Source organism: Xenopus laevis, chromosome 2S, assembly GCF_017654675.1.
Source record: "Xenopus laevis strain J_2021 chromosome 2S, Xenopus_laevis_v10.1, whole genome shotgun sequence".
Taxonomy (NCBI): domain Eukaryota; kingdom Metazoa; phylum Chordata; class Amphibia; order Anura; family Pipidae; genus Xenopus; species Xenopus laevis.
The window spans coordinates 21,583,258-21,716,937 of record NC_054374.1 but is presented as its reverse complement, the minus strand read 5'-3'; the positions used below and the strand labels follow the sequence as shown (position 1 = coordinate 21,716,937).

General features: G+C 41.4%; 2 protein-coding genes across 7 annotated transcripts; one reads left to right on the top strand and one right to left on the bottom strand.

Annotated features, from left to right (window-relative positions):
* Positions 1–21,639: 21,639 nt before the first annotated feature.
* dyrk1a.S (dual specificity tyrosine-(Y)-phosphorylation regulated kinase 1A S homeolog) lies at positions 21,640–80,438 on the bottom strand. 2 transcript variants are annotated; one of them, NM_001163197.1, is given in 12 exon segments: positions 21,640–22,742; positions 23,937–24,058; positions 27,221–27,527; positions 29,530–29,670; positions 31,334–31,480; positions 31,568–31,854; positions 35,090–35,237; positions 38,209–38,397; positions 38,484–38,576; positions 39,871–40,070; positions 57,319–57,390; positions 79,173–79,444. In NM_001163197.1, coding segments are annotated over 11 exon segments (2,253 nt in total). In that variant the 5' UTR covers positions 57,329–57,390; positions 79,173–79,444; the 3' UTR covers positions 21,640–22,133.
* A 16,260-nt stretch (positions 80,439–96,698) lies between these two features.
* Positions 96,699–117,034, top strand: LOC108709242 (vacuolar protein sorting-associated protein 26C). Of its 5 annotated transcripts, none has more exons than XR_005965727.1 (8): positions 96,699–97,614; positions 98,646–98,799; positions 102,434–102,579; positions 103,572–103,652; positions 105,221–105,488; positions 105,802–105,875; positions 114,255–114,407; positions 116,680–117,034. XR_005965727.1 is itself a non-coding variant. In XM_041583430.1 (8 exons), exons 2-8 carry the CDS (start codon positions 98,682–98,684, stop codon positions 114,262–114,264), a joined length of 789 nt encoding a protein of 262 aa, XP_041439364.1. In that variant the 5' UTR covers positions 96,699–97,614; positions 98,646–98,681; the 3' UTR covers positions 114,265–114,396. The 5 variants fall into 5 exon arrangements, 4 of the variants coding, with proteins under 4 accessions (XP_041439364.1, XP_041439365.1, XP_018104394.1 ...); XM_041583430.1 differs by lacking the exon at positions 116,680–117,034 and adding an exon at positions 108,249–108,340 and having other exon boundaries at positions 114,255–114,396; XM_041583431.1 differs by lacking the exon at positions 116,680–117,034 and adding an exon at positions 108,249–108,379 and having other exon boundaries at positions 114,255–114,391.
* The last annotated feature ends 16,646 nt before the right edge of the window (positions 117,035–133,680 follow it).

Sequence of the window (133,680 nt, the reverse complement as noted above, 5' to 3'; positions counted from 1 at the left end):
AAAATTAATTTTGTTAGTATAAACGAGTCATCAGGCTTTTCCCTAGTTAGTTCTGTGTTCCGATGCATTTGTGTTCTGTATTGCTGGAACTATAATCAGGATTACTGTTACATATTTAATGGTATCTCAGCTATTGGGAGGTTTCTTTTGATTTTTGGCCAGCAAAGGGGAAATATTCCAACAAGATCAAACTGTATGACTGATGTGCAATACTGAACATCTCCTATCATCTTATATTATCTATTTATATTTATTTATACCAGGAAAATGTTACTATGATTAACATGGAAACAACGATGTACTGTATAGCCGGGATTGAGATACCCCATCAGAAAACAATTGAATTCTCTTCTGACTTTTTCTATCAACCAGTGTGATCTGGGGGGAAATTCTAATTTGTGTCAAACCAGTGACCAGGTGGTTGAGGAGCAGCTTGAGCAATGCTGTGGAATTACCTGCTGGTGCAGCACACAGAATGAATGCCACTGGGAAAAAGGGGGAGAAGAGAGAATAAAAAAAAATGATAGAGAAATAGAGATGGAGAGAGCAGGGGGTGAGGGAGCAGGGAGAGAGCAGAGAAGAGAGGAAAATGGAAAGAAAAGAATAAGGAATATAGAGTGAAGGGGAGAGAGCCTGTATAAGGGCTAGTGAGCCATGGAATACAATAGCCATACAGACCCGGAAATCAGAATAGGGGCAGAAGCTCAAGCAGTGGGAAATGGTGGGAGAAGAGAGTAGCGGTTAATTGAACTTAGGAGCAAAAGGGAAAAAATATGGAAACAGAAAAGAAATGGAGGAGAAAAGTGGAGAACATTGGAAAGGTGAAAGTAACAGAACATTGAAGAGGAAATAAGAATATTATGGAGGAGACTTTTTGAAAAGGGAATTGGAAGTAAAGAGGGAGAATTAAGAGGGGCGGAAATTGTAGGGACATATATATATATAGCAGGACATTTGATTTTTATCTAGGGAGTGGTGACCCTTTTGACAATTAACTCCCCTCCCTTCAAGAACTGGTGATTTGATAATGTGTTTCTCCCTTCTCCTGCCTTTTCCCCTTTTTATATTGTAAAACCTGTGTATTTGCAAATCACCAAATAAGACCAGTTTCTTGTTTCATTTCCAACTAATCATGAAAACAACTGGATTTCCCCATTCTTTTCCAATTTCCTACCATTTAATCCTAATGTTCCCTTTTCCTGCCTATTGATAATTTTAATAGGCACTGGTGAGATTCCGTGACATTTCCTTCCCTATATCCGACTGTTCTGACTCTGACAGAAACTTTATGACGCTTTATAAATAGATCCTTTTGATTTCAAATGAAAACCTTCAAACTGAATTGGAACCGGCGAGGTGTGTGGGTTTATAAATAGTCCCCGAGCCTTGAAACTGAATTCCTTTTGTCTGTCAATCATTATCTAGAATCCGAAGACATTTAAGAACCGGTAACACAAGAGAAACAGTTTTTACCTTGTACAGGTGTGGGACTTCTTATCTAGAATGTTTGGGACTTCTTATCTAGAATTTTCTCGATAAGGGATGTTTTCATAATTTGGATCCCCAAACCTCTTAAGTCTACTAAAAAATCCTTGAAATATTACTTTATTTATAAAATATCTAATTAAACATTGATTACACAATAAGGATTAATTATATCTTAGCTGGGATCAAGTACAAGCTACTGTTTTATTATTACAGATAAAAATCATTTTTAAAAATCTGAATTATTTGCTTAAAATGGAGACTATAGGAGACGGCCTCTTGTAATTAGGAGCTTTCTGGATAACATGGTTTCTGGATAAAAGATCCTATACCTGTATATATAACTGGCCAAGCCTTCAAGGTATCCAACTGATCAGCTTGTGGGATTTACCTTACACAGGGATAGCCAAATGGCGTGAAACGCAGTAGGGCTCATTTCTGAAGTGCAACGCACACACACACCAATAATCAATGGTTGCTCAACTGTGTTTGTTTTATATCGACAACACATTCGTACGTAATGATTCTGAGACAGTAGGGGGGGAAATGCTACTTAAGGGCAGAGACACGCTGCGATTCGGGGAGATTAGTCGCCCGGCAAAAAATCTCCTCTTCTTCTGGGCGACTAATCTCCCCAAACTGCCTCCCCTGTCTTCCCGTCGGCTAGAATGTAAATCGCCGGCGGGATGGCACTCAGAGCACTTCGTTTTCCAAAGTTGCCAGAAGTTTCCTCGTGAGGCAACTTCTGGCGACTTCGGAAAACGAAGCGCTCCGAGTACCATCCCGCCGGTGATTTACATTCTAGCCAGCGGGATGGCAGTTTGGTGAGATTAGTCGACCCGAAGAAGAGGAGATTTGTCGTCTAATCTCCCTGGGTCGCAGCGTGTGTCTGTGCCCTTAAAGGTGAAAAAACATGGAGATTTACCTTAAATTGCACTTGCAGTTGTAAATGAGTCCTGGTATGTTTCGCTAATAGAGCACCGGCGGCGAATGGGATCGAAAATACCTTTCAGCTAACATTAGTGGCATAACTAGAGTGCGCCAGCCCCCCTGCAAACAAATCTTTAGAGGTGCCCGGCGCACTACGATCCCCATCGTCTCGCCCAAGCTCCAGTAGGGGCCACATTTTCATAACAGATTCACAGGTTTAGTACAGGGGTTGGAGCTCTCTAAAACCCTGGGATTGTTCCCTGCAAAATACCTGGAATCATTTTGTTGATGTTTTTGGCAGAAGAGTATAATAGGAATATTAAAGTTTCATATATTGAGTCTTGTTGCAATGTTCCATAGGAGGGAGTGACTCTGGTACTGTGTATCTGTTATCTCTGTCGGAATAAGCTTTATAAGCAAAGTCATTTTCATCGTTCCCTTCAATGACACACAAGAAAGCCCTTGGACTTTTTAATAACCCCCTCCCCTTCCAAAATATCTCTATTTTTCTACAAATAAGCTACACCCTGTCTTGTTTTTGTGATTCGAAACAAACTGCTCGAGAAATATCAAGTGAATTTGGGTAGATTTGGCCAAAGGCCGCGAATCTCATTGCAGTGCGATGTCCCGCCGACCTCGATGACCTTCACATTTCCGAAATATATGAGGTTAAAGCCTGGTGTTTCACGTGTTCTTTTGTTACAGTCATAAGGGAACTCGTCAATCTCAAGAACCAACATGGAACATTGAATAAAAAAAGAGAGACTGATGAAAGATGTAAAATGTTTATGCAAGTTGTTTAATTTATAAAAAATAACATCAAACTGAATCACTTGTATGTTTATTATTAATGTTTGAGGTGGAATACGGGATATGAAAATGAAAACATGGGTATGGACTGAACAACAATTTGGTTCCATGATTGAGCCCAAACGTGAACAACATAAGAATCAGAACCTATTTATCCCCTAAATCACCAACCTGTATAGACAGGGCCACCATCAGAATTCGTGGGAACCCCGTACGACAACATTTTCGCCCCCCTAAGTAAAAAAAAAAATCATTAGTGTCCAGGGCCCCCTAACCAACAAGTAAAAAAAAATTGTTGGCCAGGGTCCCCCATAAAAGTTTTTCTTTAAAACAAACATTGGTAACCAGGAGCTCCCTAAAATAGTTTTTTTTAAATTGGTGGCCATGGTCCCCCCATAAAAGTTTTTAAAAATATAACATTGGTGGCAAGGTTCCCCCATAAAAAGTTGAAAAAAATGGTGTGTGGCAGAACTTGCCTTTCAATTTTATTTACATTCTTCAGTTCCCTTTGTCGGCTTCAGCTCTTTTAGTTGGTTTTGTTTCACTTGCCTTCAGCTCCAACTTTGGCGGGTTTGGATCCAACTTCAGCGGCTTTGGCTCCTTCCTGCCCCACTGATGGTGGCCCTGTATATAGGCAATGGGCTTAAAGGGTAACACTGTGTAAGTAGCTTCATCTTCCATATATGTTTCGCCAAACCGTAAATGACATGGGTGTGGATGGGTGGTTCCAAAGATTGGAGTTGGCTCCCATGGCAAGGCCAAACCATTGGAAGGGGTCCCATCCTGAAGGCCCATTAAGGTTGGGTTTGGAATGAATGCTAATTAAAAATAAAGGCTGAAGACCTTTAAGTTAGGTGAGATCCAACACTACCATAGTAGGACTATTCGGGGTGTAGTGTGTTATATTTGACTTTCTTTCTCCTTTAAGGACAGCATTTTTTCCTTTTCCTCTATAATAATAAAACTGTACTTTGTACTCAACTTAGATATAGCTAACCTACTGGATTTAGCATTTAAAATTTTAGCAGATCCAAATGATGTAAAGACCCTTTATCTGGAAAACCCCAGGTCTCAAGCATTTTGGATACCAGGTTTCATACCGGTATCTATAACATTTTTCAATATTTCTATTCTATGTGTACTGTATATTGTGAGTGGGTCCCTAAGCTCAGTAAGTGACAGCAACACAGAGCATGTGCAGTGAACAGAGCCGGGTTCAGATTTTGCCTACTTTCAAGCAGATGTTCTTACGCTCTGCCTTTATCCAGTCCAAGCAACAGAGCCTCAATCCTTATCCAGGAACTGCTCACCCTTAGGTAGAATCTCCAATCCGATAATTAAGGAGAGCACTTCAAAGCAATACTGCTGTGATTAGATTTTTATTGTGTAGACTACCATTCACACAACATGTTTCGGGCCTTGCATGTCCTTTCTCAAGTGTCTCACTTGAGAAAGGGCATGCAAGGCCCGAAACATGTTGTGTGAATGGTAGTCTACACAATAAAAATCTCGCTTGGCTAAATCGCAGATCTCTACATGTATGGCCACCTTAACTCACCTCATCATAAAAAGCAATTCAATTTGTCTGACATGACCTATCCTTCATAAAGCCATGCTGATTGCTGCTCATAATGCCATTCGCCAAGACAAAATTGTGAATGTGATCCCTTAACAAGCATTCAAATAATTTGCCCACTATGGATGTCAAACTTACTGGCCTATAATTGCCAGGCTGAACTTGTAAATTTGAATCCCTTTTTAAATTCAGGAATGACATCAGCTTTCCTCCAATCCATAAGTACCATACCAGATGAAATAGAATCGGAGAAAATTCTAAATAGAGGCTGGTCTCAAACTGAACTAAACTGCCTTAGTACCAAAGCGTGTATTCCATCTGGCCCTGGCGTCTTGTACACATTAATTTTTATGAACCATATACTGAGACAGACACTGACTTTAAATAGACTGACCTTTTAACAATTGCTGGAGTTCACCAGTTTCAGTGCTGCCCAACAGGTGGATAAGATTCCAGCAAAATTAGTGCCTCTCTAAATCCAAATTTAGATTCTCGCATTATAAATAGTTGCCTTTATAAATAGCACTTTCCTTTTACTTTCTGCTTCCATATCAACCGTCTCTTTCTGCACAGAAAGTGCAGGCAGTTAACATCAAACTGAATGCCGCCTGTTGCTTAGCAACCACAAAGTGACAGCACTTCTCCTCCGTGCCGCCGCAAAGCAGAGCCGCTCAAAGCCTGAAACCTCTCAGCTCTTATGCAACAATTACACAAGATTAATCTTCCGAAGGGGGGGGGGGAATCAAAGTTAATTTGTCATCGGCAGGTAATGAGAAAAGAAAAAAAATCAATTGTAGGACAGAATAGGTGTTTATGTACTTAACACGAGGAGAAGAGGGAAACATGAAAGAGCCAGTGTTTGTTTACTACAGCAAATGAGCAGGAGTTGATGAGCAGCGTCTGCAGGGAAATTTAGGAATATTATTATGTGACTTCACATACAGATTGGAAAAAGCCATATAAAATGTATTTGTGCCTAGTAGATTAATTTGCCGGGTGCACGTAACACCAAGGGCACAACATTGGCACCTATAGGTGCAGCAGACAAGCAGCCATGGCTGGACTATGACGTATCACAATGCTTCCAACACTCTTCTCAGGGCCGGATTTACATAGCAGGTGCCCCTACGCCCGCTGTTGTTCATCTCCCCGTCCCCTCCCTTTTATACAATCAAATTTTCATCATCAAGACCAGAGCAATGGGGAAAATTTTCAAAATTATCGTATCTCCTGCGCCTCCCATTTTCCCTTATAATACATGAGCTCACTCAGCCTGCAGCCTTGTGCCTTTATATGGTCACAGAACCCCTCAGTGACTTCCAATATCCTTATCATTTACAGTAGGGGGGGGGGTACATTATCCCTTATAATGCATGAGTGATACTCAGAGTTCCCTGTATAACTCAGCCTGCAGCCTTGTGCCTTTATATGGTCACAGAACCCCTCAGTGACTTCTAATATCCTTATCATTTACAGTAGGGGGTACATTATCCCTTATAATACATGAGTGATACTCAAAGTTCCCTGTATAACTCAGCCTGCAGCCTTGTGCCTTTATATGGTCACAGAACCCCTCAGTGACTTCTAATATCCTTATCATTTACAGTAGGGGGTACATTATCCCTTATAATACATGAGTGATACTCAAAGTTCCCTGTATAACTCAGCCTGCAGCCTGCAGCCTTTATATGGTCACAGAACCCCTCAGTGACTTCCAATATCCTTATCATTTACAGTAGGGGGTATATTAACCCTTATAATACTTGAGTGATACTCAGAGTTCCCTGTATAACTCAGCCTGCAGCCTTGTGCCTTTATAAGGTCACAGAACCCCTCAGTGACTTCCAATATCCTTATCATTTACAGTAGGGGGTATATTAACCCTTATAATACTTGAGTGATACTCAGAGTTCCCTGTATAACTCAGCCTGCAGCCTTGTGCCTTTATATGGTCACAGAACTCCTCTGTGACTTCTAATATCCTTATAATTTAAAGTAAGGGGTACATCATCCCATATAATACACGCGTGATACTCAGAGTTCCCTGTATATGGTCACAGAACCCCTCAGTGACTTCTAATTAGTGATGGGTGAATTTCTCCCGTTTTCTCCCAGAGAAAAATTCACGGAAAAATCGGGAAATCTTAAAGGTGCACGAAAAAATCATGAAATTCGGACATCTTCACGAAAAATCGTAAAAATTGGAAATTGACACCTGTGTCCAAGATGACGCGAAATTCGGAAGTTTGCCGCAAATTTGTGCCAGGAGAATTTATTCGCCCATCACTACTTCTAACATCCTTATAATTTATGACAGGAGGCAAACAATATATACAGATAGAGGCTTCTATTGCATTCATATGATAAGGAGAGTGAATGGAGCCTATGATTAGCAGGGAAAGGTCACAGCAGAGATGTGTAGGCCTCAGTGGGGAAGGCTTTATATTTAGATGCACCACTGAGCTGCCTATTCACCCAGTTTAGCTAAGACGCATGTTGCTTAGAAGGTACAACAATATAAATCAGGTAAGTGTCCTATTAATAAAATGCAAATGGAGCTGAGTAGGAATGGGAGTTCAAGGTAGAGAAAGTGCAGATCACTGGAGATTCAGATCGCATAACACTGAGGCTGTTAATGTGCAGTGAGTGGATTAGGGAATATACGGTAATTGATTGTGTGGATTAAGGATTTGATTAAAGGGGATGATTAAAACAATGTTGGATGAAGCCTCAATGACTTGTGTAGGTGTCGGAACAACACGAATAACCCGGAGCATTGTTCCTGTGCCACGTGAGTGCCAGGCTTAGAGATGCCCCATGGTGATCGCTGCCCCTGCTAGCCAAGCCTCTCAATTATTTAGTCACAAAAGGATTTATGGAATTACACAATAACGTCCTTCAATTCACATTTCCATGATGAGCTGTGACAGGCGAAAGTGGAGTTTGCATGGAGTTGACAATGTAGGCGGTTTAAAGAGAAAATGTGCCAATGTAACAAATATTTATTTGCAGCATTCATTGGCTTTAACTCTATTTACTCAGCAGCTCTCTAGTTCGATATTTTAGTAGCTGGTTACTAGGGTCTTATTTATCCTAGCATCCAGCCAGTGGTTTGAACAAGAGACCGGAATATGAATAGGAGAGGGTCTGCATAGAAAGACGAGTAATAAATGTAAAAATAACAATAAAATTATAACATCACAAAGCAATTATTTTTGGCCGTTTTTGGTCTGTGACCCCCATTTAGAAGCAGGAAAGTGGGATGAGAGGAAGGCAAATAATTCAGAAACTATAAACAATAATTAATGAAAACCCATTGCAAAGTTGCTAGAAATATGCCATTCTATAACATACAGGTATGGGGTCTGATATCTGGAAACCAGTTATCCAGAAAGCTCCATCTCCTATAGACTCCATTATAATAAAATTATACAATTTTTTTTTAAAAATGATTTCCCTTTTCTGTGTAATAATAAAACAGTAGCTTGTACTTGATCCCAACTAAGATATAATTAATCCTTATTGGAAGCAGAACCAACCATTAAGGTATGAAGATCCAAATTACAGCAATATGTTATCATAAAAAAGCCCAGGTCTTGAGTATTCTGTATAACAGGTCCCATATCTGTACTAGACATTAAATTGAACGTGAACCAGAGGTCCCTTTATGACTCCCCATGAGGTCACTCAGTAGCTGCACCGAACAGCCCCAGGCCAATCACTCAGTCAGCCAACGACCTTCTCGTAAAATTGCCAAACAAATGAATTCTTGTTTCAGTCCTCGCAACCCGTTTTCCAAGTTTCACCTTCCTTTTCCCTTTCCAGATGTCCAGATAAAGAACAACTATCGCTCAGTACAACTGGTTTTTGGGCTAACAACCAACTGATGAAAGAAATATTCCAAAGTGTCCTGCAAGGAAAATATATATGTGAATGACCTTTAGAATTGGCTTTAGAGCTCCAATCCCCAATCCAAACATGCTCAGCCTTTCTCTTCCCAGAGCTGCCGGTTACAGACAATACAATAATGTGTCGGAATTTATTTCATTTCATGCTGATTCTGTGCATAATGATCACAAACAGACAGACTCACGGATCATGTGTCGTGCAATGTGCTGCAGTCTCATTATGGATTTGCAGAAAAAGACTCTTGCATTTATATGCGTTGGCCCAGAGTAGGGAACCACAATTCAGCTTTCCTTTACTCTATTTAGTCACTTTATCGCAAGTTAAGAAATTTTAGAGAGGTGCCATATTTATACGGTATACTGTACATATTGGGGATGCACCGAATCCAGGATTCGGTTCGGGATTCGGCCAGGATTCGGCCTTTTTCAGCAGGATTCGGATTCGGCCGAATCCTTCTGCCCGGCCGAACCGAATCCGAATCCTAATTTGCATATGCAAATTAGGGGCAGGGAGGGAAATTGCGTGACTTTTTGTCAGAAAACAAGGAAGTAAAAATGTTTTCCCCTTCCCACCCCTAATTTGCATATGCAAATTAGGGTTCGGATTCGGTTCGGTATTCGGCCGAATCCTTCGTGAAGGATTCGGGGGTTCGGCCGAATCCAAAAAAGTGGATTCGGTGCATCCCTAGTACATATAGTATATAGGCTCGGCATGTAGGTTTATTCTTTCCTAGCATGACATAAGGGCTCATTTACATCCACAAGTGCAGTGAGCAAGATGCATTTTTAAGCTCAACTGGCATGTTTTTTCCCCCAGAATGCCAGCGTTGTTGATGTCTTAAAAAGATACTGACACCAGAAATTATGCCTTTTTTACATGTATCATAAAATTGACTTTGCATGCTACTTATTATTTTACCCAAAGTATTTGCCCAATGCTTTTACGTTACCTATCTGACTCCCTTTCTTTCTGTATGAGGGGGCTGCCATATTTGTGCAGCAGCAGTCTGTTAGCGTTAGAAACTGACAGGCTGAGATGGGACAGTCAGGTTGGCAAAACAGTCAGGTTAAGGAACTTCAAGTAACAATTACTTACAAAAACATGTAACATGACCTATAGGTAACTTTTAATGTACATTCATATTTAAGTAGTTTTTTAGTGTCAGTATCACTTTAAGAGGATGCAATTGTGTCCAAAGTGTCAAACTTGATGCAATTGCCCTAACTCTTTGCCATAAATAGGAGTCAATTATGCTGATGGTTTTCCATGTCTGGCTGGGGTCATTTTTGGAGTTTGGCATGAGAGTGACACATGCACCAGATCCAGGGTCGGACTAGGCTGGAGGGACACCAGGAAAAAAGCCCCAAAGACTTAGTTCCTCTCGACAAAACACTGTGAACACTTCTTTGATGAGCCTTCTCAGAGCACAACTACATGTCGGTACAAACTTGTTGCACCGAAGGCAATGCTACGTGGCCCCACACCCTGACTACCTCCTGTCCCCACTCCTGCTCAACCCCCAAACCCCCCCCTTCTCCAGTCAATTTGCAGGCAAATCTCTGCCAATCAATCCACACAGCCTACATCCTGCTCTCCATTCTCTCCTTCTGCCATCATTGGCTCCGTGAGAAAAGTACCTGGTGGTCCGGTGGGCGTGCAATGTGGACAGCCGTTGTTCCGACGGTGGGGACGCCCTTCTTCCCATGTGTAAAACTGCACATGATGCACGTGCTCGTGCCGCTTGCGGGTTTGACCTGATCGATTAGTCTGCCGTCATTCCATTTACCACGAAATTTAAATATTTAAAGGCGCCATGTACCTTTTTCAAGTTGCTCAACGTAGGTCTATTTTCATTGTTCCTAGGTGCTTTTATAAGTCTTCTGATCTGTTCTTGACCCTGACCTTGTCTAGTCTGCTGCCTGTCCTGACCCTTGCCCATGTACTGACTATTCCCTCGGATCCTGCCTTGTACTGTGATATTGGTGTGCATTACTCGGCCGGTTACCTCGACTACTCTATTGTCTCTTGAATGTGTACTTCTCCTGATTAGTATCGACATGGCCTGTCCCTTGACCATGGTCCTTGTTCTCCTTTCCAGTAATAATGTTCGGTTCCCTTGCCTGCCCAGAACTCTCTCCCTGGTCCTCTCATGCTAAGACCTTACAGCACCTGAGTAGCAGGGGGTTCCTCCCAAAGCCAAAGGTGGTTGTTATAGGCGGAAGAGTGAGCCACGACCGGGACCCTGGCGCTAGTTCTGGGTTTGGGACAGTTCGTAACAGTCCCACGCCAGATGTCCACCCAATAGCACAAAGGCATGCACCTCTCTTGCTTACCTTTAGTTCCTTTGTCTGCAAGACACTCAGTTGGATACTGAAGAGTATCATCCAGGGTTTGGTCAACTTAGTCAAACACCCTTTTGCAGAAACCCATAATTAGAGAAGGCAGACTCTCAAGCTTGAACTGCTCCAGGATGACCAAGATGGCAAGAAGCCTTTGGACAAAATACAAGTGGATAACAGGTACAAATACTGAGACAGGCAGGACTTAGCAAAGGGGGAAGACTAACAGGTTGGCAGTAACAAAGACTTGAGTCAATTTCAAAAACAGAGACATTCAGTCAGGTCTGGTGGAAGAAGAGCAGAGTCGAGGCATGGGCAAAGGTCACTTCAGGCAAGTCAGGGAAAATAAAAGGTAGGACCAAGGCCAATATGAACAGTGGGGAGCTGGGGTGTAATTGCACTGCATTGTGAAGCCTGTGGTGTCCCATGAGCATGTATAATCACTGTGTCAGTGTTGTAAGCAGTTTCTGAAGCTTGGCGTGTATGTTTATTACTCTGCATGGAAATTACAGACAAAAAATATCAGCCAGGATTTTATATATCTCATGGGGGGAGTTTGTAAATGCTCCTTGGGGAGGTGAGTGCTCATCCTTGTGCTCAGGATTCATATCCTTACTGTAATTTAAGCTACATTAAGTCATTGAACCTTAAATCTGAAAGAGAATCCAGTGCTACGTCCCGCCAACAGAACAGACACGTTCCTGTGTTCAAATGAAGGGAAATAAGCCTCCGCAGCTGTAGATAAAGTCTCATTAATCTTCTTTCAAACAAACCCTCATGACAGATATTACAGCAATAAATCCCAGCCAAGGGCTTTTATTAGCCTGCACTTGGCACATACACGGCTCAGACACCTCACTGGAACTTAAGGCTGGATTTTATAGCCATCTGCCCCTTGGATAATAAGTACCCTATCATATTATATGGACCTACATATACCAGCTACTTACCTGTGGCCCTGCTCTGTGCTCAGGATTCATATCCTTACTGTAAGTTTACAGTGTAAACAGAGCTGTGGGGTTTGAGTGACAAGATGTTAACACTGCATGCAGGGATCTCATTTGCTGGTAAAGTTATGGGATCAATTATCCAGAAACCCATTATCTAGAAAGTTCCAAATTATGTGACACCCATCTCCCATAGACTCCATTTTAATTATATCATTTACAAACTTTAAAGGAACAGTTCAGTGTAAAAATAAAAACTGGGTAAATAGAGGGTAAAAAACGTTTCTAATATACAATATACAAATGTAATGTATAAAGACTGGAGTGACTGGATATCTAACAGAACAGAACACTACTTCCTGCCTTGCAGCTCTCTAACTCTGAGTTAGTCAGCGACAATAATGGACATGGGACATAACTGTTCAGTGAGTTTACAATTGATCCTCAGCATGCAGCTCAGATTCAAAACCAAACAGTTATGCGCCCCCTCAAGTCTCTGATTGGTTACTGCCTGGTAAAAGCAGGAAGTGGTGTTCTAGCTATTATGTTACACATCCAGTCACTCCAGCCTTTATACATTACATTTTTGGCTAAATAACTATATTAGAAACATTTTTGCACAGCCTATTTATTTACCCAGTTTTTATTTTTATACTGAACAATTCCTTTAAAATGATTTCCTTTTTCTGTGTAATAATAAAACAGTACCTTGTACACGAAGATATAATTAATCCTTTTTAGAGGCAGAACAATCCCACTGGGCATAACTCATGTTCAAATGATTTTTTAGTAGACAAACTGCAAATGCTTCAATGCAACCAAGGCATCAAGGAAGCTCTGACGCTGCCAAAGCAGTCATCACGGATGCTCTGATGCATCCGAAACAGTCAGTGGCAGAAGCTATCACGTAGTTGTGAGATATGAATGACTATTCTATTGTTAATAAGACTAACTTCATGATATATACTGTATATTATGAGGCTTATCACGTTTGCCTTCTCTTGATAGAAATGTATAGCTCATCCACTTATATAGAAGTCTCAGGAAACTGCAGATTAATTAATAAGCTACCCTGGGCTATAGCCTAGGGGCCCATCTAGCTTTTTCAATAATTATTTTTCATTTCTGTATTTTTGTCTACGCTTCTGGGCCTAGGTTGATTCAGGATAAGTTTAAGGAACCTGCTGGGAGAAGCCAGAGAAGGCAAGGCATGTGCCGGGTTCGGCATGAGCCAATAATGTCACTGGCTCGTGCCAAAGCCAACATGTCTAATATACCTCAGGAGCATGCCACACACAAATGTACCTTGCCTGGCTGCCTAATCTTCTCCCAGCAGGTACCGACCATTCGTTTCCTATTTTACTCCACTGCCTACACTTTCCATAGACCCCCTGGGGGAGGTGTGTTTAGCCTGGGAGTAGGGTGTGGCTGGTTTGTTATCTGCCTGGTAGATAGAGCTGCCTATTTTACCCCACTGCACTCCAAAGTGTAGCCTAGGTAGGGTTGCCACCTTTTCCTCCTTTGGAATCCAGGCAGGGGCGGTACCAGTGGTCAGAGGCGGGGCTTATGATGTGAAAGGGTGGGCCAGTGAAGAGGCAGGTCAGTGGCAGCACGTGATTGGCCAAAACTCTCAGGAAGCAGGTAAACAGTCTTGCCCGGTTTTCAGACTTCGGACACCAGGGGCCCACCCAAAAACCTTTAGACCAGGGGCCAACTCTGAGTATTATTTTCTTCCTCTCCTGACTCGACCTCTATTCTCCTATTCTTTTTTCTTTACATACTATAGCCTGTTATTCCATCTATTTAGCCTCTTTATTCTCATAGAAATAGGCAATGACCATGAAATAGGCCAAATGTTTATAAGCAGGAGGGCCCACTGACACCTAGCCCACCGGGAGTTTTCCTGGTATCCCGGTGGGCCAGTCCGACACCGGTGGGTACATTAGAAAGGAAAGTGATACTGCTGTTTGAATCAACAGCTCCCCCTGCTGTTGTGTTTAGACACTCAGTCAGTCATCTGTTAATGCACTTACTGAGCAGGGGGGAAGCACTTCTCTGTCCCAGAATGCCTTTTTCTACCGGCAAGCCAAACAGAACAACAATGGGCACTGCTCAAATTCAGTATGCTAGCAGTGTAAGAAGTGCTAAAATCTTGTAATAATGGATGTATATGGCAGAATATCCTGAGCAACTTTTCTTCATTTCTGGGTGTTTAGTTCCCCTAAGTGGAAGACTAAAATGGTTTGTGTTTTTCCTCAACCAAACTTTTACTTCTGCTACAAACATCAGTCCTGATGTCAGTCAGATCAGCCAATCACCGGCCGAAATTACTTCCTGGTACAGTCAATGGCTGCCTCTTACCAGTTTACCTCTAACGGATTATCTCAGAAACTAGAAGAACAAGATAACAAGAAAAAATTTCAATGAACATTTTTAAACATTGACTACAGTTAGGAGACTTTTTCCACCCAACATATGGGTTTTCCTTTAACGCTTTAAGTGCTGTAGATTTTAGACTAAGGCCCTGAACCAGAAATACAAGAAAGAGAGCCGTAGATTATATGTTTCAGGGTTCCCTTGGTGAGTGGTTAATCCGATATCTGAATGTCAGTGGAATCAGAATAGCAGCTCCCATTTATGAATGCATATATTTAAAGAACAGATTAGCAGTATTTAGGGGATACTTCCCCTTAAAGAGCATGAAGGATTAGGTGTGGAAGAGTAGTGCAACACTGATGTGTTTTGGTCACTGCCATCTCTTCCTCAGGCTGTATTAACCATGGAAGGCAGCTGGATGTCATTTGCCCCAAACTGAACTCAAATGCCACCCCCATGCCCTTTCCACACCAAATGACATCGATCTACATTCCACGCAATGTGCTCATCAGAGAGGTCAGGGAGTAGTGAAGAAAACACAGGTCGGGAAAAAGAACTGTACACTTATTTATTAAGCTGCATTTATATACAGATTAAAAGGGAATATGACAAAATACATTTTGTGGTGAACGGAATCCTTAAAATCTACAGATAAAAATACAAAAATATGCCATTTTCAAATGGCAAAATAACTGCCATTTGGCTCCATTCAAGGGATTACAAATGTTAATTATGCCGTGATACTTTCATAGACACCAAAACAGTCGACTTCTTTAGATGGACATCGGCGATAACACGTAGGTCGGAGGCACCAGACCGGCGAGTCCAAAAAACCTGGCATTTCAAGTTAGAGAGATGAGAGAGAGAGGGTTGTTGGAGGTCAGAACCAGTACTGTGATGGGTTTAAACAAGTGGGTCGACCAATCGAAAGAGGATTTATAAAAGTCAGAACTAGTGATTTGCCCGGGTCTTGCCCCAAGAAGCTTCAGTACCCAGACACAGCAGCCAGGCTGAGCTCCCTGTGTTCACCCGTTATATAAACAACTGGGCAGAAAGGACATCTAAACGAAGAGGGTACATACTATTGCAGGGTAACAGCACACAGCATAAAAGCAAATCTGGCTAGAAATGCGGTATCTTATATTCTGAACGTACTATAGCAGCCTTATAACCGTAATGATCCAGCCCTTCAACGTGGCCCCCAGCAGCTCCCTATCTTGGATCTGGTTAGGCCATCTTGTGTGTGTCAGTGGCACTGCACATGCTCAGTGAGCTCTGAGCAGCTGAGCTTAGGGGTCGTCTGAAATCATCGTCTGAGGATCATCCGTCATAGAAGCTCATGCTACAGGGCTGATTATTCAGTTAGTCTGTATATTTTGAGTCGGCCCATAAGCTCAGTAAGTGACAGCAGCTCAGAACATGTGCAGTGAATCAGCAGAAAAGAAGATGGGGAGCTACTGGGGCATCTTTGGAGACACAGATCTTTACTGCTAAAGGGCTGTGGTTGCCTTGGGCTGGTACAGAAACCCAAAACATAATGTACAACATTTCTAGCTACTTCTTTAGTTAAGCTAAACACGTTCCTATAAAAATCATAGAAACATGTCAGTATCAAGTTGTTGCTGCACCCGGAATATTAACGGATCTTCTGCTATGCTTCGGTGATGCTGGGCTGGGGGCGAAAGTCCATAGGCTGAAGTCCCGTTTTCATTTGTAATTAGCCTATGGAAGGATTGCACCTCCCCAAGCCCAGCGTCATTGAAACTACTCAGAAGATCTTTCAGCAGTGTCGGAGGGTCGGATCAAAGCAGGTTTGCGGGGCTGGGGGCAGCTTTGAGGGAAAATATTCCGGTTGCAGCAACTACTTGATACTGACACTTTCCTATGATTTTTATAGGAACATGTCGGTATCGCTTTAAGGTCTCCTTTAAGTCTATGGCATTTTCTTCTGTCCTACTCAAAAACATGGCGCTTCAGTTGCCCAAAGTGGCCTGCGTGCCTTTACCCTAAAAAAAGTCAAAGTTGTACAGAAATAAACAAGTGCCCATGGGGGGCTGTGCAAGGGTACCCGGTGCCGTGGGCAAATCACTAGGATGAGTTTATTTATCAGGACAGGGAAGTAACACCAGTCGATAACTGTATAAGTCAAGCTGGCTTTGGTGTTTAACATCTATGAAGAACTAAGAAATATAGTCTTTTTTTTTTTTTCCTTTTAGAGGAGCAAAATAGATATACATCTACGATCATTTTCATATAAATATATTTTAGATTTGCGTGACAAACATAAGGGCACATTCTGTTCTGCAATCCACCAGAACAAATGCTCCCTTTTGGAGGGATACTATCCCCCTTTTATTACCCGCCTTGCTAACCTCGTTAGTCGTTATTTTTCAGCCATTGGCTGCTTATTAAAATCTTTACATTAATTCAAAGGCCTGCCTTAGCCATACAGAGTGAGTCTAAGTCACCTATGCATCTTCATATTATATGCATGGATGTAGATTTTACCTATTGCCCCTTTGTAACTACTGGAGCAGCATGAGAGCCAAACCCAAACTGATGCCCCTTGTGATGTCACAAAGAGAGAGAGGGCGCCTGAAGAGCTTGTTAGATAGGCTTTATGGCACTGATATGGCTAAGGACTCATATTCATAGAGTTCTTTAAGAACTGTGCATTTGAAACTGTAGCTTACTAATAGACTGGGTCATAAAGTAGGGCAATAAAGGATAATAGTCTCCCTTTCACTTTCAGTAAGGCAAATTTCCTATGATGAAGCCAGCATCATAACAAGTGACTATAGGATCTCAGCATTCTACAGCAGGGATGCCCAGCCTGTAACCAACCGGATATTATTGTACAGGTATTGGATCTGTTATCCGGAAACCCATTAGCTAGGCCGTCTCCCAATAGACTCCATTTTATCCAAATAATCCAAATTTTTTAAAAATGATTTCCTTTTTCTCTGTAATAATAAAACAGCTTGTAATTGATCTCAACCAAATTATAATTAATTAGGGATGCACCGAATCAAGGATTCAGTTCGGGATTCAGGCTTTTTCAGCAGGATTCAGATTCGGCCAAATCCTTCTGCCAGACTGAACCGAATCCGAATTTGCATATGCAAATTAGGGGCCGGGAGGGAAATCCGGTGACTTTTTGCCACAAAACAAGAAAGTAAAAAATGTTTTCCCCTTCCCATCCCTAAATTTTTTGGATTCGGGGATTCGGCCAAATCCAAAACAGTGGATTCGCTGCATCCCTATAATTAATCCTTATTGGAAGCAAATGCAGTCTGTTGGGTTTATTTAATGTTTAAATTATTTTCTGGTAGACTTAAGATATGGAGATCCAGATTACAGAAAGTTCCGTTATTCGGAATTAGGGATGCACCGAATCCAGGATTTAGTTCGGGATTCGGGCAGGATTCAACCTTTTTCAGCAGGAACAAGGAAGTAAAAAGTTTTTTCCCCTTCCCACCCTTCGGATTCAGTTCGGTATTCAGCCGAAACTTTCGCGAAGGATTCGTCCAATTCCAAAATAGTGGATTTGGTGCATCCCTATCCGGAATACCCCAGGTCCCGAGCATTCTGGATAACAGGTCCCATACCTGTACTACAACGTCCCTAATCCCCGCCCCATCCACAAGGACTGCATATCTGGTGGGTTACAGGCTGCCCACCCCTGTTCTAGCTGGAACACATTAATCATCAATTTTTTTAAAAAATTAAAGAAAAAACAAAACAGATGTAGTGAAATCACATCAGTTCCGACTATGACTAACTTTACAAAGCAAAGAAAACTCGGTAGAAAGCCGACTTCATTCCAGATTCATGCTTCCCCCGAAGTCACCAAAGAGAATTTCACTACCACATACAAATCTCCCCCCCTCCAAAAAAATAAATAGAAACATCTTAATTTTCTTTGCAGAACAATTTAGAATTTCAAGCTTTCTATTTTGATAAAAAAAAAAAAAAGCAAAGTAGAGTCTGAGCAGAAATTATCCAACTGTTTATCATACATACGACTGCATGACTATAATACAAAGGGCTTCGGGTTGTTTTTGTTTTTTCTTGTTTTTTTTTTGTTTTTTTCATGTAACGTTACAATATACACAGCAAGTCCGGACGAGATCTTACAATCTGAACACAGGTATGTAACTTTTTTTTTTTTCTTTTTTTAAAAAAAGTTTTCCATGCTGTTTGTTTACAATGCACAGACGTCCTGTAACCAAACTGTGTAGTAAAGCGCACAAAGCTGGACTGTAACAGAAACACGCTACGTGGGGAATGCTAGACAAGAATAAAAAAAAGTTTCCTTCCTAAAATTTAAAAAGAAAAAAAAGTGCAATCATTTCCCTGTTTTCCAGTTAAAAAAAAAAAAAAAAGGTGATAATATGATGGAATCAAATTATTCGTGAAGATATTGCCGATTTAAAGGAGGGCTAAAGCCTAAAACAGAAACTGGCTGGATATGCTGTATTTTATATACAGGGCTTAATGCACCAGCCCAAAGGTCGGCAACCCTATAACAGTAATTATCCAGGCCTTCAAAGTTGTCTCCAGCAGCTCTCCATCTTGGATCTTGTAAGGCCATCTCTTGCAAGGCAGAGGAATTGCACATGCTCAGTGTGCTTTTTGAAAAGCTAAGGGTCGTGGGAGGTTAACAACAAATTTTGTTTGGCATAGAACCTGATGCTATGGGTGATCCCGAATCTTTTAGAATGGAGCCATGTAACGTGGACCCAAATTAATTAATAATCAGCCTTGTAGTGTGGCATTTATATATATTGTGAGTCGGCCCCTAAGCTCAAGTAAGTGACGGTAACCCCGAAGATGGGGAGCTACTGGGGCATCTTCAGAGACAATTGCTAGTGGGCACATTTATCAAGGGTCGAATAGTAAATTTGAATTTTCGAGTATCAAAATTCACACATTCAAATGTGAGATTAATCACACCACGACCGTTGAAAACAGTTCTAATTCAAATATTCGCCACCCAAAACCTGCCGAGTTCATGTACAAGTCAATGGCAGAGGTCCGATGAGCCATTCGAAGATGTTAATAGCCTTCCTGACATTCAAGTTTTTTTTTTTCGGGAGAAAAAATTAGATTCGTAGGTATCTAATTCGTAGGATTTGAATTTTCGGCTCGGAACAATTCGATCGAATGTTAGACATTCTTAAATAACCTTCCAGTCGAATGGTGAGTATATTCGAATTTAAAAAATTCACATGAATTTGAAATTGGACCTTTGATAAATGGGCCTTCAAATGTCCATGTGTGGCATTTCTAGCCTATTTCTTTCTTGTGCCTTAGTTCTCCTTTAATCATACCCATGAACAAAAAAAAAAAAAAAAAAGCTCGACTTGTGTGAACGCCAAGCTGGGAACAAAAGTCATCGACAACAAATTCACAACATAAAATGTGTTAAAGGATAAAAGAGCCAATTAGCGTTAAAATATTTAATTCCATGGACAATGCAATATTACAAAATGTATAGGATAATAGCTAGACTTCGGCAATCGTTTCCTCCCATATTTCTTTTTCTTTCTCGGAGTAAAGAAGCATTTACTTATTAAAAAATAAATATTTTATTATAATTTTTTTTTTTTTTTTTTGTAGGGCATTGCGGGTTTTGTTATTTAGCCGGTGCTAAACGTGTTCTTGGACTAAGGCAGCGGGAACTGAAAGTTAGGCATCAGTAACAATAGCCTTTGTTATCTTCAGATTTACCTTGGGGTACAACTTCCCTTCGGAATAAGGTTTGGGGGAGCGGATGACTGAAAGCTTTAGATCACTCGGTTTCAATAGCGGAAACCCGTAACGCATATCTAACGAGCCGCTCTGTAAGGGGACATCGTAATAGGTCCGGCACTGACATGTCTGTATATGTTGAACTAGAGCACAGCGACAGTTCCAGTTATGTTGAAGCAATGGTATAGCCATCATTTTTTCCCTACTGACAAAAAAAAAACTGTCTAATTACACCTTGTGCCAAAAAGTGCAGAACTGCTACATTATTGGTTACAGACATCTATGTGCTATAAAAACAGCTTTGGTACAATAAATTATCCAAAAAAAAAAAAAAGGAAAAAAAAATTTTTTTTTTGTAAAATTCACAGCATAATTGTGAGGCAAAAAAATAAGCAGTCACATAAAATTCTGCATTTTCTTTAAAAATGTTCAAGATGAACAGAAGACATGTTTGTGCAGAAGATAACAGTGGAGATACCACGTGCGTTGGTTGAAAATAAAAATGGGCGGGGGGAATAAAGCAAATGAAAATAAATGGGGGGGGGGCCGAGAAAAGAAAAGGGAAGGGACACAGGTGTAGCTATTTCCATCCACAGCCAACCACTACTTCTGTGACCTTCAACCATTAAGGAAGTCAGCTTTTATGACACACGCAAAGTGACCTTGCAAAAAAAACAAAAACTCTACAATTAGTAGGTCACACGAGTCTATGTTAAAAGAAAGGCCTCTTGAATGAACCCCAATTCTGGATTTTCAGTATGAAGGACTGTCTGCAAAAGCATGTCCGAAAGTGATTGCATCTGAAATGGCAGGCTCTTCTAACTCAGAGTCCAAATCCATAAGGCCAAAGGTTATCCCAAAGACCACCAAACTCAGACCTCCCCGAGGACTGGCCGTGTCTGACCTGTTGATTGCTTCTCAGTGCACCTTAATATTCAGCCGTCTCCCACAAAAAAAAAAGAATATCCAATTTTAACTGCTGCTTTGTTTCCCAGATTCGGAACAGGAGATTCTGATGACCGCCATCTTAGCATGTAGATCATGTAGGACAGTGATCCCCAACCAGTAGCTCGTGAGTAACATGTTGCTCTCCAACCCCTTGGATGTTGCTGCCAGTGGCCTCAAAGCAGGAGCTTATTTTAGAATTCCAGGCTTGGAAGGAAGTTTTGGTTGCATAAAAACCAGGAGCACTGCCAAACAGAGTCTCAATGTACGTTGACAATCTACATATTGGCTACCAAATGGCCAATCACAGCACTTATTTGGCACCCCAAGAACATTTTTCATGCTTGCGTTGCTCCTCAACCGCTTTTACTTCTGAATGTTGCTCACGGGTTCAAAAGGTTGGAGATCCCTGGTGTAGGACAACCGTCCCTTTAACTAGGTTTGTATTTTTAGGAGGTCGAAGGTTCCTCTTTCTTACAGTACTGCATATCTGTGCCCAAGTTTCACTGGACCTTTAAGCCCCCTGAAAGGACTTAAAGAGGTGCGTTTTTTTACTTATTTTTCTTTCTTTTTGATAATGTTGCTTTTTTTATCATGTTGGCAACTGACTATATTCAGTATAACTTACTATGGTTAAAATATATAAATATATATGTATATACAAATACATATATATATCATTTTATAAAATTATTATGATACGAGTGTACAGAGTTAAATGGTGGGAGGGGAGGGGGGAAGCAAAAAAGGAGAGGAAATTACCTCGGAGCTATCCAATAAGGTGTGTTTGGAAAGAGCTCGTTAAAAAAATAAAAATCGTTTCACTTCATTGTCCCTTTGCGATCGTTTCAAGTTTAAAAAAATAGTCAGCTTTTCCCTGTTGTAGCGGTTTAAAGTGTGTTTATCTCCTTCTGATTAAAGCAGCTTTTGCACTTTTTTTTTTTTGTTTGTTTTTGCTTTTGTTTTTTTCTTTTTTTGAAAAAAAACAAAAAACCTTCTAAAAACAAAGAAAACAAAAGAAAAACAAACCCACACACAAAAACAAACCTAGATTGAATTTAGTCACGAGCTTGCCACAGGACTCTGCTGAACACAAACTCCTGTCATGGGAGAGTCTTCTCGGTCAATCCCTTGCCTCATCGTTAATTGTCCTTCCGTTACGTAATGGCCAGGGCCTGTATTTGCAGAATATTGGTAATCTGGATGTCCAGTGATGCCAGTCTCTTGGCGAGGATTTGAATAGACAGTTAAATTAACATCCAAAGTTCCATTCTGTCCAAAGTCCAAGGTGTTAGCAGCCACAGGACGATTTTGGTAGGCCTGATTGCCTTGGTTGCCAGTAGAAGAGGAAGATGTTGAGGAAGAAGTAGTTGAGGAAGACAAGGATGTCATGGAGTGGTGGCTATTACCAATATCCATAGAATCCTGGGTGGAGGAGCTAGTTGATGGAGAATTGTAGATCCTGGTCCTCGTCCTGTTACTCAAGATATGCTGTCCATGGTGGTGATGGTGGTGGTGATGATGATGGTGGGAGCCATTCCCATGGTGATGCGGTACATTTTTCTGGGAAGGGGGTACGTGAAATGTAGTTTCTTGCACGGGGTGTGTTTCAATGGTGACCTGCGTAGGAGCTTCAGGGACTGTCCAACCAGGAGGAAACTGCTGTCGAACCTAAGGAAGGTGGGAGGAGAAACGTTTAATACACACACAAATATATGTGTATAAATACACAACTTTCCATTCTTATTGGGTCAATTTACAGAAATACAGTCTGTGATTAAGTGTTTATGACACGAAACACATAAGGCGGTGGACACAATAAACTCTTTTCACTTTGAATAGACTGCCTGGTGGAAGTTTGCCTTCTTTGAGTGCCTGCTCCAAAGATTTTTCGGATTGTCCGCTCCCCGTGCTGAGGGGAGATTTATTATCAATATACAGAAATAGACACATTTAAAGGAGAACTATAGTGAAAATTAAAGTTTAGTATAAGCTTCACCATACTGAAATAAGAAAATTGTTAAATACAGGTACAGGTATAGGATCCCTTATCCGGAAACCCGATATCCAGAAAGCTCCGAATTACGGAATGTTTGTCTCCCATAGACTCCATTTTATCCAAATAATCCACATTTTTAAAAATGATTTCCTTTTTCACTGTAATAATAAAACAGTAGCTTGTACTTGATCCCAACTAAGATATAATTAATCCTTGGAAGCAAAACCAACCTATTGGGTTTATTTAATGTTTAAATGAATTTCTAGTACACTTAAGGCATAAAAACCCAAATTACGGAAAGATCCGTTATCCCGAAAACCCCAGGTCCCGAGCATTCTGGATAACAGGTCCCATACCTGTACAATCAATTAAATATTCTGTACTGTTCATGAATAAAGTTAATCTTCACGAAGGGCTCTCATATGTGGCCAAAAATTAGGGATGCACCGAATCCAGGGTTCAGTTCAGGATTCGGCATTCTTCAGCAGTATTCAGATTCGGCGAACCGAATCCAAATCCTAATTTGCATATGCAAATTAGGGGCGGTGGGAAATTGTGTGACTTTTTGTTACAAAACAAGGAAGTAAAGAATGTTTCCCCCTTCCCACCCCTAATTTGCATATGCAAATTAGGATTTGGTTTGGTATTCTGCCGAATCTTTCGCGAAGGATTCGCGGGTTCGGCTGAATCCAAAATAGTTCAACAAAAGGCATTAAATCTACTTGTAAAGGTTGTTAGGAAACTGCAAGACTGCTATCTAGTGAGACCATGTGACAAACAGCATGAGACAACCAATTACTGGCAGTTTGATATAAGCACAATAAAGAATAATTTCCAAAACATGGGGTAGAAAGCAAATCTATTACCTGAGGACTGTGTGTCTCACAATCCATAGCCACAGCCGTTGTAAAATGGCCACCACTGTGTCGATGTTGATGTGTAGGGTCAGACCTTGCTCTTCCACTGTTGCTTGTACCAGATGAGCCACCTATTATAAATATACATGAAGTCTTCAAAATGTAGAAAGCTAATGTTCATACCAATGAGTTATTATGAAGTCAATTAACTATTTGGGAATAATAAGGAAATCTTCATGATCTCTATGGGGCAGATTCACTAAAGGGCAAAGTGGCCGAAGGTAGAGAAAATTCGCCAGAAATCTTATCCGCAGGGACATCGCCAATTCACTAACAGGCGTAGAGGACAATTCGCTAGTGGACGAAACCGCCTCTAGCGCTCGTTCATGCGACTTTTCGAGAATGATCGTTACTCTGCAAATTCACTAAGATGCGAATTTTCCTTTATGTTACCCTTTCGCCAGAGTTTCCTTCGCCACCTCAGACCTGGCGAATTGATGAAGTGAAGCTACATCCTGCTCAATCTAATGGCAGTGACATCAAAGCCTGTATGCCGGAAATGCATTCAATTGGAAAAAACTCATTTTTTAAAGCAGGATTGCCTTCAAAAGTCCATACTATGAAAGGGGTGGTTCACCTTTAAAGTAACTTTTAGTATGTTATAGAACAACCAATTCTAAGCAACGTTGCCATTGGTTTTCATTACCATTATTATTACTTTTTATTGCTGATCCTTCTATTCAGAATCTCTCCTATTCATATTCCAGTCTCTTAATTAAATCAATGCATGGTTGCTAGGGTAATTTGGACCCTAGCAACCAGATTGCTGAAACTACAAACCAGAGAGCTACTGAATAAAAAAGCTAAATAACTCAAAAAAAACAAATAATAAAAAATCAAAAAAAATTGCAAATTATCTCAGAATATCATTCTCTACATCATACTAAAAGCTATCTCAATGGTGAACAACCCCTTTAAAGATTTATGTGTGAGGATTTTTTTAAACTAATTTGAGGGGCATGCCACATTTGTTTTAGGGTGGGCTCATGTCTACGGCATTAGAGGATCTCTTTTGTCTTTATTTTGCTTCCTTGGACATTATAATAAGTGACCACTTCAAGCACCAACATCTCTAATAAAAACGTCCATACGACTTTTAGGTACCTGCCCTATTCAAATTAACCTAAGCGTAAAAGAACTATCGATGTTTCACTAGGCAGAAATGAACGCTAGCAAAAAAATCACTATGAAATGCTCGGCCAGTCGAAGTAACGCTAGCAAAAATTCACCAGTGTTCAGCTGCTGAGACGCAACTTCGCATTTTAGTGAATTAGCGTAGTGGTAACGAATTTGCACTTGTGTGGACAAGGGGTCGCTGGCAAAAAATTCGCCCTTCAGGGAATTTGCCCCTATGAGTAACAACAATAGTCACCATCTGTCTAAAATGTTCACATCTCTCTATAAAAGGGGAAGAAAAACTCCTGAAGCAGTTTATTGCCAATAGATTAGTCACAATAGTGCAAGCTAGAACACTATATTTATTCTGCAGAATGTTTTACCATACCTGAGTAAACAGCTCTAGAAGCTCTCTGTTTGTTTAGGATAGCAGCTGCAGTATTAGCTTGTGACATCAGTCTCTCCCTGCTCACTCATAGCTCTGGGCTCAGAATATAGCAGGGAGGGGAGGAGGGAGGGGTGAAAAGTTAGCAAACTGGGCATGCTCAAGCCCTAGCCCTTGAGGTTTAAGCTGAAAACAGGAAGTCTGATGCAGAAGCCCATGAGTACACAATAGGAGGAAAGAAATTCTGTGTTTCTTTTGAGAGAGGACTCAGAGCAGCATTACTTTGAGGGTTTACTGGTGTATTTATATAGACCTTTCTGATAAAGCTTACTTAGTTTTAGCCTTTCCTTCTCCTTTAAGCCCCATGTCCTAAGTGGCAAGAAAACGAAAATTTAATATGAGGGGGGTGATATCACTCCAACTTGCAGTACAGCAGTAAAGAGTGTTTGAAGTTTATCAGAGCACAAGTCACATGACTGGGGGCAGCTAGGGAATTGGCAATATGTCTAGCCCCATGTCAGATTTCAAAATTGAATATGACAAAATCTGCTTGCTGTTTTGAAAAATGGATGTCAGTGCAGAATTCTGCTGGAGCAGCACTATTAACTGATGCATTTTGAAAAAAAACATGTTTTCCCATGACAGTATCCCTTTAAGTAGGAGAGATAACAGCCTGCCAAAAAGTAGTTTGCTAAAGTGCTTGCACAAGTCACATGACCAGGGCAGCTGGGAAACTGACAATATGTCTAGCTCCATGTCAGGTTTCAAAATTGAATATAAAAAAATCTGTTTGCTCTTTTGAGAAATGGATTTCATTGCTTGAGCAGCACTATTAACTGATGCATTTTGAAAAAACATGTTTTTCCATGACAGTATCCCTTTAAGCTCTTTTTTACATCTATCATAATATTGTCTTTGAATCCTCTTTATAATTTTGCCATAAAGTATTTGCACAATGCTTTTACATTACCTGTCTGATGCCCCATGTTCCTGTATGAGGGGGCTGCAATATTTGTGCAGCAGGAGTCCGTTAGCATTAGAAACTTTAACTGACAGGCTGAGATGGGACAGTGAGGTTGGCAAAACAGTCAGGTTTAGGAACTCACTAACAATAACTTACAAAAACAAACCTCAGCAAAAAAAACGATCAACGTGACCTATAGGCAACTTTCAATGTACATTCATATTTTAAAAAGTAGTTTTTTAGTGTCAATATCACTTTACGCAATTGAAAGCAGCGTCTGTCCCTTTCTATTCTCTGCCCTGATTGCTCAGACTGTTGATAGAATGTAAGAAAAGGCAGCTGATTAACAGTCCATCTTTGTTGGGGAACTAAGACTTTTGCAACATTGTTTAAAAAGTAACAACCAGGAGTTAAGCAAATGCTGCTTTCAATAGCATTTACGTCAGTAACGTAACTAGAGGGGGCGGGCCCTGGCGCGGGATGTGCAGCCGGGCCCCGCCCCCCTCTGTACGCCCGGAAATGGCAGAAGAACTCGGTGGCGCACGAGCTGCCGGGGGGCCCTGGCCCAATCGCGCCCCCTGCTCCGCCGGTACTTTTGCCACTGATTTACGTTTACAAATAACTTTTAACGCACTGACAATTGTTAATAGATTCATATTGGAAAGTTGCTTATAATTGTATTTTCTTGTATTAGGGAAAAAATATTTTTTGGGTTGACATGTCCTTTAATTTTTTTGCTTTTCTGTGCTAGAGGACACGTCATCATACCTGAACTAGATGATGTGCTAGAGGTGGTTCCTGACGACTGCGACTGCTCCATTGCTGGACTCGTTGATACACTGTTACTTGTGTTTGTACCTTCGTCAGCAGTTTTCTTAAAGAAACTATGTTGCAGAGCATAATATGGTTGGATACGGGTCTTGGCATCATAATCCAACATCCTTAAAATGACGTCTTTAAACTTCAAGTAGTCCGCTACAGTATGACCTGATTCCCCAGCACGGCGGCCACCCGGTCCTCCATTTTCTACTCCAAGTATGTTGTGAAGTTTTCGGGTTCCCGGTGGTTTGTACTCCTAGAGTTATAACAAAGACTCCAATTAAAGGAGAACTATCACAAAATGAAAATGTAATATAAGCTTCAGTGTACCACACTGAAATAAGAAATTTTCTAAATATAATCAATTAAGAATTCTGAAATAATCAAGTTTATCTTCACTATCCCTCTCTCAGCATCTGTTTCTCCTTATTCTGTCTTCATTCAGGAGTTGGGTGTCAGATATTCATTGACAGTTAGATCCAATATATCTTATAGGGGGCTCTTTTTGCCTAGAAATAGATCTCACTCTACTAAAATCACCAGACATCATGGGGGGAATTCACAAAAGTGGAGATTTCTGGAGTAAAAGTGGTGGTAAACTGGTGTAAAATACTTTCTCCATATTCACAAACATAAATCCGACTAAATTCCGACTCAACCGCCACTTTTCTTATTTTAGTGGAAGAAAGACAGTTTACAGACACTTTTATGAATTTGTCTTTCAAATGACCTAAAAATAGAGCAAAAACTTCATTTTAAACAACATTTTCTCCCGACAAATAATTAGCATATTAACAGGTATTAGCCTGTTAATAGGGATTAGCATTTTATAGTCATGGCACAAATTTCTGTCTAACCTTATAGGTGTAAAAGCCTCATTAAAAAAAAACAGATTAAGCAAAAATAAGTGTATTTTATACAATATATGTAAAAAGTTTTTAACTCACGCTTGCATTATTTTACTAGTTTTATCTTAATGAATTATGCAATATTAGCAATTTAAGCGAAAATATCTAAAGGAAAAGTAAAGCCTCCCAGTCATTTTATGTTTTAGCGGCACTTAGACACCTAAGTTAGTAAAACATATTTCTGATACAAATCCTTATATTATGCAAAATAGCATTTCTTGTATTTAGACCCTTATATCTTATTACAGAAGTGGAATTACACAAATATGTAGGTAGACTTAGAAAGCCCAGGTTATGCTGAAAAAAAGAACGTATAATTTTCTTAGCTAAAATAAACCTCCTCCCCAAAAATTTCCAATTTGAAGGCTGACTGACAGGTGTCATAAGCGCTAAATACAAATTCAGATAAGAATTTGGTGGGAAATCCGACATTTTTATATCCACTTTTATTTTGTCTCAATATGACCATTTTTGTGTATTTGCCCCTTTGTCTCTCTACAGGCAGAATTTGTGCAAAAGGCAGTTATTTTGTTAGATTTTGTTTGTACTGTAATCGGTTATTTGAGTGAGCTCTAATTCATCTGCAAGGAAAATAAGCCCCCCCCCATGAGATAAATTGGATCTAACTGTCAATGAATATCTGACACCCAACTGCTGCATGAAGACAGAATGAAGAGAAACAGATGCTGAGAGAGGGATAGTGAAGATAAACTTGATTATTTCAGAAACAATGCAGACATTTTAAATGTTTGTATTTAGAAAGTTTCTTACTTCAGTATGAGGAAGCTTATATTTTCATTTTCCCAATAGTTCCCCTTTAAGAACTTACCCATAGTGGGTATACAGGTAAAACAGTACTTGTCTTTTCTAGAAACTAAATTTACAGGCAAATAACTATGGATTGGTTCAAACATGGAGGTGTGAAGGTGGAATTGCTGGAGTTCTATGGCGTCTGTAAGGGTTTCCTCTGGGTAATCCTCATATGCTTCAAAAATTTACAGTCAGGTCAACTGACTCCTGATAAAACTGACCCTGGTGTGTTTAAATGTGATAGGGATCCCCTGGGGCAGGGACTGATGGGAATGATGTATAATCTTTATAAAGGGCTCAAGAATTTGTCATATTATTAAACATTAATAAAAGTATAATAACCATACAAGTCATCTGATTTCTTTACAAGTCACACATTCAGTGCTCAGCTGTATACATCTAAAAACAAATATATCTAGTGAAATTTATATACATGCATATGAACTATACAAACTAATGAGCAGTAGCACAGAGACTGCTTTGTACAAACAGCTTTCCATTCGGTTTGATTGTTCCATTCCATGGAAATTAGCAAGTTACCTTTTTCCCATCTTTGGTCTTCTTTAAGTTCCAAGTGCCCTCTGGCATCTTCTCAAAGAACTTTCTAGCTTTTGGTGCTTGGTCAAGAATGTGGGCAGGTGGTATTCCTAAAACTTCCACAATTTTACTCATTTGATCGACCTACAACGTAGACAAAAAGCAAAGTCAATTTGAGGCAGAACGAGCTTGTGTGTGAAATGTAAAATAAATGAATAGAAAATATAGCCTAAAGGTGGCCATACATGGGCAGATAAAAGTTGCCGACAGACTGAGTCGGCAGCTTATTGGCCCGTGTATGGGGCCCTCCGACGGGCTTCCCTGATCGATATCTGTCCGAAAGTCGGCCAGATGTCAATCGTGCAGGACTAAAAATCCCGTCTGTTCGTTGATGCGGTCCCGCAATCCGACCACCCGTTAGCCATCATTAGGATCCGATCATTGGACCCTAGGGCCCACGATCGGATCATCGCGATATTGCCCACCTCAAGGTGGGCATATCGTGGGAGAGATCTGCTCGTTTGGCGACATTGCCAACCGAGCGGATCTCTCCATGTATGGCCACCTTAAGTCTCAGGAATAGGAAATGGAAGCACCACAAAATAATTATGGGGCACTATGAAATAAAGGAGCCATTCAAATGCAAAAAATAAACAATATACGCGATCTTCTACATGGAAAACGGAACAGCAATTACAGAGCGCATTGAATAGTTGTTTCTAGTTGGCATTAAATTAAAAAATTATATATAACAGGTTCTTAAAGGACATGTAAAGACAGGAGTTAATGTTAACCATACCCTAATGCATTGATCCCCAACCTTTAGAACCTGTGAGCAACATTCAAAAGAAAAAGGAGTTGGGGAGCAACACTAGCATGAAAAATGTTCTTGGGGTGCCAAATAAGTGCTGTGATTGGCCATTTGGTATCCTCTATGTGGATTGTCAACCTACATTGAGGCTCTGTTTGGCAGTACACCTGGTTTTATAAAACCAAAACTTGCTTCCAAGCCTGGAATTCAAAAATAAGCTCCTGCTTTGAGGCCACTGGGAGCAACATCCAAGAGGTTGGAGAGCAACATGTTGCTCAAGAGCTACTGGTTGGGGATCATTGCCCTAATGTATGCCATCACTAATGTTATTTTTTTTTTTTTAACTATGTTTCTGAAATAAAAAAAAATGCATAAAAACAAACAGAGAACAACCATTTTACTCTATTCCCATTATGCTTTGGGATTCTGCATACAGTGTATAATACAATTTTTTGGTTGTAATTGTACTGTAAGTGCGAGACGCAATCAGCATTAGCGATGCCTGGGAAAAGTAAGTACAGTGATTAGCCCTCCACAGTGAATCAACCTCATGGCTCCACAGAAACTTGTTGATTTAAACTACAGTAGTACTTATCTGTTATCTACTGTGTATCCTGTGCTTGAATGGCTGCCCCCATGGCTACACAGGGGCTTGTTTATATAAACTATAGTAGTACTTATCTGTTATCTACTGTATATCCTGTGCTTGAATGGCTGCCCCCATGGCTACACAGCAACTTGTTTATATAAACTATAGTAGTACTTATCTGTTATCTACTGTGTATCTTGTGCTTGAATGGCTGCCCCCATGGCTACACAGCAGCTTGTTTATATAAACTATAGTAGTGTTTCTGGAGCAAATACATCAGTGTTACTAGTGTAGGGCAACAGTACATGATATTTTCATTACTTTAAAACACAAATTTTTTAGTGTTACGGTTTCTTTACCATAAACGGGTACTCCCCCATACTAAAAAAGTGTTGCTATTGCATTACCTCATTGGCTCCACTGAACAGGGGTTCTCCAGTATGCATTTCTACCAAAATGCACCCAAGGGACCACATGTCAATTGCCAGGTCATAAGGCGTTCCTAGTAAAACCTCAGGAGACCGATAGAAGCGACTTTGAATATACTGGTAAATCTGTGGAAAAGTAAACAAACGGTTAACGGTTTTGCTTCAGCGGTGACAATTTACCGGAAATGAGAAGACACAATGAGCCAGCCTTACCCTTTGCCCAAGTTGGCACGAGCTTCCAAAGTCAACAATCTTAATAGCGCTTCGTTTTGGGTTACAAAGCAAGATATTCTCGGGCTTCAGGTCACAGTGAATGATACTAAGTTCTGGAGTTGCCAGGAAGAGTAGTGCAGTGCACATCTGCTGTGCAAACTTTCGTGTCAGGTTGAGAGAAACGCCACGGAAATTGGTGTTGCGCAGTAAATCGTAGAGGTTGTACGAGAGCATTTCAAACACTAAACAAAGGTGGTTTCTGAACATAAAATGCCGCTTTAAATGCACTGGGGGAAAATGAATGAAAAGAAAGATGGTTACGTTCACTGTGTGTCACAGGAAGAAAACATACACCCCTCCAGAGGTATAAGTGCCAAGTTATTAGGGACCCCCTATTGATTTCAGTTGATTACTATCCTACATCAGGCTGTCTTCTTCAAAAAATGCACCAGCCTGGGAATGCCAAGCAATACTTCACCATATGTAATACACGTAATTCAAAAATAAACAACTGGACTTGCTAATTATTGAAGACGTTACACTACTCATCCGAGCAGCTTCTTCAGTTCAACTGAAGTTCTTGGCATATAAACTCATGAGCAGTGAAACGTCTTCAAAAATTACTTAGCAAGTCCACTTGTTTATTTTTGAATTACTTGTATTAGATATACGATGATCTGGATGAATGAAAATCTTCATAGTCATAATACTTCACCATCTTTTTCTGGCTTCCCTCGTATCCCCTGGCAAACAAAACATTCACACATGTGCCTATCATGTACACAGGGGATCACTGGGACACCGGCCATGTATCAGCATAAAGTACTCTGGGTATGGTGCAAGGAAAGAAAGCGACTAGGGTATGCTCAAAGAAAATGTAGTGGTGCTTTAAGACTAATGCTACATCAAGCTAATTTATATGCAGGCTAAGAATCAGAGGACAGAGACAGACGAGAAGATTCGGGGAGATTTAGTCGCCGGGTGACAAATGATTTGGAGAGATTTAGTTGCCTGGCGACAAATCGGCTCTTCTTCGGGCGACTAATCTCCCTTGAACTGCCTCCCCGCTGGCTAGAATCTCCGAATTCGACCAAAGTTGCCTCACGAGGAAACTTCGGGCGACTTCGGAAAACTAAGCGCTCCGGGTGCCATCCCACCAGCGATTTCGATTCTACCCAGCGATTTCGATTCTAGCCGGCAGAGAGGCAGTTCAAGAAGACTAGTCGCCAAAAGAAGAGGCGATTTGTCGCTGGGCGACTACTAATCACCCGGAATCTTCTCGCCTGTCTCTGCCCTAAAGGAGAACTAAGCCCTAAAAATGAATATGGCTAAAAATGCCATACAGAACTTATTGCACCAGCCTAAAGTTTCAGCTTGTCAATAGCAGCAATGATCCAGGACTTCAAACTTGTCACAGGGGGTCACCATCTTGGAAAGTGTCTATGACACTCACATGCTCAGTGGGCTCTGAGCAGCAGTTGAGAAGCTAAGCTTAGGGCTCGTCACTAATTATCCAGCAGAAAATGAGGTTGTATTATAAGCTGATGCTACAGGGCTGATTATTAAATTCTGAGGCTAATTGCACTGGTTTCTGTACTGCCATGTAGTAATTATCTGTATTAATTACTAATCAGCCTTATATTGTGACATTTCTATTGTATGTGTACTGTATATTGTGAGTGGGTCCCTAAGCTCAGTAAGTGACAGCAGCACAGAGCATGTGCAGTGAATCAGCAGAAAAGAAGATGGGGAGCTACTGGGGCATCTTTGGAGACAGATCTTTACTGCTAAAGGGCTGTGGTTGCCTTGGACTCTTACAGAAGCACAAAACATAATGTACAACATTTCTAGGCTATTTCTTTAATTAAGCTTTAGTTCTCCTTTAGGGCTATTCCACACGGGGAGATAGCCACGCGTTTGCGGCGACAAATCGCCGCGCCAGTCGCGTGCCACCTGCTGGCCATTATAGTGACAATCTGCTGAACATACGCATTCGTTCACAGTTAATTTGAAAAAGCCTGGCGAGGCATTTTCAGGAGACTGTTGAAAAGCGCATCGCCTCGTGTGGTTAGCACAGGCGTTTTTACATAGGCGCCCATACAAAACTGTCGCCTGCGCCGGTCGCGGCGACTGGCGCGGCGCTTTGTCGCCGCGACCGCAAACGCGTGGCCATCTCCCCGTGTGGACTAGCCCTCAAAGGGGTGGTTCATCTTTAAGCTAACTTTTTCAAATGGAGGGTCACTGACCTCATCTAAAAACAAATGCTCTGTAAAGCTACAAATTTATCGTTGTTGCCACTTTTTACTACTCATCTTTCTATTCAGGCCTCTCCTATTCATATTCCAGTCTCTTATTCAAATCAATGCATGGTTGCTAAGATAAGCTGGACCCTAGCAACCAGACTGCTGAAATTGCAAACTGGAGAGCTGCTGAATAAAAGGATAAGTAACTCAAAATCCACAAATAATAAAAAATGAAAAGCAATTGCAAATTGTCTCAGAATATCACTCTTTACACCATACTTAAAGATATGGTGTAAAGCACTTTTGAAATGTATACAGTTATTTTTCACTAGTTATATTTGAATGTGAAATAGTGGTGCCACCTGCTGGCCATTATAGTGACAATCTGCTGAACATACGCATTCGTTCACACTTAATTTGTTTAAGCAGAGCAACATCACAAAACATGTTTTTTTCACCAACGTTCGTCTAAAATGAACAGCAGGTGGGGCTGTTGTTTCAAATTCATTTTTCTAGCAGCTTTTAAAAAATTGCTAATATCTTAGAAACTGGGAAAAATAAGACTAATAATAATTTTTAGTTAAATGCCCAGAACAATTTTACAATCATTTGTTTTGAAGGTTTATATTTCCTTTAACAAACTGGCACACCCAGTTATTTTATTTTCCTCCTTCATTCAAGGGGTGGTTCACCTTCAGGTTAACTTTTAGTATGTTATAGAATGGCCAATTCTAGGCAAATCAATTTCAATTGGTGTTGATTATTTTTTTTTTTTATAGTATATGAATTATTTGCCTTCTTCTCCTGATTCTTTCTAGCTTTCAAAAGGGGGTCACTGTCCCCCTCTAACATTAAAAGCTCTGTAAAGCTACATATTTATTGTTATTGCTATTTATTACTCATCTTTCTTTTCCGACCCTCCCCTATTAATATTCCATATTCTCATAAAAATCAGTGCATTGTTGCTAGGGTAATTTGGACCCGAGCAACCTGATTGCAGACACTGAAAACTGGAGAGATGCTGAATAACAAGCTAAATAACTCAAAAACCACAAATAATAAAAAATGAAAACTGCAAAATGTCTGAGAATACCGCTCCCTACATCATACTAAAAGTTAACTCAAAGGCGAACAACCCCTTTAAGCTTCTTATGTTATTTTGTCTGTTTCACCACTTCCTCAGCTTATAGATTTCTTAGGGCTGATGTTTATAGGGAGCTCCCAATGATATCCATGAAAAGCCATGTAAGTTTCCAAGGAGGATTAAGTAGGTATATACCGATATAGTACTTCATTTCCGTGTCATGTTTGTTCATCAGCTCGAGAAGCCGGACTTCAATTTGGGCTTGGTTTAAGAAAGCTTTCTTGTTCTTTATAATTTTAATCGCCACCCACTCTTGCTCCACGCGATCATATGCCTTTACAACCTAAAAGGATAAAAAGAATGGTGTCATTTGCAGCTCTATGGAGATTTTATATATATATATATATATATATATATATATATATAATCTTGACAAAGGCTCTAGACATGAGCCGAGACGTTGATTAATAAACATGGAATAAAAATATGAATTTTTAAAAAAAATCCCAGGAGTGTGCTGTCCGATTCTACGCATATATAAAAGGTCCCCAGGTGGGACCGAAACGTCGGATTATGTTGATATTTTCACAATAAATGAAAAGATTTTTCACCTGACATACAGTGTGTGCTGATCCTTTCTACAATATATATATATATATATATATATATATATATATATATATATATATATATATATATATATATATATATATATATATATATATATATATATATAATTATATCCTTGATAAACGCCCCAAAGTGGCCCGAAACGTTGTGATATTACAATAAATTATTGAGTTTTGGAAACGGAGAGCTGGTCCTCTTTACAATTATATATATATAAGTCGATTTTGTTTTCTAAATAAACACTTTTTCTTACTGAGAGTGCTAGCTTTTTTCCTGATATAGATTATATATATATAACCCACTACGGTGCACTCATGACCCAAAGGCCAACAGCCTGGGTGCAGGTCAAACGAACATGTAACCAATACAAAAAAAGCCGCACTCCTAGGTCTTATCAAATACAAAATTTTTCAAGTGTTTGTTTATTCAACGTTTCGGCAACAATCCGCGTGCCGTCTTCAGGAAAGTGACTTTCCTGAAGACGGCACGCGGATTGTTGCCGAAACGTTGAATAAACAAACACTTGAAAAATTTTGTATTTGATAAGACCTAGGAGTGCGGCTTTTTTTGTATTGGTTATATATATATATATATATACACACACACACACACACACACACACACACACACGTACATATATATTTGAATTCATTTTCTGACCAATTACTGTAGTAGGTAGCTCAGGTTTTAAGTGAAAATACTTCAAGATAGCTTGGGGGGAACATCCCTATAGTTTTATTCATGAATTGCTGACGCTTTATTTAAAAGTTTTTAATATTATAAACTCACTTTGAAATTTAATTACAGCACTAGCACTTTAATTAACCATATAGGAATAATGCATTTTTAGATCATTTATTAATTGTGTGTAGACAAAATTCATTTGAAGTCACAGCACTGTATCTATAGCACAAGCACTTTAATCAATTAGTTTTTTTTATACTTAGCACAATTGATAGTATACATCATTAATTGTATGTTGGTCCTAAATTGATTGAGAACTGAGCATGTGATTATAATTGCACTAAGCCCTTTATAAACTATTATAATTAGATCTCAATCAATGTTAGTAAGGAAGTGTGGGGTTTTTACTGCTTTTTCTTAATATCAATAACCTTGTTTAGTTTATATACCTCGACACAACCTTAAATTGAGTTATATAAGTGAGTAAATATTCATTACAAGTGAACTATTTTAATAATTGTGATGTTTTACAAACTGATATTATTGCACCAGCCTAAAGTTTCAGCTTGTCAATAGCAGCAATGATCCAGGACTTCAAACTTGTCACAGGGGGTCACCATCTTGGAAAGTGTCTGTGACACTCACATGCTCAGTGGGCTCTGAGCAGCTGTTGAGAAGCTAAGCTTAGGGCTCGTCACTAATTATCCAGCAGAAAATGAGCTTCCCCTGTAATATTAGCTGATGCTACAGGGCTGATTATTAAGTTCTGATGCTAATTGCACTGGTTTCTGCGCTGCCATGTAGTAATTATCTGTATTAATTACTAATCAGCCTTATATTGTGACATTTCTATTCTATGTGTACTGTATATTGTGAGTGGGTCCCTAAGCTCAGTAAGTGACAGCAGCACAGAGCATGTGCAGTGAATCAGCAGAAAAGAAAATGGGGAGCTACTGGGGCATCTTTGGAGACAGATCTTTACTGCTAAAGGGCTGTGGTTGCCTTGGGCTGGAGCAGAAACTGAAAACATAATGTACAACATTTCTAGTTACTTCTTTAGTTAGGCTTTAGTTCTTATTTAAAGGGGAAATTTTTTTTATAACAAGAGCTCCTTCAGTTGGACTTATGTTAAAAAATGTGGATAAACACTACCTAAACTGCATTATATAATTTTTTATGATTTTGACAGTTTGTGCAGAAACCATGACAGTGTCAGCTTTCTACCTTAGGTTCATTTAGAGTTACTGAGCCCCTTTTTCAACTCATTTTATTAAGACGTGATGGATTCTGGCAGTTGAAGTCGTTCTGATTTCCATAGTGAGTGTTTCATTGATTCTTTGAAAAACCAAATAACTTCAAATCTCAGATTCCATCATTTCGAACAAGGCATGTGTGGGTTGAATGTTTTTGCCACGCCAGTGGGGGGCTAGGGAAGTGGCATTAAAAGGATAAGTAAACCTTAAAAATAAGTGAATGTAAAATTGATGAGGATGCTATTCTAAGAACTTTTCCAATGGACATTCATTATTTATTTTTTAATTCCAAGATATTAAGGGATACATGTACTGTTAACATCAATGAATTATGTTCCAACAGCATCATCTGCTGGTCATTTTCGCACCAGTCTGACCACCAAGTAGTCAATGAAGTTGTCAGGAGAAAAAAAAAAAACTGCTCTAATGGTATTCTGGACAGGAAAGATGTGAGAAAGGTTTCAATTTTTTTCCTAAGCAGAAGAACATCAGTGCAGCCTCTTTCTTTCTCCAACTTCCTTGAAAATAACCAGCAGGAGGCGCTGTTGTAACAAAATTCATTGATGTTAACAGTACATGTATCCCTTAATATCTTGGAATTAAAAAAAAAATAATGAATGTCCATTGCAAAAGGGCTTAGAATAGCACCCTCATCAATTTTACATGCACTTGTTTTTAAGTTTTAATTAATCTGTGGAATAAATGCTCTACTCAGGGCTAGCTTGAATGAATGGAGGTGCTGATTACCTGGCCGAATGACCCTTTGCCAATTAAAGAATCGATTTCATATCTATCCATCCATTTTTCACCATTTTTAACAATATAGTCGTAGTTGTCATCATCATAGCCATCATTGTAAACCTTCCTCTCCTTCTTATGACTGGAGTCATCCCCTTGTCCTTGCTGATGCCGCCGTTTCTTTTTTGCATAGTAGACCTAGAGAAGAAGGGACCAGAAATCAGTCTCACCCATGCGTATGCTGCTCGGTAATTTCAAAGGACACGGGAGCTGCATTTCCTCACCTCATTAATATGTTTGTATGTTTTGATCAAGTCAACTGACAGTTTTCTCAATGGTGCTGTGGCTGGATCGCGAAATGTTTGTGGCATCCGCCGCTGCAGAGTAAAACAAAGTAGGACATTTTGTAAGAGATCAGTTGCTGTGCTGGCTCTATGAAATGCAACAAGGAATAAATAACAGCACATGGAAACGATCATGGCTTAAAAATGGCTATTGATCAGCCTGAGAAACGGCAAAGACAAATAGGTCGATCTGACCATGTGTACTCAGATTAAAGGGATACTGTCACGGGTCAAAATGAATCAGTTAATAGTGCTGCTCCAGGAGAATTCTGCACTCAAATCAATTTCTCAAAAGAGCAAACAGATTTTTTTATATTTAATTTTGAAATCTGACATGGGGCTAGACATATTGTCAATTTCCCAGCTGCCCCAGTCATGTGACTTGTGCTTTCATAAACTTCAGTCACTCTTTACTGCTGTACTGCAAGTTGGAGTTAGAGCCCTGTGCGGAACCAATTTCTAAGACCTGGTCCCGACCTGAACCCATGACCTGAACCGCAACCCGCGTATTTACCCACTTTGATCTGCTACCCGACCCGGACCTGCAACTGCCTTATCCGCAACCCGACCCGCAACCCGTCGACCACCATCAAACACAAAGTGATGGTGCTGCAAACCCGGACGTGACGTCATCAAAAACGGGCGGGACAGAAACATGTTTTGTAAAACCTTAAAAGGAGTAAAATATAGACAATTACATAAGATAAGAAATTTAGATGAGACCTGCAAACCCGACCCACAGACTCGTGACCCGCATCTATACCGGCACCTGAAAATCCTGCCCGCTTTTTTTGCAAGTAACCGACCCACTGCAGGACTCTAGTTGGAGTGATATCACCCCCTCCCTTTCCCCCCTTCAGCCTAACAACAGAACAATGGGAAGGTAACCAGATAGCAGCTCCCTAACACAAGATAACAGCTCCCTGGTAGATCTAAGACCAGCACTCAATAGTAAAATCCAGGTCCCACTGAGACACATTCAGTTACACTGAGTAGGAGAAACAACAGCCTGTCAGAAAGCAGTTCCATCCTAAAGTGCTGGCTCTTATTGAAAGCACATGACCAGGCAAAATAACCTGAGATGCACCTACACACCAATATTATAACTAAAAACAATACACTTGCTGGTTAAGGAATGAAATGTTATATTGTAGAGTGAATTATTTGCAGTGTTATCAGTGTAATTTAGAAATAAAAACGACATCATAAAAATTATGACAGAATCCCTTTAAATACTGTCGAGATTGAGGCATAAAAACACATTGTCACCAAAGCCACAAGACCTTACAATCTAGGTCACATGGCAAGGAAACAGCAAATTACATACCTGGTTAGGCAACGGTTGCGGAGTCTGGTCATTGTATGGTAAGGCAGATGCTTGTTGGTCGTTTAGGTTCTGCTGATGGCGGTCACTGTACTGCTGATGTGAATGGGACATTTGTCCAGCCATCTGAAGGCCGGCAGCATGGAATGAAAAGGATGGTGCAAGCCGGACAGATGATGGTTTGCATGCTGAAGTCTCTCCTCCTATAAAGGAAGAGAACAGAGTCAGTAACAAGGCATAAAAGACATTGCTGTGGGAATACTTTAATTGTAATGCAATCACAGCTTACTATACACATCTTACTATTTATATTTCAAAACAATGCAATGATAAAAATGATTAAACATGTTTAAACAGTTCAGTATAAAAATAATATAGTTAGTTAGGCAAAAATGTAATGTATAAAGGCTGGAGTGACTGGATGTCTCACATAACAGAATAGAACACTACTTCCTGCTTAACAGCTGTTTAACTGCCTGGTAACTGCCTGGTAAACATGTTTCTGTCCTGCCCACTTTTGATGACGTCGCGTCCGGGTTTGCAGCACCATCACTTCCTGTTTGATGGTGCTGCAAACCCGGACGTGACATCATCAAAAGTGGGCGGGACAGAAACATGTTTTGTAAAACCTTAAAAGGAGTAAAATATAGACAATTACATAAGATAAGAAATTTAGATGAGACCTGCAAACCCGACCCGCAGACTCGTGACCCGCATCTATACTGGCACCTGAAAATCCTGGCCGCTTTTTTTGCAGGTACTTTAATTGTAATGCAATCACAGCTTACTATACACATCTTACTATTTATATTTCAAAACAATGCAATGATAAAACTGATTACATGTTTAAACAGTTCAGTATAAAAATAATATACACGTAGTTAGTTAGGCAAAAATTTAATGTATAAAGGCTGGAGTGACTGTATGTCTCACATAACAGAACAGAACACTACTTCCTGCTTAACAGCTGTTTAACTGCCTAGTTACTGCCTGGTAACCAATCAGTGGAAACCAAGAGAGCTGCAAAGCAGGAAGTAGTGTTCTGGCTATTATGTTACACATCCATTAACTCCAGCCTTTATACATTACATTTTTGGCTAACTAATTATATTAGAAACATTTTTCTATTGCACAGCCTATTAACCCGGTTTTTATTTTTACACTGAACTGTTCCTTTAAATTATCCCAGGCGAGGTGCTCCTTTTGAGGGACTTCTGACTGATATGTAGGAAAGGGACATTCAAGGACCTTCCCAAACAACTTGCACCCACCAGTATTCTATTCATCGTCAGGCCCAAGTGTCTGCATCCGGTACAGATGGCACCAATCGCTGCACCTGGCAGAGGTTGGTAAATGACCACAATTCATAAATGAGCCCTTATATCGTTATCCAAGCAAGAAACCAACACAGATAGGGCTTTTTCCCCCTGCTGATCTACCAATAGACACTAGGTGGCAATATAGTACAATAACAAAAGTTTAAAAGGCTAAGAAAAGTGAAAGTGTAAGTGTACAGAAACACAAATGTTAATCTAATTTGGGATGAATACAGAGAATAACAAAAACATAAATGTAAAAAGTAAAGTAAAATTGAAGGGATCAATAAATGTACTTAAATCTCTACCTGCACCGTACTGTTTAGAGCAGCCGGAACATACCATGAACCTTACACTGCCACAATACAATATATTCTAAACAAATAATGTGGAGAAAGTGGTCATTACCGTTGCCAAAGGAGGCAGCCTTGGTCCACAGTAGTCAGGTGATCCCAGTGGTAGCCAATAAAAAGGGCAACCAAGCTTGGGAGTTTTAACCGTGAAAGCAGCAACTAAGTTGCAGGCAAAACTTAATCCCAGTTTAAAATGTATAACATGTACAATGAGTCAATCGAGTTCTAAAATAATTAGATAAAAGTTGGGTGTAGGACTGGCCAGACTTTGATGTAGTTGGCAGCTTATGAAACTGTTTTGTTTAAAGGGTAAGGCATTTTTAATAGCTTAAGGCACAAAATGTTTCAATGTCCAGAAAGGAGAAGCAAACCCTAAAGTTAAAATACCCCTACCCTACATAGATCCCCCTCTATCTGTTATCTACTGTGTATCATGTGCTTGAATGGCTGCCCCCATGGCTACACAGCAGCTTGTTTATATAAACTATAGTAGTACTTATCTGTTATCTACTGTGTATCCTGTGCTTGAATGGCTGCCCCCATGACTACACAGCAGCTTGTTTATATAAACTATAGTAGTACTTATCTGTTATCTACTGTGTATCCTGTGCTTGAATGGCTGCCCCCATGGCTACACAGCAGCTTGGGGCTCATTTATAAACACTGGTCAAATTTGCACCTGGGCAGTAACCCATAGCAACCAATCAGTGATTAGCTTTTTTCAGCCAGCTGTAGGTTGAACTCTGGAAGCAATCATGTGATTGGTTGCAATGGGTTACTGCCCAGGTGCAAATTTGCCCAGTGTTTATAAATAACCCCCCTTGTTTATATAAACTATAACTCAGAGTTTCTGAAGCAAACACACCAGTTTTATCATGCAGGGCAACACTACACTATATTGTTATTCCTTTAAGACACCTTCAGTTTTTGGTGTGTTTATTTAACCTATTGAATATATGTTTAGGCTTTGTCTGTATACCTTAGTGATGGGTAGTTTTTAGAAACCTGGGGTGTAAGACACTTGGAACAAAAGAAAAGCCCAGTACGGTTGTGCCAGCCTGGCGCCTGGTATAAGAACTTGTTGCTGTGTTCTTGGTGCCAATGTGAGTTTGTGAATGAGAGGCACTGGAGAGCATGTCAGCAGGAGACACAATAAATGCCACTGATTGTTGTTATACTTCACTGCTAGCAGCACACAGGGGGACACATTATTTATTGCTCTTACAGAATCTACTTGCCAGCAGAGATGCTTTAGTTGCCATGGTGAGTTCCATCTGTCCTGGCTTGCCTTATGCCTTACCTCTGCTTGCCCCTTTCTTACAAACTGTCATTCTCCCGCTAATCTGCTTCTTCTCACACATACACCTCTATGTGTATCCCACACACTGCACCCACCATCCCACATGTCTGCATTGCCCCCTCTATTAGTTCTATGGCACTGCAATGGGAAGAGGGAGTTCACTCAATATACATGTATTATAAGGGGTAATGTACCCCCTACTGTAAATGATAAGGATATTAGAAGTCACTGAGGGGTTCTGTGACCATAAGAAGACACAAGGCTGCAGGCTGAGTTATACAGGGAACTCTGAGTATCACTCATGTATTATAAGGGATAATGTACCCCCTACTGTAAATGATAAGGATATTAGAAGTCACTGAGGGGTTCTGTGACCATATGAAGACACAAGGCTGCAGGCTGAGTTTTACAGGGAACTCTGAGTATCACTCATGTATTATAAGGGATAATGTACCCCCTACTGTAAATGATAAGGATATTAGAGTATTAGGCTGCAGGCTGAGTAATACAGGGAACTCTGAGTATCACTCATGTATTATAAGGGATAATGTACCCCCTACTGTAAATGATAAGGATATTAGAAGTCACTGAGGGGTTCTGTGACCATATGAAGACACAAGGCTGCAGGCTGAGTTTTACAGGGAACTCTGAGTATCACTCATGTATTATAAGGGATAATGTACCCCCTACTGTAAATGATAAGGATATTAGAGTATTAGGCTGCAGGCTGAGTAATACAGGGAACTCTGAGTATCACTCATGTATTATAAGGGATAATGTACCCCCTACTGTAAATGATAAGAATATTAGAATCACTGAGGGGTTCTGTGACCATATAAAGGCATAAGTCTGCAGGCTGAGTTATACAGGGAACTCTGAGTATCATTCGTGTATTATAAGGGATAATGTACCCCCTACTGTAAATGATAAGGATATTAGAAGTCACTGAGGGGGTCTGTGACCATATAAAGGCACAAGGTTGCAGGCTGAGTTATACAGGGAACTCTGAGTATCACTCATGTATTATAAGGGATAATGTACCCCCTACTGTAAATGATAAGAATATTAGAATCACTGAGGGGTTCTGTGACCATATAAAGGCATAAGTCTGCAGGCTGAGTTATACAGGGAACTCTGAGTATCATTCGTGTATTATAAGGGATAATGTACCCCCTACTGTAAATGATAAGGATATTAGAAGTCACAGAGGGGTTATTTGAGCATATAAAGACACAAGGCCCCAGGGAACTCCAAAGTGACTTCTAATATTCCCAATTTTTACAAAAGTGAGCACATCATTTTTAATAACAACCACATCTTAATTACTCATGTGACCTAAGAACATTACTGAGCAGAGACTTATGACATCACTAAGAACCATTTATAAGAATATATATATATATATATATATATATATATATATATATATATATATATGTGTATATATATATATATATATATATATATATATATATATATATATATATATATATAGAGGAACACATTAAATATTCACGGTGTATTATAAAACTGTAAACAAAACTCAATTAACAGAGCTTATAACAACTCAAAGTATTGAAAAGCTTTGACCAACACGATTTAAAATAAATAAATACAAATATGAGTTGACACAGCACTTTTAGAAATCACCCCCCCCCCACACACACACACAAGATACTATTTTAAATATAATTAGCAATATGGCAGCTCCTTCCTGCTAACCAATATATGTATTGTGCTTATCTTTAAGGCTGTGCAGCTGAATAAGATGTGAGGCATGATTGGACGTATGGATAACAGATTCTCCATGCAAAACAATCAATACATTAAGCAGTCACGGGCAGCAGCAAAAGCATTAATTAGCATCCCACTGACAGCTTAAAGGGACAGTATTATCTTACAAGTGATATCCATGTGCAACATGTAGTTAATTAGAGTATGGTTGCTTCTGGCAAGCTGAACAAAAGCTCATAAAAAGAAATGCAACCCATTTAAGGTGGATTGCTCTCCTTAAAATACACTTTTATCATGGGTAGACAGTATGTAACAGGTTTCTTATTCTGCACTTAACAGTTGTAGCTTTTGCTAGGGGTTAATTAACCTAGCAATCAGGAAGCACATTTGATTTCAAAATGATAGCGGAATATGAGAGAACCTGAAAATTAAACCCACTCACTGACAAAAATAATCATAAAAATGAAGCCTTGATGTCTTTGGTCACCAGGGTCAGTGACCCCCATTTTCAGCTGAAGGCTAAATAAAGAATTCAAAATAAATAATGAAGATCAATTCCAGGCCCACCTACACGGCATGTAAAATGTAAAGATATGTAAACATAAGCTTCCCTTTTTGCTCCCTACTATTTTAAGGAGCTCTGCAGATTTTGTACATTATCATTTTCCTATAATTTGGCCCTCAAACGTGTAGCATGAGATATACACGGGTCAATAGAGAGAAGGAGCAGATAGTTGCCAGGCAGACTTCAGAGTAGAAAAAGAAAGCAATGTCCTGATTGGTGGAGCTGCCTTAATAACATACAATAGCTTTAGGGCAGTGATGTGTAACCAACCGGTTATTCAGTTAGAACTCTCGGCATCTCACCTGCAGCCAAATAGAATTAAAGGGCCTGGAAGGCAGATCATTAGGGCAATGTCATACAGTTAACCCAAAAACAGACCAACAAAAAGGAGATGGCAATTTAAAACTATTTACTCACAGAAAAACAGCCTTATGCATTTTGGGCCATTTAACAGGCTAAGATTACGCATAGGCTGTAAATGTCCCCTTTGGCACGAAAAGCATAAGGCTCTTTTTCTGTGATGCTTTTCCTTTAAATAAATCATTTTTAATTGCACCGTCCGATTTGTGTGAGCCGAAAATGAAATTTTGGGTTAATAGTCTTAGAAGGGTTATGTAGGTTGAAGGCATGTGCATCCCTTTTGGTGAGTCCATCCCCGTCTGAAGAATGGTTGGATAAAACACTTGGCAACACTCCACATACAAAACAGAAAAAAGGGCCGTTTGCTTCCTAATTAGTTCTCATATTTATTCCCCTATTGATGGCACAAGGTTAACGGAGGGCTGATTTTAGTGGAGAGATATTTTGAAGAGTGGGTGCTTTTAGAGCCATCAGGGGGCATGCTACTAAGTTAGCAGGTCCCTTCCCTAGCGGAGCCCACTTATTAACCCATTAGTCACCAGACCATCTGGGTTGTGGGCCCTGCCAAATAATAATACGGGGGCACCAATGAAAAGAGAAGGGCCTTGCATGCAAAGCAGTGGCATAACTAGATGTTACTGGGAACAACAGCAAATTAATTTGAGGGGCCCCATAACTCTCCAGAGATTATCCTGTTTTACCAATATATATTAAGATGACTAGTAAATTAGGGCCTTATTAGGCCCTTATACCTCCTGGCCCCCCTGCAGCCGCAGGGTCTGCTTTCTCTGTAGTTACGCCCCTGCCCATGCAAATCCATGCCCTTGATCAACCCAGCCACTTCTCTATTATGCCCAAACCCTACCCCTTTTACAGCCTATAAATGGCATTTTTTTTCACATCTGTCATGGGGCCCATAACCATAGAACCACGTGATTGCGATACTGGCCCTTTATCAGTTAAAGTACCAAAAGCAGAAACAAGAGTAAATTGTAGGCAGCAGTCAGTCTACAAGTAACCCCCAAAAAGTTAGTCTATAGCAAAAAAAAGTGAAAATATTTATTTTTTTAAATTTCTTTATCCTACAAAAACAGTAACATAACAAGGCAGGGCTCTGACGATCCAGAAACATGGTTTACATGGGAATATGAAGTCTAGCCTGTTAGACTGGGAATGGGACTGGAGTACAGGGAGCCAAACAGTGGAACTGGAACTGAATATCCTTTAGAGAAAAGGGTTCCAATCTAGATCACTATGTAACAGACATTGCTTTATCAGCCATAGTTCCAGGAATATCTAGGACATCAAGTCTTCACCCGAATTCTTGCTCTAATTGACCTTGAGGATGGGGCTCGGGTAGTATCTAGGGCAGAAAATAGGCTTTCTATGTCCCTAACTGGCCCTCAGGCTGCTCCCCCCTAGGGAGCAACAGCTAGAGAAAGAAACACATGATTTTTACTTTACATTTCCAGGAAAATGAAGTCGCAGTTAATCCTACTTATCAATATATTCTACATTCCAAGCCCCCCCCCCCGGAGAGGAAATGGTATCATACATAAACCTGGTGTAAATAACAGACAATTGTATTATGATGGGAATACGCGTGGGCTTTTGTCCTTGAGCCTATGTGGCAGTGCAATGGTTAAATGTGAGTGGGCTGGCAGCCTGGGTATGGAGAGAGTTAAAGTGTTAAATAATAATGAAGAATGTGTGATGGAGCAGACAAAAAGCATGTGACTGCAGACTAAAATTATCCGCTGGAGCCAACCCCAGTGCCCACCTGTTGCAGCGACAGCACATGGTTTACTTGGCTTTTCATTTTCTCTCCCCCCCTGAATATTTTTAGCCTGCAGTAAGACATTCCAGGGCATGCATTAGGCTCCACTCGTGGAAGAAGGGAGCTGAGAGGTGCTCGGGGAGGGTCACATTACAGCATGGGTGCTGCTTCTGCGTTTCGCCGATACCATGACAACTAAGAGTGAAAGAGTTAATAGGGGTTAAGCACCTGCCTCTGTGTTAGATTCAAGTGCAAGTAACGGGCAGAGGGAATTAAAGGGAAAATATTAGCAAAGAGGAGAATGCTAAATATTGCCGGATAAAAGGTATTTAAGTCGGCCAATTAAAGGCTTCTGGGTACTTTTGTTGCGAGGGACTGTGCCTGGCTGCAGTGAGTAGGAACTGCTGCAGATCATTAAATACTCATTTATCAACGTCTCTCGCCAGGCAACACAATGCAGAAGAACAGCAGCCGGCAACCCAGCAACAGCAGCTCATTAGCATAGCCTACCACTAAGTCACTCGCCTGCCATTGGATGGGAGCTAGGGAAAGCCCAGCCAATGGAAAGAGGCCTATGCAAATGGAAGGCTCGAGTTGCCAGGGCAGAGCAGCTTCCACCCCCCCCCCCGGCTGCCCAATAGCAAAACAAACAATAAACAAGAAATGAAAATTGAGCACTGTCACATTCTCAAGTTGTCGTTAACACTTTTAAGATTAATCGGGGGGGGGGGGGTATATATTGTGTATGTGTGTGGGGGGGAGAAATTGGCTGCGAGTGAAAGTGACAGTGAGGCTGGTGCTGGCGATGCGGGGGAAAGGGCAGGGCAATGCAGTGATCATACAGGGGAATTCTGCAAGAAATCTGCCATTAGATCTTATAGGGCAGCGCTTGGCTCTATTAACCCTATCATAACGGATATGTCCTGTGGGTAAGGGCTGACAGTTTCCCAGGTGCCAGGCAGCAGCAGTGCCCATAGGAACAGAATGCATTGCAGGAGCCTGTGCTAAGGATGGGGGCAGCTCCCTCTCAGGCAGAATTCCAGCATCTCGCAGCAGGGAAAGGGACACACAACTCTGGGCAGAAAGGCAACACACACTCACAATGTCAGGCTGAGCACCAGTAGCAACATACTACTGGGAGCTGTCCCGTCCTGTGCTTATTAACCCTGCACAACTTTACAAGATTTACTTGTAGGGCAAACACCCAAACATGGGGCTAAATGGATGAAATATTTGGTCTGTTTTTTGTGTTCCTTTCCTTTATCATCTCATAAAAGCTTACAATCTAGTTGCACTGACATCAGCGCACAAGCAGCCATTTCACCTGGCAGGGAAGAAGCCAGAGCACCTGAATGAGACCCACACACAGACATGGATAGATAAATGTATGGAATCCATGATGGGGTCCTGCTCTAGACACTGGCTGATGTGCCATTAACCTAGCTGCACTACAAATCCCAGCATGCTCTGAGAGTGCTGTACACAGAGGGTCTGTCCAGGGGTGTGAAATCCCTGCCATTGCTGCCTACATGCAGTGTCATTACTTAGCAAAGGGGTTGTTCACCTTCCAAACACTTTTTTTCAGTTCAGTTGTTTTCAGATTGTTCACCATAAACCAATTGCTTTTTTTTTTTTTTTTTTTTTTTTTTTTAGTTTCCCCAAAACTGAAGTTAAAAGTTGAATGTTCCTGTCTATGGGGGGTTTCAGTCTGGCAGCTCAGTGATCCAGGAGCATTTGAACAGTTACAATTTGCTACATTTAGTTGATACAACTAGTTGATACATTTCTCAACATCAGCCGAATATCAGCAACTATTGTATCAATTGTAACAGCTGCCTTTAATGACACTCAAGGATTCTGCTCAGCAGGGACAAAGATAACAAATGTATCAACTAAATGTATCAATTTAGGACAGTTAAAGGGTCGGCGACCCCCCCCAATGTGCATGATGCTGTAAACTCTGCTCCCAAGGGGCAAATCAATATGATGCCACAAACGACTTCCTAATAAACACATAGGGGGTAATGTAATAAAAGGCACTAAGTTTTCCCAGGAGCTGTAATCCATAGCAACAAATCAAAAGGTAGAATTTACTGGTCACCTGTTTAAAAGCAAAGATCCTATTGGTTGCTATGGGCTACTGCTCCTGGGCAAACGTAGTGCCTTTTATTGAAAATGGGGGATAGTATTTACACCACTGTGCAGGCTGCTATATAGTGACATAACTGGAAACACAAGAAGCCCAGGCTTCCCAAGCACTTGCACTACTTATCAGTGTAAGCTGCTCACAGTCACATCCCATTTGGGGTTGGAGTTTAAAGGGGAAGTATCGCGAGAAAGAAAATTTAATATAAGCTTCAGCATACTGAAATAAGAAACTTTCTAATTACAATCAATTAAAAATTCTGCATTGTTTCTGAAATAGGCAACTTGCCTATGATTAAGTGCGGGAACACACGAAACGCATTAGGACGACTAATGTTTGTGTAATAAAGTGAATTGAATTTTTACCGCTGCCTGGAGTCCTGTGGAGTGCGTGCCATTTCGCTGGTTTGAAGGATTGATGTCTCCCCTTTGCTGAGGGTTCGGGCGAAGCACCCGGGCCACCAACCAGGAGCGGTGAGTGACCCACGCTTACGTTTTTGGAGAGATATTTTTAAGCGAAGGGTTCGGGGCAAGTGCACCGGAACCAAGTTATTCCTGTGGTGAGCGGATTTTAAACTGAAAATGTACCTCTTATAGAGTAAAATTAAATTAACCAATACAGCAGGAAGGTTGGAGCGCCCCTCTTTTGTTCTGTTTAGTGTTTGTCAACTTATAATTCTGCCCAAAAGTCCAATCATCAGGTGGGAGTGCTGGATCAATGGAGTCAGTAGCAAAGAGGTTCTAGAAACTGTAACAGAATGAGTATGAAATCTATATGTGAGGTCAATATAGGAGCCCCCAGCCTCTCTTTGCCCATGTGCTGTTCCACATGTAGTTGCCTGTATGTAGCCACTGCTGCAGTGAAAGTAGCCAAATGATTAGAGGGCTAAAGCAACTCGCAACAAATGAGAGCGCCGATATAGAAAATGTATGGCAAGGATTGGTACAATCCACAGGTGTAAAAGCACGTAACAAGTTGTGCCTGTTTTTGAGCTACGCAGTTGCAGCCGTAAATGAGCCCTAGTGACTCTGTGTGCAGGGAACCCAAACAAGAGGGACATTTTCTACTTTTCATTTATATAAATAACAAAAGAGAAGTTAAAAGAACAGCCACAGAGCCTTTAAAAGAATTGTTCAGTACAAAAATAAAAAATGGCTAAATAGATAGGCTGTGCAAAATAAAAAAAATGTGTCTAATATAGTTAGTTAGGCAAAAATGTAATGTATAAAGGCTGGAGTGACTGGATGTCTAACATAATAGCCAGAACACTACTTCCTGCTTTGCTCTCTTGGTTTCCACTGATTGGTTACCAGGCAGTAACCAATCAGTGACTTGAGAGGGGGTGCACAGAACGGTTTGCTTTTGAATCTGAGCTAAATGCTAATGGTCAATTGCAAACTCACTGAACAGTTATGTCCCATGTGGCCCCCCCGTCAAGTCGCTGACTAACTCAGAGTTAGAGAGCTGAAAAGCAGGAAGTAGTGTTCTGACTATTATGTTAGACATCCAGTCACTCCAGCCTTTATACATGACATGTTTGGCTAACTATATTAGAAACATTTTTTATTTTGACAGGCAAATATTTAACCAGTTTTTATTTTTAGACTGAACTGTTCCTTTAAATACAATGGTTAGTGGCTGATCCTAGGAATGACTTCTAGTACTACAGTCAGAAAGCAGTTTCTGTTTATGGTTACACGGAAGTTGCTCTTTCCCCTAAGGGGGATGCCTTTTATTTCCCTCACTTAAAGTCAACACATTTACCTTGCATCATTTCCATCAGGCTCTGTGTTACTGGAGTTTACACTCTACTTCAAAAGTATTATAGAGGTTAAAGTAAGTGAAACACTGCACTGGCAAAAGAGGGTAAATAAAGGTGTGAAAAGTACTGAAGCAAATGTTATCTGCAGCATAAGGAGCATGGGGCAAACAGGCTGGGGTTAATGAGCAGTCAATGACCCTAGGTTCTTTACTAAATTTGTATTTTTGCAGGAGATAAAGCAGCATTATGTACAATTAGGTACTAAGGCATTTTTGGCAATGAATTTTGGGGAGCTAGTTAGTGCAATGCTGGCCATGCATGAATCAATAAAAGCTGCCGACAGACATGTTGGCAGCTTATTGGCCAGTGTATGGGGCCCCTCATGAGCTTCAGTGATTGAAAGTCAGCCAGATGACAATTGGGCAGGCTGAAAATTCCAATCAGATCAAGGACCACATTGCCTGCATTCCTGCAGTTTGGTTCCTATTGTTGGGGCCTAGAGCCCATGATTGGATCGGTCCGATATTACACACACAAGGTGGGCAACCTCGCCAAACAAGCGGATCTACCTATGTATACCCACCTTTGAAATCTGCTTGTTTGAAGAAGTCTCCAAACAAGATCTGGGTCCAATTTGGCTACCCAAGTGCAAGGCCAAACTGGGCTAATCCAACCCTGTCAGACAAAAACTGCATCAACGCAACAATGTGCTTGTCATCAACAGCTATGGGAAGTGGGGTCACTGACTCTGTTCTAAATTGATACATTGAGTTGATACATTTTTTATCTTTGTCCCTGCTCAGCTGAATCCCTGAGGCTGGGTTTCATTAAAGGCAGCTGCTAGAATTGATACAATAGTTGCTAATATTCCCACAGATGCTGCGGAGAAATGGATCAACTAATTGTATCAACTAAATGGAGCAACTTACAACAGTTGCTCCAGGTAGAGTCTTGCAGCGGGTCGGGTACACGCGGGTAAAAAAAGCAGGTAAGCTGCGGGTTGCGGTAGAAGTTTCGGGTGTGGGTATAGACGCAGGTCTGCGGGTTTGCAGGTTGCAGGTTGGGCCGCGGGTCTTCTCAGTAGTGAGTTTTACTCCTTTTTTCTGATCACGCCTACTTCCAATGATGTCACTTCCGGTTTACAATGACAGCACTTCCTGATTCTTGATGGTCAGCGGGTCGCGGATCGGGTTGCGGATAAGGTACTTGCGAGTTGGGTCCAATCTGGTAATTATGCGGGTCCCAGGTTTAACAAATTGGTTCTGCGCAGAACTCTAGCTCCTGGATCACTTAGCTGAAACACCAGACACACCAACATTCAACAAAAGGGGTTTACCTTTAAATAAACCTTTAGCATGATATAGAGAGCGATATTCTGAGACAATTTGTTTGGTTTTCATTATTTTATCATTTGTGGCTTTTGAGTTATTTAGCTTTTCATTCAGCTGCTCTTGAGTTTGTTTGCAAATTCAGCAATGTCGTTGCTAGTGTCCCCTTGCAACCATGCATTGATTGAATAAGAGAGGACTGAATAGAAAGATGAGTAATACAAGTTGGCAACTACAGGAAATGTGTAGCCTTATAGAGCATTTGTTTTAGATAGGGTCAGTGACCCCCCCATCTGAAAGCTGGAAAGAGAAGACTAAAGCAAATAATTCAAAAACTACAAAAAACAAAAAACCATTGCAAAAAGTTGCTTAGAATTGGCCATTCTATAACATATCAAAGGGTATCTTAAAGTTGAACCACCCCTTTACACTTCAATTTAGGAGAAAAACTAAAAAAAAAAAATCTGAAAAAGTCTATTTCTGGTGAACAATCTAAAAAAAGCAACTAACTGAAAAAAGTATTTGGAAGGTGAACAACCCCAAAACAAGTAGGGAAACCTACAGCATCCAATCAAGCTTTATTACTGTATACAATAAAACTAATCTGTTTTCAAACATTGATACACTGCTGTTCAACAAATCCCCACCCCATAATTCACTATTAAAAAGATTTAAAGAGCTAGTTCACCTTAGAATGAACTTTTAGCGTGATACAGACAATAGTATTTTAGGCTAATTTGTGGTGTGTCAGCGGCCAATTGAAATCTTTATGGCTGTACTGCTAAGCTAAATGAAGAGGATGTTTGTCTACAAGAAGTTGCCTTACAATGAACTCTGAGGAAGCTGCAAGTGTAGAGCTGGATTGTACAAGAGTTCACGTTCGGTCGTCATGTTCTATTTTCTCCGTTTATGAATGATGTTTGTCTTACAGCACCTTGGTTTAAAGTTTAAACTGTTAAATGTTTGATTGGGTCTCACTTCCCATAGTAACTAGGCATTGCTTTAAAGGGATTCTGTCATTATTTTTATGGAGTAGTTTTTATTTTTAAATGACACTGTTTACACTGCAAATAATTCACTCTACCATGTAAAATGTTATTCCTAACCCAACAAGTGTATTTTTTTGGTGTGTAGGTGCATCTCAGATCAATTTGCTGGGTCATGTGCTTTCAGAAAGAGCCTGCACTTTAGGATGAAACTGCTTTCTTGCAGGCTGTTGTTTCCCTACTCAATGTAACTGAATGTGTCTCAGTGGGACCTGGATTTTACTATTGAGTGCTGTTCTTAGATCTACCAGGGAGCTGTTATCTTGTGTAAGGGAGCTGCTATCTGGTTACCTTCCCATTGTTCTGTTGTTAGGCTGCGTGGGGGAAAGGGAGGGGTGATATCACTCCAATTTGCAGTACAGCAGTAAAGAGTAGGGATGCACAGAATCCAGGATTCGGTTTGGGATTCGGCCTTTTTCAGCAGGATTCGGATTAGGCCGAATCCTTCTGTCCGGCCAAACTGAATGCTAATATGCATATGCAAATTAGGGGAAGGGAGGGAAATTGTGTGACCTTTTGTCACAAAACAAGGAAGTAAAAATATTTTTCCCCTTCCCACCCCTATTTGGTTCGGTATTTGGCCCAATTTCGCAAAGAATTCTGGGGTTCGGACAAATCCAAAATAGTGGATTCCGTGCATCCCTAGTAAAGAGTGACTGAAGTTTATCAGCGCACAAGTCACATGACTGGGGCACCTGAGAAACTGAAAATATGTCTAGCCCCATGTCAGATTTCAAAATTAAATTTAAAAAAATTAGTTGCGCTTTTGAAAAACGGATTTCAGTACAGAATTCTGCTGGAGCAGCACTTTTAATTGATGCATTTTGAAACAAACATGTTTTCCCAAGACAGTATCCCTTTAATAGCAAACTAAATAAAGTAAAAGGGGACTGGACAGGAAACTGGTCAAACCTATATTAACAATAGGAATTGGCTTTCTGGTTCATTCAGATTACGAATGCCTGGAAACTAATAGAATTTAACAACACTGCACTTATGGCACATTGGTCACTGACTTGTTCTAAGGGAGACGTTAAGAAATACACCGAAAAACTGTTATACATTTCCACTATACATTAATGACACATGTCCAAGTAATTTGTATATGCAATTGCTACAGTTGTCTGTCTGGTTGTTTATACTCTTTGCACTGCTGGTTCTGTCTTCAGAAATAATGTAGCAGAAGCTACACCTGTAACATTGCTTCGAGAGTCAGAAAACATAGGGATAAACACGAAGGGCGAGGTTACACAGGGCATTTTTACATTGCGTTTTTAAAAAATACACAGTTGAGTGTAAATATGCACAAAATGAAGCCTTACTGAAAATAATGGAATACACCACATACGTTTTTTTTGGCAGAAGTGCCAATACATCAAGGAAATGCAATATCATTGAGCTTTATGGGATCCGCAGGTTTGGAAATACACTTCTCTGAAATACACTACATATTTTCAATATGGCGGCCAAACTATCGCAACATGGATTGCTCATATACATATTTGTGCCAGCCTCAGTAACTCCCCATCTTCTTTTCTGCTGATTCACTGCACATGCTCTGTGCTGCGGTCACTTACTGAGCTTAGGGACCCACTCACAATATACAGTACACATAGAATAGAAATGTCACAATATAAGGCTGATTAGTAATTAATACAGATAATTACTACATGGCAGCACAGAAACCAGTGCAATTAGCATCAGAATTTAATAATCAGCCCTGTAGCATCATCTTATATTACAGGCCAACCTCATTTTCTGCTGGATAATTAGTGACGGCCCCTAAGCTTAGCTTCTCCCACTGAGCATGTGAGTGTCACAGACACTTTCCAAGATGGTGACCCCCTGTGACAAGTTTGAAGTCCTGGATCATTGCTGCTATTGACAAGCTGAAACTTTAGGCTGACCCATAAACATTGCTACTAGACATACCAGACTGACCCATAAACATTTGCTACTACCCATACCAGACTGACCCATAAACATTGCTACTACCCATACCAGACTGACTCATAAACATTGCTACTACCCATACCAGACTGACCCATAAATATTGCTGCTACCCATACCAGACTGACTCATAAACATTGCTACTACCTATACCAGACTGACCCATAAACATTGCTACTACCTATACCAGACTGACCCATAAATATTGCTACTATCCATACCAGACTGACTCATAAATATTGCTACTACCCATACCAGACTGACCCATAAATATTGCTACTACCCATACCAGACTGACCCATAAAAACTGCTACTACCCATACCAAACTGACCAATAAACATTGCTACTAAACATACCAGACTGACCCATAAACATTTGCTACTACCCATACCAGACTGACCCATAAACATTTGCTACTACCCATACCAGACTGACCCATAAATATTGCTACTACCCATTACCAGATTGACCCATAAAAACTGCTACTACCCATACCAAACTGACCAATAAACATTGCTACTAAACATACCAGACTGACCCATAAACATTTGCTACTACCCATACCAGACTGACCCATAAACATTTGCTACTACCCATACCAGACTGACCCATAAATATTGCTACTACCCACAGCAGACTGACCCATTAACACTGTTTCTACCCATACCAGACTGACCCATAAACATTGCTTCTACCCATAAACATTGCTACTACCCATACCAGACTGACCCATAAACATTGCTACTACCCATACCAGCCTGACCCATAAATATTGCTACCCATACCAGACTGACCCATAAATATTGCTACTACCCATACCAGACTGACCCATAAATATTGCTACTACCCATACCAGACTGACCCATAAATATTGCTTCTACCCATACCAGACTGACCCGTAAAAACTTCTACTACCCATACCAGACTGACCTATTAACATTGCTTCTACCCATACCAAACTGACCAATAAACATTGCTACTACCCATACCAGACTGACCCAAAAACATTTGCTACTACCCATACCAGACTGACCCATAAACATTTGCTACTACCCATACCAGACTGACCCATAAATATTGCTTCTACCCATACCAGACTGACCCATAAAAACGTCTACTACCCATACTAGACTGACCTATTAACATTGCTTCTACCCATACCAAACTGACCAATAAACATTGCTACTACCCATACCAGACTGACCCAAAAACATTTGCTACTACCCATACCAGACTGACCCATAAACATTGCTACTACCCATACCAGACTGACCCATAAACATTTGCTACTACCCATACCAGACTGACCCATAAATATTGCTACTACCCATTACCAGATTAACCCATAAACATTACTACTACTCATACCAGACTGACCCATAAACATTGCTACTACCCATACCAAAGTGATTCAAAAACACTGCTACTTCTCATACCAGACAAGACAAAAGACATTGCACAATTAACAGGCCATACATGACTGTTTTAACCATGGGTGCAGGGTGCTTCCACTACTTCATTCAGGGGGGATCTGCTCAAGATCCTGCACAGAGATGACCACATTTTTAGGAAAACACAATTCTGCTTTTCATATTAATTTCTGAATTGTAGAAACTGTAGAATTCCCAACAAGAGAAGCAACAGAATCTAATACCTGTTTGTCACCTGCTGGTATTCAGTCTCTGAAGAAGAGATGCTGTCAAAACCCCAGTGTTACAGGTCTGATGTTACTAAATGGAGAGGGCCCTGGCTGATGAACATAAGCACCATTTCCACATGCATTTTATAAGAAAAGTAAATGTGACAAACGTACCTGTATGCATCGTCCTCTTTCAAGTCTCATATCCTGGGAATGGAGGGGAGAGCCCAGCAGCAAACCACAACACTGGCAAAAAAGAGAGAGAAGACAAGTGTTATCAGCAGTGTGTAATAACAACAGTAATTGTACATCATGGAGAAAGGCAACCCCTGATACACTCATTAATTGTAGTACAGAAAAAGCAAATAACATGAAACAGTGGTATTGTGCATGCGTCGCGGTGTGGCTTCTACACAATGCAACGGACTCTCCATGAACTCTAAAGACATACAAATCATTTTGCTTTGTCAATTCCAATTTGTTTAAAATCGTTCATGGAACTATATGGCTTGCCCAACGGCTGCAATCGTTCCCTCTTGCTTTATTTGTGCGATAGTTAGTCAAGATTTCCGTTACTAAAGTAGCCTGGATATATATTTATATATAGAACCATTCACTCCTAAATGAAAAAGGCATTCGAAGTCACCAGGTGAGGGATGTCCCATGTATTGAGTATTACCCATGTATTGTAAGGGATAATGTACCCCCTACTGTAAATGATAAGGATATTAGATGTCACTGAGGGGTTCTGTAACCATATAAAGTGAGATGACCAGATTTTCCGAGTGAAATCTTGGGATAGGCGAGAAAATGTCAGTGCACGCATTGCGCCGCGGGAATATTTTAGACCACACCCACTTTGCAGGACCCACACCCACTAATCACTCCCCATATAAACGCAATGGCAATTCTGTGTATAATACCACCTGAACTCACAGCAGGATGGCACAAAGGCAATTCCGTGTACAATACCCCAGAACTCACAGCAGGATGGCATAAATTCAGTTGCGTTTATAATACTACCAGAACTAACAGCAGGATGGCACAAAGGCAATTACATGTATAATGCTTCCAGAACTCACAGCAGAATAGCACAAAGGCAATTCCATGTATAACACCACCAGAATTCACATCAGGATGGCATAAAGCAAATTCAGTGTATAATATCCCAGAACTCATAGCAGGATGGCACTATGTAACTAACTATGTAACTATCCCAGAACTCATAGCAGGATGGCAGAAAGGCAATTCCGTGTATAATACCACCAGAATTCACATCAGGATGGCATAAAGCAAATTCTGTGTATAATACCCCAGAACTCATAGCTGGATGGCACAAAGGCAATACCGTTTATATTACAGAAGAACTCACAGCAGGGTGGCACAAAGGCAATTCCATGTATATTACAGCAGAACTCATAGCTGGATGGCACAAAGACAATTTAATGTATAATACCCCTATAACTCACAGCAGGATGGCATTGTGGCAGTTCCACTATTTGAAGGTTAAAAATCAGAATGGCTATTTAAGGGAAGGAAAGGGTTAATGGTGTCACATTGGGAAAACAGGGGAGAGCCCAGCCAAATCCCTGCAACAGTTTTGTTAAGGGAATACTGGGGAAGTGAACAGACTAAATAAAGTAGGGAAGTATCATCCTGCCTTTTGGTCTGTTAGCCAAGTATAGAGCAGCTCCTGAGGGGAGGGAATTTCAAATTACAGTTCACTGTGACTAGGATCCTGACTGCAACCAGCCCAGCTAGAGTTTCACTGCCTGGTGCACTTTCACAGGCTTCACATACAAATGGTTTAATTCTGCACCTCTGCTCTCCTTTAGCACATCACTCAAAGACATTTACAATCTGTGGCATTCATACCTCCCAACATTTTGGAAGTAAAAAGAGGGGCAAAAAAATTTTTCCCGCACGTAGCGCAGCTAATTTTTTGACCACACCCCTTTCTGTGGCCACACCCCCTAATTACCATGTTTGTTTTACAAAATTTGGCAGGTTATGAAAGTTTGAAAATATTTCTCCTTATCTAAACTGTGTTTTTGTGTCTCAAAATTGTTACAAAGTATCTTATTTGTATCTGTGGCTGTTCTGGCCTCTCTGCTAAAAGCCAATTATGTGAGAAACTTTGTTTCTTTTTCTGGCTGTTCAGTGCAGAGAAAAGGGGGACTTTCCAGTACAAATCAGGGACTGCGGGTTGAGCTGTCAAAAGAGGGACTGTCCCTCCGAAAAAGGGACAGTTGGGAGGTATGGGCATTGCATTTAAAAAAAACGGGATGGGGCTGCAGGTGTTCTCATCTAAAAATAAATGTCCTGCTATTTGATGTATTAGCCCTTTTTTTAATTAAATAAATCATTGCAGTAAATCTGCCTTTTATGTTACCAGATTGTGTACAGCCGGCCACGCAGCGCCTCCCTTACACCCCCTCCCTCCAACGCTTGCAAAGACTTGTAACTTTTAGTACTTTGAGACTTTGTGGAGATGCTCCGCACCATATGTACTGACAGTGTGCTGCAGTGAAACAGATCTTTACGTATCCGTGCTGTCTCCTGTACTTCTCTTAAGAAGCAGCTCTCGGCTGGCAGACTGCAAACAGCAGACAGTGCGATGTGGTGCTCACTCTGCAATCTGCTGATCATGTCTGCTGTTTGCAGCCTGCCAGCCGAGAGCTGCTTCCTAAGAGAAGTACAGGAGACAGCACAGATATGTAAAGATCTGTTTCACTGCACCACACAGTCAGTACAAAGGGTGGGGAGCATCTCAACAAAGTCTCAAAGTACTGAAAGTTACAAGTCTTTGCAAGCGTTGGAGGGAGGGGGTGTAAGGGAGGCGCTGAGCGTCTGCAATTTGGTAACATAAATGGCGGATTTAAATGTAGCCAATCAGGAAGAACATGCATGATTGACATTTTATTCACTCAATTGGGTTCTTGTTCACACGGGGATAGAGAAGGCATTATACGAGGGCTTTTTAAAGGACAGCTCACAGGGCCAGTTTGCCACGAGAAAGGTGGGATTGGACGAAAGGTAACCTTAATATAAAGGCATAAGGCTGCAGGCTGAGTTATACAAGGAACTCTGAGTATCACTCATGTATTATAAGGGATAATGTACCCCCTACTGTAAATGATAAGGATATTAGAAGTCACTGAGGGTTCTGTGACCATATAAAGGCACAAGGCTGCAGGCTGAGTTATACAGGGAAAGCTGAGTATCACTCATGTATTATAAGGGATAATGTACCCCCTACTGTAAATGATAAGGATATTAGAAGTCACTGAGGGTTCTGTGACCATATAAAGGCACAAGGCTGCAGGCTGAGTTATACAGGGAAAGCTGAGTATCACTCATGTATTATAAGGGATAATGTACCCCCTACTGTAAATGATAAGGATATTAGAAGTCACTGAGGGGGTCTGTGACCATATAAAGGCACAAGGCTGCAGGCTGAGTTATACAGGGAACTCTGAGAGTCACTAATGTATTATAAGGGATAATGTACCCTGCTGCTGCTTTGTTGTTAGAGAGATTGTCCCTAGCAATAAAATCTTTTAAATGACATGTTGGAGTGTGACAGAATAAAAAGGCAAAAGATAGTCTGCAGCACTATACAATAAATGGGTTACATTAAACACACAGATTTAAAAAAAAAAAAACACAACCATTAACTTAAATAAGAGGTATGGGGGGCTTGCTCAACACAGCTTACAATCTAAATATCATTATCAGTTATAAAGTTGCGGTTAGCAGAATCCCACACCACTACAAATGCCTGGTCAATATAATAAAATATAGCATTATTATCTTTCCTTAAATGATAAGGAACGTTAAACTAAAGAAGTAGCTAGAAATGTTGTACATTATGTTTTGTGCTTCTGTACCAGCCCAAGGCAACCACAGCCCTTTAGCAGTAAAGATCTGTGTTTTCAAAGATGCCCCAGTAGCTCCCCATCTTCTCTTCTGCTGATTCACTGCACATGCTCTGTGCTGCTGTCACTTACTGAGCTTAGGGACCCACTCACAATTTAAAGTACACATAGAATAGAAATGTCACAATATAAGGCTGATTAGTAATTAATGCAGATAATTACTACATGGCAGCACAGAAACCAGTGCAATTAGCATCAGGATTTAATAATCAGCCCTGTAGCATCAGTTTATATTAGAGACCAACCTCATTTTCTGCTGGTTAATTAGTGACGAGCCCTAAGCTTAGCTTCTCAACAGCTGCTCAGAGCCCACTGAGCATGTGAGTGTCACAGACATTTTCCAAGATGGTGACCCCCTGTGACAAGTTTGAAGTCCTGGATCATTGCTGCGATTGACAAGCTGAAACTTTAGGCTGGTGCAATAAGTTCAGTATATAAAACATGGCATTTTTAGCCCTATTCATTTTCAGGGTTTAGTTCTCCTTTAAGTTGGCCATAGTTGTTCAGATTTTAGCATCATATCAGGCTTAATCTTCTGACCTGTTTGATCAACTAAATGGTTCGAAAATTTTTGGGACGCTTCACACGGTCCGAAAATCATACAAAACAAATTTTGTGCCACTTTATCTTTGCGTCTATGGTCAGCTTTATATAGTGCCGGCACTTTGTAGAGATACATCACTCCCATCAGTCCCTGCCCCAGTGGAGCTTACAATCTGAGGTCCCTATCTCATTCACACATACTAGGGTCAGTTTTATCAAGAACCAATTAACCTGCCTGTATGTTTTTGGAGCGTGGGAGGAAAGCATCATACAAATACAAACTCCTTGCAGATTGGGCGCTGGCTGGAACTGAACCCAGGACCCTAGTGCTGACCACTCAGCCACACTGCTGTATCACAGCTGGAAATGTTGTTAGCCCAACACTAGGTTAAGAGTGCTCTTAGAGGGAGATGGAAATTATGTATGTCCATTCTTCCCTCTCAATAATGTGGAACGCCACTGTTTTGTATGGGAGCAGAAACAACACCCAAAGCTTGCTGACACCCTGCATAGCGAGAGAGATTCCTATGCACTATATACAATGCAGCTGGTAAATGAAAGTATATGGAATGCACAAATGCAAAACCCTTTGTTTCACCCCCCAATAATCAGAAGCTGGGGTAGGTATTTAAGATATTCCGTACACACAGGCGGAATGTAACAAGGGCAAAATATGTGTGTCAGGCCCATCTGACAGTATCATTATGGATTAAAAGGGGACAGTTAGGTGTCAGGAAGGTCAGATCAGAGCAGATTTATGGCAATTATAGCATGTCCTTAGACAAGAGGCAAAAGGGATTGCAAGGGATTGCTTGACTGCAGTGTCAGGAAGCATCTTTATAGGATCTAGTGTAGCTGGCACAAGATATACTGTATGTAGCATAGCAAAGTGCACTGGGGTAAAATTTCCTAAAGACATAGGGGCAAATTCACTAAAGTGCGAAGCGTCTGTCGGTAGCAAAAATTTGCCAAAAATCCAATCCACAGAGACATTGCCAATTTACTAACAAGTGTAGAGGACATTTCACTAGTGAAAGAGTTCATCGTTAAATTTTGCGCCCTTTCGCTCAGGCGAACTATCGTTACTCCTCGAGTTCATTAAAGTGCGAATTTAACAGAACGTTTCGCCAGAGTTTCCTTCGCCAGCTTAGACCTGGCAAACCGATGAGATGAAGCTACATCCTCCTCAATCTTATGTCAGTGACATCATATCCTGTATGCCGAAAACTCATAGAAATGAAAACAAAACGCTGGTGTTTTTTCATATTTGAAAGTGGCATTGTGTTTAAAAGTTGTAATTACTAAAAAATGTTGTTATAACATTTGTTTTATCAATTTGAGTGGCATACCACATTTGTTTTAGGGTGGGCTCATGTCTAGGACATTACAGGACCTCTTTTGTCTTTATTTCACTTCCTTGGACATTTGTAATAATCAGTGGCCACTTCAAGCATTTGCACCAACATTTCTAATAAAGACATATATATGACCTATATGTACCCGTCCTATTCAAATTGGTCTAAGCGTAAGTGTACTAAGAAAGTTTCGCTAGACAGAAACGAACGCTAGCGATAGTTTGCTATGAAATACTCCCGCTGACAATTTTCGGTAGCCGGCGTTTGGCTGCCAAGAGGCAACTTCGCATTTTAATGAATTTTCGTGGTAGTAGCAGCAAAGTGTCGCGAAGTGTGGCAAAGCCTTACCAGGCGAAATTCACCCCATAGCTTGTACCCAAAACAAGCGAAAGACTTGTCAGTTCTACTCCATGTAACTGCTGGAGGTGAGGCTCTTGTGCCAAATGCATAAGAAAGCTCAGTCACGGGAATACTTCACTGGCATAGACTACCCACCAGAGCTCGGCATCCTTTCCTAGAAACAAGGAGGATTTACTGGCCTGCCGGCTATATTCATACATAAGCAGGTGTCCCTGGTGGATCATGTAACTAGTAGTATAAGGCAGGGCTTCGTGGAATTCTGAATTTTCCAAATGATTCAAGAGTTGTGCATAGAGGTGAATATATGGCATGAGCCTAAAAGAAACACAATGGTTTCTTGTAGGAAACAGATATGTCGATAAATCTATGCACCTGGTTCCAGAGCAGATAAAGTTATGGAGTTCCTTTCCAACAAGCCTGATGCATTTCATGCTTCTCAAACATTAGTCATTACTGAATGATCCCACTGGAATTTTTGTACTCAGGAACTGGCAGTATAGAGAATGAGATTGTCAGACTAATCAGGTCGGTGGCACATTTGCTGACTAACTAGATCAAGGCATCTATGGACCACTATGACTCAATCATCTGCCAGTTGGTCAAATCGGCCCATGTATATCCAACTTAGGAAGAGGAGCCCACCATGTATGAATCCTGGGTGGGTTGGCAGTGATGAAAGTAATATAGTTATGCTAGTTTTATTAGAAGCTGCTGTTAACATAAGCGTTATACAATGGCAGCTAATTTATTGCTCTCCTGGGTTCAGTATATATTGATTTATACTATCCTTATGACAAAGAAGAAGCTGTTTTGCTCTTTGGTGAATTAGTGGTTTGCCATATGGAACTCTGACTTTTTTTTTTTTGCATAGGCGAAAATCATGGCAACAGCACTGCTTGGGGGGTACACACGCAAAGCAAAGAGACCATAGCAACAACACAGCTTGGATGTACACTAGCAAAGCAAGAAGACCGTGACAAAAGCACTGCTTGGATGTACACTAGCAAAGTAAGGAGACCAGGGCACTAACACTGCTTGGAGGAGGTACACTAGCATAGCAGCACTGCTAGGTGGGAGGGGGCACACACTAGAGTCCTGCGTGGAACCAATTTGTTAAACCCGAACACGACCGGCGACCGCATACTTAGCTGCTTGGACCCGCTACCCAACAAGACCCGCAAGTACCATATCAGCAACTCAATCCGCTGACCATCAAGAAACAGGAAGTGCTGTCATTGTAAACCAGAAGTGACATCATTAGAAGTAGGCGTGATCAGAAAAAAAAGGAGTAAAGCAGGAAGTGTTGTCATTGTAAACCGGAAGTGACATCATTAGAAGTAGGCGTGATCAGGAAAAAAGGAGTAAAACTCGCTATTGAGAAGACCTGCAACCTGCAAACATGGAGAACCGCTGACCCGCGTCTATACCCGCTCCCGAAACTTCAACCTGCAACCCGCAGGTTTTTGCGGGTACCCGACCCACTGCAGGACTCTAGCATACAGCTTTATCAGGAGCCAGTTAACCTGCCTGTATGTTGTTGACGCGTGGGAGGAAACCACACACACTTTATGAACTTGAGAGGAAAAGAAGGGGTTTCTCCTATTCTCCATTACTATTAAAGTGACAACACAATACATTTTTCCCCCAGGGAGAGGAAATGTGCCTATAACTAAAAGTGATTGCTGTGGCTTATGGAGCCTTGGTGCACTTATGCTTACTGCTGCATGTTTGAGAGCGAATGCTATTTTATTGGCAGGGTCACAGCGAAGACAAAGCTAGGAGGGGTATTCACTGGCATTTTGTCACCCATCTGTGCACAAGAAATCATATAGATTGCACAGTAGGGCATGTGCCATTACATTTGTTCACCCAAAGGAAGGCAAAGATAAATTCCCATTGGCCTAAGCATATACTGCGGCCGGGAGTCGAATTGCTGGTTGGTCACTAGGCAACTCTGACCCCCATAACAGTTTTGAGGATCAGTAAATGTGGCTTTGTCATCCATTCAAATTAAGAGAAATGGAAAACAAAAATAATGCACTGATATTACCTTAAAGGAGAAGGAAAGCTACGGAGGCATTTTATTGCCAATAGATTAGCTGCAATAGTACAAGCTACAATGCTATACTTATTCTGTAGAATGGTTTACCATACCTGAGTAAAAAGCTCTAGAAACTCTCTGTTTGTTTAGGATAGGAGCTGCAGTATTAACATGGTGTGACATCACTTCCTGCCTGAGTCTCTCCCTGCTCTGGGCTCAGATTACAGTAGAGAAGGGAGGGGCAGGGGGAAGAGGAGCAAACTGAGCATGCTCTTGCCCAGGGCAATGAGGTTTAAGCTGAAGGCAGGAAGTCTGATACAGAAGCTCATGTGTACACAATAGAAGGAAAGAAATGCAGTGTTTCTTTTGACAGGGGACTCAGAGCAGCACTACTTTGGGGGTTTACTGGTATATTTAGATGGACCTTTCTGATAAGGCTTACTTAGTTTTAACCTTTCCTTCTCCTTTAAAGGAGAAGGAAAGCTACGGAGGCATTTTATTGCCAATAGATTAGCTGCAATAGTGCAAGCTAGAATGCTATATTTATTCTGTAGAATGTTTTACCATACCTGAGTAAAAAGCTCTAGAAACTCTCTGTTTGTTTAGGATAGGAGCTGCAGGATTAACATGGTGTGACATCACTTCCCTCCTGAGTCTCTCCCTGCTCTGGGCTCAGATTACAGTAGAGAAGGGAGGGGTGGGGGGGAGAGGAGCAAACTGAGCATGCTCTTGCCCAGGGCAATGAGGTTTAAGCTGAAGGCAGGAAGTTTGATACAGAAGCCCATGTGTACACAATAGAAGGAAAGAAATGCAGTGTTTCTTTTGACAGGGGACTCAGAGCAGCACTACTTTGGGGGTTTACTGGAATATTTAGATGGACCTTTCTGATAAGGCTTACTTAGTTTTAACCTTTCCTTCTCCTTTAATTGAATATAAAACTGCTTCTGCATTCTTTTAGCAACCCTGACTGCAGACCTTTCCTTCTCTATGTTTAATTGTAACTGTATCTCCAACCTGACACACTACAGGGTTATCCCCAATTTAAGACAGCACAGGGTATCCCCAACCAGAGCATGTCATACTTAAGCCACAACTATGTACCTTGTACTTGTGATAAATGAAAGGAACTAGTAAGGAAAAACCTAGGTATCATGTCTGATGCACTGGCTAAGGATGCAAGAGTGAAATTTCCATTTAAAGTGATACTGACACTAAAAAACAACTTTTTAAAATATGAATGTACATTAAAAGTTACCTACATGTTATGTTGATTGCTTTTTGTGGAGAGGTTTGTTCTTGTAAGCAATTAGTAAGTTGAAGTTTCTAAACCTGACTGTTTTGCCAACCTGACTGTCCCATCTCAGCCTGTCAAAGTTTCTAATGCTAACGGACTCCTGCTGCACAAATATGGCAGCCCCCTCATACAGGAACATGGGGCATCAGGCAGGTAATGTAAACCCATTGTGCAAATACTTTATGGCAAAGCTTTAAGTATCTTTCAAAGGCAATATTATGATAGATGTAGAAAAGAGTTTAATTTCTGGTGTCAAGTATCTCTTTAAGGGTCAGGGCAGATTCAGGGAGATTAGTCGTCCCGTCTACAAATCGCCTCTTCTTCGGAGCGACAATCCCCCTTGCCTTCCGGTCGGCTATAATGAAAAAACACCAGCGGGATGGCACTCGCTGCGCTTCGTTTTCCAAAGTCGCCCGAAGTTGCCTCACGAGGAAACTTCGAGTGGTTTGGGCGACTCCAGAAAACGAAGCGCCGCGAGTGCCATACCCCTGCCGATTTTTCATTATAGCTGGTGGGTAGGCAGCTCGGAGAGATTGTCGCCCCGAAGAAGAGGCGATTTGTCGCTGGGGCGACCAATCTCCCCAAATCTGCCCGTGCCCTTACCCTTAAGGGGTACTGTAGCTTATTTGTAAAAACAAAATGTGGGAAATCAATAGTTCTGAACATCCAACATGTTAAGGTTCAGCAACTTTTACTTGAGTGGGATGCTTCATTAGTTTTGCCATTTAATATTTATAACGCTACAAGAAGGCAAAACTAACCCAACCTGTGAAAGTGAAGTTAGGCTGCACTGCTATAACAAGGATGGCCACCCTATAAAGCACCGCAGCAGCACAGTCTCTGAACTCTGCTTTGCCCACACACTGGTTATCATGGGATTGATTAAATAATCAGTATTAAGTCACAAATCTGCCATTATTTGGATATGTCCGCTAACCAACAGTTCATTAGTTACAGTAAATTAGTTACAGTACTGCAACAAAGGGGTATCATTAATAGAATAAGTATATATAAAAGATAGGGATGCACTAAATCCACTATTTTGGATTCGGTCGAACCCCCGAATCCTTTGTGAAAGATTCGGCAGAATACCGAACCGAATCCTAATTTGCATATGGGGGAAAAATGTTTACTTCCTTGGTTTGTAACAAAAAGTCAAGCGATTTCCCTCCCACCCCTAATTTGCATATGCAAATTCGGTTCCGCTAAGGCAAAAGGATTCGGCCGAATCTTGCTGAAAAAGGCCGAATCCTGGATTCCGTGCATCCCTAATTAAAGATAAGAAATGCAGCACAAGCAGAAGAGCACAACCCACAGTACTTTGCAAAATAATGCAGCCGTATTAAAGGAACAGTAACACCAAAAAAAGTAATGAAAATATCATGTAGTGTTGCCCTGCACTGGTAAAACTGATCGGTTTGCTTCAGAAACACTACTATAGTTCATATAAACAAGCTGCTGTGTAGCAATGGCGGAAATTGAAAAAGGCCATATGGCACAGGTTAAAGTGGACCTGTCACCCAAACACAAAAATCTGTATAATAAAAGTCCTTTTCAAATTAAACATGAAATCCAATTTCTATTTTTTATTAAAGCATTCATAGCGGTTGTAAGCTCATTTAAAAAATCCCAGCTGTCAATCAACAATTGTCTGCCCCTCCTCTATGCCTTATGCATAGAGGCCGGGCAGACAATTACTTTCACTTTCCATTCAGCACTTCCTACATGTCACTGCTCTCCACACATTATCCTGTTCTCTTCACCGTTTAATTGTGTAAGCCAGTGCATGGGGATGGTCCCCTTTAAGGGTCAGGGCACGTAGTCGCCTGGAGACAAATCTCCTCTTCTTCTGGGCGACTGATAATAATGCTTGTACTCCGCAGTATTACTGGGCACATATTAATCCCTAAAAATATCACAGTCGTGGGCCACAGTTCACTGAAAGTATGCAAAGGATCTTGAGTCCACTAAAGGGGAGAGAGGGGACGCCAAACCCCAACCATGCCTGTACTGAAACCATGGCATTCACAACAGATTATCACATGTCTCCATTACATGAGTATATATATATATATATATATATATATATATATACTGTGTAGCCATGGCAGCCTGAATGTGAATGGAAGCTGCCATGGCTACACTGTAGTTTGTATATAGAATATGTATGATTATTTCTGAAGCAAACACATACAGTACCCCCCATACTTACCCCTCTGTGCAGATTCTGTTCAGCGGAGTTCACGGGCACCATCTTCAGCCACTTCGGTAATCTTCGGAATGAGACCATCGCTTCGGCAATTTTCATTCAGCGCTTGCTCAGTTACCGCTTAACAGAACATTGCTCCGTCTGCACATGGCCCTCTACGCCAGTCTCATTCCGAAGATTACCGAAGAGAAGAAAATGGCTGCAGTGAACTCTGCTGGACAGAATCTGCACTGAAGGGTAAAGAGTTAGGCGCATTTGCCCGGGGTAGCAGCTAGGCTGGGGGGAGGAGGGAGGGGGGTCTATGTAGGGTAGGGGTTTTTTAACTTTAGGCTTGAATTCTCCTTTAAGGGTAAATAGTAAATTTGTATTAAAATTTTCTAATTTTTTTGGTGTCAAAATTCACACATTCGAATTTTAGTCCCCCTAATCAAATGTAAACTTGAATGTGAGATTTGTCACACCTCGACCATGGAAACAGTCATAATTCAATATTCGCCACATAAAATCTGCCAAGATCATGTACAAGTCAATGGCAGATGTCTGTTGAGCCATTTGGAGATGTTAATAGCCTTCCTCACATTCAAGTTATTTTTCTGGAGAAAAACTCGAATTGTACGAACGGAATATAATTCGAATTTTCAGGTCAGAACTATTCGTTCGAATATTAGATATTCAAATATTTTGTTAAATAACCTCCCAGTCGAATTGTGAGTATATTTGAATTTAGTATAGTAAAATTAATAAAAATTCACATGAATTCAAAATTCGACCTTTGATAAATGGGCCTCTATCCCTCTATGATATGGTACTAGGGAAAAAAGTACCCCGGCTGCGACTGTTCCAACACTCAGGTTTCTTGTTGACCCTACATAGACATAATTCAAGGTACAGGTATGGGATCTGTTATTCGGAAACCCATTTTTCAGAAAGCTCCAAACTATGGAAAGACCATCTCCTATAGACTCCTTTATTATCAAATAATCCATATTTTTCATTTTTTTTTTTTACATTTTCTCTGTAATAATAAAACAGTACCTTGTACTTGATCCCAACTAAGATATAATTAATCCTTATTGGAAGCAAAACCAGCCTATTGGGTTTATTTAATGTTTACATGATTTTATAGTAGACTTATGGTATGAAGATCCAAATTAAGAAGAGATCCGTTATCCAGAAAACCCCAGGTCCCAAGCATTCTGGACCATATCTGTATTTCTTAATAATGGCAAAATAAAGTACCGGTAGCATAATGTCTACGAGGTGCAGCATTTATAAATTAGAACTTGAGAAGGTGAATTAAGCAAAAGCCTACTGAGTTTCTGGGTTATCAGGTTGCACTTAATAGAATAAATAAATAAATATAAATGAAATACATTGGGCAGAATAACCATGCCCTCATGTTTACTTTACAATGAAAATAAACTTTGAATTGCGATTTCCATCCTCACCCCATAGTGTTTTTCATAATGCAAGAAAATTGTATACAATACATGAACTAAAAAGCTCTTTGTACAAGTAAATGCAATTAAAAGAACCCTTTGCTTGCGCCTTTCTGCACTGATGGTTCTGACTCTTGAAACAATGTAGCCAAAGCCAGCTCTCCCCCAGCCAATACTCCAGTCCCTGCCAAGTGTGTTAAACAACTGACTTCAGACCCTGCAGTAGAGCGAATAGAAAAAGACAACTACTACTTGTAATAGCAAATACGTTACTTCACAAGGTGGCCATGCAGGGCTGATAAAGCTGTTCACTCAGTTCCTCTGGATGAATTGGTATCTTACTGGCCTGTGTTTAGGGCCCACTGGAAATCTGCCAAATATCAATGAAGCTTGATTTTCCCAGTTGGGGCAAGTAAATAATTATACAAACGGGGTATATATTTAGTCCGTGTGTGCCTTATCTTTACAGTAGGTGTGAGTAGACAATATATCAAGCAATACAGAAATGCTAGCATTAAAGTAGAACTAAAGCTTAACTAAAGAAGTAGCTAGAATGTTGTATCAGCCCAAGGCAACACAGCCCTTTAGCAGTAAAGATCTGTGTCTCCAAAGATGCCCCAGTAGCTCCCCATCTTCTTTTCTGCTGATTCACTGCACATGCTCTGTGCTGCTGTCACTTACTGAGCTTAGGGACCCACTCACAATATACAGTACACATAGAATAAAAATGTCACAATACTAGGCCAATCAGTAATAAATACTGATAATTACTACATGGCAGCACAGAAACCAGTGCAACTAGTATCAGAATTTAGCATTAGCTTATATTACAGGCCAACCACATTTTCTGCTTTATAATTTGTGAAGACCCCTAAGCTTAGTGTCTCAAGAGCTGCTCAGAGCCCATTGAGCATGTGTGTGTCACAGACGCTTTCCAAGATGGTGACCCCCTGTGACAAGTTTGAAGTCCTGGATCATTTCTGCCATTGAATAGCTGAAGCTTTAGGCTGGTGCAATAAGGTGATTATATAAATATATTCATTTTTAGGGTTTAGTTCTCCTTTAAATGAGAAGGAATTTTGAAATCACTGGGGGTGCCAGACATCAGGCCTGGGGTTATCTATATGAAAACCACAGAACCATCATCTTCTTCTGCTGCTTCATTCTTCAATAGCCTTGGGACGATGCATGCACAGTGTAAAGGGCAGCTTTATGCTTATAATTTAGCTTCTAACTTCACCGTGCATGTGCACCCAAGGAGAAATGGAAAGAGAGGAAGAGGATGGTTCCATAGTGTAGAGTCCTGCATTGGGTCAGGAACCCGTGGATTACACGCATAGTGTCATGTTTTAGGCAAAAAGTCCCTGATTCCTTGGCCACAGAGCAGTCCGCGGGTAATCCGGCTGGGTAACCAACAAAGGTGCAGGCTGGATCCCTCCCTCCAAACTTTGTTGTTCTTTTTTGGGACGATTTGGCACCGAAGTGACGTCACTTCCGGGTTTCTCGTGTCCCCCAGGTCGGAAGGTTAGTTGGACTATTGTGGGTCAGGTAGTGGGAACATGCAGGTCAAATTGCAAGTTGCACGTATGGGTTTCAAAAAATGGACCTGTGCAGCACTCTACCATGTTGCTCACTCAGAAGTACCCCAGGCTGTTCCAGTTTTCTGCTAACAAGGATACAAGGTAAGTGAGTATAATCATAATGACTAGGCAGTGCGTAACATTTGGCACCCCATCGACTTTACCCTTCCTTCTCCTTTAATGATGGATCTATATAAAGTAACCCGCTGTGCCACTTGTGACAATTTTTTCCTCCAAAAAATGATGTCAACTGGCTGCTTGGGAACAAGCACTGGTAACATCAGGAATGTATCTCCACAAAGTGGGAAGCTGGTCCTTCAGCTGCCCATGAAATGTAACAGAATATACCCAAATATAGCACATGCCATGTTCTCCCCGTGCCTGCGTGGGTTTCCCGAGGGTACTCTGCTTTCCTCCCACACTTCCAAAACTGTGCCTACAGCATGTGAATGTGATATGGACCTTAGCATACATGGTTACTGGTAAGGAATACAGCACAGGGGGCATATTCTCTGCCAACTCAAACGCACGTAAATAGGAAACACGCACCAAAACAGACACTTAATAAATCCTAATAAAACACCAATAACAGTGGCGCCACTTGTTCCCAATTCCAGTGTAGAGGCAGCAGTGGTTCCGACTACCCCAGTGGTGGGGATCCCACCATGTGCCGATTAATTTGGGTGCCATTCTCTTATCTCTATATGACTGTAGGTAGGATAAGATTAGATGTATGGATGGTCACATGGCAACAGAGAGTAAGCTCTAAGAATCATGACTCTGTATTTGTATATTTGATAAGAACACACCCCTCTACTGCACAATACCAGAGCACTTTATAAATAAAGGTATTCCAATACAATTCCAATGCCAGCAATATAGCAAGAAAGGCTTTTACAGAGCAAATGGCCAGTAACCTATGACTAAAGCTCCCTAATATAGACATTTACTCATAAGATCTCTAAATATGAATCATAATCCATTTCTATCTATTTCATACGCTCCATCCAACACACAAGAGCCATTATTTAGCAATCCAACACAATACCTGCAGTGGAATGGTTAATATGACCAGTCTGTAACCCAGTGGGGCAATACCCATGCAAAGGGATCAAGTGAGGGACAGACTCACTGGCCCAAAAATGGACAATATCTGCCTTACGATGGGCTGGAGAACAAATAAGCTACCCATACACAGACATTAGGCCACTAAACAAGAAGGGCTTTGCTGAATTAGTGGCAAGCTAAATTCAAATTATTCAAAAGTTGTGCCAAATAATCACACCATACAGTATGTGGGGGCCTAATCAATAAGTGAACAAATCCCAGTCTGGATGATAAAGGCAATCATTTTGACCCTATAAATGCGATAATTGAATGCTAATTACAGGCTGAATATGTTCATGTAGCTACAACAGCACCAGTAATTGGCTGCTTGGGATTCAGTCTGCAGCAGCCAATCACATACTAAATGTTGTCTTCTGGCCCAGCTCCCAAAGCGTATGACCCCGGTCACAAACTAATGTGCTACTCCATATATGTCGCTAGCTGGCGCCTCTTGTGACAGGAATACATATATATATATATATATATATATATATATATATATATATATATATATATATATCGCACAGGTGGTTACCTATTTATTCAATGGAAAAAATATTTGGAAATGAGTATAAATCAATCAGATATTACTTATTAAGCGCATCGTTTTGAATGAATTGTAAGCCTTAAAGGAATTGTAACACCAAAGAAGTGTTTTGAAGTTACAAAAATATAATGTTCTGTTGTGCTGTACTAGTACAACTGGTATTTCAGAAACACTACTATAGTTTATATAAACATTCTGCTGTGTAGCCATGGGGGCAGCCATTCAAGCACAGGATACACAGTAGATAACAGATAAGTACTACTATAGTTTATATAAACAAGCTGCTGTGTAGCCATGGGGGCAGCCATTCAAGCACAGGATACACAGTAGATAACAGATAAGTACTACTATAGTTTATATAAACAAGCTGCTGTGTAGCCATGGGGGCAGCCATTCAAGCACAGGATACACAGTAGATAACAGATAAGTACTACTATTGTTTATATAAACAAGCTGCTGTGTTGCCATGGGGGTGGCCATTTAAGCACAGGATACACAGTAGATAACAGATAAGTACTACAATAGTTTGTATAAACAAGCTGCTGTCTAGCCATGGGGCAGCCATTCAAGCACAGGATACACAGTAGATAACAGATAAGTACTACTATAGTTTATATAAACAAGCTGCTGTCTAGCCATGGGGCAGTCATTCAAGCACAGGATACACAGTAGATAACAGATAAGTACTACTATAGTTTATATAAACAAGCTGCTGTGTAGACATGGGGGCAGCCATTCAAGCACAGGATACACAGTAGATAACATATAAGTACTACTATAGTTTATATAAACAAGCTGCTGTGTAGCCATGGGGCAGTCATTCAAGCACAGGATACACAGTAGATAACAGATAAGTACTACTATAGTTTATATAAACGAGCTGTTGTGTAGCAATGGGGGCCATTCAAGCTGGAAAAAGGAGAAATGGCACAGGATACACAGCTGATAAGCTCTATAGTATGCAATGGGTTTCTTCAGAACTTATCTATCCACTATGTATCCTGTGCTTGAATGGCTGCCCCTATGGCTACACAGCAGTTTGTTTATATAAACTATAGTTGAATTTCTGAAGCAAACACACCAGTTGTACCAATGCAGGGCAACACTACATAATAGTGTCATTCCATTAAAATGCTTTCATTGTTTGGTGTTATCGGTCCTTAAAACCATTAATTACAATTTCAATTTTTAACGTATTGCCACCAATGGCACTCTATATTAGGCCTGGCAAGGGTCCAGTGATATGTGCTACACTGCGCCATAGGCAGTATTATTCCAGTGCCTCAAAGGACTGTACCAATAAAAACAGCAATGTATGGCACAACCCGAATACTGTGAGTGCACAGGTATGTGGAACAGAGCTGTCATTTAGCAGAGGTAAGAAAGATTAAATAAACACAGACAGAGGGTGTCCCTGGGATGGGAAGCAGCACCAGTAAAAGGATTAAACTGTAACACTTTGTATCTTCCATTTAACACTCCCCATCCCATAAATGTTACCTTTCAGCCTCCACATCACATTTATTGACACCGACTGTCTAAAAGTTTCCTCTCTTGGCCAGACACACAACTGGCAAATGGGATAGGGATACGTTTGTATATATATATATAGTGCTGGGGTACATAAGTCCTACAGATTGTTCTGCAGCATCATCCTGTCTCCAAAACAGGGGTGATTAACAAATAGGGGATACAGCAGGGCTGGCACACAGGAGCCAATCATTTGCATTACATGTGTTACATCAGCCAATCTGTGGCCCTCCAGCTGTTGGTACATGATGCAATTCAGGGAAAATAGAGCATTTGTTTCAATCTAATATAGACATACTGCACCCAAACTCCATCACCCTGACACCCAGTGGGGAGAGAGTCAGCCCAATAACAAGAATAGCCTTGGAATCAGTCCATACAGGCTCTTGGAGAAGGTTGTGACCTGCTGCTGCTGCTGTTACCGGGGCCCGTCTAACTGTTTGCACCCTGTCCAATATCCAGGGCTTCCCCAGCAACAGTCCCACTATAGTTGCAGCAAGGGCTTCAAACATGATCAGTGTTGCACGTCTCTCTAACACAATCAGTGTTGCACGTCTCTCTAACACAATCAGTGTTGCACGTCTCTCTAACACAATCAGTGTTGCACCTCTCTCTAACACAATCAGTGTTGCATGCCTCTCTAACACAGTGATCCCCAACCAGTAGCTCATGAGCAACACGTAGCTCACCAACCAATTGGATGTTGCTCCCAGTTGCCTCAAAGCAGGTGCTTATTTTTGAATTCCAGGCTTGGTAGAAAGTTTTGATTGCATAAAAAGTAAGTATACTGCCAAGTAGAGTCTACTGTAGGTTCCCGGTCCACACCAAATAGCCAATCACAGCCCTTATTTGGTACCGCAAGGGACTTTTTCATGTTTGTATTGCTCCCCAACTCTTTTACATTTGAATGTGGCTCACAGGTAAAAAAGGTTGGGGACCCCAACACTATCAGTGTTGCACGTCTCTCTAACACAATCAGAACTGCACGTCTCTCTAACACAATCAGAACCGCACGTCTCTCTAACCCAGTGTTGCACGTCTCTCTAACACAATCAGAACTGCATGTCTCTCTAACACAATCAGAACTGCATGTCTCTCTAACACAATCAGAACTGCAAATCTCTCTAACACAATCAGAATTGTACGTATCTCGAACACAATCAGAATTGCACGTCTCTCTAAAGGTGGCAATACAGGGGCAGATTAAAGCTGCCAATATCAGTCCTTTAGACCGATTCGGCAGCTTATTTGCCCATGTGTGGGGGCTCCCGATGGGTTCTCCCGATCGATATCAGGCCAAAAATCAGCCAGATATCGATCAGTCAAGTTTAATATTTTTGTACGATCCAGGACCGCATCGGCTAGTTGATGCCGTCCTGGGACCAGTCGGAGCCCATTCGTAGTATTGTAATCCGATCGTTCAGCCCCAGGGCCGAATGTTCGGATTCATCCAATATTGCCCAGCCGTTAGTGGGCATATCGGGTTAAGATCCACCCGTTTGGCGACCTTGCCAAACGAGCGGATCTTATAGTGTATGGCCACCTTAACACAATCAGTGTTGCACCAACCATCCCAGGGATGGCAGACTTGTGGCCTGGCGCTTGTTGGATGCCAGGAATGGAATGAAGGCCAAAAGCTTGTATAGAATGTTTTATAACGGTTTGTATCTGGCATTCACTTGTCACTTGCACAAACACACATAACCCAATGCCCGGACACACACACTTAACCCAGTGCCTAGACACACACACACAAAGCCAAAGACTGGACACACAAAAGACAATGTTTACAGACCAGCACACACTCTATGTGCTGACGTTTGATACAGAGTCACAATCATTGGTTTATGAGTCAGCTCCTTCACTTACTCATCCCTAACAACCAATTAGAATGACATCAAGCATCTTAGTGACATTATTAATGGCAGCCCAAAAGTTTAGATAATCAGGGGGCACATCCAGCGAGCAGAGATTGTTTGGCCCTATCACTAATTTAAGCTGGTACCACAATGCCCCATGCACCTTTTCAATGGACTATATAGCTATCCCCATGCCCACATATCCAATAAAGGATGGCGCTATTGACAATCTATGGGCAAGACTGACTCTTAAATCCAGACAAGTGATCCAACATTCAGAATTGAGAAGGCACAAAATGCATGGAACATTAAGTGACAAGTGAAGGCCAGACACAAGCAGTTATGAAACATTCCATACAAGCTTTTGGACTTCATTCCATTCCTGGCATCCTTATACAACAACAGCTGCGGGGCCACAAGTCTGCCATCCCTGGGCTTTCCCCTGTGAGCAGACGTGCAACACTGATTGTGCTAGAGAGACGTGCAACGCTGATTGTGTTAGAAGCCCATGCAGCACCTATAGTGGGACTGTTGCTGGGGAAGCCCTGGATATAGGACAATATACAAGTCAGTTAGACGGGCCCTGGTAACAGCAGCAGCAGCAGGTCACAACCTTCTCCGGGTGCTCTTATGGACTGGTTCCAAGGGTATTCTTGTGATTGGGCCGACTCTATCCCCACTGGGTGTCGGGGTGATGGAGTTTCGGTGCAGGATGACTAGATTAGATTCCTCTGAAACACATCATATCCAAAAGCTGTAGGCCACAGAGCAGAGAAGGCGGCTGTAATGCATGCAAATGATTGGCTCTTGTGAGAAGGGGCCCCTGTATCACCCATTTCTTGGCTACTCTATTTTGGAAATACACAAGGGGGGCAATGGAGACATACAGGGCAATGAGTAGGCTCTGCTGTATTTTGGCGTCACTGATGCCGGGTACCTGAGAATTTTGAGCTATATCAGAAACAACCCACAGCATTTAAAGAGGCAGCATCAGATTTGACAATCCCAGCAGAGCAGAGTCAGGCCAGCTGTGTGGGTAAATCCTGCCTTGTACAATTCTATAACACATCCCTCATCTCTAGATGTTGTTGAACTATAGCTTCCAGGTGGTAAGAGAAAGAAGGAGTGGTGTCAGAGCTGTGCATCATGGGTGCTGTAGTTAATTTTGACAAACACCTAGGAACAGGGCTCCATAAAGTCAACATTCCTGTAAGTGCAGTTCCAACAACATCTGCCCAAGGCTGCTGAGGGGTCCTGAATTCTTCACCCTCCGGCTCTTGTTTATACTAAACTCCCATCAGACTGCTGTCAACAGCTCCTATACGTGTGGAAAACACAGGGAAGCTCAGTAGCTGCACCTGCTGGGAGTTGCAGTTGAACGCAACACAAATCCACAATAAACATCCGCTTAGAGGCAGCACACGTCCAACAACACCTAGAGGGGTTCCCCCAATACCACTGACGCATCCAAGATACACAACGCTGTCCAATTTATGGGTTCCATTCAACTACAACTCCCAGCAGACTGTCCACGGCACCGTAGGAGCCCAACAGCTATACCTGATGGGAGCTGAAGTTTACAACAACGCCCGGGAATACAAGATCCACTTCGCCAACACTTCCACTCAGCGAAGGTGTCCCACATCATCTGGAAGGTTTCCGACTGTATCCCGGATCCTCTGGGCACTTGTTTAGGCTACAGCTCCCAACAGGCTCTCCGTTAATTGTGCAAATGGCAGGGATTCCCGGTAGCTGTGCCTGATGGGAGTTGTAGTCGGCAAATCGGAGCAAGTGCCAGCACTAAAACGCCTCCATTCCGTTTAAAGAAACAGCACAGTTCCAGCAACACCTGGAAGGGTTCCTCAGATCCAAGATCCACAGGACAGTCCGATCCAATGGTCTCATTCAAACTGCAACTCCCAGCAGACTGTCCACAGCTCCAGAAGGCTTAGCAACAACACGGCGGAGCCCCCACAGCTGTGGCTGATGGGAGTCCATTTAAAGAGACAGCACAGCTTCTGACAACATCTGGAGGGCCGCCAAAGGGTGCTGAGTAATCTCTGGATTCACAAGGTTGCCCATCCGGGTCTTGTTCAAACTACAACTCCCAGCAGCCTATGGGGGGCAGGAGCTGTGCCTGATGGAAGTTGCAGTGGTGCCAAGAGTATGACACTGTTGCAGGGTCTGACAGCTGCCTCTCCCCTCCCCTTGTCAAAACCCTCTTACCTGTCTCTTGTCCCCTCTTCTAGGCCAATCCCATGGGAGCCCCCCGGTCACACAGAGCGGCCCACAGGGGGTCAGAGAGCCCGCTCCATAAAGCGCAGAGAGTGAAATCAGAGAGCCCGGGGGATCCTAGTCCCCAGGACTGGCAGCAGCATCTCGCTCCTCCTTCCTCGCCTTCCTGCTCCTTGTCTTACTGTTGTTGCTGCTGCTGCTTCTCGGCGCTGTGCGGGCTCGGCCACTGGATCCAGCTGGGGGGGAGGCGGTGGCAGTTCCTCGGTTCCCGGCCGTGCAGGATGCTGGAAGGGGGAGGAGCGACTCGGCACAAAATGGCGCGCGTTTCCTCAGCTGCGCAGCCTGGAGGGGAGGGGGTGTCACACCGACCGGGGAGGGGGTACAGAGCCAACACTGCCTCACAACACTACCCACCGGAACCTCGCCTGGAACTGAGGGGGGCACAGCAGGTTGCGATGGGGTGAAACCCTCGCGAGAATGCCCTCTGATGCTTGGGCACCGCCCCCCCAAATTAAAAAAAAAATAATCCACAAATTGGGCCTCAATGTTTTCCTTACTTTTATTACTAATACAGAGGTAAGAGGAAAAAATTGTATTATTTGCAAGGAAAAAAAAATAGGAAGGGGAATAATAAAATGGCGGCGGGACGAGCGGGTTACCACGGCAACTGTCAATCAACCAGGAGCGAGAGAGCGCGCCCTTCCCCCGGATACGCGCTGACGTTGTTACAGAGCGAGGAGGGGACTCTTGCCAGCTAGAGGCAGTGACGGCTGTAAGTCACGTGAGGCAGCAAAGGGCGGGGAGGGAGGAACGGCGGAGGTGGGGAACGTGAAACAAATAATCACGAGTGGGGTTAAATAACATGTTTATCGTGGGCTGCTCTGGCCGGCACGATTCCTTTGTAGCTGAGATTTGTCGCCCGTGACTTTATGGCGCAGTGATAGGCGACAGTAGGAGTTCAGTAGCTTGTTACAGAGCTGACAGCACGTTGGCCAGGGGATGCAGGGAGTTATGGTTCCGCGCGTAAACTACATTTCCCATATTCCCTGAGCGGGACAGGCGGCCGGAGCTGAGGCGCTACAGGTTGCGCTTAACTGGCGCATAGTATGACCGGCCGCGGGCTGCTTCCCTGTAAATCTGACTGCACCTCAATAGCCACATCTCTTGCCTCTCCCATATCCCCCGATAATTATCTACCTCATCCACTCATGGTCTCCAAGCATCAGTCTTACCTGCCCCTCCATCTGCTACTCGGCTTCCCAGCGCACTGTCTACATCCCCTGTCTGCCAGATGCCTCCTCCCTATGCCTCACCCTGTGTGTCTCATTCATACTCTCTCTACCCAATCCCTCCTGCACCCCTCACTCTCACCTCATCCCTCCTGCACCTCTCACTCTCTTCTCCACCCCTCACTCATTCCTCATCCCTCCTGCACCACTCACTCTCTTCTCCTGCACCTCTCACTCATTCCTCATCCCTCCTGGACCCCACACTCTCCCCTCATTTCTCCTGCACCCCTCACTCATTCCTCATCCCTCCTGCACCCATCACTCTCTCCTCATTCCTCACCTAATTTCTGCTGCGCCCCTCTCTCTCTCCTCATCCCTCCTGCACCCCTCTCTCTCTCCTCATCCCTCCTGCATTCTCACTCTCATTCCTCCTGCACCCCTCATTCTCTCCTCCTGCACCCCTTACTCCCTTCATCCCATCTGCGCCCCTCACTCTCTTTACTTATCCCTCCTGTACCCCACACTCTCCTCCTGCACCCACTCTCTCGACTGCACCCCCTCACCTCATCCCTCCTGTACCCCGCACTCTCCTCCTGCACCCACCCTCTTCCCTCCTCACTCTCCCCACTGCTCTCCTCATCCCTCCTGCGCCCCACACTCTCCCTCCTCACTGTCCCTCCTGCACTCCAGACTCTTTCCATGTTCCTTCTTGCATCCCACACTCACTCCTCATCCGGTACCCTACACTCACTCATCTCCCCTGCACTCTACACTCTCCCTCATCTCTCCTGCACCCCGAACTCGCTTCTGTTTTCTGCACCCCACAAACTCCTACCCACAGCACACTCTTCATCACTCCTGTACCCAATACTCCTCATGTTTCTTGCACTCCTGCAGCACACTTTCTCACACCTGATACATTTACAGTTCACTGTGGCACAAGTTTTTAATACCCAGTCTCACTCTTGCTCTCCTCTTTGGATCAGAAAAAACAACCCAAACCCACAGGACTATAACTCGAGAAATATTGCCTCTGTAGGACAGCACCAAACCTGTATCTGTGAAACAGTGGCACTAGCTTATTTTGCAGGGTATAAGTCGAGTGCCAGGGCAGGCATGAGACTCCCGATGGGGATCACGGGGAGGTGGGAATCTTGGGGCAATAAACCGAAAACAATTTTACAAGGCACTGTGGGGCTCATTTATCAACACAGGGCAAATTTGCCCATGGGTAGTTACCTATAGCAACCAATCGGTGATTAGCTTTTTAAAGCCAACTGCAAGTAGAACAATGAATGCAGCAATTTGATTGGTTGCCATGGGTAACTGCCCATGGGCAAATTTGCCCAGTGTTGATAAAGGACCCCCTGTGTGCGCTGCTGGAACAGGTTGACCTGCACCCATCCCAATCTGCCATGTGTACCCACATTTTAACCCACCTGGGCCACAGGTTATGGAGGAGCCTGCACATCACTGGTGCAATGTCCTTTTGGAGGGGTAGAAAATACACTGCTGCAGCACTTCCTTGTTGCAAAAATGAAAAGTTACATTTATTAAGTCAGAAAGACAAGGAAACTTTTTGGGCTTAGTCTTGCTTTTTCTTGAGCCTTGCAAGTGCTGTAGTGGTGTATTTTCTTCTATGTCTATTTAACCCTCTGGCAAGGGCCCCTGTCTGCATTGCACACAACTAAAAAAAAAAAAGGTGATTGATGCCACACAACCTCTAGAGACCTATTGTTTCTAAAGGGTAACTGCAGGATAAACACAGTGAGACATCCAGATAACCCCATAAACTGTCATTCGGCCACTTTTTCTTACTGAATTGGATCCTGCCCATTATCTTCCTTCCTTTCTACCACATTTCGTATGCCTTTATTTACATTTTAGGAAAAAAATGTTTTAACTAAACAATATATAGTTGTGCCACATAATTATACTATCCCACAGATTGTAATGTTACATTTATTCTCTCAAATTTGATTCCAGCCATCCTTACCATTATTTGCAGGTGTCCTAACGAACAACTATTCAACACATTCTGATAATTCTTAAACTCATTAAAAAATGTTGTAGCCCACTCAGAATTAGATTGTGTGGGTTAAAAGGTCAATACATGGGACACAAATTGGTTATACTAACTGTTATATCTCTCTCAATTTGCCCCTCTAAATGTATATTGTTCATTGAACCATTCTTTCCCAACATATTGCAATTCAGCTGCAACTGCTGAAAATGCTCACTGGGTTCCAGGGTCACTGACCCCGACAACTAAAACAGACTTTACTTTTACTGTTATTTTCATTTCTTAATTATAATGTTAACATTTTATATTTGAGCGCTGTACTGTTCATGTTCCATTCTGATTTTGTAAAAGTTTGTGTGGTTGCTATGCCATTTAAACCCTAGTAACCCTAGGGTTCCGTGAAATAAACCAGACTACACTTAACAGACACCATGTTACCAAATTCCATGTCCCACAGCTGCACCAAACATTTCTAAAGAATCTATCCTGTTCATGCTTTCTAATTTCCCTGCCTTTAGTAGGGAAGATCTGTACTTGATGATTTGCGGCGACCCCTAAGCTTAACTGCTCAACAGCTTCCCAGCCTACTGAGCATGTGTAGCGCAACTGACACCCCTAAAAAGATCCAAGATGGGGAGCTCCTGTGCACAACTTTGAAGTTCAAGGTCATTACTTTTATAGAGTTGCTGAACCTAGGATTTAATTCTCCTTTGAAGAAAGCTAGAAGAGAAGGCCCTTGGATAATGAGATATTATTAAAGCTTGAGCTGTACCAACCTTTCTTCATATGTCGTAAACTCCCATGTTTCCATGTTGCTATTTTCATACTGTCGGGCTTTCCGGAAAGAGCAATAAAACCATGGCTACTGGCAGTTCTTCTCTTTACTCTGGGTTCTTCATACAAGGAAACATTAGGTGAAGATTACAGAAGTTCTTTCTATGTTTACCATGGAGATTTTAAAGTTAAAAAAAAAAAAAGATATAGAATTAAAAAGGTTGTTATATCTTCTTTGCTGTCCCTGGGATCCTTGCTTGCGCATGCACAGTACAGAAGAACAATGACTTTTTGCGTTAAAGTCCAGTTTTTTTAAATTTTGAATTGAGTTCTGTTTTTTTTTACCCTGCTGTGCATATGCACAGATCAGTCATCCGCGCAACCAGCCAGATTTAGGGTAAGGCCAGACGAGGAGATTCGGGGAGATTTTGTCGCCTGGCGACTTATCGCCACTTTTTGCGCGACTATCTCCCCGAACTGCCTCAGCGTTTTTTCCCCATAGGCTACAGCGCAAAATCGCCTGCGCTAATGCACAAGCGGGGATTCCTTTTTCAATAGTTATCCACTTGTCGCCAGGAATCTCCCCCGAATCTCCTCGTCTGGCCTTATATGGACAAGGATATTAAAAGGTGGGATGAACAGATTAAAAGGAAAATGGTAGTCTGTATGTTGCATGGATCAGTTCCTCACCCTCCCTTAAACTCAAAGAGTTACCCAACCCCTCCATCACCTTGATCCATTGTGCAGTGATGGACTCTGAGACTTGAATCACTGGTGGATATACCGTATTGGCACCCATGGGCTGTATCTGTGACAGCAGTTTGGTGGGGGTGGCTCTTGGGTGACTATAATTTTTCGCATCACACTAAAATCGGCCATCAGGGAGAGAAAAATCTTAACGTTTATGGCCACCTTAAGGGGAATGGTTTGTCAGAGTATCGTGGTTTCCTTTTCTGGTACTTCAGTGTTTATGCCCAACTGAAGGCATAAACTGAACGAGCTCATGTCAAAAAGAGTGAATACTTTTCTTTTCAAACCATTGTACCTTTTTCTAGAGATGCACTTGATCCACAATTCGGTTCAGGATTCTGCATTTTTCAGCAGGATTAGAATTCGGCCAAATCATTGTTCCTGGCCGGACCGAATCCTAATTTGCAAAGGATCTTAAAGGATTCAGGGTTCAGCTGAATTTCTATTAGTGGATTTGGTACATCCCTACTTTTTTCTTCCGGTCTGCTTTTGGGATTCACCTTAAAAATATTAAGGAAAATGCAGCAAAAGCAAGGTGTAATAGGTATGGCAGCACCTATAAACATATATAATCAAATGCTGACGTAAAAAGAGCACTCATTGTTCAGTCTTCAGCATCTGCATATAGTTCTTTCAACATGCACTGCTTCCAGTAATAATGCTATTATGCATTATAAGAATATACCAAGATCCCTATATGATCTTGAAAATAAAGTAGAAAGCAGAGAAGCTTTTGGTTTCCATAGTGATGAAAGTTGAATATGCATCTTAAAAATACTTACAGCTTTCTTCTTACTTTTTAAAATAAGATAGCATTCACCTCGTTTCACATTGCATAGCGCAGCAGCGTTTATTCTACTTGGCTTTGGAGAAAATACAACATGAGCGCAATATATAACATGTATTTGGGTGCATTTCATTATATACTTGATGCCACAATAGTTGTTGCGAGTAGTGAAGCAGTATCAGATTGGGACGCCTTCCATCTCACATACAGGAATTAGATGTAGATAATGATAAATATTATTGGCGTTATACAAGTGGGCTGATATCTATCAGACAGGTTAGAAAATCTGTTGATCAAGGTCGTCGCCGATGCAGTCCTCTCCTAACCCAAAACTAGATTATGATACAAACTTTGGACAGGGGCCAAACAAGTGGATCAGCCAGATTTAGCCCAGTGTGTGGGTGGCCAAATCAGGCAGAGTGCCACAAGTTTCACAACCTCACTAAACAAGCAGATCTTTCCATGTATGGCTAGCTTTAGTCTGGCAGGCTAGTCTGATCCTAAGAAGAATGTAGTCAAAGAACCTGCTAGTGCTTTGCCCTCAGGGAGCGCTATACAAATAAAAATATACATACATAGTCAAATTACTATACCCAGTGAAATGCCTGATATAACACTTTACTCCTTATCTCTAAACCTGGCACATGGACAGCAGCTGGGGTAGAATCTGTATGAGACTTTTAGTGTGGGTCTGATGCACAATAGTCTCCCCTATGCCTCTCGCTGGGAACTCAGAGCCTGAGTTGTGAACAGAAATGAGTCCGGATGTAGAGTAAAGGAGGCCATAAACAGGCAGATTTTCAGCATGATCCAATAAAATTGTCTACTTATACAGCAGTTACACTGACAGGTTGTGAACCATCGTATCATTCCGAAAATTTGGTCCCAACAGTAGACAAGTTTAAAACTTTTCACTGTGCAAAGATGGAATCAGTCAGTGGATAAGGCTCTTTCATCCTATTCGCGGGACTGGTGACAAAATTTGTCCATTGATGGCCAGCTTGTAGAGTGGTCGGCACTTATCTGTTAACTCAAGGCAGAAAATCAGGAGTAGGCTCAAACAAAATCATTTACAAGCCAGGCAAAGGCCAGGACCAGTATCAGAAGTAGTCAAAAGGAAAATCCAAAAAGAAGTCGCAAACTGGCCAAAAGTCAATACCAGGAATACATATCATATGCAAGGTCATTCTCGATATGACAAAATATTTTCTAGGGATGCACCGAATCCAGTATTCTGCCTTTTTCAGCAGGATTCGGATTTGGCCGAACCGAATTCTAATTTGCATATGTAAATTAGGGGCGGGTAGGGAAATCACGTGACTTTTCGCCACAAAAGAAGCATGTTTTCCACTTTTTCCTTTCCTGCCCCTAATTGCATATGCAAATTAGGATTTGGTGCGGTATTTGGCCGAATCTTTCACCAAGGATTCGGGGATTCGGTGCATCCCTAATATTTTCCAGCATTTTGTGTATGTAACAAAATGCACATTGTATCATTATCCTAAATCTAACTCCCCTTATTCCAGGGCAGGAACACATTCAATATTCCGTTATCTCTATGATTTGCACTGCCCTGCACCTCTTCCACTGCGCTGGGACTTTTTGGAATTATGGGCCCAGCCACATGTAAATCTGCTACAGCTGATGGTTGAGGGATAGAAAGAGAGGTAGAAAGGGTAAAAACTCTCTCTTGCTATCCATCAAGTAGAACTGAAACACAAAGGCCTTAAAATGCACATTTTTTTTCAAGGTGGTTTTAAGAATTTTGCTCTTTTTATTGTTGCCATATATTTGTGTTGAACCGACAGAGTCCTGATATAATGCAATAAAGCTGGGACAGTGGTATTTATAATCCCGTGATATAGAGACCTTGGATACCAGGGTGCTGATCTGGAGAATGGTAAGTGCATTTGTTTAATCAAGAAATGTAATGAACTAATGAATGAATAAATCCAAAACATTTATGACATTTTGAGAACAAGTGAAATCACCTGCAAGTGCCAATTCCGAAAGTCAGACGCTTGAAAAATTACAATGAATTTACATTTTATTCAAACAATTTTTTTAAAGGGGCCCTATTCTTTTAGGAGCTTCAGAGACAATTTGGAGTCCGTTCACAAAACAGGTGCCATTTTACTTCTGAGTCCCAACAAACAATTTACTTTGCTTGATAAAGGTGGCCATACACGGGCCGATAAAAGCTGCCGACAGACCAAGTCGGCAGCTTATTGGCCCGTGTATGGGGGCCCCCGACGGGCTTCCACGATCGAGATCTGGCCGAAAGTCGGCCAGATCTCGATCGGATGGGATTAAAAATCCCGTCGGATCGCGGGCGCATCTGTTCGTTGATGCGGTCCCGCAATCCGACCGCCGTTTGCGAATGCTAGGATCCGATCGTTGGGCCCTAGGGCCCATGATCGGATCTGCCCGATATTGCCCACCTCAAGGTGGGCATATCGGAGGGAGATCCGCTCGTTTGGCGACATCGCCAAACGAGCGGATCTATCCATGTATGGCCACCTTTAGTCAATTGCAGTAAAGGTGTATGGGGCCCTCCGACTGGCTTCCCCAATTGATATCTGACCCTAGGGCCCAAGATTAGATCAGCCCGATATCGCCCACCTCAAGTGGGGGCATATCAGGGAGAGATGTGTTCATTTGGCAGCTTCTTCAAACAAGCGTATCTCTGTATATATGCGGCCACCTTGGGACCAAAGGGTTACCATACACTGGAACATAGCTGCAAACAGACCAAGTGAGCAGCATTTTGGCTCATGTATGGGGCCCACAAACATGCTTTTCTGACTAATATCTGGTCAAAAATCTGGCAGATATTGATCGGACTGGTTTAAAAATCTCATCAGAGCAAGGACCACACAGTCCACCTGGACAATTGTAACAGCAGGAATGATGAAGGGATGTAACTCCTTTTTTTGGCTTCTTTTAAGCCAACTGTTGGAAATTTTACAGCACGAAAGATAACCCTTGATCTTCCAGGACTGCAGAACTATTTTTCAAAACAGCCAACTTGGCATACATGCTCAAATAATTCAGCAGAGTGGTTGATACTGACCAAACTGCTAGACCAAATCTGGTCATGTATCACCAACTGAAAAGTGGCCACACACTGGCCAATACTCTGACAGATTGCTGGTCTATGGCCATCTTTGTATTGTTCTGTTCATTTGAGCCCACAGCTCTGAATTGACAAATGAAATGTTCAAACTTGTCTGATCAACCAACCAACCTATAGCAATGGTACAAATATATTGGTCTGGATTGTCTGGTATGGCCAGCTAAACTTCTAATTGACTTTTTCCCTTATATCAGGGATCCCTTATATCAGGATCAGGATGTTATTCATTCTGTTTTTTGGTGCGATTCTCTCTTTCGATCTTGTACACCACCATTGATGGGTATTAGTAGTATCCTGTTTTGGATCTCCGTTTTGTAGTCTGTTACATTGCATTACTATAATGTTAGCAACACAGCTCTGTATTGCTTGACCAATAGGCGAGTAAGCTAGGCAACAGCACTGAAAGCATTGGTTAGCTTTAAGAGTGAAGAAAGACAAAGCAAGTCAAGAGTATGGAAATCTCATGCCTTAACCTTAGATGTTCAGATTTTATTCACAAAGGAAAAGTTCAAGGAAAGTTCAGATATTGTCGTTTGTTTCAATGAAACAATCTAAAACTAACCATTCAGATTTAAATTCTAGGATAAATGGTCTGACTGGTACAGGTGCAGGCACATGGAGCAGATTTTCGGCAAAATGCAAGAATATGTATTTCAGGGCCAAAATCTGCTCATTATGCCTCCACCCAGAGCAACACAGTTTACTGGGGATCATTTATAAACCCCGGGCAAATTTGCCCCTGGGCAGTAACCCCTAACAACCAATCAGTGATTAGTTTTTTTCAGTCAGCTTCAGGTTGAACACTGAAAGTAATCATCTGATTGGTTGCCAAGGGTTACTGCCCAGGTGCAAATTTGCCCAGTGTTTATAAATAACCCCCACTGATTGAATGGTGATTGAGCGTAGGGGCTGATTCTCTGCAAGTGTTTATCTGCAGGTTGAGAATCAGTCCAGTGTGCCCATGCAAGGCCATATTTATATAGAGGTACCCAAGGGGAAGCCCACAGGCAGGGCCGCCATCAGGGGGGCACAGGGGGCACAAGTGTACCCGGCCCAGGGCCCGGCAGTGCTGAACTTTTTGAAAGAGCCGCCCCCCCCTTGACAGCCCCAAAGCTGTGCCACCCTTCCGAAGTCCCGAACAGCCGAAATGCAGAAGTGCCAAACAGCCGATGTGTGTTTCTTTATTTTTTTAATCCCCTGGCCACCAATGTATTATTTTAATACTCTATAGGCCCCTGCCACCAATGTTTTTTTTTTAAAATGATCTCTGGGGCACAAATTTTTTTTTACTTGTAAGGAGGGCCCTGGCACCAATGTTTTTTTTAACTTTAAGGGGGGGCTCTGGCTCCACAGATTTTTTTTAACCATCAATCGCTTTTATAACTTGTGTGTGTGGGGGGCAGGGCCGCCATCAGGGGGGACAAGTGGCCCGGGCATGAAGGGGGGCCGGCAGTGCGGTCATTTCACAAGTCCCGAATGCGGAAGTGCTGAAAAGCCAAAGGACCCGAAGCCACGAAAACAGCCGAAGCGGCGACCAAATTGAAGTCCTGAAGCGGCGAAAAGACCCGAAGTCACGAAAGGAGGTGAAGTTGAAGTCCTGAAGCCACGAGTTCAATTCTACTGAACTCCAGTTTGTGTTTTTCGTTTTTAATCCCCTGGCCACCAATGTATTACTTTAATATTCTATAGGCCCCTGCCACCCAGGTTTTTTTCAAAAAAAAAAAAATTTGGGGGGCCCAATATTTTTTGTAACTTGTAATGGGGGCCCTGGCACCAATTTTTTCTAAAAAAAAAAAAAAAAATTTGGGGGGGCCCCAATTTTTTTAACCCCTGCCACCAATGTTTTTTTTCAAAAAAAAAAAAAGTTTTTTTAAAAAATGTTTTTTTTAAAAAAAATTTTTTTTATTTTTTTTGGGGCCCCAATTTTTTTAAAAAAAAAATTCTTGGGGACCCCAATTTTTTTTAACTTGTAAGGGGGCCCCTGCCACCAATGTTTTTTTTTTAAACTTGTAAGTGGGGCCCTGGCGCCAATGTTTTTTTAAAAAATATATTCTTTGAGGGCCCAATTTTTTTCTTTTATGGGGGGCCCTGACGCCAATGTTTTTTTTTAAGGGGTCCCTGACCATCAAAAGCTTTTTATAACTTGTGTGGGGGGTTACTTTTTTTTAGCGCTGATGTCTGTGTAGTCTTTTAACTGTGATGTGGAGTGGGTGGAATATGGGGTGGGGCTTGGGCGCCAGTGTGGGCGGGGCCCAGGGGGCCCTGAAAATTTTGTTGTATGGGGCCCTGTGATTTCTATTGGCGGCCCTGCCCACAGGTGCCTATATATAAAAATCTAATCCTGCAGCAGAGCTGGGGCGGAGGGGTGCCTGGGTCATGCATGGGCTAAGTGACATCACTCACGTATGTGCATCTGCCTGACGGGGTGGGGCGTCCTATGCGCCCCCTGGTGCCTAGGGTGGCACCATACCAAAATGCAGCACTGTGTAAAACTATACTAACATTGTAGAAACCAATTTAAATGAAAAATTAATGTAAATTGCAAAAGTTCTCAAAGGACCACTCTGAAAAATTTACACCAATTCAATATTGGGTTTTAAATCGACAAAACAAATGCTTTATTTTTCCAGAAATGGTGTCATGCAAGTGGCAGTAAAGCACACAAAGTAATTATGACTTTTTTTGTTTAACACGTACAGTTATTTCCACACTTGCGCTATTTTAGATAATATCACACATTATTCTGAGGTGCAGTTTAACACTGTTCCAAATGAAATACAGGGAAACTACACTCACGATAAAATGCTGGATCAGTTAAACACAGTAGATTTTACATAGCAAATCACAAAATGTAATGGGCTCATTTTATTATGGAGAGCAATATTCCATGTCTTTAAAAATCCCAATGCAGAGTCCTCCATTGGGTAGGGTACACACTGGTAGTGATGGGTGCCACTGAAAGTCCTATACCAACTAAACTGCAGCTTCAGGAGCACACAAATAAATGTAAATTATGTAACAATGTCATAATGCCAAATCAAGTGATTATCATTGGTAGCATTACTATTGTCAATAAGCTTAAGCAATAAGGAGACATGTTGTGCAATGGCGATTCATACTTTCTCCTATGCCATTAGTATTAAAAATACTCCAAATCACAAGCTGCAGAGAGGTTCTGAATATTGGATCATAAAAGTATATTGTTTTTTCAGCTGGAAGAGAAAAAATATATATATTTTCACCGTCTGTAGGATGCAGGCACTCAAGCTGTTGATGCTGGAAAAGACAACAGACGCTTCCTGTTTCAATGATGTACAGTACAGATGTCCTGCAAGTAACACGGTAACCATGGTGTCAGTGGTCGGTGCCGGAATGAGTGAGCTCCTTTTCACCATTCCAAGGTCTATATTGATTGAAACATTGTTCCAACGCCATGTTATCCACACGTGCCAATGAAGTGTTTGCAAAGACAAGTACAAACTATCCAACATGTTATGGTGGATCTTCACGGCAATCTAGAAACACAGAACTGTATGGTAGCATGGGTTTCCCAAACTTTTTGAACTGCTAATTACATATTTCTACATATATTTCACGACTACGGCACACAGGCCATTACTCTCTGCAGAAAGCTTCCATTGCCTTCAGTGGGTAGGGGAGCAGGTCATCCATCCATGGTGTTCCCGAAAGACGTCAGACACAGAAGGACAAATTCAGGGATCCCTTATATCAGGATCAGGATGTTATTCATTCTTTTTTTTTTAAACTGTATTTTTTATTCATAATTACATGAAAAAGTAAGTGGTACATTTCCAAATCAACACAATATCAAATACATGACATAGGTTCTGAGGTGTACAAGATAAGAGCAAGCCATACAACATCATTGGTCAAGACATATATCAACAGTAATTCTCAATATTTGAACCCAAACGACTGACAACCTAGAGGGTCCAAGACATTCTTCGGGGGGGAGGGGGCTAAATGGAATCCCGTTCTCTATACATAAGTGAGGAACATTTCTCATCTCCAGCGATTCTCTCTTTCAACCTTGTACACCACCATTGATGGGTAGACAAATAACACAGCTGCAATGATAAAAGCCATGTGACTTCAGAGATACATTTTACAATAGCTTAAAGGAGAATGCAACCTGTAATAAAAAAAAAACCCTCCCTCCAGCCTACCTGCTCCCCCCCTGGGCAAATGCCCCTAATTTTTTACTCACCCCTCCGTGCAGATTCTGGCATTGGAGTTCACAGGCGTCATCTTCTTTCTTCTGTCTTTTTCAAAAGTTTTGGTGCATGCGCAGTTGGAGTAAATTTTCCGGTCCCGAACCACTGCACATGCGCCGAAAGTCACGAAAATTTTCATGACTTTCGTGACTCCCTCCTCCCCCCAGGCTAACTGCCCCCCCCCAGGGAAAATGCCCCATACTTTATACTTACCCCTCGGTGCAGATTCTGCCAGCGGAGTTCCACACCTCAATCTTCCAGGTCCTCAGTAAGCTGACTGGGAGATCGGTACACAGAAATTGACAATCTCCCATCTCCCATTCGGCTTATTCGAGGACCCAGAAGATGAATGCGTGAGACTCCGCTGGAAGAATCTGCACCGAGGGGTAAGTATAAAGTATGGGACATTTCCCCGGGGGGGGCTGTTAGCCTGGGGGAGGAGGAAGGGAGGTCTACCTAGGGTGGGAGGTACTCGGTTTTTTACAAATGGGTTGAATTCTCCTTTAACTAAAAAAAAAACCCTACCCTACGTAGACCCCCCCTCCCTCCCCCAGCCTAGCTGCTACCCTGGGAAAATACCCCTAACTTTTTACTTACCCCTTGGTGCAGATTCAGGGATCGCAGTTCATGGCAGCCATCTTCGTGTCTTCTTCCGGCGATTCGGCAGTTGTCGCAAACCGGCAAATAGCTCCAACTGCACATGCACCGATTCACTTGTCTCAGTCTCAGATTACCGAAGACCCGGAAGATGGCTGCAGTGAACTGCGATCCCTGAATCTACACTGAGGGGTAAGTAAAAAGTTAGGGGTATTTCCCCGGGGTAGCAGCTAGGCTGGAGGGCGGTCTACGTACGTTTTTTAGTTAAAGGTTGAAAGCGAAATACTTGTTTTAACACTGACTTTCTTATACTTTACCCAGACACAATCCAATCAGCACTGCTTAACCACCAAAGAAAAATCAAGCATCTGAAGATTAGGGTAGAGCAGCGTAAAGCTTCTTTTGCCACTAAAAAAAAATGCTACAAAGTGAACATTAATCACTGCAAGTAACCAGTAAAGTGATGCCGTTTCATTTTTCCGCGTCATGCTTTCATAGCACTACACACTAGATTTTATCTGATATATATGATTTAGTTATGTCATTTTAGTCTGATCCGGTTGTTATGCTGCTCAGTACTAATGATGAGTGAAATTTTACTCCTAGTTTCGCTATGTGCGCTGTGCAGTGACCTCACCGATGCATGAACGTATAGAAGAAACAAATGTTTGCGTGCGTTTGGCACGAACGAACAGACTGCTGGCGTCCACGTCGCTGCCCCACAGGACCACCAGGTAACCTTACAACACATTAAAGGAGAACTAAACCCTAAAAATGAATAGGGCTAAAAATGCCATGTTTTATATAGTGAACTTATTGCACCAGCCTAAAGTTTCAGCTTGTCAATAGCAGCAATGATCCAGGACTTGAAACTTGTCACAGGGGGTCACCATCTTGGAAAGTGTCTGTGACACTCACATGCTCAGTGGGCTCTGAGCAGCTTTTGAGAAGCTAAGCTTAGGGCTCGTCACTAATTATCCAGCAGAAAATGAGGTTTGTCTGTAATATAAACTGATGCTACAGGGCTGATTATTAAATTCTGATGCTAGTTGCAGTGGTTTCTGTGCTGCCATGTAGTAATTATCTGTATTAATTACTAATCAGCCTTATATTGTGACATTTCTATTCTATGTGTACTGTATATTGTGAGTGGGTCCCTAAGCTCAGTAAGTGACAGCAGCACAGAGCATGTGCAGTGAATCAGCAGAAAAGAAGATGGGGAGCTACTGGGGCATCTTTGAAAGCACAGATTTTTAATGCTAAAGGGCTGTGGTTGCCTTGGGCTGGTACAGAAGCCTAAAACATAACGTGCAACATTTCTAGCTATAAGGTATAATGCACAAGGACATTAGAAGTCACTGGTTCTGTGACCATATAAAGACACAAGTCTGCAGGCTGAGTTACTCTAAGTATCACTCATGTATTATAAGGGATAATGTACCCCCTACTGTAAATGATAAGGATATTAGAAGTTTCTGAGGGGTTCTGTGACCATATAAAGGGACAAGGCTTGATTTTGAGTTATACAGGGAACTCTGAGTATCACTCAGTTCTTATAAGGGATAATGTATTCCCCATAGAAACAAGGTTTGTGCTACTGCCACATCATAATGAATAAATGTGGTACCACTTAATAAATAAATATTTGAATCAAAAAATACCAAATAAAGTAAAGAATGAAGGAGAAAACACTCACAGTTCACCTCAGTCCCAAGGTGCAAAATCAAAATTACTGTGTCCAAACGGAATGTGAGGGTCTCCAAAAATGCGAAAACAAATGTAAAAAGTAGAAAATTTATGAGGACGTGATACCTAAAGCGTTTCGTGCCTATTGGGGCACTTACTCATCTTCCCCACTGTAAAGTAGAAGATTTCAGAGATCTGTGACCATATAAAGCACTTTTTTGGGGGGGGGGTATAAGGGGAACCCAAATTAGTCTAAGGAATCTGCCAAGAACAAACCCTTATTTAATCTGCATTCACTGTTTCTGTTCTTTTGTTATAGGAGGAAAATTCACGTTATTAGGGTAATTAAAGGAAAACTATACCCCCCAAACAATGGAGGTCTTTATTAAAAGATACTGAGTAAAACAGCTCATGTGTAAAACTCTGCTTCATGTAAATGAACCATTATCATAATAATATACTTTTTTAGTAGTATGTGCCATTGGGTAATCATAAATAGAAAATTTCCATTTTAAAAAATAAGGGCCGCCCCCTGAGATTGTACGATTCACTGTGCACACATACAAACCACATGTAAGGTCACATGAGCCAATTAACAGACAGAGTTCTGCCTTTTGCTTCCTCACTTCTTCCTGTTACAGTTAGTGTTGTAGTATTTCTGGTCAGGTGATCTCTGAGGCAGCACAGATAGAGTCACGAAATGGTGGTTCAAGGCAAGAGATGTAAAAGGGCAATATTTATGTAAATATATATTCCAGTTTGGTAAGATTCTTTAATATGTCATTCAATTTGATATAAACTATCTGTTGCTTAAGTATTCATTTTGGGGGTATAGTTTTCCTTTAAGATGCCCCACTCAGCATCAGATCCATTTTGAAGTTTGCAAGGTGCAAACTCTGCACTTCCTATACACAATCTGTATCATGTAATAAATGTCATTTTGTTGGAGTACTTGACCATATTGTGCAGGTTTAGGACACCGTATTTAAGCAGAACATCTTTGGCAAGCAGTGAGTGAAAGGATCTGTATGGGCCCATGTTAAGGTTCTGAAACATAGGTTACACATGTCTGATATAAAGGCGCAAGCCTAACAGTTTTGCCACTGAACAATGGAATTGACTTCTACTCTCCTTAAATTTACAAGCAAAAGGTACCGTTAATGTACACTTGCATACAATACATATAAATAGGTGCTACTAAAAATTTGACGACCTGCATAACTATGCCTGTGGTTATCTCATTACATGCATCTCTGGCACAGGCTTGCCAGACATATACTGCATGGCTAATTAGTGGTTACTTAGGTGCATACTATGCATAGTGCATTCTGTATCATGATAAACCACGCAACATGTGGATTCAGTATGCTTCTAGTGTACAGGTGGCAGCCCTTCAACCCTCATAAAGGAGCCCCCGAGCTTTGCAGTGTAAACACAAAGCTGCCTTGTTACTGAAGCAGGATCATCTCTCCCTCTCTGTGGGGACCATGCTGACGTATCTGGTATAAACAAACACAGCTTCCCCCCCCCCAGCAGCTTCATGAGCCAGCAGGTCTCTCAACACTGAGTTACACTGGCCCCTCTCTACCCATAGCTGCCCCTCTCCCCCATACACCTACAGAAACTGCCCTTCTCCCCCATACACTTACAGAAGCTGCCCCTCTCCCCCATACACCTATAGAAGCTGCCCCTCTCCCCCATACACCTACAGAAGATGCCCCTCTCCCCCATACACCTATAGAAGCTGCCCCTCTCCCCCTTACATCTACAGAAACTGCCCCTCTCCCCCATACACCTACAGAAGCTGCCCCACTCCTCCCCATACTCCTAAATAGACTGCCTCTCTCCCCCATACACCTACAGAAGCTGCCCCTCTCCCCCATACACCTACAGAAACTGCCCCTCTCCCCCATACACCTACAGAAGCTGCCCCTCTCCCCCATACACCTACAGAAGCTGGCCTCTCTCCTCCCCATACTCCTAAATAGACTGCCCCTCTCCCCCATACTCCTACATAGACTGCCCTTCTACCCCATACACCTACAGAAGCTACCCCTCCCCCTTACACCTACAGAAACTGTCCCTCTCCCCATACACCTACAGAAACTGTCCCTCTCCCCCATACACCTACAGAAACTCTCTCTCCCCCATACACCTACAGAAGCTGCCCCTCTCCCCATACACCTACAGAAACGGTCTCTCTCCCCCATACACCTACAGAAACTGTCCCTCTCCCCCATACACCAACAGAAACTCTCTCTCCCCCATACACCTACAGAAGCTGCCCCTCTCCCCCATACTCCTACAGAACTGGTCCATCTTTCACTCTATACTTCTTTATAAGCCGACCCTAGTCTTGCCATACATCTCCATGGGGTGGTCCCTTTTCCCACAACCCACAGGAGCATAAGCTTTATACCCTCACACACCTGAAGGAGTGAGACCCTCTACAAAAACATTATCTAATGCCTCTCTCTCCCCACACTTTAATATATTATTATTAACATGTATTTATATAGCGCCAACATATTACGTAGCACTGTATATATAATAACCAAGCTTCCCCCCCAAGCTCCATGGGCCAGTCCACCTCTGTCAGATCACCATCAATATAACCCTCTGTCCCCATATTTATATGAGCACAAATTGTCTCCCCCTGCCATATCTATATAACCATGAGCTGGTCCCTCTTCCCCCTCAGCCCTACACCATGAACTGGCCCCTCTCCAATCTATGCGCATGAGGCGGCCCCTCGCTCCCCTCTAGCAGCACACGCGTGGGAGTGTGAGGGAACACACGTCTGTGTGGGCAGTTTGCGTACGAAGCGGCCGCAGTGAGTCAGGCGCTGTATCTAGGGGGGAAGCGAGTGCCTTTTTCTCCCGCGCATTTCAATGTATAGCGCGTCATTAGCCTGACGTCAGGACCTTCCCTGTTGCTAGGGTAACCTGGGCACTGGGCCAAGCCAAGTCAGCTGAGAGAACTCACCCCCAGAACTCCCCCTCCCGCCTGAAACGAACGGACACATTGGGGCTCAATAAAGTTAGTTGAAAGAACGCGCTCTGTTTCGTCACTGGTGTTTTTTTCGTGTCACGAGCGAGTCATGTGCTCCTCTGGTCATGTGACGGTCCTGGCGCGGGGGCCTGCAGCAGGGAGGCAGCAATATGGGGACGGTGTTAGATCACGATCAAGAGAGTCAATAAAGTCTCTCGGGATAGGGTAAGAGCAGCGCGGGGGCGGGGCTACTGTTCTCTTTACAGGGAATGACGGGAGTCATTGCTTTTATTGATTGGGACTACAGGGAAGGAAGGAAGTCGTTGTTCTCCTTTCAGTTAACTTTTTGTATGATGGAGAGAGTGATATTCTGAGACTATTTTCATTTTTTATTATTTGTGGTTTTTGAGTTATTTAACTTTTTATTCAGAAGCTCTCAAGTATGTAATGTCAGCAATCAGGTTGCTAGGGTCCAAATTCCCTTAGCAACCATGCACTGATTTGAATAAGAGACTGGAATATGAATAGGAGAGGCCTGCATAGAAAGAGGAGTAATAAACAATAGCAATAACAATATATTTGTAGCCGTACAGAACATTTTTTTAGGTGGCCCCCATTTGAAAGCTGGAAAGTGTCATGAAAGGCAAATAAGTAAAACAACCTAAAAAATGAAGGCCAATAGAAACGTTGCTTAGAATTAGCCATTCTATAACATACTAAAAGTTAACTCAAAGGTGAAGCACCCCTTTAACAATAGGGTCAAATGCTGCACATTCCTGGATCAGGCCATTGTATTGGCTGCATTGGGCAGTAATATCACTAGTGCTTATTTATAGCGGATCCATGCTCATAACTTTAAAGGGAACTAAAGCCTAACTAAAGAAGTAGACTAGAAATATTGTACATTATGTTTTGGGCTTCTGTACCAGCCCAAGGCAACCACAGCCCTTTAGCAGTAAAGATCTGTGTCTCCAAAGATGCCCCAGTAGCTCCTCATCTTCTTTTCTGCTGATTCAATGCACATGCTCTGTGCTGCTGTCACTTACTGAGCTTAGGGACCCACTCACAATATACAGTACACATAGAATAGAAATGTCACAATATAAGGCTGATTAGTAATTAATACAGATAATTACTACATGGCAGCACAGAAACCAGTGCAATTAGCATCAGAATTTAATAATCAGCCCTGTTGCATCAGCTTATGTTACAGACCAACCACATTAATCACCTAATGATTTCCTACAACCCCTAAGGTTAGCTTCTCAACAGCAGCCCAGAGCCTACTGAGCATGTGCAGTGCCACTGACACATACAAGATCCCTAAACAGATCCAAGATGGGAAGCTGCTGGGGACAAATTTGAAGGGCTGGATCATTACTGTTATAAGGCTGCTGAACCTCTGGCCTGGTAAGTAAGTTCAGGATATGAAATACAGAAGTTTTAGCCAGATTTGTAATGGAAGCATTAATAGTAATTGGAGCATTAACCAGGGAAAGTGACTGATTGCATCACAGTGGTAAAACTGGCTAAAATAAAGGATTATTTGCACAGCGAGAAGTGGTGAAGCGCTTGCCTTTCCTGTGAAATTTTGCTGATTGCATCGCAGGCCACATGGATCTGTAGTGTGTGTGTTTTTTCTCCTTTCATGCTTGCCACCGAATCACACATTATTATGAGCCACAGGTGAAGAATTTTTTAAAATATCCTTTCATAATATTATAGATTATAAATATTATAGATTATAGGACTGAAACATAATATTATATGTATAGAATGATCAATTAAGTGGGCAACTGTTACCTGTAAATGATATTTCCTTTTTGCTGCTGCCACCTGCTGTTAAGAAATTCTTTGCAGTCGCTTCTGAAAACGGAAAATCTGTATTTTCTGGTGCAACTGACAGGAAGGCCGTCTCCTATAGACTTTAATCTATACTCAAATAAAATGTTTAAAATTAATTACTTTTTCTCTCTTAATAACAGAACAGTAGCTTGCATAGGTATGGGACCTGTTATCCAGAATGCTTGGGACCTGTGTTTACCGGATAATGGATCTTTCTGTAATTTGGATGTCTATTCTTTGAGTCTGCTAAAAATTATTTAAATATTAAACTAACCCAAATAGGCTGGATTTGCCTCCAATAAGGATTAATTATATCTTAGTTGGGATCATGTGCAAGGTACAGGTTTGTGATCTGTTATCCAGAATCCCATTGTCCAGACAGCTCCAAATTGCGTAAAGTTTGTCTCCCATAGACTCCATTATGATCAAATAATTTAGAATTTTAAAAATGATTTCCTTTTTCTCTGTAATAATAAAACAGTAGCTTGTACTTGATCCCAACTAAGATATAATTAATCAGTCGCAAAACCAGCCTATTGGGTTTATTTAGTGTTTATATGATTTCTAGTACACTTAAGGTATGAATATCCAAATTACGGAAAGATCCGTTATCTGGAAAACCCCCGGTCCTGATCATTCTGGATAACAGGTCCCATTACAGTGAAAAAAAGGAAATCATTTTTAAAAATTTAGATCATATGGATAAAATGGAGTCTATGACAGTTGGCCATAATTTTTAGCTTTCTGGATAACAGGTTTCCAGATAACTGATCGTATACCTGTACTTGATCCTAACTAAGATACTATTCATTCTTATTGGAGGCAAAACAATCCTATTGGGTTTCTATAATGTTTCAATTCATAAGGTACAGAGATCTAAATTATTACAGAAAGATCTGTTATGCCGGATAAAATAGATTCTATGATAGACTGCCTTTCCATAATTTGGAGCTTTCTGGATAATGGATTTCCAGATAATGGAACGTATACCAGTACTTGATCCCAAATAAGATATAATTAATTCCTATTGGAGGCAACATAAATCCTTTTGGGTTCAGTTAATGTTTCAATTCAATTGTTTTTAGTATACTTAAGGTACAGAGATCCAAATTACAGAAAGATTTGATGCTGAAAACCCCAGGCCCCAGCCATTCTGAATAACAGGTCAACCTGTATACATCAATTTCTCAAAATTGTAGCAGTTTTAAGTTTTTTGTAAACTGCTATTGAAATCCTTATCGGTCTGTGCACACCTGGTTCTGACTTCTGAAACAATGTAGCACAAGTCTGCTTAGAGACCCAAAAGAGAACTGACATCTGCTACACTTGTTTCAATAGTCAAAACCAGGGAACAGAGAGGGACAGTCACTGCTTCTAAAAGTAACGTTAACAAATAACTGTAAACGTTTTTCTTTATGAAAAAATGTGAACCCTCAATATACTGTAAAATTACTCTTCTGAGCACTTTTGCAATTTACATTGTTTTTTCCTCTAGTTTTAAAGAAAGCGGCAGTTTTTAAAGGGATCCTGTCATCGGAAAACATGTTTTTTTCAAAACTCATCAGTTTATAGTGCTGCTCCAGCAGAATTCTGCACTGAAATCCATTTCTCAAAAGAGCAAACAGATTTTTTTGTATTCAATTTTGAAATCTGACATGGGGCTAGACATTTTGTCAATTTCCCAGCTGCCCCATGTCATGTGACTTGTGCCTGCACTTTAGGAGAGAAATGCTTTCTGGCAGGCTGCTGTTTTTCCTTCTCAATGTAACTGAATGTGTCTCAGTGGGACATGGGTTTTTACTATTGAGTGTTGTTCTTAGATCTACCAGGCAGCTGTTATCTTGTGTTAGGGAGCTGTTATCTGGTTACCTTCCCATTGTTCTGTTGTTTGGCTGCTGGGGGGGAAAAGGGAGGGGGTGATATCACTCCAACTTGCAGTACAGCAGTAAAGAGTGATTGAAGTTTATCAGAGCACAAGTCACATGACTTGGGGCAGCTGGGAAATTGATAATATGTCTAGCCCCATGTCAGATTTCAAAATTGAATATAAAAAAATCTGTTTGCTCTTTTGAGAAATGAATTTCAGTGCAGAATTCTGCTGGAGCAGCACTATTAACTGATTCATTTTGAAAAAATTGTTTTTTCCCATGACAGTATCCCTTTAAACTTATAATATAATGCATTTGAAACAACCACACTGGCTACAGTGGGCTGAAAATTAAGGTAGTGAGACAAAGAAAGTCTTATGATGCTACTCTGCTCAGAAAATGATGTTAGTGGGCAGAGAAGAGTCGTGTGATATTTCCCTGATCAGGTCTAAGCATTGATACAGGTAAGGGATCACTTATCGGGAAAGCCGTTATTCAGAAAGATCTGAATTATAGAAAGGTCATCTCTCAGACTCCATTATCAATAATCAAATAACCCAAATTTTTTTAATTGATTTTGTTTTTCTCTGTAATAATAAAACAGTAGTGTGTACTTGATCCTAATTAAGATATAATTAATCCTTATTGGAAGCAGAACCAGCCTATTGGGTTTATTTAATGTTTACTTGGTTTTCTAGTAGACTAAGGGTCAGGGCACACAGGCAGATTCGGGGAGATTAGTCTCCTGGTGACAAATCTCCTATTCTTCAGGGCGACTAATCTCCCCAAACTGTCTTCCCGTCGGCTAAAATGAAAATCGCCAGCGGGATGGCACTCAGAGCAATTCGTTTTCCGAGGACGCCCGGAATTGCCTCACGAGGAAACTTCGGGCGACTTCGGAAAATAAATAGATCCAGATGCCATCCCGACTTTCATTTTAGCCGGTGGGAATGCAGGGGATGCAGTTCGGGGAGATTAGTCGCCCCAAAACGGAGGAGATTTGTCGCCGGGCGACTAATTTCCCCGAATCTGCCTGTGTGCCCTGACCCTTAAGGTATGAAGATCCAAATTACAGAATGATCTCATATCTGGAAAACCCCAGGTCCCAAGAATTCTGGATAATAGGTTTCATACCTGTACATCAAAATACTTTCCTTTTCTCAAAAAACTAAATTTTCAAAGTGGAACTTTCGCCGCTATTCTGAGCATCTGGATTTTCCTATTTGTCGACAGAAATTCCAAAGATCTATACTATCAAAAAAAAAATTGATGTTCTCCATGAAGCTTTTATTATAAAACTATTAATTGTCTTGTTTGTTCTTCTGCTATAGGAAACTTGTTAGGGGTGGTGGTGGTGGTCATGAGCAAGGAAACAGTCCAGCACCAGGGAATTACTCTGACCATAGAGGGATCAGTCAATTTGCAGCTCAGTGCAAAGATCGTTGGTGTTTTCGAAGCGTTTTATAATTCAGTAAAGGTAAGCTGGAAGGGGACTGTTCTCTTAAAAGGATTTCTCATCCATGTATTTTCTTTTAAAGGTGAACTAAAGCCTAAAAAAATATGGCTAGAAACTCAGTATTTTATATACTGAACTTACTGCACAAGCCTAGAAGTTCCACAGCCCTATAGCAGTAATGATCCAGGAATTTAAATTAGTCCACATGAGGTTGCCAGCTTGGATCTTGTATGACCATCTTCTGAGAGTCAGTGGCATTGCACATGCTCAGTGTGCACTGAGATGGTGTTGTGAAGATTGAGGGCTGCCAGACAGCAAAAAAAGAAATTCCATCTGTCATTGTTTCACCACAAGGGGATGATCACTGACACCCAGGGCCACCATCAGAACTAGTGGGGCCCCATACAACAAATTTTTCTGGGCACATACTTATATATAGGGCTTGAGTTTAAAGGGGGACGAGTTTAAAGAGGAACTAAACCCAAAAAGTGTGCCACTTTTCAATAAACATTACATTTTTGTGGGGTTTTAAAGGGATTTTACTAAATATTCACCTATTTTTTCACCTAATTGATTGGGCTTCAATTTTTATAACTTTTGGAAAGGTTTGGCATACTTTGCCTCCCTCCATCTTGCAACATCAAATGTGATCTTGTTGTGTATAACTGAACCCGAAAACCAAAATAATTTGAGGTTACAGTGTAACTTCTGTTACATTTTTTGTTATTGTGACTGCCAGCTAAATTGCTGCTTCGCTGCTAAGGATAGTAAGAAAAGGCAACCAGGCAGCAATTTTAACTCAGTATTTGCTTGGCTATCTAACTTGTTATGCTTATTTGTTTATTTATCTTGGGTTCTCCATGGGTTGCAGGACCATGCTCCTGGATCAGAGCATGCTGAGAGTTATAGTCTAACAACATCTGGGCTCCTAAAGCCTAAGAATTAGGGCAGTTAACACTGTGGGGAAATTGCACGCATGAGCTTTACTTCCATGTTTCTTTCCTCTTCCCCAGTACAACCTCCGTTGTGACATGAAGCGCTCCCTTCTAGCCAAGGACCTGACTAAGTCTTTCGAGTTCATTATTCACTCATTGGTAAGAAATCGGTGTGAATGCTGAATGAACCATATGAATCTTTCTTTCCCAATCAACCATCAATTAGAATAATGTGATGGACTCCTGACCCTGCAGTCCCAACACAGACCAGTGATTTGCACACATGGAAACAAAAGTGGGCCTCCCGGCACTCTAGGAAGTTCACTGGCCCAGATCTGTAAAGGTAAAAATAGTTTTTATTGAAATAAAATAAAATATAAACAGCTCCTCAATGGCGTCACGCGATTCATGCCCAGTAGTCACATAACTATTTTTACTTTTATATCTCTGGCCCTGAGCATTGCTGACTGTTTTCCACTCCTTGAGCTGAGGGTCTGGGGCTGGTGCACATGGACCACTCTTTTTTACTTACATAGTAAGTTAGGTTGAAAAAAGACACACGTCCATCAAATTCAACCTTTTAGGTCTATATATAACATGCCTAACTGCTAGTTGATCCAGAGGAAGGCAAAAAAAACCCACCTGAAGCCTTTCCAATTTGCCTCAGAGGGGAAAAAATCCTTCCTTACTCCAAGATGCAATCATACTAGTCCCTGGATCAACTTGTACTATGATCTATATTCCATAACCCTGTTTTTCCTCAGTAGCTAAAAAGCCATCCAACCCGTTCTTAAAGCTATCTAATGTATCAGCCTGTACCACTGATTCAGGGAGAGAATTCCACATCTTCACAGCTCTCACTGTAACAAACCCCTTCCCAATATTTAGGTACCTTGTGTACTGTAACAGCATCTCCAGATATCTTGGAGGCAACCTGTATGTATATATATATATATATATATATATATATATATATATATATATATATATATATATATATATATATATATATATATATATAGTGAATAAAGTACCCCCTTTTGTAAAATATAAGGATATTATAAGTTACCGAGGAGTTTCATGACCATATAAAAACACGAGGCCGAAGTGTTTTTATACAGGTCATGGAACTCCGAGGTAACTTCTAATATCCTCATATTTTACAACTGGGGGTACTTTATTTATTATAATACACAAATTTTAGTTAGTCATGTAACAGAAATGACATCACTACTCACCGTTTATAACTGATGACATCACTACTCACCGTTTATAAGGATATAATTTACAAGATATTCATGGCTTTTGTGTATTATATATATATATATACTGGTAGGGAGGGGGTATTACACGCACCTCTTAGCAAGTGTCCAGCTGGAATGGGGGGATTCATTAAAATAACGAGCAATATTGTTTTTGTCTGTATAAATACACCCTGAAGACGCTGCCCATAGGAATGGGTCCTGGATGCTTATATAGTAAATCCATCCCTGCACAGTTCTGCAGATCTTGCTCATACCATTCATTTCACTTAGGTCTGTTGCTGAATATGAGAGTGCTGCTATTCAAGGCTGCTCTCCATTTTTGATAAAGCAGGATATGGGTGCGTAATGGCAAATTAAAACCTACATGACATTAAGTAGTTAAATATTAGTGAGTATAAATCCCAGTGGTACCATTCTGCCTGTAGCTCCATCTCCAGTTTATTTCTGGTTTCTTTGTGACAGGTCTGCACCAAATGCCAGAGTTTTTCCACAGAAACAAGGCACCAAACCATCCTGCCATTTATAACCCTTGATTGGCCTTTGATTTGCATGGATTTGTCTGGAAGGGAGCAGTCCATTCAATCCATAGGGGTCCAGGAGGGGGCACAGGAACCATGCGGACATACCAAAGCTGTTCCAAACCAGGGAGGGAAGAAACATGCTATGCTCTTCCTGGTGAGAGTCATGCTGTGGGGGGCTGACTCAACGAGAGCAACAGAAGCTGTCTCAGGTACCACCCCTTTCTCAGGTACCTCCCTCCCCCCTGGGCCTTGTCCAACCTCCTGACTTTGCTTGGACACAATTAAAACTGAGCACCTTGTGGTAGAAGAGTGGTTATATAGAGGGGAGGACTTTAAGTTTGCTTCTGTGTCCTGATGTGAGGGAATTAAAGCCTAAGGTGCAGAACAGTATCCTATATGGATACATTTAGCAAGGGTTGGTTGGTCTTATTGGGATCCCTGAAATGAATCTGACATACTTATTGGCTAGTTTTGTTCTTTGCCCACACCAACTGACTAACATCTCCATATGTTGTTTTTTAGCCCCAGAAGGCCAAGTTACCACCAACCCCTGTGGACTTTTCTATACGCCAGAGGCTTTACAGAATGTTAAAGAGGTAGGTTTCTATTTAGCATGTGAGTTACATATACAACCCCTAACCAAGTAAAGAGATGCCCGTGTCTATCCATGGAGCTTAGTGCGGGTGCTGCTGAAGGCAGAATTTCACAAGGTTCTGGGAGAGGTTTGGGCTCATAAGGTGTAACATAACTTGGCTGAGCACACAGGTGGCCTCCCCAGAACTTGCCACTATGAATCTCTGGCTTATGTATAACTTCAAAGTGGGGGACAGAAGGACAACAATGCAAGATTACTGCTGGTGTGCAAGTTTATTGCAGTCCACACAACATTTTTCGTGCATCACAGACCCTTTTTCAAGTGTGAGGGGGCCTGTGATGCCCGGAACATGTCGTGTGAACAGTAATAAACTTGTACACCAGCAGAAATCTTGCATTGTTGTCCCTCTGTCCCCCACTTTGAAGTTATACATTGAACTACATGGTGTTGGGACTGAGCACCAGTGGGACATTTATAGGACAAGCTGCATTTTGCGTGTATAAACTACAGTGTGAAGAATCTCAGGCTTAGCTGTGCCTGACCCATGCTGAAATAGGAAAAGACATTTATTTACAAATAAGGTATTTGCGGAGGTCGTTATTTATGTTAATTCCAAATGATTTGGAGCCACCCGCTGTGCTCTGCCTATTGCCAGCCAGCAATTAGTTACAGTTTCAAATATCCCCCTCTCCCCACCTTGTAAAACTTGCACATTACTTACCTGATGAACCCAAATGCTCTTCCTAATTGGCTTTTGTTGTGCTTGTTAATGGGACGTCCTGCTGCTCAGGCTGCCTGTAGCCATACTGCATGCCATCAGATCAGATTTGGGATTCATGTGTGCAGCCTCCTCTGGAAAACAAATAACACCACACTTCCCACAGACTGACTGGGGCGTCACTGAGCTGTGGGACAATGGGAACCAACCCATACTTGAGTTCTTGCCACTTCTACAGCTAAATGGGCATCATATCTGGGTAACTGGCGCCAGCAACTTAGTCAGTGTTTTACAGGCCTATATTACAAATAAGGCTTTCAGAATGAAAATGATCTACTGGGACTCTTAAAGGACCAGTAACATAATTTTTTTTTTAAATTCGTTAGTAAAAAAAACACAAAAACAAATTAAACTTTGAAAAAAGTCTTTGAAATAAGTATTTTGAGCTAAGTCTTTATTAAGAAATAACTTACCGAAACTCCGCTTGTGCTCCTCTTCTGAAAAGGCGTCAAGGCGACGATCCATCATGCAGCGCTCGATTTCTCCTTCCTGGCTATCTCCTATAAGGAAGGCAGGGAGGAGAAATCGAGCGACGCACAATGGATCGCCAGATTGCCTTTTCTGAAGAGGAGCGCAAGCGTTTATTTATTTTCTTAGCTCAAAAGACTTATTTCAAAGTTTAATTTGTTTTTGTGTTTTTTTTCGTTTTATAATAACAGTATTACAAAAAACAAATTGATGTTACTGGTCCTTTAAAGGGAAGCTATCATGATAATTAAAATCTAATATTCTAATGCTGAAATAAGAAACTTTCTGAATACAATAAATTTAAAAATTCTTTACCGTTTCTGAAATAATCACGTTTATCTTCACTATTCCTCTCTCAGCATTTGTTTCTCCTCATTCTGTCTTCATTCAGGACTTGGGTGTCAGATGAATGATCCAATATATCTTATAGGGAGGGCTCCTTTTGCCTAGAAAATGTATTAGAGCTCACTCTATTAAAATCACCAGACATCATGTCTCTCTACATGCAGAATTTGTGCAAAAGGCAGTTATTTTGTTTGATTTTGTTTGTACTGGAATCAGTTATATGAGTGAACTCTAATACATCTGCTAGGAAAGGGAGCCCCCCCCCATAAGACATATTGAATCATTCCTCTGACACCCAACTGCTGCATGAAGACAGCATACATATGCTGAGAGAGGAATAGTGAATATAAACTTCAGCAACAATGCAGAATATTTAATTGATTGTATTTATAAGGTTCCAGTACTTCAGTATGAGGAAGCTTATATTAAATCTTCATTTTTGTGATAGTCCAACTCCAGCTGACACACTTGTAAAACTTAAGCAGAATACTCCAAAACTATAAATAGAATAAAATCCTTGTGACCTTCTATAACATACTAAAAGTACATTTAACTACTGAGCACTTTGGCTGTTGCTTAAGCGCAACTCCCAGCAGCTGTGAACATTACGTTCTGGAAGAACCAAGCCCTTCCAGTGCAATGTTTATTGCAGGCAGGCCAAGAAGCTGTTAAATATATCTGGCCTAGGTGTTTTTTCAGACCCCAGATTTCATTAGCACACACACTGCTTTTGCTCAGATTTTTTGTCATATCCTGATTTTATCTCAATCTCTTCCTTCCCAGAGTGCCTCTCTGCCAAGATTCCTCATCCGAGGGCACCTGGACTCCACCAACTGCATGACTGGGGAGCTGCTAGTAGAAGTGTTACTGGGGAGGTGACTGGACCTAATCTGGAAGCTACAATGTTGCCATAGGTTATACTGTATAATGAATATTTTACACCCTATTGTAAAATAGAAGTATACAAGAAGTATATAATACACAAAAGCCATGAATATCCTGTAAATTATAGCCTTATAAATGGCTTAGTGATGATGTCATCACTTCATGATGCCATTTTTGTCACATGACTCACTAAAAATGCATATTATGATAAATGAATTTCCCTTTGTTGGAAAAATAGGATATTAGAAGTAACCTGAAGTTCATGACCTGTATAAAATTGGTCATGAAACTCCTTGGTGACTTATAATATCCTTATATTTTACAATAAAGGGTACAGGAATTCGTTGAGTTACAAACACCCGACTTACTCATACTTACATACAGAGGCTATTGCAGTAATGTACTGTGGTTTGCTTGGCATTTATTAGCATTTAGCTATAACCAACAATGTAGGTCTCTATAAAAAGATATTGCATAAAACAGCTCATGTGTAAAACCCTGCTTCATGTAAATAAACCAGTTTCATAATAATATACTTTTTTAGTAGTATGTGCCATTGGGTAATCATAAATAGAAAATTGCCATTTTAAAAAAATAAGGGCCGCCCCTGGTATTGTACGATTCACTGTGCACACAAACATACCAACAAACCATACTTGTTAGGTGACATGAGCCAATTATACGGAACGCATTTTAGGACATCCTGCTGCGAAATACATCTCCTTCATGCGATGTCCTATGTTTTCGGTATGGTGCATCTGTTGCTTTTACCGTCAGTCATCGTCCAAATCTGCAATCGCACCTGCGTCCTCTACCCTTCATTCTCAGCCGTCATACGAACTGCGCCCTCAGTCTTCCCCCTCAGCCCTCCACCCTCGCTCACCACTTCATAAAGTTATGAATAAGACTGTCGGCTGAAAAGAGAGATCTGCGGGGGAGTACTGAGCAGGGAGGGCGGAGGGACGAGGACTAAAAGGAAGAGGACTGAGGGCGGAAGGCAGAGGATTGAGGGTGGAGGATGGAGGATTGAGGATGGAGGATTGAGGGTGGAGGATGGAGGGCTGATGGCGGAGTTGGTAAGACTGAAGGTTGAGAAGGGAGGGTAGAGGACGGAGGTGCGATTGCAGATTTCAACGATGACTGACGGTAAAAGCAACCGATGCGCCATTCCAAAGACATAGGACATCGCATGAAGGAGAAGTATTTCGCTGCAGGATGTCCTAAAATGCGTTCCGTACAATTAACAGACAGAGTTGTGTCTTTTGCTTCCACACTTCTTCCTGTTACAGTTAGAGCTGCAGTATTTCTGGTCAGGTGATCTCTGAGGCAGCACACAGACCATCACGAAATGGGGGTTCAAGGCAAGAGATGTAAAAGGGCAAGATTTACTTAAATATATAGACCAGTTTGGTAAGATTCTTTAATATGTCACTTAATATGATATAAAATAAATCTGTTGCTTAAGTGTTCATTTTGGGGGTATAGTTTTCCTAAACCACCTGTCATAATCCCCTCTGGTGTGTGTTGTCTACTACAGAGCACAGAATGGTAAAAATAAATTAGGGATGCACTGAATCCACTATTCCATACTTTGTGAAAGATTCGGCTGAATACCGAATCAACTCCAAATCCTAATTTGCATATGCAATTTAGGGGTGGGAAGGGGAAAACATTTTTTACTTCCTTGTTTTGTGACAAAAAGTCACGCGATTTTCCTCCCAGACCCAAATTTGCATATGTAAATTCGCTCTAATCCGAATCCTGGATTCGGTGCAGCCCTAAAATAAAAATCTGTCTTGTTGCATTTAATAAGTAAATGTATGTGTTTCAACTTACATACAAATTCAACTTAAGAACAAAGCTACAGACCCTATCTCTCACGTAACCTGGGGACTGCCTTTATTTTATTCACTATATAATAAGTCACCAAGGCATTCCATGACCATATAAAGGCACAAGGCCAAAGGCAGAGGAGAGCTTTTATACTGGTCACGGAACTCCAACTCTAATATCCTCATATTTTTATTTATTTTTTAAAAAAGGGGGCACTTGATTTATTATAATTCACAAGTAGCAGAAATGAAATCACTAATCACAGTTTATAAGGATATGATTTAAAGAATATTCATGGCTCGTGTGTAGTATATAATTTATGTATATATTATTATAGGTTAGATTTAGGTCACCTCCGAGCAGAACATTTGTAGGTGAAAAAAAACAACCTTGTAGGAAAACTTGAAACATCTACAGCAGGAGTACCTGTACTTTACTTATGCGGGGTCAACTTTTTAGTTATGATGTCCCATTATGATCTACATCCATAATATCACTGTTAGCATTCTGTTCCATGGAAAATATTACTTAAATATTATATTGATTTATGAGACCATTTATATTGCTATATTTAACAAACTACTATTTCTTACTTAACCTTCATGTAATACAATACATGCAATCTCATATGTTGCTTTCCCAGCAGACAGTCTGCTCAAACATGTGTGATCTTTTTTATAGCGATCTCTCAGTATTTAGAGTGTCCGTTAGGATCTGTCTCACTGTGACAGAATGCTCTGTTATACAAATAGCTAGAATCTCAGCCAGAAAGCAGGACAGGACTGTTGCTTACAATGGATATCAGATAGGATCTGTGTCACACTGTGACAGAATGCTCTCTTACAGAGATAGCTAGAATTTCTGCCATAAAGCAGGGCGGCATGGCTGTGGCTTACAATGGGGATCAGATAGGATCACTGTGACCAGGGCCGCCATCAGGGGGGGACAGGGGGGACAAGCATACCGGGCCCGGGCATGAAGGGGGGCCCGGCAGCGCTGCATTTTTTTGAAGATCCGGGCCCCCCTTACGAGCGCCCGAGCCGTACGTCTTGCCTCTTCAGTGCCGAATGCGGAAGTGCCGAAAAGCCGAAGCCGATGCGACGAAAAGACCCGAAGTCACGGAAAAAGCCGAAGTCCCGAAGTCACGAAGCGCCGAAAAGACCCGAAGTCACGAAAACAGCCGAAGCCGAAGTCCTGAAGCAGCGCAAAGACCCGAAGTCACGAAAACAGCCGAAGCCGAAGTCCTGAAGCGGTGAAAAGACCCGAAGTCACGAAAGGAGGCGAAGTTGAAGTACTGAAGCCATGAGTTCAATTCTACTGAACACCAGTTTGTGTTTTTTTTTTTTTAATCCCCTGGCCACCAATGTATTATTTTAATATTCTATAGGCCCCTGCCACCAATCTTTTTTTTAAAACTTTTGTTTTTGGGGCCCCAATTTTTTTTTTAACTCGTAAGGGGCCCCTTGCCACCATTGTTTTTTTTTTGGGTTTTTTTTTTAAAAAAAAAATTAATTTTCTTTTTGGTGGCCCCAAATTTTTTTAACTTGTAAGGGGGCCCCTGCCACCAGTTTTTTTTTTTTTTTCAAAAAAAAATTATTTTTTTTTTAAATTTTTTTTGGGGCCCCAATTTGTTTTTAACTTGTAAGGGGGCCCCTGCCACCATTTTTTTTTTTTCAAAAAATTTTTTTTTTGGGGCCCCGATTTGTTTTTAACTTATAAGGGGGCCCCTGCCGCCAATGTTTTTTTTTTTTTTCAAAAAAAAATAAAATTTTTTTCAAATTTTTTTTTGGGGCCCCAATTTGTTTTTAACTTAGAAGGGGGCCCCTGCCACCAATGTTTGTTTATTTTTTAGTTTTTTTTACATTTTTTTTGGTGGGGCCCCAAGTTTTTTTTAACAGGGGGCCCCTGCCACCAATGTTTTTTAAAAAAAAAAAATTTTAATTTTTTTTTTTGGGGGCCCCAATTTTTTTTATAAGGGGGCCCTGACCATCAATAGCTTTTTACAACTTGTGTGGGGGGGGGGTTACTTTTTTAGCGCTGATGTCTGTGTGGTCTTTTAACTGCGATGTGGGCGGGATATGGGGCGGAGCTTGGTCATCAGTGTGGGCGGGGCCCAGGGGGCCCCAAAAATTTTGTTGTACGGGGCCCCGTGATTTCTAATGGCGGCCCTGACTGTGACAGAATACTCTGCTTGAGTCTGAGCCAAAAAACCCGGGCATAATGGGTATCGGCATGCTTAGCTGTTTAGATGTAAAGAAAAAAAACCCTATTCCCTCATTTAAAGTGATGAAATTGTCGCTAAACCAGAATAGTATGTTAGCTGTATTTTTTTCGAAATTAACACAGAATCCTGTTCAAGCATTTGATACAGTGCCACACAAAAGGTTACTGGTTAAATTAAGGAATGTTGGCCTGGAACATAGTATTTGTACCTGGATAGAGAACTGGCTAAAAGATAGACTACAAAGAGTGGTGGTAAATGGAACATTTTCTAATTGGACCAGTGTTGTTAGTGGAGTACCGCAGGGCTCTGTACTAGGTCCCTTGCTTTTCAACTTGTTTATTAATGACCTGGAGGTGGGCATTGAAAGTACTGTTTCTATTTTTGCAGATGATACTAAATTGTGCAGAACTATAGGTTCCATGCAGGATGCTGCCACTTTGCAGAGTGATTTGTCTAAATTGGAAAACTGGGCAGCAAACTGGAAAATGAGGTTCAATGTTGATAAATGCAGGTTATGCACTTTGGCAAAAATAATATAAATGCAAGTTATACACTAAATGGCAATGTGTTGGGAGTTTCCTTAAATGAGAAGGATCTAGGGGTCTTTGTAGATAACACGTTGTCTAATTCTGGGCAGTGTCATTCTGTGGCTACTAAAGCAAATAAAGTTCTGTTTGTATAAAAAAGGGCATTAACTCAAGGGATGAAAACATAATGCTGCCTCTTTATAGGTCCCTGGTGAGGCCTCATCTGGAGTATGCAGTTCAGTTTTGGACTCCAGTCCTTAAGAGGGACATAAATGAGCTGGAGAGAGTGCAGAGACGTGCAACTAAATTGGTTAGCGGGACGGAAGACTTAAATTATGAGGGGAGACTGTCAAGGTTGGGGTTGTTTTCTCTGGAAAAAAGGCGCTTGCGAGGGGACATGATTACACTTTACAAGTACATCAGAGGACATTATAAACAAATAGCAGGGGACCTTTTTACCCATAAAGTGGATCACCGTACCAGAGGACACCTATTTAGTTCTTCACAGTCAGGACAGTGAGGTTGTGGAATGCACTGCCGGGTGATTTTTTGATGGCTGATTCAGTTAAGAATGGCTTGGATGACTTTAAGAATGTCTTGGATGATTTTTTGGACAGACATAATATCAAAGGCTATTGTGATACTAAACTCTATAGTTAGTATAGGTATGGGTATATAGAATTTAATTAAAATTAGGGAGGGGTGTGTGTATGGATGCTGGGTTTTCATTTGGAGGGGTTGAACTTGATGGACTTTGTCTTTTTTCAACCCTATATACAGTATGTAAATAAAAAGCATGAAACAGGAGGGTGATATAGACATGCTGTGGGGGTCATTTATCAACACTGGGCAAATTTGCCCATTGCAATAACTCACGGCAGCTAATCAGATTGTTGCATTCATTGTTCTACTTGTAGCTGGCTTTAAAAAGCTAATCACTGATTGGTTGCTATGGGTAACTGCCTATGGGCAAATTTGCCCAGTGTTGATAAATGAGCCCCAGTGTCTTAAGATCTACTGATCCCCAGCTACAGGTCTACTGATCGATCCCCATCTACCTTTTGGGCACCCCTGATCTACAATAAATAGCTGGAACATCTCACTTCAGGGAAGACAAATTTGAGGGTGAAATAATGGAGGAAATCCCACCTTTTTCACCTCTTGTTATTCTTGCCTGATCCCCAACATTAGTGGCTGAATGGAAGCCAATCCCACCAACCAAACCTTCCTAGTAGAACAGGGGCTGTTATTGCAGCAAAACCCAATAGGCCGGATGTTGCACACAAACCCTTTTTAATTTTAACACCTTCGCCCGTTTAGGTTGTGCTGAAGGTTATGCTCAGGATGCCACAGAAATTCAGAATATCCAGATAGCTGAAGGAGATGTGAGCAGAGGGCTTCCTATTCCCATTTACATGGTATTCCCCAGACTGTTTACCTGCTCTACGCTAGAAACAACCAATTTTAAAATAGGTAAGTGATGCTTTTGTAGTCCTTATTTGCCTGTTTAACACTTTTCCTGGGGTGGAGGGGCAAGTACACACACGTGTTTAAAGTCATAAGTGCACCCATGACTGCTGTTTAGTGGCATGTGAACTGGAATGTTTCAGCACCTGCCCATAGTGCTCCTAATCACCAGGATCTGGTACATGTGAAATTGCTGTAAGAATCCCGTTTTGTGTGTGTCTGTAGCTCTGCAGTGGTTGGTATAGGAGCCAGTTGGCACTACTTGGTGCAAAGTGGTTGGAGCAAAAGCAAAACCATGCAGTTCCTGTGGAATGTCTAAGGTGCTGATTAGTATTTCTGGCTACAGTTGGGTCTCTGTTAGGCCTATGCCACATGGGGTGTGTTCAGCCAGCAGAGAAAACTGAATTCTGAATGGGCACACCAAGTGCTTCCATGACCTGTTTGTCATTGGCCGCACCACCAAGTACTAATTTGCAGCCTAATGCAAACCTTAGGCATATCCCAATGAACCTTTATAGAATGTCAGAAGTGACAACATGGGGCTCAAGAGCTGACCAATCCCTTTCTCATGCCAGGAACCAAATACTGGCCAGCTCTGCATGGAGTTTGCTCTTCATTAGTTCAGTGTAAAAATAAAAAACTGGTTAAATAGATAAGCTGTGCAAAATAAAAAATGTTTCTCATATAGTTAGTTAGCCAAAAATGTAATATATAAAGGCTGGAGTGACTGGATATCTAACAGAACAGAACACTACTTCCTGCTTTGCAGCTCTCTAACTCTGAGTTAGTCAACGACTTTTAGGGGGGCCACATGGGACATAACTGTTCAGTGAGTTTACAATTGATCCTCAGCATTTAGCTCAGATTCAAAAGCAACAGATATGACTCATGTGGCCCCCTCTTAAGTGACTGATTGGTTACTGCCTGGTAACCAATCAGTGGATACCAAGAGAGCTGCAAAGCAGGAAGTAGTGTTCTAGCTATTCTGTTAGACATCCAGTCACTCCAGCCTTTGTACAAACTATATTAGAAACATTTTTTTATTTTGCACAGCCTATCTATTTACCCAGTTTTTATTTTCATACTGAACAATTCCTTTAAAGCCACTCGTATAGGAGCCCCAGTGTTCAGACAAACATTTACTGGTTAAAGGAAAATAAACACAGCGTGATATGTCTTACCTTGAAAAGTTAAATTTTTTATCCTGGATTCCTTGTTTTTTTTTTTTTACAGTTTTCTGTATTCCTGTGTTTCAATTTTATTTTGTAAGCAACAGAGCTGTAAAGGGTTAAAATGAAATTTTAGTATAATGCAGAGAGTGATATTCTGAGACCATTTGCAATCGGTTTTCATAGTAACATAGTAAGTTAAGTTCATGTATTTTTTTTTTGTGGTTTTTGAGTTATTTCATTTTTATAAAGCAGTTCTCCAGTTTGCAATTCCAGCAATCTCGGTGCTAGGATCCAAATTACCCTAGCAATGGATTAGTTTCTGAATTACACTGCATATATTTCACTCTTCCATTTAAAGTTTTATTCTTGAACCAGCAAATGTAGTTTCTGTCGCTCCTCCTCAAAGCTCAGAATCAGGCACAATTAGGGTTGCCACCTTTTTTAAAATTCTTTACCGGCTGTTGGGGGACGGGGACATAAAGGGGCGGACTGTAATGTCAAAATGGGCGGACCGTAACGTCAAAAGGGGCTCTTACAAATTTATTACAAATTTACCGGTAGCTACATTGCCGGTAAATTTGTAATACCGGCCCCGGCCTTGGCAGGTATTTTACCGACTAGGCCGGTAAAATACCAGCCGGGTGGCAACCCTAGGCACAATGTACTGAGATGGCGCCTCCACACCAATATTTCAGCGAAAAACTACATTTGATGGTTCAAGAATAAAACTTTAAATGGAAGAGTGAAATATTTAGCACCTGTAGCAATGCAAACAAATCCTTCAACAGAGGTGTCCGTTGCTGGTTACCTTCCCATTGTTGGTTCTATTGCTGGGCTGCTGGGGAGGGAAGTGATATCACTCTAACTTGCAGTGTAACAGTAAAGAGTTACTGAAGTTTATCAGAGCACAAGTCACATGACCAGAGGGCCCTATGAAATTGACAATGTGTCTGCCAAATTTCCAAAATAAATATAAAACATTCTGCTTGCGGATTTCAGTGCAGAATTCAGCTGGAGCAGCACTATTCACTGATGTGTTTAAAAAAAAAAAAAAAAAAGTTTTCCCATAATAGTATGCCTTTAAACTGCTGATTTCTGTATTTCAGAGTTTGAAGTTAATATTGTAGTGATCTTACATGACGACCATCTCATCACAGAGAACTTCCCTCTCAACCTGTGTCGGATGTGATTTCCTGAACGATGGAAGCACTTTCCTATGTAATCACGGTGACATGGAGAAGGACCTCCCGCCAGGAAATGTCACTTTCTACACAGTAACCAACCTGAGATTTGTTTTCTGTATCCTCTCTGCAGTATACTGGTAAAATCCAATTGCTGATAGAAACGAGCCACAGCATTGGAATGGACCAAAATAGTGGGGGAACAAGGCACTAGTTATGGGGGAGGGGGGAGAGTGTAAATAAACCACACTTTATTTGGAATAAATCGTTTTTCTTCAGAGCTTCACTTTCAAGTATTTCCTTTTATGATTGAGAATTGGCTTTACTTTAATTATCTAACCCCAGCGTTTATGGGTGTGGATTTGTGAAGTGCAGGTTGTCGGTTATTGGAAATGCTTCTAAAAACAACTCCCTGCCAACTTTCCCTATTGTTTAAAGCTGAGCCAGCAAAGGTGTAGGAGGTTCCACGTGTAAATAACTGGTTCTAACTACTTACTCATCATTCTGTTAATTGTTTCAGTTGGTGTAACTGTATGTGAGAAAATAAAAAAGCACCACCATAGGGTTCATCTACTTACCCATCCTTCCATTAAAACCCCTACTCCCCTACCCTACATAGACCCCCTCCCTCCAGCCTAATTGTTACCCCAAGCAAATGCCCCTAATGTTTTACTTACCCCTAAGTGCAGATTCAGGCATCAGAGTGCACGGGCACCATCTTCTGCCGATTCGGTAATCTTAGGAATGAGACCGGCGCTTCAGCAATTTTACGTGAGTTTCGTCTCATGCGCAGTTGCAGTAGAACAGGAAATTGCTCCAACTGCTCATGCGACGCCATGCCGGTCTCTTTCCGAAGAGAAGCTCCGTGAACTCTGAAGCCTGAATTTGCACCGAGGGGTAAGTAAAGAGTTAGGGGCATTTGCCCGGGGTAACACTTAGGTTGGAGGGAGGGGGGTCTATGTAGGGTAGGGGGTAGGGTTTTTTTTTTAACGTTACGGTTGAATTCTCCTGGAGAGGTCCTCCAAGCAGACATGAGGATTAGGTCAAATCATATTTGTGGAAAAAAAGACTGTACTGGCTGATACATGAGATAGCTTCAAGAAGGGGTTGGATCGCTGTTTAGCAAGTGAGAAGATACAGAGCTGCAAGAAAAACCATTGTGGAGCTCCCTGCACATTATGTAGAGCAGCACATCAGTAGTTTAGGCCTTCCATGGTAAAGGCCAGAGAGAGAAGGCTGCACAAGTCGGGGCTGTATCAGATGCTCATCAGGTATGAGGTATCAAGTGGAGAATCCAACCACTGATGAGTGTCCAGTGTAAATACAGAAATCCTCGTCGGCTGAAAGTTCTTGTCCAGATGATCCAGATTCTGTAGTATATGGTCCAACTCATCCAGCAGAGTAAAAAAAAATAATATCAAAGCCCACAACTGTTCCTTCGGTGTCTGTACAAAGGAGAAAAAAGACACTCTCCCTAGAAGAGGTGATAGGAGGATCGAGCTCAGAAGCAGAGCGCTCCTCTTCCTCAATAGTGACATCATTGTCTACTCCAACTAGAAAGAGATTGATTGGGGGGTATGTTCTGCTTTGGTAAGTAAGGGGTCTTCCCAGCAGGTGCTACAGAACGACTGCTGGATGAATGTGGAATATTTCTGTCCCAGCTGCACTACAATAAAACCCAAAATCCATTCAGTGGAGTAGAGGAACTTTATTAAACAGATGCTCCCTTACAAACAGAAGAACACTTTGTACTTTGCCAATTATTCCCTGTATCATTTGAAACCAATATTTTAACAGCCAATACTGACTGCTTTCTCAAGCGTAATGGATGAAAGCATCCAGGGCACATTTTTTTTAGCTATAACAAATCCGAGCCTTTCTGCCTTCCCTCATTTAGCCCTCTCTTGAATGCAACGCTCTGAAAGAACCACATAAATACAGGTTGTTCCAAAAAGTCATTTACCAGTTCCGTTTAAGCTTTTGCCATTACCAATAAGAAAAGTGTAGTATCACCCTTGTTTAGGGTTGCTACCTTTTCATGAAATTTACCCCGGCCGGTGGTGGAGGCGGGAACCAAATGGGGCGGGCATGTTGTGATGTAAAGGGGGTGGAGTCATGTTGCGCGATTGCCAGAATGCAGGGAAAGATGCGTTTTGAGCGAATTGGCCAAGGGCTTTTTTAAAGGTATTACAAATTCGTAGTACAGGCCCCTGCCCTGGTAGGTGTTTTACTGGCTAGGCCAGTAAAATACTGGCCTGGTGGCAACCCTACCCTTATTAAACAGCTGTATAAATAATTAAAAACATTTAATAGTGAATGGCTCTATCCAAAAAGCTCTGTATTTAGGTCAGATGCTGTCCAAGCACTTATCGAGGAAGAATGGAGCACCCCTACCCCATAGCAAAGTTGGGGATTTTTTTTTAAGCATTCTTCTTTCTTTGTAGGCACCCAAGGCTACCCCCCTAGGCATGTGCCCTTGCACCAGTTATCATAGAGATAAACATAATAACGCTTCACATCTTTGGACTCCACCAATGGTGGCCTGGCTCCTGACAGGACGAGAACTGTAAAAGAGATAGAAATGTGTATTTGTATGTATACACTTTGTGGCCAAAAATATTAGCAGCTCTGCACATTTTTCAAATGATGCACTAGTTCATGCCTGTTAATAGCTTGGGCTCTTCTGGAGCCCTCCCCTTGTCAGACCACTGGGGACTATTCAGGTCATCTCCCTACAGTAGTTGAAGCCTGGACCTGGCTCCAACTGTACATGCTCAGAGAAGAAGATCTAAAATGATCCAAGCTGGTGCCCACCAATCTGGCTGAACAACTCTACAGAAAAGAGAAAGTTTAAGTGGTCCCCAGTAGAAGAGTTCACTAGGGCATCCAACTTAACATGGAGGAACATGGAGAGAGAAGAAAAAAAACAAGCATGGACAAACTCAACATGTTCCTGTGTCCACTATGTGCAATGTTATCAAGAATTTTCAGGCCCATGGCACTGTAACCAATCTCCCAGGATGTAATGGAAAAAATAATCAAAAGTCACAGACAAACTGATTATGTCATGATTTTTATGGCATCGTTTTTATCACTAAATGACACTATGTACTTTGCAAACAATGCATTCTACCATTTAATATATTTCCTTGAGCCAATATACTGTACATCCAGTGGTGTTCAGAATGTGCTTAAAAAGGTGAATAAAGCTCAAAATCCTTATATAGCTTTTATTTCCATACACACAAATGCATTGGGAACACTGCACATTCTATTCCAAATCAAACCATGAAGAAAAATGGAAATTTGTGTTATTCCTTTACAGAAAGTGAAGAAAAGTGAAAATTAGGCTGTTCCAAAAAAAATAGCAGTCCCTGCATTCTTCTTTACAGACTCAGACATTCACTGTAAAAACCGAATGTTACAAGATTTTGCTTTCCTTTGAATGGCTGAACTAATATTGAGTTGTATAAGGAGTGTTTCTGAGAACTGCTGCACATCTGTGTTACATGGAGTCCACCAACTTCCAACATTCCATAATTATTCTAATTAAGCTCCAGGGATTGGGACACTCCGTGATGGTGTGGAACCAAGATGTTGCTGCTTTATTGGTGTGTTAAGGGTCATGGTCTTATATGAAAAATGCTTGGTTCGGTAGGTCCAAAATTTTATATAATTAATCGCTGGGAGTTATAAACCCGGTTATGAGGATAATATGCAGAAAATTCCACTCACCCAAGGAAGAAAGTGGCCCGGGTGCATTTTATTTTAATTTTTTGATGTTACTGTTCTGATATGTTCCTTGTGTATAACCTGAAAAATCACGTTGTTGTCTGTATAAATGAAAACAATATTTTATTTGTAAGCTGCAATTCTGATTAAAGAAATGTAGTGTTTATTACACTGCCAACAACTCCCCAGCTGATGCCTAGGAATAGGGCACATGCAGCACTTTTCATTTATTCATCAAATATAGATAATATTGTTGGTGTCCCATAGCAGAAAGGTGCAGTCCTTAAATGAAATTGCATAGGGCTCTGTATTTAGGATGTGGGACTTATAGTGACATATATCATCTAGCTGTTGCTTGGGCAACTAGAGCTAATTTTTAAGCTGCTGCTACATGAAAAAGAACTCTGCTTCTAATTGAATAGCAAAACACACAAAACAGTAACACAATAGCGCCACCTCGTGGCAGATCCACTAAAGCTGCTTGTACCTAAGAATAAGAAATACAGAGCAAAGACGAGAAATATGGGCAGATTAAATTTTCTATTTACAGTAAGTAAATTCTTCTATTTGCATGGTAGTTAAAGGGGTTGTTCGCCTTTGAGTTAACTTTTTTGTATCATGTAGAGAGTGATATTCTGAGACAATTTGCAATTGGTTTTCATTTTTTATTATTTGTGGTTTTTGAGCTTTTAATTCAGCAGTTCTTCAGTTTGTAATTTCAGCAGTCTGGTTGCTAGGGTTATGAATTACCCTAGCAACCATGCACTGATTTGAATAAGTGACTGGAATGTAAATAGGAGAGACCTGAATAGAAAGATGAGTAATAAAAAGTAGGAACAACAATACATGATTTGTAGCCTTACAGAGCATTTTATTTATTTATTTATTTTTTTTTTAGATGGAGTCAGTGATCCCCATTTGAAAGCTGGATAGAATCAGAAGATGAAGACAAATCATTTTAAAAAACTGTAAAAAAAAAACCCCAAAAAAACAATAATAATGAAGACCAATTGAAAAGATGCTTAGAATGATATAACATAAAAGTTAATTTAAAGGTGAACTATGCCTTTTAAGGGCCCCTTGTTTCCCCCAATGGATGTGTGGGGCTAATAAAACCTGCACTCCAGTTGGGGGAAACGTTTTTTTTGGCTTTGTTTGCGATTGCCCCCGCTAGGCGCAATCGTTACGCGAGAACCTGGTGTGGGTGGCCATTTGTGGCACTCAGAATTTGTGGCAAAGGTTTTGCTCGTCATTTGTATTATCCACATAATGACGCACAGGGAGGATCTCTCCACACCACATGGTCGCCTGCGTCGGGAGCTCCCTCTTGACAAAAGTGGCCGAGTATTTGCAGGGGCTGCTTAAAGGAAAACTATACCCCCAAAATTCATACTTGAGCAACAGAGAGTTTATATCAAATTAAGTGACATATTAAAGAATCTTACCAAACTGGAATATATATTTAAGTAAATATTTTACATCTCTTGCCTTGACCCACCATTTTCGTGATGGTCTGTGTGCTGCCTCAGAGATCACCTGACCAGAAATACTGCAGCTCTAACTGTAACAGGAAGAAGTGTGGAAGCAAAAGACACAACTCTGTCTGTTAATTGGCTCATGTGACCTAACAAGTATGGTTTGTTTGGCTTGTTTGTGTGCACCGTGAATCCTACGATCCCAGGGGACGGCCCTTATTTTTTAAAATGGCAGTTTTCTATTTAGGATTACCCAATGGCACATACTACTAGAAAAGTATATTATTATGAAAATGGTTTATTTACATGAAGCAGGGTTTTACATATGAGCTGTTTTATGCAATATCTTTCTATAGAGACCTACATTGTTTGAGGGGTATAGTTTTCCTTTAAAAAAACAAACAAACAAAAAAATCTATTGTTTCCTCTAATAATTTAGGAGTGACCGGTGCCCTTGAAGGTTAATGAAGAGATACAGTACATGATCAGCAAGGAAAATTTTGTTAAAATAAGTTTTAGCTGATACCGCAGCAAAAAGAAAATAAATCAGAAATTCTTTCTTACAGTGGCGTAACTATAGAGGACATATATAGGGGAACAGAGGCGGCAAAGCAGTCTGCTTCCTGTATAGCTAACAAGAAAAGCCACCCTCCCCAGCCGCTCTCTTAAGGTGGCCATAGACGCACAGATAATATTGTACAAAACAAATTTTCAGCCGATATTCGGTGCGTGTATGGTGGGAAAAGAGGTGACTGATATCGACAGAAGACTTGGATATCGGTCGGCTCGTCGATCGGACTGGACGGAAAATTTTGATTGGTCACCTTTGAAGCCACCAAACATCGGACATTGTCAGTGCTGAATCGTCAGATAGAGGTAGAATTCTATTGTTTCTATCTGTATAGCTGACGATTCAGCTCTACACGTGTGTATTGAAACAAACAGTCTTTCTTGGAAACATCTTTTCCAAGAAAGATCGTAATTGTTGCGTCTATGGTCACCTTAACCTGCAAATGCGAAGGGCGGAGCAAGCTGGCGTGGGGCGGGGAGTAGACGTATGCGGGAGGATGGGGATCTGAGTTTCTGGGCCCCTCTAAAGATTTTTTGCAGTTACGCGACTGCTTTCTTATGTAAAAATGTTTATTGAACCAGTCTTTTGGGTCAGAATTGTGCTCTTAACTTAAAGGTGAAGAATTCCTTTAATGCTGACTTTTAGTATGTTATAGAATGGCTAATTGTTTCAATTTACCTTCATTTTTTAAAATTTTTTGGGTCCCCCATCTAAAAACAAATGCTTTGTAAAGCTACAAAATGTAGTGGCTAATTCTAAGCAACTTTTCAATTGATCTTCATTTTTTCTCTTTTTTTTTTATAGTTTTTTAATTGTTTGCCTTCTTCTTTTGACTCTTTCCAGCTTTCAAATGGGGGTCGCAGACCCCATCTAGAAACAAATGCTCTGTAAGGCTACAAATGTATTTCTGTTGCTACTTTTTATTACTTATCTTTCTATTCAGGCCTCTCCTATTCATATTCCAGTCTCTTATTGAAACCAATGCATGGCTGCTAGTGGAATTAGGCAACCAGATTGCTGAAACTCCAAAAAGGAGAGCTGCCAAATAAAAAGCTAAATAAACCCAATCACCATAAAAAATAAAAACCAATTGCAAAATGAGAGTATGAGGTTAATTTAAAGGTGAACAACCCCTTTAACTTTTGCTAAAAGGGTGTCCAAAGACCTTTCTTTAGTGTATTTAATGTATCTGCCATTACAACTGCTTCTGGGTGAGTAGTCCAAACCCCTACAGCTCACAATCTAAGCCCAATTTAATATCAAAAATAGATCCCAGTATATTTGCTGCACTTTATGTTCCAGTTTTACACCTGCCTGACCTTGGCTAAACCCCAAAAGTAAAAGTAAGGAAGCTGAAAGGGTAACAGCGGCCACAGGCAGGTCTCTCAGCACTCGGGTGATGTTATCTGTAGCTTCTGTATATAGAGGAGGTGAGTCTATCAGGCAAATAGAGTGGAGCTGGGAAGATGAGTGGGATAATATTCACCCCCTACAGCTATGTCACTATGAAATATGGAGGAAATTGAGTAGGAGATGTGCTGGCTTCTGTCCTGACCTCTCTCTGGGAAAGTCTCTAGTTCATATAAGATATAATCAGCTGGTAGAGTCCTACAGTATATATATATATTTAGAGAAGTCAGTGATACTTCCCCTTTAATAAACAGTAATCACTAGATATATATCCTAAATATAACCATAAACATATGTAAATTAATAACTAGCCATGGCTCCTCATCACTTCCCTTTCTGCCGGACTCCATTAAGATCAAAGAATTCCGATTTTTTAAAAATTATTTCCTTTTTCTAATAATAAAACAGTGGGGTCACTGACCCTATCTAAAAAATGCTGTGTAAGGCTACAAATGTACTTTTATTGCTAATTTTAATTACTCCTCTTCTATTCAGACCTTTCCTGTTCGTATTCCAGTTTATGGTTGCTAGGGGAATTTGGACCCTAGCAACCAGACTACTGAAATTGCAAACTGGAGAGCTGCTGAATAAAAAGCTCAATAACTCAAAAAACACCGATTACAAAAAATTAAAACCAATTGCAAATTGTCTCAGAATTTCACTCTCTACATCATACTAAAAGTTAATTTAGAGGTGAACATCCCCTTAAATGTTTACATCATTTTCTAGTAGACTTAAGGCATCCAGATCCAAATTATGGAAGGATCTGTTATCTGGAAAACCCCAGGTCCTGAACATTCTGGATAACAGGTCCCACACTTGTAGTCAGGCAGCACACACGTATAGAAGGCTGATAAAGCAGCATATTTCATACCTCCCAACTGTCCCATTTTTAGAGGGAACTGAACAGCCAGAAAAAGAAATATAGTTTCTAACTTAATTGGCTTTTGGCAGAGAGCCCAGAACAGCTAACAGGTGCAAATAAGATACTTAGTAACAATTTTGAGATAAGCAAATAAGTAATTGTAACAATATAGGATAACAGGTCCCTTGGGAGAAAGTTAGACTCACGGCTTAAAGGGCAATTCACCTTCATTAGCAAAACTGTAATAACTGGAAAAAAAACACAGAAATATGTTCAAACTTCCATAACCTGCCGTATTTTGTAAACTGAACATGGTAATTATAGGGTGTGGCCACAAAAATGGGTGTGGTCAAAAATGTATTTCCAAAATGTTGGAAGGGATGAATTTTATTATATGGTTATTATATAATAATTATATAATAATACTCTGATTTATTTACTGAGTATTTCGGCACAGTCCGGGTTCCAGCGGCAGCTGTGCATTGGGCTCACTAGTCACACCAGACCTGCGCTAGTCACTAAGTGATAAGGGGAATGCATCATATTTATGGTGTAATCTGTCTGTCAGTAGTCGGAACTGTGCCGGGAAGGGTGAGCAGTTCAGGGTGAGGTCAGTAGAGGAGAGCAGCCCTGCTTGGTATGTAACTTACATGAGGTGCTGAGTTACAGATCTTCCACTCACTAAATAGCAACAAACACTTCATTTTCCCATTGCCCCCAGGCAAATATTATCGGGATCAGATTTCACTACAGGAGAGTTGTGTGCTCAGTAAAGGTTGGCTGCAGTTCAGGTGCTTTGGCTGTACCACAAATTGTACATTATGAAGACTGGACATACCCACGGGCGGTTACAAACGCGTCTGACACAGTTTTATGTGCAGCAGTGCCCTGTCCAGTGGGGAGACCTGTATTCTGTATGCGTCTGGGCTCCTGTGGCTATGAAACCAGAGACACTGCCATTTAGGGTTGCCACCTAGCCGGTATTTTACCGGCCTGGCCGGTAAAAATTATGGATGATCCCAATGTTATTAAATGGGAAAAAAGATAAATATATATAGGAAGGCAGTATTTTTTTGCAGAAAAGATGGGAACCCTACTGCCATGGGGGGGGACATGAACTGGTCATTGGCACCCAAGTTGGCCGCTCTTTGGCCAATGAGGACTTGTAATTTAAATTGGACAAGGTTATAAATCTGATCAGAGAAGGACCACCGTGGCTCTTGGATGTGATTCATGGCTATTAGGTCAACCATAAGGGTCAGGGCACACAGGCAGATTCGGGGAGATTAGTCGTCCGGCGACAAATCTCCTATTTTTCGGGGGGACTAATCTCCCCGAACTGCCTTCCTCTGACTTCCGCTGTCTATAATGAAAATCGCAGAAGTTTTCCTTGTGTGGCAACTTCGAGCCACTTCGGAAAACCAATCGGTCCAAGTGCTTTCCACCATGGATTTTCATTATAGCCAGCAGAAGGCTGAGATTAGTCGGCCCGAAGAAGAGGAGGTGAACCTTGGTGATCGAAGGACCGTGTGTGGAGAGTCACGATATTTTTCGTCCCATGGAGATCGGTCATTTGGTCGATCGGACAGGTTAAAAGATTTCTGTCGGCTGCCGATCGGTCGACCATTCGAAGCCACCTGATTAAAGGAGTGGTTCACCTTTAAGTTAAATTTTTCAGTATGTTGTAAAATGGCTAAGTCTAAGCATCTTTGCCATTGGTCATTTTTATTTTTTTTTATAGTTTTTGAACTATATAGTTATGTGTAAGGATGCACCAAATCCAGGATTCTGTTCGGGATTCAGCCTTTTTCAGCAGGATTCGGATTCGGCCGAATCGTTCTGCCCGGCCGAACCGAATCCGAATTTTAATTTGTATATGCAAATTAGGGGTGGAGAGGGAAATCATGTGACTTTTTGTCACAAAACAAGGAAGTAAAAAATGTTTTCCCCTTCCAACCCCTAATTTGCATATGCAAATTAGATTGGTTCGGTATTCGGCCGAATCTTTCGGATAGGATTCGGGGGTTTGGCCGAATCCAAAATTGTGGATTCGGTGCATCCCTAGTTATGTGCTACTTCTTATGCCTCTTTCCAGCATTTATATGGGGGGAGGTCACTAACCCCATTATAAAAAACAAATACTCTGTAAAGCTACACATTTATTGTTATTGCTATTTTTTTTAGTCATTCAGGCCTCTCCTTTATATATTCCAGACTCAAATCAATGCATGGTTGCTAGGCTAATTTGGACCCTGGCAACCAGATGACTGAAACTGCAAATTGGAGAGCTGCTGAATAAAAAGTAGGGTTGCACCGAATCCAGTATTTGGTTTGGGATTCGGCCTTATTCAGCAGGATTCGACCGAATCCTTCTGCCCGGCTGAACCAAATCCGAATCCTAATATGCAAATTAGGGGTGGGGAGGGAAAACGCGTGACTTTTGGTCACAAAACAAGGAAGTAAATTTTTTTTCCCCTTCCCACCCCATATGCAAATTAGGGTTCGGATTCGGTTCGGTATTCGGCCGAATCTTTCACAAAGGATTCGGGGGTTCGGCCGAATCCAAAATAGTGGATTCGGCGTATCCCTAATAAAAAGCTAAATATCTCAAAATATATTAAATGAAAACCAATTGCAAATTGTCTCAGACTATCACTCTCTACATCATACTAAAAATGAACTCAAAGGTAAACAATCCCTTTAATTCACCTAGAACTGACTTCCGCTACATTATTTCAAGAGTCAGAACCAGAAAAAGGATAAACAAAGAGTGCTTTCAATAGCAATGACATTTACGGATGACTTTAAACCCATCAAACTATCTTTAGTATTCTATGTGATGTCCATACAGTGCTCTGACCCTAACTGCCATCTGTCCAGCCCATGACCTTACAGTGACCACTGTCCTACTCCCGGGGCCTCGGCCGAGTTACTGATTAACCACAATGAACTTTCTCTGACTCCCTGCTATCAGCAGTCGCACCTCACATGGAATCACGTTGTAGGTGTTGATACAGTTACGCCTGAATGAACATCGCACCAGAACAAAATATATTTAAGAAGATTTTTAAGAAGTTTTAGAAATATATTTCTATTCAGGCCTCCCTTCTATTGATATGTCAATCTATTATTCAAAGCAATGCATGGTTGCTATGGTAATTTGCACCTAGCAACCAGTTTGCCAGACTTGCAAACTGAAGATCGGCTGAATAAAAAGCTAAATAACTCAAAAACCACAAATAATAAAAAATGAAAAGCAATTGCAAATTGTCTCAGACTATACCTCTCTACATCATACTAAAAGTTAACTATAAGTTATCAAAGGTGAACAACCCCTTTAAAGAATGCATCTGGTTGCAGTTACATAGTTATTTAAGCTGAAAAGAGATGGTAGCCCGGGCGTTACAGACGCTGATCTCTGGTCGTATTGATATTGTCGCTTGCCATGCTGTTGGTTGTAACATTTTATGGACAATATCGCATGAAGGCAGGAGAATTCTCATTTTAATTTTTTCATCCTTCTCACTTATTCTGATGCCACAATGGTGGAGAATTCCCCATCCCCTCTTCCCGAAATGGCAATTTATGGCTTTGTTCTGTATCTGGGCTCCCAGTTTGGCTTCAGTGAGTATCAGTATTTGCCTATCAACATGACTCTGGTGAGACGTGCAGGCCGCCATCTTCTGCTGAACAAGCTCCACCCACTCACCTTGTGTTATTGTTTTCCCAAATTCAAGTCATTGCCAAAGACAAGGATGGGAATTGTTATCTGAGGAGCTTTGGCCACCACCTGTCTTCAGATCACTCATAGTAAAGGATCAAAGTTTCCACAAAGAAATAGTATGTCTGTATAGTCCTTTCATTCCTATTGGCCATTATTGCTCCCTGCATTACCCACTGCTTCCCTATTAGCTTTGGACTGGGCTTCCTAGGGCCACCAAAGAACCTGATACCCTGTGCCCCAAGAGTCCCCCAACCTTTTTTACCCATGAGCCACATTCAAACGTTAAAAGAATTGGAGAGCTACACAAGCATGACAAAAGTCCCAGGGGTGCCAAATAAGGGCTGTGATTGGCTATTTGGTAGCCCCTAAGTGGACTGGCAGCCTACATGAGACTCTGTTTGGCAGTACACCTGGTCTGTATACAACCAAAACTTGCCTCCAAGCCTGGATTTGAAAAATAAACACCTGCTTTGAGGCCACTTGGAGCAACATCCAATGGATTGGGGAGCAGCATGTTGCTCAGGAGCCACTGGTTCAAAATCATTGATCTACCCCCTAAAGTTGGTTCCTTCTTACTTCTGGCCTCCAACAAGGTCTGCACTTCTCAAGCCTTTGACTAAACCACTGGTGGGCCTCATAGTGTCAACACCCAACAGCCACCCCGCAAACACTGGTCTTGACCAAGTTCCTCTTGGACAAGCGAGGAACCTTAGTGTGCACCCCCATTGTACTTGTTTCATTGGTCTTTATGGTACTTGTGTCTAAACACTGAGCTTCTGTTTTGTGCTTTCAGTTCTGTATCTGACATGTCTCTACACCCCAGAGTCTTGGTTACACTCATTGGGACTGAAGTCCTGGCCCCAAAAATAAGTACTCATCATAGGATAATTCCTATACACTAAGCAGTACTGTAAATACTATGTTCCTTTCAGTCTGCCTTCAGTCTTACAGTCCCAAATCCACAGAGGGGGATCATTATAAACACTGGGCTTATATCAACCCTATTGCACCAATCGATTAACAATCGACTTCGATCAGACTACTACAGATAGAAGAGTGAAAGCATATTGGTTACTCCATATAACCGAGTTGAAACAGATTTGCCCCAGTGTTTGTAAATGAGCCACAGTATGTTGTGATATGTTGTGCCTTGGTATAAGGGAACTAGGGATAAACAAGGTTCATATTCCACACAACTGTGCCGTCCTAAATACAGTGCGCAACAAATGTGATACTGATATTAATTAATTCACTGTCTGGCCTTTTCATTTTTTCTAAATTGTGTTTCTAGGTATTGGGTTGTGGCCTGTATCTTTCTGTTTGGTATAAACATGATGAGCACTGCTGCTCTAGACTCCATACACAATGTAACAGGTAAGTGGCACTCTGGTTACAGTATCTCGGGATCTAATGTATATGTGTAATTTTTCACTAATAAAAAACATTTTCTTTGATTTTGGCCTGCAGAGCGAAATGCTATTTTTTTCTTATTTAGTTTAGCTCCATTGTATGGTTATGGGAATAAACGCTCATATGAGGTTGGTGTTGCAGTGTGCAGCACTTGTGACCCATCAGGTCTAGCATTTAGTACAGCCTGTTCCAGTTATGTGCAACCTTTAGAAAAGTGGTCCCCAACCAGTAGCTCATTAGCAACATGTTGCTCACTAACAGCATGGATGTTGCTCCCAGTGCCAGCATTGGACTGGGGGGGTTTGGGCCCATTGGGGCTGCCACTAGAGATGTCGCGAACTGTTCGCCGGCGAACTTGTTCGCGCGAACATCGGGTGTTCGCGCTCGCCGGAAGTTCGCGAACGTCGCGCGACGTTCGCCATTTTGGGTTCGCCATTGTTGGCGCTTTTTTTTGCCCTCTCACCCCAGACCAGCAGGTACATGGCAGCCAATCAGGAAGCTCTCCCCTGGACCACTCCCCTTCCCTATAAAAACCGAAGCCCTGCAGCGTTTTTTCACTCTGCCTGTGTGTGCTGAAGAGATAGTGTAGGGAGAGAGCTGCTGCCTGTTAGTGATTTCAGGGACAGTTGAAAGTTTGCTGGCTAGTAATCGTTTTGATACTGCTCTGTTATTGGAGGGACAGAAGTCTGCAGGGGTTTGAGGGACATTTAAGCTTAGGTAGCTTTGCTGGCTAGTAATCTACCTTCTACTGCAGTGCTCTGTATGTAGCTGCAGTGGGCAGCTGTCCTGCTTCTGATCTCATCTGCTGACTGCTGCAATAACAGTAGTCCTTGTAAGGACTGCTTTTATTTATTTTTTTGTTGTTTTACTACTACTACTACTACTACTATAAGAGCCCAGTGCTATTAGTCTAGCAGTGTTGGGGAGTGGGACTGGTGTGCTAATCTGCTGCTCCTAGTAGTTCAGCAGCACCAACTTTAATTTTTTTTTTTAATATTCATTTTTTTTTATTTTACTTTTTTTTATTTTACTACCGCTGTAGTAGTGTATAAGTTGACCTTTTAGGCATTATTTGCCCAGTTTTTTTGGCCGCAGCCACTGAAGCACAGAGGCCAGAAAAAATATGCCATATAAATGCTGAAAATAGTCATTTTTTGCCATACGTTGACTCAACGTATATGGCAAAAAATTACTATTTTCAGCATTTATATGGCATATTTTTTCTGGCAACTGTGCTTCAGTGGCTGCGACCAAAAAAACTGGGCAAACAATGCCTACAAGGTCAACGTATGGCAAAAAATTTATATTTTCAGCATTTATATGGCATATTTTTTCTGGCAACTGTGCTTCAGTGGCTGCAACCAAAAAAGTTTATATTTTCAGCATTTATATGGCATAATTTTTCTGTCAACTGTGCTTCAGTGGCTGCGACCAAAAAAATGCATATTTTCTGCATTTATATGGCATAATTTTTCTGGCCTCTGTGCTTCAGTGGCTGCAACCAAAAAAATTTATATTTTCAGCATTTATATGGCATAATTTTTCTGGCAACTGTGCTTCAGTGGCTGCGTCCAAAAAAACTGGGCAAACAATGTCTACAAGGTCAACGTATGGCGAAAAATGACTATTTTCAGCATTTATATGGCATATTTTTTCTGGCAACTGTGCTTCAGTGGCTGCGTCCAAAAAAACTGGGCAAACAATGCCTACAAGGTCAACGCGGTATGGCAGTTGTTTAAAGAGAACAGTAGATTACTAGCCAGCAAAGCTACCTAAGCTAAAATGTCCCTCAAATCCCTGCAGACTTCTGTCCCTCCAATACAGAGCAGTATCAAGCAGATTACTAGCCAGCAAACTTACTATCATCTGTCCCTGAAATCACTAACAGCTCTCCCCCTACACTATCTCTTCCAAGCACACACAGGCAGATTTTTCAGATACATTTTTGCCCTTGATCCCCCTCTGGCATGCCACTGTCCAGGTCGTTGCACCCTTTAAACAACTTTAAAATCATTTTTCTGGCCAGAAATGTCTTTTCTAGATGTTAAAGTTCGCCTTCCCATTGAAGTCTATGGGGTTCGCGAACCGTTCGCGAACCGCTCGCGTTTTTGCGCAAGTTCGCGAATATGTTCGCGAACTTTTTTTCCGACGTTCGCTACATCCCTAGCTGCCACATCAGGATCCTCCGCCACCCCCATGGGCAGTGTCAGGGGTCCCCCCCCACACCATCCACCGGGCCCCCGAGCTGCAAAGTCCTCTCTGCCGCCAGAACACCCATGCGCTCATACCTTTTTCTGGCACGTCATCGGGTCCAGGGTCCAGGAGGAGAGTGAGTGCAAAAACCGGGTCTGGGCCGGTGGGGCCCAACGGGTTTTTTCCCGGGGGCCTGCCGGCCCAGTCCGACCCTGCTCAGTGCCCACAAAGCAGGTGCTTATTTTTTAATTCCTAGCTTGGAGGCAAGTTTTGGTTGCAAAAAAACCAGGTTTACTGCCAAACAGAGCCTCCGGTATGCTGCAAGTCCACATAGGGGCCACCAAATAGCCAATCACTTGCTTTATTTGGTACCCACAGGCAGTGGCTTAACTAGATGTTACTGGGCCCCACAGCAAAATAATTTTAGGGCTCCCAAAATATCCAGTGGTTGCCCTGTATTAACAATATATATTAAAATTCCTAATTTATTAGAGCCTTATGGGGCCCCCTATGCCTCTTGGGCCCCCCTACAGCCGCAGGGTCTGCTTCCTCTGTAGTTACGCCCCTGCCCACAGGAATTTTTTTCATGCTTGCGTTGCTCCCAAACTCTTTTTTTATTTGAATGTGGCTCACATGTAGAAAAGGCTTGGGGACCCCTGCTCTAGAACTACAACTCCCCTAAGCCAGTAGATGATCAGCTTTTAATTTTTTCCCCATGTTTTACAGACTCTTATGCCAAGAATCAACAAAAGAAGGAGTGCCTAGAGGATGACTTCCCAGTGCTAAAGGACATTTCCATTGGTGAGGTTAATAAGATGTTCTTCCTCACTGACCGATGATGCAGGAGAAGCTCTTAGACCCACAGAACTCCTTTCTCTATGATAATTCTTCTACAGGTGTGGGACCTGTTATCCAGAATGCTCGGGACCTGGGGTTTTCCGGATAACAGATCTTTCCATAATTTGGATCTTCATACATTAGGGGGCAGATTTATCAAGGGTCGAAGTGAATTCTAATTTAGATTTCGAATGTTCGAGTTTTTTTTTTATGGCCAAAACTGTCTAGGGAATTGTTAAAATTCGATACGTTTTTTTTAGAATTCAAATTAGATTTTTGAAATTTATCATACACTGGCCCTTAGACTATTCGCTATTAAACTTGCCGAATTGCTGTTTTAGCCTATGGAAGACTTCCTGGGATCAATTTAGAGTTGTTTGCAGCCTTCCTGACATTGGAGTTTTTTTCTCCGAAAAAAACTCAAATCGAGTTTTAAAAACTCAAACCAAATTAATTTTGCAGGTTGATCCTATTCACCCGAGTTTGTAAAATTCGATTTTTTTAATAAATTGCAATTGGTTGAATTTCGAGTTTAAGAAATTGTAATTGAACAGCACCACTCAATCTTTGTAAGATAAAAATGCCTTTATTGCAGACTTCTGGGCATCACAGCAACGTTTCAGGCCTCAAATGGCCTTTTATCAAGCTCAATTTCGAGTTTATGCAAGTTTTAAATACCTCTCGTAAACTCGAAATTCGAACCTTGATA

What these genes read in the sequence shown, in the direction of transcription:
- LOC108709242 (XM_041583430.1), top strand. Translation starts at nt 98,682, where the DNA reads ATGTGCAGTGCCACTGACACATACAAGATCCCTAAACAGATCCAAGAT. An exon ending in GCTGCTGAACCTCTGGCCTG is followed by an intron (nt 98,800 to 102,433) that starts GTAAGTAAGTTC and finishes CTTCTGCTATAG; the next exon opens with GAAACTTGTTAGGGGTGGTG. An exon ending in AGCAACAGAAGCTGTCTCAG is followed by an intron (nt 105,489 to 105,801) that starts GTACCACCCCTT and finishes GTTGTTTTTTAG; the next exon opens with CCCCAGAAGGCCAAGTTACC.
- dyrk1a.S (XM_041583164.1), bottom strand. An exon ending in CATACAAACATATTAATGAG is followed by an intron (nt 38,398 to 38,483) that starts GTGAGGAAATGC and finishes CTTCTTCTCTAG; the next exon opens with GTCTACTATGCAAAAAAGAA. An exon ending in TGTTCAGTGGAGCCAATGAG is followed by an intron (nt 29,671 to 31,333) that starts GTAATGCAATAG and finishes TCTACGTTGTAG; the next exon opens with GTCGATCAAATGAGTAAAAT.